The sequence below is a fragment of the Vombatus ursinus genome, unplaced genomic scaffold (genome assembly GCF_900497805.2).
Source record: "Vombatus ursinus unplaced genomic scaffold, bare-nosed wombat genome assembly UNPS02010461.1, whole genome shotgun sequence".
Classification (NCBI taxonomy): domain Eukaryota; kingdom Metazoa; phylum Chordata; class Mammalia; order Diprotodontia; family Vombatidae; genus Vombatus; species Vombatus ursinus.
The window spans coordinates 8,851,178-8,995,356 of record NW_020950239.1 but is presented as its reverse complement, the minus strand read 5'-3'; the positions used below and the strand labels follow the sequence as shown (position 1 = coordinate 8,995,356).

The 144,179-nt window shown below is 42.6% G+C and overlaps 4 protein-coding genes across 5 annotated transcripts in view; 3 read left to right on the top strand and 1 right to left on the bottom strand.

The window, feature by feature from the left end:
* The window catches only part of SCARB2 (scavenger receptor class B member 2), a 67,906-nt gene extending 37,786 nt beyond the window's left edge, over positions 1 to 30,120 (top strand). The window contains exons 3-12 of the mRNA XM_027854481.1: positions 3,432 to 3,579; positions 4,834 to 5,022; positions 7,853 to 7,944; positions 9,005 to 9,124; positions 14,363 to 14,532; positions 16,635 to 16,753; positions 20,908 to 20,981; positions 23,335 to 23,386; positions 26,277 to 26,435; positions 28,283 to 30,120. Of these exons, the coding sequence (XP_027710282.1) occupies positions 3,432 to 3,579; positions 4,834 to 5,022; positions 7,853 to 7,944; positions 9,005 to 9,124; positions 14,363 to 14,532; positions 16,635 to 16,753; positions 20,908 to 20,981; positions 23,335 to 23,386; positions 26,277 to 26,435; positions 28,283 to 28,321 (1,162 nt within the window). The 3' untranslated portion in view covers positions 28,322 to 30,120. The remainder of the gene's footprint in view (positions 1 to 3,431; positions 3,580 to 4,833; positions 5,023 to 7,852; positions 7,945 to 9,004; positions 9,125 to 14,362; positions 14,533 to 16,634; positions 16,754 to 20,907; positions 20,982 to 23,334; positions 23,387 to 26,276; positions 26,436 to 28,282) is intronic.
* Positions 30,121 to 39,270: 9,150 nt separating this feature from the next.
* Positions 39,271 to 60,755, top strand: NUP54 (nucleoporin 54). The gene is made up of 12 exons (XM_027854628.1): positions 39,271 to 39,337; positions 41,939 to 42,022; positions 42,137 to 42,268; positions 45,140 to 45,366; positions 46,925 to 47,112; positions 48,928 to 49,124; positions 53,452 to 53,506; positions 54,167 to 54,260; positions 56,270 to 56,377; positions 58,034 to 58,153; positions 58,495 to 58,605; positions 59,993 to 60,755. The coding sequence occupies exons 1-12, from the start codon at positions 39,271 to 39,273 to the stop codon at positions 60,119 to 60,121; spliced, it is 1,512 nt and encodes a 503-aa protein (XP_027710429.1). The 3' UTR covers positions 60,122 to 60,755.
* A 5,164-nt stretch (positions 60,756 to 65,919) lies between these two features.
* ART3 (ADP-ribosyltransferase 3) lies at positions 65,920 to 123,808 on the bottom strand. 2 transcript variants are annotated; one of them, XM_027854640.1, is made up of 10 exons: positions 123,753 to 123,808; positions 91,511 to 91,588; positions 83,465 to 84,170; positions 79,027 to 79,059; positions 78,113 to 78,145; positions 77,910 to 77,945; positions 75,933 to 75,965; positions 71,971 to 72,006; positions 67,615 to 67,647; positions 65,920 to 66,207 (listed from the first exon to the last, which is right to left on the bottom strand). In XM_027854640.1, exons 2-10 carry the CDS (start codon positions 91,577 to 91,579, stop codon positions 66,086 to 66,088), a joined length of 1,101 nt encoding a protein of 366 aa, XP_027710441.1. In that variant the 5' UTR covers positions 91,580 to 91,588; positions 123,753 to 123,808; the 3' UTR covers positions 65,920 to 66,085. The 2 variants fall into 2 exon arrangements, with proteins under 2 accessions (XP_027710441.1, XP_027710442.1); XM_027854641.1 differs by lacking the exon at positions 123,753 to 123,808 and adding an exon at positions 119,447 to 119,494.
* Positions 123,809 to 131,151: 7,343 nt separating this feature from the next.
* Positions 131,152 to 133,798, top strand: CXCL11 (C-X-C motif chemokine ligand 11). The gene is made up of 4 exons (XM_027854627.1): positions 131,152 to 131,228; positions 132,536 to 132,662; positions 132,758 to 132,830; positions 132,949 to 133,798. Exons 1-4 carry the CDS (start codon positions 131,168 to 131,170, stop codon positions 132,970 to 132,972), a joined length of 285 nt encoding a protein of 94 aa, XP_027710428.1. The 5' UTR covers positions 131,152 to 131,167; the 3' UTR covers positions 132,973 to 133,798.
* The last annotated feature ends 10,381 nt before the right edge of the window (positions 133,799 to 144,179 follow it).

Here is a 144,179-nt window from a genome sequence, read left to right as displayed (position 1 = left end):
GCGTGGCCCTGGGCAAGTCACTTAACCCCGATTGCCTCGCCAGAAAGAAAAAGAAAAAAGAAAAAACAAAGAAAGACAAGAAAAGTTCCTTTCCTTTAGGAGCTTGGAGTTGAATGGGAGATGAAACATGCAACCAACAATATTCATACAAGAGAAGTAGAGGATGAATTGAACATAATCTCAGAGGGAAGGCATTAGCATCAAGGGGGATTGAGAAAGGCTTCTTGCAGAAAGTGGGGGTTTAGCTGAGAAATGAGGGAAGCAGGAGGTGGAAATGAGACTTGCTCCTCTAGCTGAACCAAAATGAAGACCTTTGGCCTGTATATAAATGTCACGCAATCCTAAGGTCAGCTGGGATGCTATGATCTAATCAACTCATTGAGTTGACTAGAGATGAGTGTTCCAGGCATGGAGGGTAGATGGCCAGAAAACACGCACAGAGTTGGAGAATTGAGTGTTTTGTTTGAGTAACAGCAAGTCAATGGATCATGGAGTATGTAGAGGAGAGTAAAATGTAAGAAGGCTGGAAAGGTACAAAGGGGCAAGGCTATGAAGGGCTTTAAAAGCCAAAGAGAAGATTTTCTGTTTGATCCCAGAGGTCATAGGGAGTCACTGGAGTTTTTGGAATAGGGGAGTGACACGGTCAGAGTCGGCTTTAGGAAGATCACTTTGATGGCTGACTCTGAGATGGACAGGGGTAGGGAAGGACTTGAAAAAGAGACCAACCAGCAGGATACTGTAATAACCTAGGAGTGAGGAGATGAGGGCTTGCACTAGGGTGGTGGCAGTATCAGAGGAGAGAGGGGGACATATATGAGAGGTATTATACAAAGGTATAAATAATGGATAGGACTTGACAACAGAGAGAGTGTGATAACTAGGTTGTGAGCTGTGCAAATGGGGGTATGGTGACGCCTTCAACAGTAAATCAGGAAGATAGGAAGGTTTGGGGGGAAAGAATAAGTTTCGATTTGGACATGTGGAATTTAAGATGTCATGCAGTTCATGATGTCCAAGGAGCAGTTGAAGATGTGAGACTGGAGGTCAGGAGAGGTTAAGGTACGTCAATATATCTGAGAATCATCTGCATAGAGATAGTTACTGAATTCATGGGAGCTGCTGATATCACCAAGTGAAATAGTATAGAGGAGGAAGAGAAGGGAAGGGAGCCAAGACAAAGCCTTGGGGGACACTTGTGGTCAGCAGGCGTGACCAGGAGGAAGAGTCAGTAAGAGAGATTAAGAAGGAGCCATCTGGTCAGATAGGTGTGAGGAGACCCAGAAGAGAGTGGTGTTGGGAAAACCTAGAGAAGAGAGAGAGGAGAATAGGGTGATCAACAGTGTCAGAGGCAGCTGAGAGGTCAAGAAGGATGAGGGCTAAGACAAGCCATTAAATTAGGCAGTTAAGAGATCATAAGTAACCCTTTTCAGTGGCATGATGAGGCAGGCAGCCAGACTACAAAGGGTTAAGAGAGTGAGAGGAGGAGTAGTCACTATTTGTAGATGACTCTCAAGGAGATTGACCATGAAAGAAAGGAGGGATATAGAACAAGAGCTAATGGGGAGAAGCAGCTAGCTGGCACAGCCCTCAGTTCAAGTCTGGTCTCAGTCATTTATTAGCTGTGTCACCCTGGGCAAGTCACTTAACCCTGATTTGCCTCCAAAAAATCCCACCAAAAACAAAAAAACAGCTAACAGAGTTGGGTGGACCAAGTGAGTCTTCTCTGAAGAAGGGGGAGACATGAGCATGTTTGTAGGCATCAGGAAAATAGCCAGTAGATAGAGATTGAAGATTCTTGAAAGACTAGGGATAGATGGAGGGAGCGATCTGCTGGAGTCGATGGGATGGAATGGCATCACTTGGACTGGTAGAGGAGTTTACCTTGGCAAAGGGAAGAGCCACCCTCCGGGAGATGGAGGTGAAGGAGGAGATAAGGAGGGGAAACATCTGGCGATGTGAGATGAGGACAAAGGGCTAAAGGGAAATCATTGAACTTTAGAGCCAAGAAGAACCTTAGAAATCATTCAATCTAGCTCTCTCATTCTATGGGTGAGGAAACTGACATGGTCACCATTTTGTGAAAGCTTTTACCAACTTGTGAGGCTGGTAGTCATGTGACTTTGACGAACTCAGGATCAGGGGATGTGGATATTTAAATCCTAGCACTGCCATGGGCAGTGTGTGTGACCATGGGCAAGTCAATTAACCTCTCTGGGCCTCAGTTTTCTCATCTGTAAAATGAGAAGGTTGGAAGAAGTTATCTCCAAGGTCCCTTGCATCTCTATATCTGTCATCCTGTGATCCTAGTGACTTTGTTTTTCTGAGTCTCTGTTTTCTAATCTGTAAAAATGAGTTGACTAGATCATAGGATCCCAGCTGACCTTAGGATTGTGTGACATTTGTATACAGACCAAAGGTCTTCATTTTGGTTCAGCTAGAGGAACAAGCTACGTGTCTCCTGAGTGTCATTTGATTGTGACAAAGACAGTTGCTTAGGGTAGCCAGCCTCACGCCCAGACTGTCACGAGGGTTTAAGTAGATGGTTGGATGTGAAACCTTGGCATTGCCTTTTTTAGAGCACATTGATTTCTCAACCACTTGTAGGAGAACTTGGAAAACTGACAGTGATTAGAAGCCTGTGCGATTACATTCAGAATTTTAAAATTCCAGTTCTTGAAGTACAAACTTGGAAAAAAAATGAATGTTAAAAGTCAACTCAGAGTACATCAGTTAAGTAAAAAAAAAATGGCATCCAACCATAAAATAGGATAGGGATTTTCCAGAAGTAATAAAGTGTAGGGGCAGCTAGGTGGTGCAGTGGATAGAGCACCGGCCCTGAAGTCAGGAGGACCTGAGTTCAAATCCGACCTCAGACCAAACACTTGACCTGTACTAGCTGTGTGACCTTGGGCAAGTCACTTAACCCCGATTGCCTCACCAAAAACAAAACAAAACAAAACAAAACAGAAGTAATAAAGTGAAATTCTCTCAGATCACCAGGAGACCAATGACTTAGATGTCTGCTTTTGATGTTTATTGCCTATGAGACCACAGGCAGGTCTTTTAACCCTTCAGCCTCAGTTTCCTTAGGTGTAAAATGAGGATGTTGGACAGGGTAGCCAGGTCCTTCTGATGCAATACTTGCCCATTTCTATGATGCCCTGAGGATCATGGGAGTGGGAAGGGGAAAAGAAGGAAGTGCTAAAAATTGCAGTCCTTTGGAGAGGGATCTGACCGTCATCTTATTTTCTTTTGTCGTTCTAGCTTTCATCTGTAGTTTTCATCTCACGTATAACACCCAACCCCTGACATTTTCTATTAAGTCAAGAAAATCAGCTTTCATACCAATGAAGGGAAAACTTTTACTTGTGAAAGTGGCATCTATTGTTAGACAAAACTTCAAAAAAAATTTTTTTCCCCCTGTACTCTAGGGAGTACCGACCTAGAGAGAATATTCACTTTTGGGATAATGGAACAAAAATATCTGCAACCAACCCCAAGAGCTACATCTTTCAACGGGACCTATCTGTTGGAGACCCTGAAGTTGACTTGATCAGGACTTTAAATATTCCTGTCATAGTAAGTAGATTTAATGTTGTGATTGAAGCAGTTGGCGGGTGGTACAGTGGGCAAGTGTTATGGACTGAGAGTCAGGAAGACCTGAGTTCAGATCTCACCTCAGATAATTATTAGCCTAGGCACCACACTTCACCTTTCTCAACCTCAATTTCTTCATCTATAAAATAAGAATGATAATAGTAGCACCTTCTTTCCAGGGTTGCTGTGAGAATCAAATGAGATAATATATGTATAACACATTGTAAACTTTAAAGAGCTATATATTATTAAATTATAATGATGTATTAATTATTACATGTATATATGTACATGTATAATCTAGCATTGTGTTATACAATAGTTACGTTATTATACATAATAATTATGTATAACATAGCCATTATAATAACCATTATTATATTATTGTATAGTTATTATTACAATATTTGCATTAGGAGAATGGCAACTTTGGACTTTAAAACATTCTTACTAGTCTTAATAGTATCCTAGAATTATCAGTTGTCTCTTTTTTGCTTCCTTTAGAAAATTTAAACACCAAATAGAATGGACGTGTGTGTGTGTGTGTATGACAGAAAAAGAGGATTTTATGTGAAACTATAGGTCTCCAGTCATGTTTAGCTTATTTTTCTTTCTAAAGTTCTCACGGTCTTTAAATTCTATTAAAATTTGAGGTTGGAGATTTTGGTTCTGCTTTCTCTTATGAGGAGGTCAGGATTAGCATTTGTGCTAAGAAATCAACTTATAACCGGATGTCCCAAAAGTTTTAGTGCAGTTTTAAACTATTAAAGTTTCTGACAGGGTACTCAGAAACTCTAACTGTTGAATTCCCATTTCATTTAATTTTTTGTTTGTTTGAAATTTAAGACTGCTAAGACATTACCAAATTCCCCAACTTTCCAAATAGACACCTCAATGCGTCTGAAAGAACCTTTTCCCCATTGTCTTATTTGATAGTGGCCAATGAGAGTTCTAATGAAACTACAAGTTGAAGTCAAATGACCCTTCCACTAGGGACTTCCTGGATAGGGCTGACTTTGAGCCTCTCTGCCCTGGTTCTCCTACGGGATCTTTCATCAGTGAGATCTTATTGATGTTTCCTACTTTGCCTTTAAGGAGCAGGTTTCCAGGCCCTTTCATACCTAAGTAGTGAGTTTTTATGAAAGTCCAACAGAAGCCGCCATAAATCAATGGTGGCATTGATATGGTTGATGCTTCGGCTGTTGTCTCTTCTCTGAATTTGTTTTTGCCTGTCAGACTGCTATGGAATGGACCAGAATCAGTTTGCTAAAAGAGATCCTGGAAGGACTGCTGAAGACATACCAGCAGAAACTGTTTGTGATCCACACTGTTCACGAACTCTTGTGGGGCTACAAGGACGAACTCTTCTCGCTCATTAGTATTTTCAAACCGGACGTCCCACAGTACTTTGGCTTATTCTATGGGGTAAGTGGATTTCTCTCTTAAGGAACTCTTTGTTACCGTGAGAAATGGTTTATCCCGTTCTGCAGGGCAGACTGAGGCTTTATTGTCCTAGAATAACCTAGCATAAATAAACGGCTTCTCTATTCTAGAGCCATCGTCACTTCTTAAGGACGGCCACCTGGGTGTCTGAACATTTCAAATAGTAGGTTAAAAATTCCATAGATCATTGAGTAGCAGAGGACCATACAGGGATGTGCTGGTAAATGTCTAACACTCTGGGAAAGACACTTTTAGGTTTAATCTGAAACATTGATATTTTCTCCATCACTATCTTAAGTCTAGGCAGTCAACAAAACCATAATTCAAGCCTGGATGTGTGAGTTTGCTGATTTCTAAAGTGTCAGTGCTCACACTGAAAATTTAACAATTGGCTCTTACAAACCATTTGAGCGTGCCCCTGCGAGATAACGGAAGAGGAAGAAAGGTAATGGAGAATGCTGCATCTACGTTTGACTTGATATGTCCTTTCAAATAGATTTAGCTTACAATGTGGGAATCAAGGGGTAGGAGAAGGTGTGGAAAGGAGCCTAAAGACTGAGTTACTTTTCTGCACTCACTTTTACCTGATGCTGGACTCATCATCTGCTCTAGTTTCATTATTTGGGGGATGGGAATAATGATACCCTAACTATCTCAGTGAGATCTGGTGAGAATTTTATGCTGCTACCAGTGACATTTTATTTTAAACAGTGTGATGAGGGAAATAAAATAACCCAGGCTAGCACCTTTCTCTCAATAAGCATCTGTTAGCTCCTTCCTAAGTACCTAGCACTGTTCCAGGTGCTATAGATACTGAGACAAACAACCATAGCAACAAAATGCCAGTTCCTGCCTCGAGGAATTTACATTTTTCCATTGTGTCCTTTCTGGTTTAAAAATATTTTTTTATAGAAATCTGTTTTTACATTACTTACATTTTCCCACATAGCCTTCCTCTATCTGCCTCCCAAGGAATCTTCCTTTAACTAAAAAAAAGAAAAGGAGAAAATGTTCAGCAAAATTAAGAAACACATTGAAAAATTTTGATATCATAATTATATGCAGTATTCCACATCTGTAGTCCCCCACCTCTGCAAAGAATGCAGAGGTACCTTCTCATGTCTCTCTTTTTGGAGCCAAACTTAGTCATTATAACTTCGCAGCATTCAGTCTTGACCATTTTTTGTTACTGTTCTTCTTCCCATTTCCATTGTTGTAGTTGTGTACGTCATTCTCCTGGTTCTGCTACCTTCACTCTGCATCGGTTTATACAAGTCTTCTATCATTCCTCACAGCTCACTAGTGTTCTTCACGCATCATAGCTCATTTAGTTATTCTCTAATCAATGGACAATTTCTTTGCTTCCAGTTCATTGCTACGACAAAAAGTATTGCTGTAAATATGTTGCAGCGTAAGAGGCTTTTCTTTTTATCCTTGACCTTGGGGTATATGCCCAGCAGCACAATGTTTGGTTCAAAGGGTATAGATATCTTAGTAATTTCTTATAATTGCTTCCAGAATGGTTGGACTGTTTCAGAAGGAGCTTATTTTCTGTTGGGAGCAATAACACATACATACAAAAATAAAATATAAAATACATATAAATTAATTTTGGAGGAAGGTCAGGGCACAAGTCTAATATGATGTTTGTTACTGGTTCTAAAAGGTACAATGTAAATGCAGGCCAGAGCAGAATAGGGATACTGGAGAGATGAGGCCGAAGTGGATGGAGATGAGGAAGTGAATCCATTAATGGTGTCCAGGGAAAAGAATTTTGGTCTAGGCAGCTTATAGTGATATCTACATCTATATCTATCTATATCTATATTTATATCTACGTGTGTATATATGTATGCATAACACACATGCACATACATATACATACACACTCACACACATTTATTTATTTATTTATTTGTGCTTCTGATAACTTAATTCCAAGAAACCCTCAGCTATGTTGCCCTAGGGGACTTTGTGGAGTCCAATATAGAGGACCACATGGGTCTGTGTAATTTTTTCAGGTCAAAAAGGATAACCTAATGGCATCTTTAAATAAAAATCTTTAGCGACGTCTCAGGGGTCCATTAAGCTACATACCTGGGGAGATAGGGATTGGGACTGTCCCTATGGTAGAGAACTCTCCACTGAGTGAACTTCCTCTACCAGTTTAGGTCAGTATCTTTTCTGAATCTATAGTTTTTGCTAGTTGCCTAGAGCGACTTGATCTGCCCAGGATGTGTCAGAGGAAGGACTTGAACTCAAGTGTTTCTGACTTCAAGCTATACTGTCTCACCACCTGGGAAGAATCAAGCCAGACAAATATTAATTGATGATGCATTGATGACAATAGATAATTAGGAGGTCTGTTATGGTAGAAGATCATATGCTCATACATAACTATTTGGTGGGGAGGGGCAATGTTTAGTCCTTTCCTAGAGGTAGCGAGGGGGTGCAGTGGATAGAATGCTGGGCTTGGAGTTAGGAAGCCCTGAGTTCAAATCCAGACATTTATTAATTTTGGCAATTCACTTAACCTGTTTGACTCAGTTTCTTCAACTGTAAAGTGAAGATAAGAACTCCCAGGGTTGTCATGAGGATCAAGTGAGACCACATTTATATAAAGCACTTTAGCATAATGCCCGACACGTAGTGAGTGCTTAATAAACGTTTGTTTCTTTCCTTCCTTCCTCTTTCAACTTATGTTCAAAATTCCTTTTTATTCTTTCCCACAGTGGCATCAAAATTAGGTCCTGAAAAGCAAAGACTTTAACTTTTGAGTGACCTTACATTTCTGCATCTTTTTTATTTCTAGAAAAATGGAACTAGTGATGGTGACTACCTTTTTCTAACTGGAGAAGATAGTTATCTTAATTTTACAAAGATCGTGGAGTGGAATGGGAGAAGGTAAAGTGGCTGACCGTGTTGTCCCACCAGTGGCTCTTTTGGTGTATTGCCCACAGTTTTCATTAATTTAAATAAGAACTAGATTGGTTAAGTATTGGACATTTTTTTTTTACTAAAAACTGCTGCAAAATAGGAAGTTTCTGAAGCTAGGTGTTTCACATATGTACAAATAACATGGAATTTTTAAAAAGCTTTTCAGATGTATTGTGACCAGACATGAATAAAGAAGCCTTTAAGAGTCTGGTCCCCACCACTTAGTTCTGACTCCTGCGGTTTATGGATGACTTTCACTTGTATTGCTTTCATGGTGGTGGCAGGTTGATATTTTTTTCAATACTACCTCACTTTGGAAATGAAACTCATTTGTGGCAAGATAGCACAGTAGATAGAGCATTGGACCTGGATTCAGGAAGATCCATGAGTTCAAAACTGGCTTCACACACTTCCTAGCTGTTTGATCCTGAGCAAGTCACTTAACCTCTTTGCCTCAGTTTCCTCTTCTGTAATGTGGGGATAATAATAGCACCCACCTCCCAGGGCTGTTGTGAGGATCAAATGAGATAATATTTGTAAAGCACTTTGCTAACATTAAAGTGCTCAGAGAAATGTTATTATCATTATCATTATTATTATAGTGAATGTAGTCAGAAGTGTGAATAGGCTCTTGTAATATTTATTCTTAATGAGTTATGCTTTAATATTTGTCATGAATGACTGCTATCACAGTGGAATATGATTTTAAATTTATTTTTACCTTAAAGACAGCTGTGTTTCTACCTTCTAGGTCTAATCTTTATGAAGGACTTTTGACATTACCCGGATTATTTTGGGGGGATCCAAGACTCTTCCCATAGGATTTTAGCATCAGAGTCATCCCTACTTTTATCACGTGGTCAAAAGGCCATTTTTATGTCTTAGTCATAATTGGGTACCACACGTAGCCTGCTTCCAGTTAAATTGTGGGAAATTCTTGCAAACTGAGTGGACTCAGAAGAGTTTAATTTATCTGATCATCCTTTGATCCTTCCCTCATCATTTCCTTTTCTTATTTTAATTACAGTTCACTTAACTGGTGGTCTTCAGAGAAATGCAACATGATTAATGGAACTGATGGGAATTCCTTTCATCCTTTAGTATCCAAAGAGGAAATCCTTTACATCTTTGCCTCCGATTTTTGCAGGTGAGAATATTAAAACTGTTCCTGGGGCTCAGCCTCACTAGAACTTTGAAGATGATTTTTTATTGAGCGTCATCAAGCGGTAAGAGCAGGTTAGATGCAATGTAAGTAATTGAATTGCTTCTGATCTATATCCATTATACTGGTAAATTATATGGAGCCCATGGACTAGATGCGCACCATTTTCTGTAATGCAGAATTTGTCCTCGGAGACTTCTCTAAATGCAACACGTGTCTGTCTAGCCAAATATAAGGAAGGGTTTGAAAGCTGTTACAATTGACTTATAAATTGTTAAGCAGTGGTCAGAAATAGGGAAAAGGAGAACTTTTGAGTTTTTATCCACACCTTATGTGAGAGGAAGGCCTAAAGCCAGCTCCTGGTTGATCCAGGTTGATTTTGGGACAAAATGAGATACTCAAAAGTCACTGAGTCATTAACAAAGGGAGGTGACTTTGCCCTAATACAGCAAGCTATGAAACAAGGATACAGTGGCATTTAGCGTCTTTAGAAGCTGACTTCTTTGCTGAGTGAAGTGAGCAGAACCAAGAGAACGTCGTACACAATAACAGCCACATTGTGTGATGACCAATATTGATAAACTTTAACCTTCCCAGCAATACAAGGATCTAAGACATCTCCAGAGGCCTTGTGATGGAAAATGCTATCCACATCCAAAGAAAGAACTATGAAAGTTGAATTGCTGTTTTTTTTTCTCTTCTGTTGAGTTTTGTTTCCTCTTTCTGATGGTTCCTCCAATTGGTTTTAATTTTTACTTACAACATCACTAATGTGAAAATATGTTTAATAGGAATGTAAATGTATAGCCTATATCAGATTGTACGCCATCTTGGGGAAGATGGTGGGGAGGAAGGGGGAGAAAAATTTTAAACTCAAATGCAAATGGAAGTGATTATTGATAATCAAAATAAATTAATTAAAAAAAGAAAAAAAGAAAAAAAAAGAAGCTGACTTCTTTTATTGTACAGTTATCCCTTCCATATCTCGGGGGTTAGGGACGCAGCGCCTCTGTGATCTGGAAAAAGACTTTTGTTTTGGCCCTCTCTTCATACCAGAGAAGAAGTCTGAATGATTATGGTATTAAAAGATAAAATATGTTGATATCATGCAAGACTGTACATATATTTTATGCATTTCTGAGTTTCTAAACTTTTTCTGTGTCATCTGCTGGCTTCTCATGTCATCTGCGGCTTCTGCAAAACTCCCCCAAAATTCCCATTTAATTTCTTATACTGACCTGAGATATATCGAAGACGTGGAAGGGATAACTGTAATATGGAAACGTGTCTGGTTAGCAAGATGGGATACGGTGACTTGAGTGATCTTCAGATGTCCACCATGTCAGAGAGGCCCAGATGCCATGTGGATGGGACCTTTTATGCTCTTCATTGAAACAAGAAGCTCTGTTAAGCAAGGCATGGTTTAGTCCAGGGGGCAGGGGAACGGGACCTGAGGCCTTCTAGGTCCTTGGGTGCGGCATTTCCACTGAGTCCAAGTTTTACAGAACAAATTCTTTTATTAAGGGTGATGATGATGATGATTATTGGATTCTGTCAGAGGGCTGCACTTGAGGACCTAGAGGGCCACATGTGGCCTCAAGGCCCAAGGGTGTGTTAGTCAGATCCCAGAGTCAGCTTTTTTGCCCTTTTAGGGAAAACTAATCTCTGTTGTGGGAAAACAGGGGAAACTCTGGTCCTATCAAACCTCATGTGAATTATTTCTACACTTATTAGTTATAAGAGGGTTTGTATAAAGATATAAACAATTATCTTTATTAACAATTGACAAATGTGTTCAATCCGTAATCAAGGGAAGACGTTTTTTATGCTCCCGGAGTGTAGGAATTCTGTCTTATTCCTCTTTGCTCCTTTCCCCCTGACTAACACAACGCCTTCCTTATACATAGTAGACACTTAATAGTTCCAAGTTAAATTAATAAATAAAAGGCATAATAATCAGGATTGTGGCATTGTTGTCAGCTGTTTTCAGGATGCTAAAGTAGTTACTCCAAGAGAATCGAGGGAGGAATAATCATATAAGACGTAGTCACAGAATCTTAGGTTTAGAGAATAAAAGGTCCTGAGGGGCCATCTTGTCAAATTCCCTCATTTTACAAATGAGGAAACTGAGGTCCAGGAAGTTAAGGGCCTCACCAGGGTCACCCGGGTAAAGTAAAACCCCTCATAACCTAGGCCCCTCCTTCTGCTTTTCCTGTCTTCTTATACCTTACTCTCTGCCATGCACTCATTGATCCAGTGACACTGGCCTTCTGGCTGTCCCACAAACAAGATACTCCATCTCTCCACCCCAGGCATTTTCTCTGGCTTTCTCCCATCCCCAGAATGCCCTCCCTCCTCATCTCTGCCTCCTGGCTTCCTCCAAGCCCAGCTAACATCCCGCCTTCTCCAGGAAGTTCCCAATCCCTCCTAATTCTAGTGCCTTCCTTCTGTTAATTATTCCCTGTTTATCCTGTATATAGCTGGTTGATGCCTATTAGTTGGTATGTTGTCTTCCCTGTTAGATTAGGAGCTCCATGAGCTCCGTGAGGGCCGGCACTATCTTTTGTCTTTGCCAAGCACAGGGCCTGGTACGCTGTAATAAATGTCTCGTGGTTGATTGATTGATGGATTGTTAAGTGGTAGAGTCATTTTTCTGCCTCCCTTGCTGGACTGTTTCTAAGGTGCTGCCTCTACCTCCCCACATTGGGAAGTGAAGGCTCTGGGCTGGTTTAGGGGAAGGGAATGAAAAGGAAAGAAAAGAGATTAGTGCAAGTGGAAGTAGGGTAATTAATGGAGAAGTAGAAGGAGGGTAATTAATAGGGAAGTAGGGAGTACAAGGAGGAGGAGAAAATCTTGGTGCTGGCAGAGTGATAAGTGTCCTTGAGGGACAAAAAAGGTAAAATTTAAGACATGATGGGACCTGAGAGTGGAGTAGAATAACCTGGTTGTGGTCAAGGAAAAATTATTGGGCTGCACTTAAGACTCACTGGGGAGACAAATAGAGCTCATCTGACGTTTTTAGGAAATGAGAAAGACAAAACCAGCATGTTGTAGTGAGGAGTGCCGGACTCAGGGGTCAGAGGACCTTAGTTTGGATACTGGTTCTATCATTGTTGGTGTGACCTTGGGCAAGTCACTTCTCTGTGGGTTTCCCCCCTTTTCCTCTGTGAATGATAGACACAAGATCACATCAGTAGGATCATAGATTAGAACATGAGCTCCTTAGGAGCAAGGACCGTCTCACTTTTCTGTTTGTAGCACCAGCACTTAGTGTATGTTGTTGTTGAGTCCTTTTTCATATCCAACTCCTCATGACCTTATTTGGGGTTTTCTTGGCAAAGATATTGGAGTGGTTTTCCGTTTTCTTTTCCAGCTCACTTTACAGATGAGGAAACTGAGACAAACAGGGTTAAGTGACTTGCCCAGGGTCACACAGCTAGTGTCTGGGGTTGGCTTTGAACTCAAGATGAGTCTTCCTGACTCCCGACCCAGCGCTCTATCCACCTGCCACCTAGCTGCCATTTAGCATACATTAATTGCTTAATAAATGCTTTATGCATTCATTCATTTAGAGCTGGAAGAGACCTTAGAGGTCACCCTGTTGAACCATCTCAGTTTACAGGTAAGGAAACTGAGGCAAATAGAGATTAAGTGACTTGCCCAGGGTCATACAGCTAGTATGTGTCTAAGGCAGGTTTCACACCCATGGCTTTTTGGCACTAAGTGCAGTGCTCCATTGACTGAAACCACATTGCCTCCATAATCTGCTACATTTGGAGCTTCTCTAGGTAGAATCTTAGTGTTGATCATGAAGCTCAAGACCTCTCCCAATGGATCATCCATGTCATGCTTGAACCCACCACCTTTGAAGCACTCAGTTCCATTTTGGGACAGTTGTAATCATTAGAAAGTGATTTCTTATACTGAGCTGACATTTCTGACTACAGCCTCTGCCCACTGAGCCTAGTTCTGCCCTTTGGAACTACATAGAATAAGTTTAATGTCTTTTTCAACTGTCATTTGTCAACCTTTCAAGTATTCTAAAGAATCACAAAATTTGAGAGTTGGATGGGACCTCAGTGATCATCTGGTCCAACCCCCAAATCCACAGCATTTCTGTCATCTACTAATTCATTAATCCAAAAAATGGAAAGTAGGTTAGTCTCACATGACCTGTGCTTGTTGAAATCAGGCTGGCTCTTTGTAATCGCTGCTTCCCTTTCTAGATATTCACTAGCCTTCTTTTTAATGAGTCATTCTAGAATTTTTCCATGGATCAGAGTAACTCATAGTTTATTATCTGTTCTCTCCCCCCCTCCCCTTTTTTAAAATTTAGGCTCCAATCCACATCTGCTAAGTTCTTTCAGGACTTAAGGATCTAGTTCATTTGGGCCAGGTGGCTTGAATTTATCCAGGGCATCTAGGTGCCGTCTTCCTATTTCCTTAATTATCTTGATTATCATTTCAGAGAGAGAGAGAGAGAGAGAGAGAGAGAGAGAGAGAGGGAGAGGGAGTGAGAGAGTGAGAGAGTGTATGGGATTCTTCCTGGTAGAGAAAACCTAAGCAAACTATGAATTGAGCCTTCTCTTCTGCTTTCTGTTGTCATTATCATTGTCCCGTCCACCCCAAGTAAAATCCCTGCTTCTTCTCCCCTCCCCATTTAGCTTAAACAGTCACTGTGTTTGTTTCCAGCTTTCCCTAACAGCCCCAGCTCATTCTTTGCTTTCCTTGCTCTGGTGGTAGGGGACTTTGCAATGCTCACATTCACCCTCAGCACCCTGACTTTGTTTTAATCTTCTGAACATTTCTTTTTTACAATCTAAGTTGCTTAATTAGTTTCCTGTGCATCCACATCGGTCTCTTCAGACAAATGCCTTTTTTTCCTTCTCCTTGGAATTGTTTCCCCTCATGTCTTTAGAATTTCATTCTTGAGCGTCTCCCATCCTTCCTGAAGCATTTTACTCCCTGAGCTCCTAACTATCTTTCCTCTGAACCTTTTGAAATCTGCTTTCCATATCTAGGCTGGGTGGAGGTGGCAAAGTCAACCTCTCCATGCAGATCTCCCCTAGGATGAAGGACAGAGGAAACCGTGCAGTGGCTTGCAGGCCCTAAGATGCCAACACTGTAGTTTGGCCGTGTTCTAATCTGGACGCTTTGCCTTGAACCCTGTGGTTCCAGCATTCATCGGTCAGTCTCATTGACTCTGTCTTTGTTTCTCTGCAGGTCAGTGTATCTAACATTCAGTGACATTGGAAATGTGGAAGGAATCCCTTCCCTTCGGTTTAGCTTACCACCTGAAATGTTTGCCAATAACTCTGATAACACCTGCTTCTGTATTCCGTCAGGAAACTGTTTGGGTTCAGGTGTCCTGAACGTCAGTGTATGTAAGAATGGTAAGTAAGCTTAAAGAGAGCTCTGGATCATGGGTGTCTGAAATGCAGAAGGTGTGGGAGATGGTTTTTGACCATGCTTCCTGGATCCTAAATCCCCACTCACCCATCCTACTGCCCTGTCCCTTAGAGGCTAAGATGGATTCAAACATACGCTGTTACCAAGTTTGCAGATCATCAGAGACATTCCTGCCTTTCTAACTTAGGGTCCTTTAGAGCAGTCAGACTCGACAGAAGTGGAATTATCCCAGCAGACCACTTGGAAAACCACAAATTGACATTATCTGTATTGTATTGTAGTTTTATTTATTTTGTTAAATTACATTTTCATCTGGTTGGGGCTGCACTCAGGAATTTTGTGGGCTGGCTGCTAGCTGTGAGTTTGACACCTGTGTTCTAGGACATTGCAAGACCTGGATTTGAATCTCACTCCAGACACTTGTTAGCTATGTGACCCTGGGCAGATACTTAAACTCCCTGAGCTTTGGTTTTCTCATCTTTAAAATAAGGCTAGCACCTATCCCACAAAGTTGTTGTGAGGATTGAATGAGATAATATATGTAAAGTCCTTTGTAAGTTTGAAAGTGATAGATATATATAAACTATGCTTTTCTTTTAAAAACTGTTGATATTTTTTGTTTTGTATTACTTTCATTTCTGAATCTATCCATTCCCCCTCCCCTATTCCACTATAACAAAGATTTTTTTAAAATGAAAAAATGGTAATTTGGCAAAACAGAGAGAGGGAGGGAAGGAAGGGAGGAGAAGTAGAAACAGACAGTGAAACAGAGTTAGGGACAGAAAGAGAGAGAGAGAGATGGAGACTGGGAAAGATGGAGAGAGAAAGACAGAGAGAATGTACACACCAAATAGAAATAATCAGAAATATTCTACTTAGCTTGACCATGATGGGGTTGGTGGTTTGTGGGTTGTTGTTTTTTTTTTATATTGAGCCAATATTTCCTACAATTTTGTCAGTTAGAAAGTCAGAAAACCTCATTTTACATATAAGGAAGACAAGAACCGGGGAAATGAAATGGTTTTCCAAAACCACTAAACAAATCCTGTGGGTAGAATTTGATGCTCTGATGATTCACCAGGTGTGAAATTCACTGTGACGCTGCTGCCTCTTGAACATTTTCTCTGGGTCAATGTTTCCAGAATTCACAAAACACTGAGGCTTGACCCCATCACCATGAAGGAGCGGTTAGCTCTGGAAACAGTGACCGGTCCCAGATGGAATGGCCATTTCTCAGGGATCCCCATTATGAAATGCTTGGGTTTCAAGGAATGTAGTAGTTTGGGAAACATACCGTATAGATGTCATTTCATGTTATCGTGCCTTAAATTTAATAGTCTTAGGAAATATGATCATTCCTTGCCCTTTTCCTACAAATCAAGATAGAAAATTGTCCTTTGCTCCATTACCCAAATAAAAACTCTTTTGGGGGATGATTTCAGGGTTAGGAATGTCTCTGGCTCAAGTGGCCTAAAGAAGTTAATAAGGGGTGTAGAAGTAGAGGATGCAATGGCCAAGATTCCTAGTTCCAACCTCTGCCATTGACTTGCTGGGTGACATTGAATAATCCTGGTTGTTTAGGCAAATGTGAACTAAGACATAATTCGAGCTTTGGTCATGAATTTCTATGTACCCCAGCAGTACTTGTAATAGACTATCAGTATATGTGTGCTAAATCAGAGTTCCTTAAACAAATTGGATTTCCACCAATTCAGTTCAGCCAACATCTATGAAATCTCTACTTTGTGCAAGGCCCTATGCTAGCTGGTAGGGGTACAAAACCAAAGCCATTTTCAGCCCCAAAGATTCTACCAGAAGTCACTGCATTCAACCCTTTCCCCTAGAAGCTGGGCGTGTGGTTGAAGGATTTTTATTCTTGGCTTCATCAATCATTCAATCAACAAGCTTTTCCTAAGCTTATTATGTCCTGGGTACTGAGCTTTGTGCTGGTACACAAAGTAAAAGTAAAAACTGCCCCTGCCCTTGAGGAGCTTACATTCTAATTGGGAAGACAGCTGAGACAAAGCAGATCATGCAAAGTATTTAAGTATCCAACAAAATTTCCCTCTGTTCTCCTGAAATACAGGTGTTCCCATCTTTCTGTCTTCTCCACACTTCTACCAAGCAGATGAGAAATTTATTTCAGCTGTAAAAGGCATGAATCCAAATAAGGAAGACCATGAAACGTTCTTGGATATCAACCCGGTGAGTACAGTCTCCTCAGGCTGCCAGAGGATTTCCTCTTCTTCACACCATTCCTGTGGGTCAGTTGCATTACACTGAGCTCTCTAAAAAATGACCTCAACTTTAATGGGAAAGGAAACCTAGCCTAGCACTTTTCAGTCCACATTACAAGACTTCCTCTTCCTCTTCCTCTTCCATAAATAAAGTTCTAAGGGCCCTGGCAAGGGGACGTTTCATAAACACCAGTGCTTCTCTCTTCCAAGTCAGGGGTCCTTAACCTTTTTTATGTTTACTTTGGCAGTCTGGTGAAGCCTCTGGATCCCTCCTCAGAACCATGTTTTTAAACGCATATGAAGGACATAAGATTACAAAGGAAAACCATTATATTGAAATATAGTTATCAAAATATTTTAAAAAACAAATTTGCTGACCCCAGGTTAAGAGCCTCTATAAGTGTTTGGAAATATACTAGAAGGGTGGCATGCTTACCTATTGCCATTGGAGTGAGTAGGGGACACAGGTTGGAAAAATTCTCATTCCAAGTTTGGAGGGAGAGAAGTGGGCATCTAGTAGCCATGATAATGGGTCCCACTAGTCCTTGGTGGGGGGGGGGGGGGGGGGGGGGGAGGAGGGAGGCGGGGGGAGGGGGGGCCGGGGGGGGGGGGGGGGGGGGGGGGGGGGCGGAGGTGCAGAGAGTCCAGTGGCAAGTGGCAGATGCAGAAGAGAATCATGATGACAGAGGACTATGGCTTGAGAACCAGGTAGAAGCGCTGGGTAGTAGACATAGGTAGTAGTAGCAGCTGAAGTAAGGGAAACTGAGCCAATGCCAGAGGGACCTTTTGGGAGTGGCAGGAGTGGAGGTGGGGGGAGAGGAAACATTTGCAGATACGATGGAAGAATGGATTTTCAATGGAGAGTGTATGATATGGAAAAAGCTGAAGCTTCGACCTGCTTGTTTTCAAACCTGGACAGATCCATCCTTCTCTAGGTAGCTCCCCCCTTTCAGGGGCTCACCATGTTGATGCCAGAGTGTGGACTCCTGGTTGGCTTTAGCCATTCTGCAGCTCAGAACTCTCAGCCTCCCTAGTATCAGGGATTATAGGTGTGGTCCACTTTGTTTAACCCTAAATTCCTTTAAAAAGCCAATCTACTTTTGGTACCTCTGTTTTCTTTCTTCTCACTCTTTGTGTCAGGCTTCATTCAATTGAAACTACTTTCTCCAAGGTTGCCAATTATCTCTTCATTGCTAAATATTTGCTAAACGCCTTCATTGCTAAAAAATTGCTAAACGCCTTGAGCGTTTGACATGGTTGACCACCTTCTCCTTCTGGATATAATAACTATGTTCAGTGGTCATGTTACTCAGATTGACACTGCATATTTCCATTGGACTGGAACCAATGACCAAATTTACATAATTATAGCTTTGAATAGTGTGAATGAATACATGCAACCACCTCTCAGGATTCATTATTCACACTCATCAAGGCCTGGATGAGCTCTCTCTGTCCCCTCATCTTCATATCTCTTTTCTCTTGGTTCCTCTCCTTTCTGTCTAACTCCGTCTCTAACTCTACCAGTCTCTTCTGCTGGATCTTTATTTATGTCATACTCATTCACTGTGGGTGTCCCCCAAGCCCCATTCCTATGGGTCTAATGATCATCTCTATACAGATGATTCCTAGTCTTTTTCTTGAACTCCAGGCCCTTATCATCAAATACTTCTTGGGTATTTTGAACTGGATGCCCCCTTAGGCATCTCAAACTCAACATGTCCAAAACAGAAGTTATCTTTCCCCCAAAACCTTACCCTCTTCCAAATTCCCTGTTTCTGTCAAGGACGCCATCTTCTAGTCACTTGCATTACAACATCAGTATCATCCTTGACTCCTCTCTCACTCATCACACATATTTAATCAGTTGCTAAATGTTATAATTTTTTTCTCTACATCTCTTACATACTTTCCCTTCTCTTTGCTCAAATAGCTACAACTTTAGTTCAGAACTTTATTGCCTCTTTCTTCCACTTTGCAATAACCTTCTAATTTATCTCCTCCCCTCAAGTCTCTCCCTTTTCCCATCCATCCTCTACTAAGCTGCCAAAGTGATCTTCCTAAAACATAGATCTGTTCATGTCAACTTCACCCTCACTCAGTAATTCCCAATGGCTCCCTACTACCTCTAGAATAAAATTTAATACTTCTCTTTGGCATTTAAAGCTCTTCAGAACCTACCCTTTGCCCATCTTTCCAGCTCTTTTAACACATAACTGCTCTCCATGCCGACTCCATGTGCCTTCGAACTATTCTTGGCATGTTCTCCCTCCTTATTACCGCTGGCTCTTAGAATCCTTGTCTTCTTTAAGACTCAACCCAAGGAACACCTCTTACGGGAGGCCTTTCCTACTTCCCACTGCTACTAGTGCCTTCTTCTCTATATTTATGTTTCACGTACAGATGTGTAGGTGCATATATATATACATATATGTATATGTGTGTAGGTACATATATACATATATATATATATATATACACATATACATACACATATATCTATGTGTTGTCTCCCCCATTAGAATCTGAGCTTCTTGAAGGTAGGGTCTATTTTTGCTTTTTCTTTGCACTCATCACAGTGTTTGGTAAATAATAATCACTTAATAAATATTTCATGATGGATTGACTAATTTCAATTTGAATTTTTAGTGTTTTGCCTAAAATGTTTTTCATCTTCAGTTTTGTTCATGTGTGTGGATTTGAGTCTTTCCCCCTTTTTTTGTAATAATAGCAAAGACTAATTAAATCCACTGGCAAATAGATGTTCATTAGTAACGGAGTGTGTGTGCGTGTGCGTGTGCCTGTGCGTGTGTATGTGCGTGTGCATGTCTGTGTGCGTGCGCACACATGCATGTGCGTGTGTGTGCTTATGCATGTCTGTGTGTGCGTGCATGCGTGTGTGTGTGTGCGTGTGTGTGTCTGTGTGTGTGTGCACGTGTGCGTGCATGCATGTGTGAACCTTTCCAGCATTTCTAGGAGCACACACTTCCCTTCCCTCTCAGCCCGCTATGAATCTGTTCTAGTTCCGTGGCCTCTCCTTACCAGCAGCTCCTTTGCTCGGGGTCCATGTGATTGAAGGACAGCATTTTGAGAGGAGGTTCTCTTGGCTCCAGAAGGGTCCCGGTCAGCTGAATCAGGAAGGGGAATTCCTGGCTTTTGTCCTGCTTCTGTGTCCGCCGGTTACTTGGCTTCAGACTTGGGTTCTCTTTGCGCGGGACAGCCGTGCTTTTGTTGAGGGTCAAAGCTCCATTTCTGCTTCCTTACACTTTCTGCATGACTCAGTGTTTTGCTAATCTTTATTATGCCATTATGGCTGAAAAAAAATAGTTTGAACCATCTTGTTACCTCCTCTCTGTAAGAAGCCAAGAAAATGAGCTCTGGGCTAGTTCTGACTCTGGATTTGGAAGCCATGCTCACAGGGTGACTCTGTTACCCTGGCATAATCTTGAGCGATGCACTTGCCCTCCGAGTGCTAGATTCCTCATTTATAAATGAGGGAGGGCGGCCAAAACCAATGCGAAGGTCACCTCTAGCTCTAGGCTCTGCGAGCCTATGTTTTAAGTGATCATTCGTAGTCTCTTTTCTTTTTATTAGAGTTCCTACTGTTGTGTTGTCCACTAAGCCTTGTAGAGAGGTCTCAGTATTGGTTGGAAATAGAATGAAATGAAATTCTAAGCAAGAAGTCACATTTATGCTTTTTAAAAATAGATTGTTACTGATATCTAGATGATGGAAAAGCAAAAGATTAAAAAAATCCATTTTACAAGTCACTTAGATTTCTCCCTGTATCCCTCCCCTTCCTCCCTTCCAGAAAGCCATCCCTCATAACAAAGAATTTTTCAAAAAAAAAAAGAAAAAAAAATTCAGTAAAATCTGTCAATATATAAAAGAAAATTGATGTTCTACACAATGTCCTATACCCATTGCTACCCTTTCCTGCCCTCAAAGAGAAGGATGAGGTATCTCTTATTTGGGGTCAGTATTGTTCTTTGTGATTTGGACTGTTTTGTGAATGTTGTTCTTATGGTGTGTCCTTTTAAATATTTATTTTAATATTTATTTTTAAATTTTAAAATATTCTTTCTTTTAATATTTTCCCCCTTTGCTCTACTTAATTTTCAGATGACTGGGATTATCCTAAGAGGATCCAAGAGGTTACAGGTCAACGTTCATGTCCGAAAGATAGAAGGATTTGAGTAAGTCTTGCCCTCACTTTTTTTTTTTTTTTGGAATAATAGCAAAGAATAATTTAAATCCATTGACAATGTGCATTAGTGACAGAGGCGGTGTCCCCTGCTGACTCATGCCCTGTGGGGCTTGGTATACAGTTGGCCTTTTCAGAGAGGCCATTAGAGTGTAGACTGCATGTCCCCTGCAATGTTTCTCATATCTATGGTTTTCCATCCTTATTACTACCACACTGGTTCGGGTCCTGATCACTTCCTACTTGGCAATCTCCCTAGCTCTTAACCATTCTCCCTGCCTTTATACTTTATATTTTTCCCTTTCCAGTCCATCCTACACACCACCCTTGGATAACTCTTTTTAGGGCATTGCCTTCATCATCACTGTCCTCTTCAAAAGAAGCTCTCCCTTGCATCCAGGAAAAATTTTTTCTTCTAGCCCGAAATTCTTTGCCTTCCACAGCCTGGCCCCTTGCTACCTGCCCTCTGAACCTTATCCACCTTTCAAACCTTCTCTCCCAAGCTCTGCGCTTGAGCCAAATAGTCTTTGAAACACATCTTGTCCTTAATCACCCGTATGCTATTTCTTTTCCCTGCAATGACTTTCTTCCCATTTCCTCCTGTCAAAAATCTGTTCTTTGTCTAAGGCTCAGCTCAAATCCCACCTTCTCCATGAAGCCTTTCCGACTTGAAAATCCTCTCTGGGTTTTCGGGACACCACTCTCTCCTGGTTTTCTTCCTTCCTATCTGACCTCTTCTTTTGTCTCTCCTTTGCTGGATTCTCCTCCAGATCACGACCTCTCACCATAGCTGTCCCCCAGGGCTCTGTCCTGGGTCCTCTTCTCTTCTCCCTCTATACTATTTCACTTGATGATCTCATCATCTCCCATAGATTTAATCACCTGCTCTGTGCTGTTGATTCTTACATCTACCCTTCCTGCCCCAATCTCTCTACTGACCTCTAACCTCACATCTCCAACTGCCTCTTAGACATCTTGAACTAGAGGTTTAGTCGATGTCTTAAACTTGCCTTTACAACATCGCTCGTACATGCCCCCTTCTCTCCTCTGACGCTGCCACCATTCTAGTGTAGACCCTCCCCACCTCACTCCTGGACTGCTGGGTCAGCCTGCCTCAAGTCTCTCCCTACTCCAGTGCATCCTCCATTCAGCCACTAAAGTGGTTTTCCTAAAGCCCAGGTCTGATCAAGTCACCCCCTACTCAGTAAACTCCAGGGGCTCCCTCTTGCCTCTAGGAGCAAATACAAAAGGCTCTGTTTGACATTCAAAGCCCTTTATAACCCACCCCCCTCCTACCTTTCTAATTTTCCAGGGCTTGGCTCAGTGTGCTGCACATAGTAGGTTCTTTAATAAGTTGACTAAGGGGTCACTCACCTTATCACTCACTTAAATCAGCTTCTAATAATTTTGGGCTGGTCCTCATCACTTCCTCCCTCATACCCCCTTTGCCCCCACACAAAATTCTGTCCTCCTAAGTGGATAGAGATGGCCTGGTAAGTGTAAAGAGAACTCGACTTGGAGATAGAAGACACAGGTTCGTGTACCACCTGTGTGACTTGCTCCCTCAATTCCTCATCTATAAAATAGGTATAGTAATACTTTGAGGCTTCTGAGAAAAAAAATATAATTTCCATAAAACAGAATAGAGAAATGTAAATTATTCATTTCTAAGTGATGAAGGTTTATCATGCTGAGAATATGCAAAGCAATGTACCCTTAAGCAAGAGTTCCAAAAATGTACTGAGGCGTGATTGCAGCATACTCGTAGGTGTATAGCCTTAAGCCCAAGTGAATGAAAGGAACATTCATTTTGGACATAAAAATTCTGGTATGTTCATTTAACAACAGGCAACGTTAGTTCATAGGCATCCCTCGTGAGTGTGCAAAATTGACACATGGAGAAGGCACTTAGTGTATTTTTGTTGAAGAATGGATGGATTTAACTGATGAATCTAGAGTTATAATTCGAATTTAATTGCTGATCTACATCCATTTATAAGAGAACTGAGAATTCAGTAAGACAAAGGAAGGAACCCCTGTTTCCTCTTTAGTCTTACAACTGTTTTCATGTTACAAGTTTGTCACTTCAGTTTAATGTATCCTTATGGTGATGGGTTGGTGATTTTTTTTTTTTGGCGAGGCACTTGGGGTTAAGTGACTTGCCCAGGGTCACACGGCTAGTAAGTGTTATAAATGTCAAGTGTCTGAGGCCAGATTTGAACTCAGGTCCTCCTGACTCCAGGGCCGGTGCTCTATCCACTGCGCCACCGAGCTGCCCCTGGTGATGTGTTTTTATGGTGTATAGAAATACTGCAAAATGTTACTATCTTTTCTTTTTTTTGTAGCGAAACTGGAGACATCAAGAGCTTGGTCTTCCCAGTCATGTATCTAAATGAGGTGAGTCTCAGGAGAACATCATGGGCTTGGTTAATGAGAAGACTGGGATTCTTCAATTGGAAAAACGGTTTGCAATGATGTCCAAGTTTTAAAAAATATATTTGTAATTTAAAGAGAGTTGAAGGAAGAGGTTGATAGTTCAAAAAACAAGCTCACAACCAACCCAACAAAAACCTACACTTGTTTGTCCTCATACGGACAATTTCTGGTGATGTGTGTCACATGAGTCTACTTCCTAAGGAGGTTCCTGAGACTCAGAATGTGGGGCAGATTGTAATCAAGAATTGGGAGAGATAGCAGACAGAAATACGTTTCTCTTTTACGGTCATACCTGTGAAGGAAAGAGTTCTGGAAGAAGTTCCCAGTGTAAAAGAATGTAAGAATGAAACAAAAGCCTGATCAGCAGTTACTAAAATGAGATATTGTATGTATATGCATATATAAATATTAATACACATATATACACACATACATACATTTATATGTACATAGAGTTATCCCTTCCACATTGCAGCGTTCTCCATTGTAGTTTCGATATATCTTGGGTTGGCATGAGAAATTAAATCGGAATTTTGTGGAAGGCACAGACAACCCATGAAGGCCAGCAGACGACACAGATAAAGTTTAGAAACTCAGAAATGCATAAAATATATGTAGAGTATTATATAATATCAACATACTTTATCTTTTAATCCCACAATAATTCAGACTTCTTCTCTGGTACAAAAGGGAAGGCCAAAAATTTTATGCTGATTTTCCGTATCACAGGGGCACCATGACCTAACGCCTGTGATGAGGAAGGGATAACTGTACACATACATCAATTATATATAGAACTGACTTACATGTCTGTATGTACACACATATGTGTATGTATTTATTCCAGTTTGTGTGTCACCAAAGATTCTAAGATCTCAGCTCTAGGGCTGAAAGGTAGACCCCTCTAGTCCAAACCCTTCATTTTACAAATGAGGAAAATGAGGGAAGTTTGCTTGATTAATGTCACACAAGTAATAAATGTTAGCGGTAGGATTTGAACCCACGGCCTCTGACTCAGTATTATTTCCATTGTACTAAAAAAAACCAAACAGACCTCTTCTTTCCTTCGCAGCTCATTGTTATGAGAAATATTGTTATGCTCCTTAGTTCCTCTATCAGGAAGCTAATAGAGAGGTACTCATTCAAATTTAGAGGGAAGATAGGATTAAATTAATGACTCAGATGAAGTTTGGGGATTACTTATGGGCTTCAGTTACCACTATTTTGAGTAACTTTCGAGGATAGTCACAATTTCAAATAAAGGAATGTTTTAACAAGAAATGTCCCTTGTTGGGTCCTTACGGGCACTCAGAAAATCTGGTCCCCTTATACTGTCCTGGTTTCCCACTAGCCGTATTATCAAGGCAGGTATTTCAGCTGCATCATAGGGAACCTAGATCATACCTTAGACGAAGAGTGGGAATCATTCATTCATTGTATCCCCAAATATTCCCATGTGAGAGATGATTCATTTGCACTTCTGTTCTGTCTCAAACAGTATTAATTAATTTCATATGATTCCATAGGGGTAGTGATTATAAGTTCTGTATATTAGGTCCCAGAGCTATGAACTGCAGATTGTAAATTCACTTGCTTAATCATGGGAGGCTCACTAGAGGCCCTTCACCCTTGTTTTTCCTTGTTATGGTGACCAAGCCTAGCATAGCGGAGGTGACTCAATTACATGGAAAGTCTCTCGACTTATTTTTGTAGCCCCAGACCACTCTCTCTTGTCCAACATGATCAGGTGACCATCTTATGACAACTTAGCGGAGATGCCTCGTGCTTCACCTGAGATCCTGCTGTTGACGTACCATTTCTAGCTGACACATCATTTCTGGCCCATGAAGCAAGATCTGAACCAGTGGTATTCTGTACTCTGTGTAGCCCTTCTAGAGTGTTCAAGTATCAAATCTGGCATCAAGCCTTATGAAAACAAGTCTCTGGAAGAAGGGGGCATGTCAGATGATGAGGAAGACTGGAGGTCCACTTCATTAGGGGGACCGTGGACCCTTTAAATAAAGGGCTCAGAGCCAATGGCTCAGAGCTCTGCCTCGGTGGTTTTTCCTGCAGATTGGGCAATTATAATTCCCACAACTGCAAAGATGTGTTTCTCTCATGTGGAATGTTTCCCTATTCACATTCATTCATTCCAGATGACTTGATGTGCAAATCAGATTGTTCTAAAGAAAAATCACAATCTGAATGTATTTGAGACACCGGTTCCTTAAAAGAAATATTGACAGAATCCTTTGCAAATCCACATTTGGTTTTATATTTTTTCCTTTCTGTTGGCCCCCTCAATTCTGAGGAAGAAAGACAAGTTTTTTTCCCCTCAATTATGTTCTCATGGGTAGGCCCTTCCTGCAAGAGTAGCAGTCATAAATTCAGTGGCTAAAGCCTCAAGGTGTAGGGGTAATGAATGAGGAGGCCCTGCCCTCAAGAAGCTTTCTTCTGTTGAGGGAGCTATCATGTACATATAAAAGTGTATACTTTAAGATGTTTATAGCAGGAAAAGGGAGACCCCTAGTGTGACCTGAACCAGATTAAAATATAGTTGGGAAATATTTAACAAAATAAGTAAAAATACAATAGAACATAGGTAATGTTGATACGTGGTTTTCTCAGTCAGTATGTGTCCCACAAGGATACATTTACATGATTTAGTGGCCCCCATTTCTATCTGAGTTTGTCCCTACTGGCTTAAAAAAATGACACATTGTACTTTGTGAAGCAGCCTGGAGGAAAGGGTCTATCAGTTATCAAGGGAAGAATGAATGTCCAACCTTGAGCTATCTCCCTGAGTGAGAGTTACTCTGACCAATGGGAATGTCTTTCCTTGTCATTCCAGAGTGTTCTTATCGATCAAGATTCTGCAACAAAACTCAAGTCCGTAATAAATACCACTATGGTCATCACCAATATCCCCTATATCATCATGGCTCTGGGAGTATTCTTGGGTTTGATCTTTACCTGGATGGCATGCAAAGGACAAGGGTCAACAGAAGAGGTGAGTGAGTGGTCGCCATGGTCTTTTGATCATTCTGTTGGATATCACAGTTGAGGGATTAACTGTCCTCTAGTTGTAAATGCATGAAGCTTAGACTCAGGGTCCTGATATTGAACAGGAAAATTCTTTGTTTACATCATTGCTAGCATAAGTTGGGAATAAGGAAACCACCAGTAGGCTTATCCCCCAAAGAGATCAAAGGCAGAGGGAAAGGACTCGTATATACAAAATTTTTTGTGATGGTACTTTTGTGGTAGCTAAGAACTGGAAACTAAGGGACTGCTCATCAATTGTGGAAAGAGCAAAAGAATGGTGATTTATGAATGGGATGGAGTATTTTTGTGCCGTAAAAAAAATAACAGATATCACAGAGAAACCAGCGAAGATTTGTATGAACGAATGCAGACCAAAATGAATCGAACCAGAAGGACGATTTACATGATAACTACAGTAACAATGCGAAGGAAAATTCCTCTGAAAAACTTCACAGCTGATCAAATAGCCACTAATCATGACTTCACATGATGATTAATGAGGAAAAGTAGCTCCCACCTCGGAGCAGAGAAAGTGGATGGTGAATGCAATCTTGGCCAAGGCCTCGACATGCGTTTTGCTTGATAGTGACAGGTATATTCCCCCCACCTAAAAGCAGCAATAAAATTTTTAGTGTATAGAAGGAAACTAGTACTATGGTGCCACCTAGTGGCCCATAAAGGACAGGCACAAGCGGGTCTTAGCAAACTGGAGGGGTCTTATTAAAATATTAACATGGCGATGAACTGTGTCCAGAAATGTGCCGGTAAATGTTTAACAGCAAGCCCTGGTGGCAAGGAATGGTGGAGGGATGGGGAGGAAGGAGGGAGATGGAGGCATGGGGATGGATGCAGACAACACACTCTAAGTCTCATCTGCATCATTTACGCTTTCTCCGTCACTTTCTTAAGTCTAGACACTCAAGCCCTGATTTGGAGTGCTTGCTAAATTTTGGAGGTATAAACATTCACACTGAAAATTCAGCAGTGGAGCTCACCAGCCAGTTTGAGCTGGCTCCAGCACGCTCCTGAGGAATAGCCTAGCTACGTCTGGACAGGCCGGTCACCAGGGTGGCCACTATGTAATGAATTCTTTTAGCCAAAGGAATTCTTGAACAGTCTACTGAGAGATGGAGAGGCTTGCAATCTGTTGGTAGAGGAATGCCCACAAGCATGATACTGCATTTATGAACTATTGAAGCAAATGCCCTGTGTGTTAGGTGCAGGTTTTTGATTGTCATTTCAGATTTTTTGGTAGTAGCCCTACAGCAGCTAGGTGGTGCCATAGTGCATAGCGCACCAGGCCTGGAGTCAGAAAGACTCGTCTTCCTGAGTTCAAATCTGGCCTCAGACACTTCCTAGCTGTGTGACCTTGGGCAAGTCACTTACCCCCGTTTGCCACAGTTTCCTCATCTGTAAAATGGGCTGGAGAAGGAAATGGTAAACCACTCCAAGAAAACCCCAAATGGGGTCACAAAGAGTCAGAAATGAAAGAACAACAAAGCAGTCCCCAGAAAGCTTTCCTGCCAGGTTGAGTCATTTTTCTTTTCCATCTCAGCCCAATAGTGTAAGGTAGTAACCTTATAAACAAAGATTATTTTTGTAAGGCACATACAAAACCCTCGGCACCTTGTTGCTGTAATTTTTGGCTGTGCCCTATTTGCACAGGAATTCTGGGACTGGTTTTCTGAGCCAGGACTTTGTCATACACCCCGTTGGTCAGATCCTCCCAGCCTACTTTTTCAGTGCTTGGATAAAGGGCCTGACCCTCCTGAACCTGACTGCTCTTTCTTCCTTGTGTTGTATATTCCTCAGGGCACCTCAGATGAAAGGGCGCCGCTCATGAGGACCTGAGGTCTTCCCACCCACTCCAGCTTGGTGAATGAACTATGCAAGCGGGCGAAATTCCAACCACTGCTTCCTTGGGAAAGCATCTTTGTGTTTATCCACAAGTCAGTCAATGAGCGTTTATTAAGTGCTTACTGTGTGCCAGGCACTGTGCTAAGTGCAGGGGATTCAGACATGAGCAAAAAGCAAAGATGGCCCCATCCCTCAAGGAGCTTACCTTCTAATAATCAGCTAATTAATTCATTTTATGCACTATTGATATGGGGGAAAATACGTCATCTGTGTTCCAGCTGGCTGCTAAATTGGGTTTTAAAGAACTGACTGACAGTGGCTGGTGATTATACTTTCTGAAATCATCCAGCCCATTGCAGATTGCTTTGTATTCATGTTTGTCGTGGGCATTTAGAATAAATACTCTAAGTATTAATGATCTGGGGGTTTTTGGGATGCCAGAAGCTCTAGAACACGGGTGGGGAACCTGTGGCCTCAAGTTCCCCACCGAAGTTTGGATTCAGTCAAAGGGCTGCACTTGAGGACCTCCAGGGCCGCAGGTTCCCCACCCCGCCTCTAGAAGTTTCATATCGCCTGTTGTGGTTAAAATGTTTCTGCATTGTTCAATATTGAGACTAACCTTATTTTTTAAGATGCCGTGTGTCCATAAAAACCAGCTTTAGTAATCACTTCATCGTCTCATCTCAAAACCAATCGTTGTGTAGGACGTGTGTGCGCCCACGGGTGGGGCCTTTGCTCTAATCGTTGAAGACGTCTCCCTATACAAACTGTCATCGTGACCATTGACACCACATTTGAGAATGACTGAATCATGGCTGGTCACATGCCCTTAGACTTGGCTTTTAAAAGGGAGAGCAGAGACAGAGAGGAGAGGAGAGGCCCACCTCCAGACTGGAGTCTAGACTCAAGATTCCCCATAAAGAAAAGCCTGCATGCCTCTGAGGCTCTCCCAGGGAAGCCCATCGCCCCAGGAGACGAAGGAACCATGTGGCAGAGGAATAAGGATTTCCAAGACAAATAAGGTAACCCCCCAGACCAAGCTTTCTGGACACTGGAGGACGATGCTGAGTTCCTGGACTGAGCAGAAGAATTTGGAACCAAGAAAGAGCTGGAGACAGCTTCCAAGTGGAGAAGCGAATGTGGGGAACTTCCCTTTTTATTGGCATTGTTAGGTTATTTGAACTCTGCAGATCTAGGGGAAGGTGTTGAGAGGCAGTATAATCTAATGCACTACACTTAGAGTCCTCCCTCGGATACTTGGGAGCCTTATGACTCTGGGCAAGTCATCTGACCTCTCTGGGCCTCAGTTTGCTCATCTGTAAAATGAAAGGGTTGGCTTTGATAAACTCTAAGTCCCTTCTAATTCCAAATCTATGAGCCTATGATCAATTCTCTAGTAATTCTTAGTTCTTTCCCTTTGTTGGGGACCCTACCCCAGTTCTTTAGTCAGGAGGGCTATAGGGTGCCCAGGGTTATTGCTTGACTCTGAATACTTTTATGGGACCACGTGGAGAGCCTCAACCATAAGACGATGACATAAATCTGTGACACTGTATAGGTTCTCTGGGGGAAGAGACACTTAGCTAGGGGGAGAAAGGGTCAACTCCTTAATGACCCCATTCTCTTCCCTTTTCAGGGACTCTCAACCCTAGGGTAGTCCCCAAGGAGGTAGAGACCCTGAGAGGTGGAAGAAAAATTAGAAAGATCATTTTAACTATTCACGTACTAAGATGGGAGTCACTACTGTTTGGCATTTTTTGCTAGGTTAAATAAAGTCTCTCTTATATTCAGTATATCGTTAGCCTGAGTGTTTGCATGGAAGTTGAAGTTTCTTTTAATTTATTTTTGTAAAGATCAGCTAGTTAATAAGAATTTATTAAGCACCTACTGTGTGTCAGACACTGTGCTAAGCAAAGAGAAAAGACAGTCCCTGCCCTCAGGGAGTTTACAGTTGAATGAAGGCAACAACAAACAAATAAATACCTGCAAACAAGCTGTGTAAGGGATAAATAGGAAATAATTAAGAGAGAGAAGACACTAGAATTATGAGGGATTGGTAAAAGTCTCCTGTAGAAGGTGAGATTTTAGTTGGCACTTGAAGGAAGCCAGGGAAACCAGAGATGAGAAGGGGGACCATTCCAGGCATGGGGGACAGCCAGAGACAATGCCTAGAGCCATCCCTTTTTCTGGAACTGCCAGGACACCATAGGAAGATCCTCTGACATACTGATCAGTGAGATGTAAGAAGACGGGAAACAGAGGCTATGTTTGCAAAGATCTTGGCGAGAGTTATATTCTGATATCCCTAGATTCAGGGTAGTGGGGTGCAAAATGAACCAAATTCTGATGTTCTTAGAAGATAACCCGGATAGCAGCATCAACTAATGAAGGTGTGTGTGAGAACCTCTCTCCCCCAAGATTCAATGCAGTCCATGGAAACCCAGAAGTATGGATCTTCATTGAACACACTGATAAAGTGACTAGTCAGGCAACTGGCAGCTGAGGGTAAGATGTTCACCTCTCTCATAGTCATCTGATTACCTTTAAGAAAAAGTGAATTCTGTTTTTAAATTGACTTAGAGGTTCTTAGAATCCTAGACTATTAGCCCTGGAAGATTCCTTCCAACTTATTTATTTTAGGTGAGAAACTGAGCTTCCAAAGAAGTCACCCCCAAGGTGACCCAAGGTCACATAGCTAATTAGTAGCAGAGCCATCATTGGTACCCCCCTCTCCTGACTCCTAAACCAATGATCTCACTAGCTGTGTGATCCTGGGTAAGTCACTTCACCCCATTGCCTTGGGTGGGAGTGGGGGGGGGGGCAATGATCTTTCCATGTCTACTCCACCATCCCTCCAGGAAGCTTTGGACTTCAGACATTTATGCTAGGTGAGGGTGAGGGTGAAAGGGATTATGTATGCGGATGGTAGGATGGGATGGTGGAGAAAGCCTTTTATTGACAGCGTTATCATGCACTTGAGGGGTTTGGGCATGCACATGTGTTCTCTTGCTTGGCAAAGTCACTGCAGACACATATGGACGATTTCAAATTGAAGAAAACTATTTTGGGCATTTGAGGAACATTAATGGTAGTGTTATAAAAATATTAAGACATAGTTTTATGACAGTGTTCTTTTCTGATGTCTCACTTGAATCAAAGATTTGCCCAGTCTTCCTTAACTAAAAAAACTTAATCAGTTTGAGGGAGGGAGAGTGATTTTTGGAAACTAAAATCAGTTGAGAAGTTTTTCTTGTTTTTAGTGACCAGACTAGGAGGGGGAAATATCTTTTTGCTAATTTAATTAAGAACACTATCTCTGTTTACCTTCGACCTGATCAGATGGGGAATCCTAAGAGGCAGCAGTTGGTTTCAGGAAGATATTTTCTCCAGTGGTGCCCCAGACTGACGTTCCTAATTGTTCTCTTTGGTAAAACAAAAATTCTAAGCTTAAACTATGTTCCTTCTTTTTAGTTCACTGTGGAATTTCATCTTTTGTTTCATGATAACTGTAAAACGTTAAGTTGAAAATTTCTTGGGGGAGAAGGGATATTTCGATAAGAAGAAGGGTTGGAACCTATCTCCAAGAAGAAGTGCTTGCACACTAATAAATTGTCTCTGACAGATTTTGACTAAAACGCAGAGTATAGATTGTTTTCCTCCATATAGTACTCTCTTAGAAACAATCAAATCAACAAGCATTTATTAAGTAGCTAATATATGCCAGGAACTATGCTAAGCACTGGGGATACAAAGAAAGGCAAAAACCACTTTCTGCCTTAAGGAGACCTAGCCTGTAAACTCGGGGCCATCTTCAGTTGTCCTGATCTATATCTTGCCACTGGACCCCTCCGAAGAAGAGAGTGAGGCTGGTGGCTTTGCACAGGTCTCCCTCACTTAAATCCAATTCACCTGCAAGCCTTCCTGATGTCATGGTCCTCTTCGAGAATGAAGGAGAAACAACAACAATAACCTTCAAACTACTGGGTACGAACAGGCTATAGACAGGATCGATTGGAGATAACCAGAGGGAAGGTACTAGAATTAAGGGGGATTGGGAAAGGCTTCTTGTAGAAGATGAGATTTTAATGTTCAAAATTGTTTTCACCTGTAATTGGGGAAAAAGAAAATATATATTAAAAAAAATGAGATTTAGCTGGCACTTGAAGGAAATCAGGAAATAGAGAAATAAGAAGGGAGAGTGTTCTAGAAACAGAAAAATTCTTTTCAAGACAATGTTATTAAATGTATACACCCATGCAGTTTGTCTGTCTCCAATGAGCTGTCATTACTCTGACCAAACCTATCAAGTAGATAGATCCCCAGTGGCTACTTGAAGAGCTACTTTAGGAGATGCTAGCTTATGAAAACTAGAATCCCAGCCTTTTCTCGGCTCTGATGCCTCGTGACTTTCAGGAAATCCTCATCCAAACACCACTGGCTATTCCCCCTCCCCCCCGCCCCCGCCCCTTGCAGCAACATGAACACAATAGAAAGAAAAGTACACATGATTCTTGGGAGCTCTGAAACAATTTTTAGTGGGAACTCAAGGTCACATCTTGGAAAGCATCACCTGGATTACGGCCACCCACTTAGTGGAGAAAAATGTGCCTCCACACTTCATGGGCCATCTTTTTTCCTGACATGTACTGAATCGGGGGCAAATGCCAGTGTGCCAAGTACAGCTGGCAAGGTCCCTGGGGAGCAAAAGTGGGACAGATAGGACCAGAGCTGAGCACAGAGGCCTCTTGACCTCTCATATAAGACCATCTCACATTTGAATTCGGCAACGCTTGAGAACTTTTTCTTGGATCATCAAGGCTTGTCATCTACTTCCCAGTGCAACCTTTATAATAATAATAATAGCTAGCATTTATTTATGCAACACTTTAAGGTTTGCAAAGTACTTTACAATTATTATCTCATTTTATCCTCATAACAATCCTGAGAAGTGGGTGCTATTATTGTCGCCATTTTACAGATGAGGAATCTGAGGCAGGCAGAAGTTAAGTGACTGGTCCAGGGTCACACAGTTATTGAGTGGCCAAATCTAGAGTTTTATCCACTATACCACTCGGCTGCCTTATTTGGTCAAACCATAAGAAGGTGATTTTAACCTTTAGGTTTTCAAAAAACATTTGGCATGTTTGTAGTAGAAACAATTTCTACATGTGTTCAAACACCAATATAATCATTTGATATTCCCTTGTTACTGGCCTTAGCCTGTCAGATTTTTTAAATTTAAAAAAAAAAATGAATAGCGTGGGATTTTAAAGAACCTCTATGTCTCCATGGTGCTGCAGGATGATACTCAATTTGAAATCTCTAATTGATTTGTGCCAATTTTCTTTCTACGAACTAAACGCATGTTAAAGATTTTTTTTCCCCTCAAATCTTATGCACATAAGGTGGCACCCGCTGTACACCAAGAATTCATATATTACTTTGTTGGATCTTTGATCTCATCAATGTGGATGCTATTTACTCTGCCACACTCCTTAACAGGAGGTTCCGCTAACACTGGGGGGGTAGGGGAGTCTTTCCCTCCATTCAATATTCTCAGTTTTGAGTGAATACCAACAAAGTCCTTGAACTGTCAACAAGAAAGCACAAGCATAAATAAGTCATTTATTAAGTGCTTACTATGTGCGAGGTGCTGTGATAAACAGTGGGAATATAATACAGGAAAAAAAGAAGGTCCTTGCTTTCAAAGAACATGGGGGAGACTGAGTTGGGAGGAGTGGGGTCTTTGAAAGGGTGGATGGGGAAGCAGGGTACCTGCACAAGGAAGTCAGCAGATCCCAGAGTGGAATCCAGAAGGTGTGAACATGGCTGCCCTGGGCACTTCATTAAAATGCAGGTTCTGAGAGGAACTGACCATCAGGGCAAGAGCCCTCGGGGATCTTCCAATCATTTATCCAACAATCTGGTCACATCCCTGCTCCCCCTTCTTTCCTAGGCATACATCTTTCTGACAACGTCTTTTATTTTGCACCATTCTTCATTGGTAATGTATTGCCGCCCATCTTTGCTCACCAGGAGCCCTGAGGGTGATCCAGACTTTTAATTCTTCAGACATTGTGGTATTCCATGACTTGCAATCATGGGACATTCCCATAAAAATACTGATGCTGAAAAAGACAGGCCTGTGTTTCAGAGAAAAGCTTGGGCTCATTCAAACCACTACTTGGTTTCCCAAATATTTCAGCCTTTCTATTCAATACTAGATCCATTCCCAGTTTCTGTCTGAGAAACCTATACTGATGATCACTACTTTATGAGCTGACCCTCTGACTGTATACCATTGTTCAGACAATAGATATTATTCAAACCATTTGTTTCTAATTCTGTGCATAGTAAAATTGGACCATCCTAAAGAGATTCGGTAACGCCATTGGAGGTTTCCCATCAATACCATGTCAAGGGTATTTAGAGAACCTCTACCTCTACAGAGAATCTGTCTTCCTTTAGACTCTGCCCGGGTTCAGAGCAGATACATTTGACGAGAGTATATCTCCCTCTTTTATTCTTCTCTTGATATTAATAGTCAGAAAGTTATCAAACAAGATCATCTCTGTTACAGCTTTCAAGAACTTCTGGCCTGAGCACGGGAGATGGCTTATTGAAGGAGAGCCTTACAAAGATGCCATTTTGTTCTGTCCAGTGTGTCCTCCCCGGGCACTAGACACAGACCACTGTGGAAGGTGGTGAGTAGTCTCACCTCTTAAAACAATGAGAATCCGTAGAGGAGAAAGTATGCTTACAGAAAACCTGTAAGAGCTCGCTAAGCCCAATTAGTTTGATCCTCAAATGCCTTCTGAATGACTTGGCTTAGGTGGGTCTCTCATTAGGCTGTCTCCATTACTCATCATTTCCCCCTTTAAGATTTTACAGCCAAGATTTTGCATTTACAAATGTAATGAGGTCACCTTTTGTGATGTGCCCTGTTATTTTGGGGGTGCAAGAGAAGCCATCTTCAGTTTCTTTGCTTATTTATGAGACATCGCATAGTTTCATTTTTTTTTTAACAAGATCTGAAATCAAATTAAATACATTGAGAGCCACTTCCTTTTCAAAACAATCTTTGGTCGACCCCATAAAGAATTGGAGCCAATTAAGAATATATGCTACTAATTGGTGACACTCATTTGAGAGACAGAGTGGCCTAAAGCTTACAGAACCTGTCTTGGAGTTGGCAAAAACCAGATTTCCCTCCTACCTCTAACACAATGACTACGTCACCCTGGGAAGGTCCTCAACCATTTAGGGTCCCAAGCAGGTCTCTAAGGTTCTAAACTGCAGAATGGCTTGCACTGGTAGAGGGGATTACCTACAGGGATGAAACAAGTCATAGGTCAAGGTCTTTACAAACCTGTCTTGTCAACATCACAGAAATAAGTGGCCAGTGTTATTCAACTCATTTTGTAGCTGGAAGACTAGTTATTAGAACCTAAATCTCTTGGCATTGCAGTCTCAGGGCTTAGCACAGTGCCTGACACATAATAGATGCTTAATAAATGCTTATAGACTGACTGCTGTGGTCAGTTGCTACCACATGACTTTTCTTCTTGTCCACGAAAGGAAAAACTATAAAAAGAGCCGAACAAAACAATTAGCTACTGCTTGGGCTTTTATTTGAAAATATGGTTTATTTTAAAAATTAAACTGGTTATTGAGCTTTGCTGTTTTTATTTCTAAAAGGTGATCTTCAGCTTTGGCCTGTCATATCTCTTAGCCCCTGCCCCCCTTTTTAACTACTCTTTCTTGTGGCCATTAAAGAAGATATTCAGAAAAGTACACATTTAGTTTTCACAATTGACTCATTTAATGTGATTCTAAGAATGCTTGTTTCTAATGTTAAAAAAATAAAATGTTTCACTAATAAAGTTATCATTTCTACAAAACTGAATCTAGAAGTTTTTAATGACACCCATATGAGTGGGTTTGGACTATTTGTCCTAATGGCAGTCTGGTGTTAATCCCAGAAAGCCCAAAGACATCAGAGAAAAGTTGGAAGGAAAGGGTGGGGAACATACCTGTTCTTCCTTAAATTTCTTTGTGCCCAAAAGTTTGTAGGGGTTTTTTCAGTCTGAAAACATTTGGGAAGAATCTGTGGCCTATTCATTAGATCCAAAAAATGTCATCATAGATTGTTTTTTAAATCTTCCTAACCTCATAATGTAGCATCACTTTACACATTCATTCACTCAATTTTTAATTATCTCCTGTGTTTGGAGAACTATGCTAGGCACTCAAGTGTATGGTCTAGAATCCCTTTAATAAGAGAATTTGTTCTGTGATTCAGTCAAAGAGCTGCACTTGAGGACCTAGAGGGCCACATGTGGCCTCAAGGCCGCAGGTTCCCCACCCCTGGTCTAGATAGTAGAGGGAAGAGGAAGGTAGTAAGTATTCATCGCACCTGCTAATGTGCCAGGCACTGTACTAAATACTTTACAAATATTATCTCATTTGATTCTCATAATAACCTTGCGAGGTACAATTATTGTTATCCCCATTTTACAGTTGAGAAAATGAAGCAGAGATTAAATGACTTACGCAATGTCACACAGCTAGTAAGTGTCAGAGGCTAGACTTGATCTCTCACCTTCCTGACTCCAGGCCCAGTGTTCTATCCACCGTGCTACCTAGCTGCCTCCTATAATCGGAGAATGATACAGATGAAAAACCAATAAAGAAAACTGAGGAGTGGTCAGAAAGGTAGGAAGAGAACCAGGAGACAAAAGGGTCAGGAAAACCTAGAAAGGAAAGGGTGCCAAGGAGAATATGATTGACACTGTCAAATACTGCATGTAGTAAGGTCCATAAAGTAGAAATTTTTGAAAAGGCCATTACATGTGGCAAGTGAGAGATCTTTGTTAACCCCGGAAAGAGCCATTTCAGTTGCATAATGAGAATGGAAGTGATATTGCAATGCGTTTAGAAGTGAGTGAGAGGAGGTGGAGGCACCTAGTGTGGAGGGTTTTTTAAAGTGTAATATGTGATATGTGTCCATATATGAGATAGAGAGTGTATGGGACTGTCTCAATATATAGCTAAAGCTCACAGGTGGCATGCCTGAATCTCTGAGTCTAGCCTGCCTCTTTGGAGAGGAGAGCTAAAGGCTGTATCTATGCTACCAGCACTCTAGCTGGGGGACAAGGAACTGGGGAATATGGAAGAGGCAAGCAGTCCTCTGGAGTGAAGCCAAGGCTGAGTGCTCTTTCAGAGAAAAAAAAAGTCTTTGAGCATTAGGTATTCATTTAGAATTTTTGAATAATTTTCCAAAAGTATTCACTTTGAATAATTTGAGTATTAGCTATTCCTCTGCTACGCCTCAAATATTTCTGGTCTAGGGGTATGATAGGTTCAGAACAAAAGTTGCTTCCCTGACTCTTCTTATGGGGAAAGATAGCCCGTAGCTTCCACTCATCAACCTGGCTCCTTCCTACCAAATGTTGGTTACCCAAAAAACCATCACACATAGCAGAATCTCAAGGAAACTGATTCATCCCAGCAAAACACCAAAAGGAAACTGGATAATTACAATAGCTGCTGGTGGTTGTGCCTGCCTCTAGTCTCCCCTCCAGCCACTAAAGTGATTTTTCTAAAATTCAGGTCTGATCATGTCACTCCCCTACTCAGTAACCCTCCAGTGGCTCCCTATTGTCTTCAAGAGCAAATACAAAATGCTCTGTTTGGCATTCAAAGCCATTCAGAACCTAGCCCACTCCCGCTTTGCAGTCTTCTTAAATCTTACTTCCTAACATGCACTTTTCTATCCAGGGACACTAGCCTCCTGGCTATCCCAGGAACAAGACGCTCTGGGCATTTTCTCTGGCTGTCCCCCTCACCTGGAATGTCCTCCCTCCTCTACTCCCTTTCCTACAAAACCCAACTAAAATCCCATCTCCTACAGGAAGTTTTCCCTACCCCTCCCCTATTCCGGTGTTTTTCCTCTCATAATTATTTCCTATTTATCCCCTGTCTAGCTTGCTTGGTATACATCTGTCTGCATGTTGTCTCTTCCGCTAGATTGTGCGCTTCTTGAGGGCAGGGGCTGTCTTTTGCCTCTTTTGGTATCCCTAGTGTGCTTAGCAGGGTGCCTGGCACATAGTAGGTGCTTCATGTCCATGAATGGCTGATTGACCCATGCCAGGAGGTGTGCAGGCCCTCAGTTCCGACTTGGGCTGGGGCCCTAGACCCCACCTTGGGGGGTTCAGCCCCACCCTAACCACCCAGATGGGGCGTCTCTGCACTGACCTCAAAGGTGGGGGCTGATTACCAGCTAATCCCATCCTTATATAAGGATGGGGAGGCGCTTTATACAAGTCTCTAAGGCGCAATTAAAAAAACAAAGCAAAACACCAAAGCTTTTCCACTACCTGCGGGGGAGGGGAGGGCAGGGGAGGAGGAGGGCAGGGCAGGGCAGGGGAGGGCGGGGGAGGAGGAGGCTCGCAGGCTCGGGCTCTCCGGCCTCTCTTTTCCTCCCTTTCCTCTTTCTCTGTCTCTTTCGCATTCTTTGTGGTCACGAGGGGAGGGGAGGAAAAGAACAAACGATCCCAATACAACCCCAAACATCCCGCCGGGGCCCCTGGGACGGGCGGCTGGGGGCGGGGGGGCGGGGCAGGCCGGCCTCCCAGACCCGGCCGCAGCTCGGAGCTGCCACCGGCAGCCTGAAGCATTTATCCCACTCCCCCCGCCCCCGAGTCCTGCAGCGGAGAGCCTGCGCAGGCGCACTTCCTCCTCCCCGCCGCGCCTCACGTACAATTCCCGATGACGTCACAGGGGCGCGACGCGGCACGACGCGGGCTTCCTCCGAGGCCCCGCCCCCCGCCGCCACCTGCCGCTCCCGGGAACCCTCCCGCCTCGATTCCCGCTGCTCGGCCGGCCCCTTCCACCGGCTGCACCGAGCGCCCCGTGAGAGCCGCCGCGGCCCCGGGGGCGTCATGGCCTTCAACTTCGGGGCTCCCGCGGGCGGCACGGCCACGGCCGCCACCGCCGCCGCCCCCGCGGGTGAGTCTGGAGGGCTGGGGAGATCCGCCGGGGACCCCTCCCTCCGGCCGCGGGGCCTCGCGTGGGCGGGAGGGGACCCGCGAGGGCCGGCGGGGCGGGGACGGGCCGGGTCCCGGCGGGGTCTTCAGCGAAGGGATTCACGGCCCCCCAGCCCCGACTCCGACGTCCCGGGGGGGAGGAGGAGGGGGAGGGGGGACCCCCGCTTCTTCGCCCCCCCCCGGCCCTGCCCCCCGCGGTGCCTTACGCCGGGGTTGGCGTGCGAGCATTTATGCGGCGCCTGCTGTGTGCCGGGCACGGGACGCAGCACTGAGGCAGCGCCTGCTGGATGCGGCGGGCCGCCCCCGGGGAGCCCCCAGTCTGATCTCGCCCCGATGACTGACTCTCGTAACGCTCACTGTGCTTTCTTTCTTTCTTTCTTTCTTCTCCTCTCTTCCCCCCCCCCCCCCCGCCGTCAGGATTTGGGGGGCTGGACGCTGCCAGCTCCACCAGCAGTGGGTTTAATTTTGGGGGTTTCGGCTTAGCCGCCAACCCTGCGGTGAACTTTAATATTGGGAGTTTCGGTGTTTCCACCAGCGCCGCGGCCCCCTTCAGTTTTGGTAACCCTCTGGCCAGCGCAGGTAGAGAGCCCCCCGTCACCCCGCGGATGGTCAAGCAGGACTCCAAAAATGGGCGCAGTTCCGACCCGGGCTTGGCCGGTGGGGGGGTGGGCCCCGATTCCGCGTCCGTCTGCGGGTGTGCCCGCAGCGGGGAGAGGGGGTGATGACCTAAATCGTGGCCCCGGTGACGTCACCCTCTGAAATGTGCACGCTGTTCCCGGGATTCTTGGACTCCTGCAGCCGTCCCTCACCTCGCCTCCATCCGTCCCCCGGAGTGCCATCCGCTCCTTGTCATCCGTGTTGCGGCGGTTCTAGCTGCTTTCTCAGAAGCAGCAAATCTCATACAAACGGCGAGAGGGCCACTCTGCTGTAGTGCCCTTTATGGATGCTCTAAAGGTTTGCCTGCCCCTCTCACTCATCGTTTGAGTTCAGTAGGCAGGAATTTGGTTTAGTCACCAAAAGGCACCACGTTCTCCTAAACGCTGGCGAGTTGGCTTAGCATTCTCTTGGTGTCTTGACAGGTGCTGCTGCCGATTCCAATGTGAAACTGTGGTTTTAAGACTTTTTTTTTAATTGGCAAAAGGAGATGCACAAGTATTTGTACTTCTATAGATTTTTTCTTCGAAAAATCTTTTAGCTCAGCTGCCTGTGTATGAATTAATTATTCCATGCTTTTAGGTGATTCTTAATTGGTCACTTAATGTCCATTGCCAATTTTTTTTCCTACTGAGGATTTACTTTCAGAAATATTTTTGCTGCTTGAAACTGATTTTTGGACAATTCTTTAAATTCTTTTGTGAATCCAATGTTGTATAGACTCCATGTTCAAGCCTTCACGTGCTTAACTTTGAGCAGAGATGTGAAAATTTATATAAAACTTCTTAGGATACAATAATCATGCGTTGTCTTCTTCCTGTAGTATTTTATTAAACTACAAAGTACTTGCATTCTTTTGAATTCCATTTAACAAATATTTATTAAGCATCTGCTCTGTACCAGGCACTGTGCTGGGTGCTGGGGATTCAAAGATGAAGAAAACAGTCTGTGCCCTCAAGGGGCATACAATCTGATACTACTTTAATACTCTTTTACATGTCATTACTGCGTAAAATTAACAGTAGAGGAAAATGGAGTTTTGTGTTTGATTTGTGCTTCTGAATAGAGCTACGACTCAGCAAAAATAAATGAGTGTTTATTTTGGATTATTTTATAAAATAATTCAATGTTTATTTAAAAAAACACTGGCATTTCCATTTTTATTGATTGCAGTTCATGTATTAAATCACATCAATATCATATTTGTAGAATACTTCACTATTTTTTTTTTTTTACCATTGATAAGTTTCTACTTGTGATTTTATAAACTGTAAATTAACTATTCAGCTTCTTTTATACTCTGGTAAGTATGTGAAGTGCACCCTCAATTAATGATAAATTGTGCCCAACTGATGACTTTAATTTGGTACGTTTGGAAATAATACTTTACTCTGAACTTCAGAGTATGTTGTGGAGCTTTGCAGAACAGGATGATATGTTTACTGAGATGGAGGTCTCTGGCCAAGTATATCTTACTGAATTTTTTTTTTTAAAGTGTGGATCTAAAGCAAGTAAGGATTAGGCTACATACATTAATATTTTATGAGATTGTAAACATCTAAAATACGGGCAGGATTTTTTAACCTTTTTGGTGTCTTGGTCCCTGCCTTGGATAATTAGTGAAGCCTATGGACCTCTTCTCAGAGAGAGAGAGAGAGAGAGAGAGAGAGAGAGAGTGTGTGTGTGTGTGTGTGTGTGTGTGTGTGTGTACATCTGTATGTCTGTGTATAGATGTAGATATGTAATATGCATGAGATTATTTTTTAAAAAAACATTATACTGAAATATAGCTTTCAGGGCATTTTTATAAAATAAGTTTCCCAATGTGAAGCTGAGAATAGAGCCACTATTTAACCAAGAAAGCACACTAACCCTGATGTTTCCGTGTCCTTTTTTTGTGATGTGCTAGGTACGTTTGGAGGGTTTGGGACGACCACCACAACAGCGAGTTCTGCATTCAGCTTTTCTGCTCCCAGTAACACAGGCACAAGTGGTAAGAGCCCAGACGGGATAGAATTAATCACAGAACTAAACAGCATTGATACGGGCTAGTTGGGCAATTGCATTTTTTGGTAATGCTTTTGTAAACCCAATTTTTTCTTCAAAGGTCTCTTTGGTGCTACTCAGAACAAAGGTTTTGGGTTTGGTACTACTGGTTTTGGCACCACTACAGGAACCGGTACTGGTTTGGGAACCGGGCTAGGATTTGGGACATTCAATACACAGCCGACTCAAAGTAGTAAGTATGAGAAGTTTGTTGCATTCCTTAAAAGTTCACGTGAGTTACTATGTTTTTTATGTTTCTGAGGAATCAGAATTTAATCATGAACCATTTGGTCATTTCACATTTTTCATCATGGTGTGACCTTCTGTCATAGAACTTGATATACTCACGTTATGCACCTTTCACTGGGCCTTCCTCATCGTCAGCACATCTTGTCTTCCCCCTTGGTTGATTGCCCTTCTCACTCTGCACGTGTCAGAGCCTTTGCTTCTCTCCCGAGCCTTCCTCACCACCTGCTCCTCCACCTTGCCCCTTCCTTTGCTAAAGGCTCTCTCTTTTCCCTGTCTCTTCTCCATAGACCCCCTTGGGGCCATCTTCCCCTCTGCTTTCCCCGTTCTCTGACCAAGGAGCGGCCCTTCTCCCTGCCCCAGCCAGCACTTGTGCACGTACGTGCCCGCGATCCCCTGCCCCGTCTGGTCCTGCCGATGGCACCTTCAGTCATCCCCTCGCCTCTCAAATCCTCCGCCTCTTCTTTTCACCTGGGTCCTTCGGTGCTGCCCTCAAATGTGCCCAAGCCTCCTCCGTCCTTAAAGCTGCACCTTACTATCTCTCCTCCCTCTCCCAGCCAGACTCATTCAGAAAGCCATCTACACTCGCTGAGCCTGCTCCTCTCAATCCTTGGAGTCCTCAGCCCTTGCCAGTGGAGTTTCCAACCTCCACCCTCAATTAAAACTGATCTCTAAATCGCCAGTTCCGACGCTCTTTTTTCTGTCCTGGTCCTTCTCCACCTCTCTATGGCATTGGTTAGTGTTGACCACAGTCTCCTCCTGGGTGCTGTCCTTTCCAGGTGTTTGTCAGGTGACTCATTACCTCACCGAGATTATTTTAAAGGCTTCCTAATTCGTTTTGAGAGATTTGAAAGTCGGCCCCAGCCCCCCACCCCCAACACTCAAGTCCATCCTAAATACTGCTGCCCAAGCAGTTTTTTTGTACCCAGATCTGACCATATGAGTCCCCTACTTCACCAACCAGTGCTTCCTTTTGCCTTTAGGATAAAATGTGAACTCCTCCGCTTACTTTGAAAATCGGCACAAGCTGACCCAGACCCATCTTTCTGGCCTCCTTAGATGTCACTCTCCTCTCACGCTCTTCAGTCCAGCTGGGCGGGCCTTCTCTCTGTCTCTCACGCACGGCCTTGGTGGTGGCCATCCCCTCTTCAGACGTTCTGCTTCCTCCCCTCGGCCTCACGGAAAGAATCCCCCCTTCTTGCATGATGCGTGCTAAGTACCGCCTTGTACATGAAGGCTCTGCTGAGCCCTCAGCTGCTGGTGCCCGCCTGCCTTGACTTCCTGGTGTTTATTTGTATTTGTACTTTTTACATTTTTATCCTCTGTGTGTGATTTATATGGGTAATTCTTTTCTCTCACATTAAAATGTAAACTTCTCGAGAATCAGGATTGTTTCATTCTTTGTCTTTGTGCCTCTAGTGCTTGGCACATGGGTAGGTTCCGAATATGCTTGTCAGTTGCTTGAAAAGTAATAATTTACTAGGGATAAAAGACCTGTTACAGTTACTACATTTTCCCAGTCAGTAGCACCAGGATCACAGAATCGCAGTTTTGAGGATTGTTTATCCTAAGGATTCCTTCAGATGTTTCCTGCTATTTTTGCACCCTTTCCTCACTCTTCTCCCCCAATAATGAAATGGATTTCCAAGCTGCAGAGAGGAGAGGAATAGTAGTGTATCTTCCTTCATTTCTTGAAATGATGGGTTTTCAGTTATCTTTGTATGTCATAGTGTATAATATGATCTGATATATTGGTTGATGGAATTTTTTTGCACTGAAATTCATTGAAGTTGTGGCATGTTTTTATCACAAAGGTCTTCCGTTGTTCTCAAGACAGATAATAGAAATTGATCCCAAAAGACAAGTTTAATCTTACCTGTATAACTAGATGTGAAAAATATTGCCTTAGGGTAGTACTCCACTGCGCTATAATATGACTTAGTATTAAGTGTTCTCTTCCGCTGTGAGTAAGATCATATCCCTTGAAATAATTACACGTGATAGAGCCTGGTAGAACAAAGTCTGGCAGTCCTCTGAGGGCAGTACATTTTTACAGAAGTTTTGATTCATAACCAGAAGTGATGTATTTGAAAAGGTATTTAATGCAGCAAATCAAAACAGTCTAAATATCATTTGTGGTGATCTTTAAAGGCCATGACTCAGTCTTTCCATTTCCTATGGAAGAATCAACTCCAGAAGAGACTACAGTCTATGTCTTGCTGTAGATATGCTGATAACTATGACCTTTGTTAACCTCTGGATGTATTAAGCTTTAAGTAAAAAATATTACGGAATCTTACATATTGTAAAATAAATTTGAGGACAGCAAAACAGAACCCCCTAAAATATCAGAATGGAATAATACTGATTAGCAGCAAAGCTTTCGGAACTGGATCTGATCATCTGTTGTCTGAGGGTTTCATATGATCCATTTCCTGACTTCTCAGTATTGGAACCAATGGGAATTTGGTCCCGGAGCCCTTTGGTCCTCAGAACAAGCGTTCTGACTTGCTACAGCTTATAAAGTGCCTTACAGACGTGCTATTATCAGAGTCTCTTTTGCAGGCCAGAAAACCGAGGCTTGGCAAAGTTAAGGGACTTAGTCATGTAGCTAATCCATATTGGAGGCAGGGTGTGAATCCAGAGTTTCCTGATTCCCGGTCCAGCACTCTATCCATTTGGAATTATTAAAAGTATTTATTCAGCTGAGGTTGTTAATGGACGATAATAGAGTTATTAAAGGACAAATGCCATTAGAACCTTTTGTTCTGCGTCTCCCTTGATACAGGCAAGAGTAACCTCCCCATCTCTTCCTCAGCTTTAGGTGGCCTCTTCAGTCAGCCTGCCCAACCCCCTGTCCAGTCTAACCAGCTGATCAATACAGCAAGTGCTCTTTCTGCCCCAACACTACTGGGAGACGAGAGAGATGCGATTTTGGCGAAATGGAATCAGCTCCAGGCCTTCTGGGGAACGGGCAAAGGCTACTTCAACAATAACATTCCACCTGTGGAGTTCACCCAGGAAAATCCCTTCTGTAGATTTAAGGTATGATGCTGATCTTTTTCAACAGCAAATAGGAGATAAGTTTATTGCGCTGTTTAGAGCAGGCCTGCACCACCCGTGGCACGCCAGGCACGCCAACGGGTTTCGGGCGGCCCGAGAAAAACGTGGAGGAAATCCTTCGGCAGCCACAGGTGGTGCAGGCCTGGTTTAGGGCAACTACCTCTTTCTCTGAAGACTAAAATGTTGCATTTCAGTGTGTGAAAGTGAAGTTGAGTGCCTTTTATTTAGTGATCTGAATATGGTATACTAGAATGCGCATGTAGAGTATTTCGAATGTTTTGCTAAACATACCTGGCCTGTATATCTGTTATCCTAACAGAAGAGTCGCTGGTTTAAAGTGGACACTGTCAGTCTTAGAATTAATTGACTTGGCCAGACTTTTGCCAATTGGCCGCCATGGCATAGAGCCGCTTATCTCCTTAGTGCTCCGTACACGGGACTGCCAGGGCCGTCCCGGCAGAGAGGGCAGAGTCATGTTGACGCCAGCTGCATTTGGTCGGTGATCTTTGTAGTGTGACGGCGCTCCGCCTGCAGCTTGTGCCTCGTCCCCCTCGGGAGGCCTGGCGGGAAAGGCCCCTCATGTGGAAGGAGAGCCGGATGCCCCAGCTCAGAGCATTGCCACGCGGGCTTCAGGGTGGACACAGGCACGTACGGCGGCATCAAGCCATACAGACCTTAACATCAAGAAGCTCACAGTCTGCAAGCAGCTAGTTGATTCAGCGGATAGAGCCCTGGCCCTGGAGTCAGGAAGACCCAAGTTCAAATCCGGCCTCAGACACAAGCCGTGTGACCCTGGGCAAGTCACTTCACCCCGATTGCCTCACACACACACACACACACACAAAAATAAAAAAACCCCAAATGGGGTCATGAAGAGTCAGACACAACTATGATGACTCAGCAACAACACACTGTCCTGGTTGTGGTAGAACCAGAGATGGATTCACGCTGTGGACACAGAGCTGACCCAGAAGGCGCTCTAGAACATATGGGGAGGAGGGCAGCTAGGCGGCGCGGTGACAGAGCACCGGCCCTGGAGTCAGGAGGACCTGAGTTCGGATCCGGCCTCAGACGCTTGTCACTTACTAGCTGTGTGACCCTGGGCAAGTCACTCAACCCTGATTGCCTCGCCGAAAGCAAAGAATTTGGTACAGTTCCTGGAACGTAGTAGGTGCTTAATAAATGCTGATTCTTCCTACCAGCGACGGTCTGGTGTGTGTACAGAGGAGCATAATATAAGGTAGGTTGTTATGAAGACAAAGGAAAGATTGAGAAAAAATGCATCCTGGGAATATTAGAGGCAGTTTTAAGGGCGAGGGAAGGGAATGAGCATTTATAGGCAATTCATCATTTGCAGAGTTGAGCTAAACATCTCTTATTTTTACATCAAAACCACTGACGTGTTAATTTTAAAAAATTCTGTTCTTCTCACTTATTCTCATAAAATGGAGAAGTGGGTATGCTGGAGCATTTAAGTGACTGGCCTGGGATCTGTAGTTTATCTTTCTGTATCCCACTTTTCTGTGCTGTCTTTCCACAGGCGGTGGGTTACAGCTGCATGCCCAACAATAAGGATGAAGATGGCCTGGTGGTTTTAATTTTCAACAGGAAGGAAGCAGACATCCGAAGCCAGCAACAACAGCTAATAGAATCCTTCCATAAAATTTTGGGAGGAAACCAGACCCTTACTGTCAATGTAGAAGGCGTGAAAACGTTGCCAGATGACCAGTACGTATACACCGTCTCGTTGTTCAGACATACTTGGCGATAATGTAGCAGCCTCATTCTGTTTCGTATGTGTTGTTCCCATGCCTCATACACTGTTCCCTTCCTGAAACGTATTTAAAATCACAGAATATTTTGTCTTTGTTTCAGTATTTATTTGCTGTTTATGGAATGCTTACATTTATTTTTCTCTTGGTTCTGAATTTCTTTACTTGCTTAAAACTGTTGATCTTAATTGCATTTAGTTAACTATCCACTTAGAGGAGAAAACATTCAGCATGCTATTGTGTCCATTAAGTGTTAGAAAAATTTCGTGAAATGTTAGGAGGTGGAATTGTGAACTGCTTGGGTATACAATCGTAATAATAAGTAATAACTGATGTTAAGGCTTTCAAATTTACTAAAATCTCATTTGAGCCTTACCACAACTCTATGAAGTAAGAACTATCAGTATTGGCATCTTCATTGTGTAGATAATAAAACTGAACTGGCTCATTTAGTTAGGGTAAGTGTTGGGAGAGAAGAGCCCAGGTTGGCCTGATCCTAAGTAGGTGCTCTCCTGCGATCTAGTTTCTTAATGAGAAATTAATTCTAAGATTTTTTTTATGAGGAATTGTTTCCAAGAAGATAATAAGCTTAAATGGTTGGGTAAAAAGTTTTGTTAAATTGACTTCATCTCAGTTCAGCCAATAGAGAGAAGTGAAGTGACTCCTGGTTACCAAGAGCTGTCCAAGGTGCTAGGGGAGGAATGAAGTTTACACATAGCACCCCTTGGGTCTTGGAGGGACACCAGAGATCTACCCAGTTAATGTGACTGCTTATTAAGTACATTAGAAGGCACCAAGCCAGTTGCTCTGTGAGGCTGAGAATGTCATTTTTGCTGGGGGATTGTGAAAGGTTTCTAGGAGGGAGAGACCATTGGATTTGCATTTTAAAGGATGGGTAGGAAAATGAGGGGAGAAGAGGGAAGGAAAGGAAAGAAAGCGTGTTTGCCTAGAGCCTGGACTATGTCCAGAGGAGTAAGATGAAGTCAGACTGAGAGGTGGTATGAGGGCACTTTGTGAAGGGCCTTGGATGCCAGGCAAAGAAGCTTCGATTTTATTTGATCATCATTAAAGAGCAAAATGGGATCAGATTTGTGGACAGAAGGAAGATGAGTCTGGTAAGGGTATGAAGGGTAGCAGAAGGAATGGAACGTTGGCTTAGCTGAGGCAGGTAGAAATGACTTTATTGGAATTGGTTTTTAGTAGTTAGCTGTGTAAATTACCTGGTTCATCCATGCAGATTGGCCGTTTCTTGCTTTTGCACTGGCCATCCCTCGTGCCTCCTCACCTCTCTTCATCTAAGATTGAGCTTAAACATCACCTTCTACACGAAGCCTTTCCTTTAATTAACTTTATTCATATTTATTCTATCCTTAAACATGTACTTGTCACCTCCATTAGAATAGAAGTTTCTTGAGTAGAGATTGATTCATTCTTTATATTTGTATCTCTCCCACTCTTGGGATCTAGTAGGTGCTTAATTAATAATTATTGATTGACTGTTACACTGTTAAAAGTTGGAGGGTTTTAATAAAGAACTTTTCATACCGTTCATAAAATTTCAAAAGTAACTTTAAATCATTTTGATAGCACAATGGAAAGTTAAAAGTTTTCTTATTTAAGGTTTAATAAAAGCCTAATATTATTCTGTACTGTAGCTGTCATTTCTGATACTAATTACATATATATCCTTTTCTAAAATCAGATATTTGCATTTATATCTACTGCTGGAAAATACAAGCTTGATATCATCTTATCTGAAATTCCTTTTCAGGACAGAAGTTGTTATATATGTTGTTGAACGTTCTCCAAATGGCACATCACGCCGAGTTCCAGCTACGACGCTATATGCCCATTTTGAACAAGCGAATATCAAAACTTCGTTACAGCAACTTGGAGTTACCCTTTCTATGACTAGAACAGAGCTCTCCCCCGCCCAGATCAAGCAGCTTTTACAGAATCCTCCTGCTGGTATGTACTACAGGGTTAAGATCTGATCAAATTATGGACTAAACAAAAACATCTATACAGAGTTTTCTGCAGAAATGCTGAAGATCACCCGTGACATGTTTGTCTCAGCTGAAGGTTTTTGGAGGATGTTAAAAAATTGAAACTGTTTTGTCCATTGCAGTTTTTAATGTTTCTGAGTTTGATCAAGAAATTTAAAGGGTTGACATTTATTTTGCTGTTTCACTTACACAAAATTGACATAATATTATTAACTAGTTAATAACCATTAACTAAGTAGTTTGTATTATTTAGTGTTATTAAAATTTATCGTGAAAGTTAAAGCAATAGAAATGGGCGTTTTCTACCATACACATCCATTACAGCTAATTGAAACATTTTTGTAAAGAACAACCACCGGAGAAGTGCCTACTATGTATTAACAAGCTTTGTCTTAAGTCTGCATGTGGCTACAAAGATGAATAAGATACAGTACTTGACCTTAAGGACTTAGTCTTGGGGAAGCATGGGGAACGAGGAGATAAGATGTTTTTACAAATAAACATAAAAATAGAAAGTAAAAGTGCACAGGAAAGTGTTAAGAAAAGTCAAAACAAGTTGGAAGACCGCTTCTTGCTGGGAACAGTCACAGAGGATATCATGGAGGAGGAGGCATCCCAGTTTAGCAGGCAGAGTTTGAGAAAGGGCTGACATGTTTGGGGTGTGTGACATATGGTGAGGGGCATGGGCATCGGGGTATCTGAGTAAAGCCGTTTTGGCCGAGCCATGGGGTGAATTAAAGGAAGTAACGTGATGTAAGTCTGAAAAGGTAGGTTGGACCCAGGTGATTATAGAGGGTCTTAAAATCCACGCTAAGGCCTGAGTGTTATTCAGTAGGCAGCTGGAAGCCATTGAAGGTCTTTTGAACAGCAAAGGGATACATCCATAGCGGTGTGATAGAAAAATGATCCTGGCAGTGGTGTGTGCGTAAAGGAAGAAGGGGACCATGAAGCTCTTGCAGGTAGTTCAGGCTGTAAGGAACGAGGATCGGTGGCTGTGGGAGAGAAAAAGGCAGAGGCAGGTATAAAGCACAATAGAATTAATGTATCATTACTAAGTGGTCATATAAATGATTCCCAGGTTTCAGTCCCACATGACTGGGAAAGTAAGGATGCCATTAACAGAGATAGGAATGAGGAAGCGCAGAAAGAACGATGAACACACATATATGGATATATGGTGCTCACACCCACACCCACCCTGTGCCTGAAGTCAAAGGGAGTGTTGAGGGCTTGATGATCCGCTGGGTCAGACGTTGGGAAAAGTCTAGAGGGGATCAGGATAGAAAAAACATGCCTGTTGTGATCGTTGGCTACTTTTTGAAATAACTGCTTAGTTAAAGTGATGGGAATTACAAAGGGTTGAAGGTGGAGAGAACGTGAAGAAAGCAGTTGTAAACTACTCTTTCTGAAAGTATAGAAGAGACAGTGAGGAGCACTGGGATAGTAACCAGAGGGCCTGGCGTGGTCAAGCAGAATTTATTTTAGAACAGGGATACCGAAACATTTTTGTAGGGAGAGTCCGAGCCAGTGATAAGGTGAGATTGATGGCGTGATGGAGGATGGGAATGGACCAGGGTTCTAGAGACCGAAAGGGGTGACGTCCAGAGCTTGGGTTTGCCTGTCCTCACCCATCCTTCCTCCTACCCCTTGCCTAGGCTAAACCACCATTCTCTTTCATGTCCTCCAGGGTCTTCCTTTCATTCGTGGAGTGAAAAGAATATTATCTTTTGGTTGACATCAGCAGACCAAACCATGTCTAGGGGAGGGCAGCCAGCACTGAGAAGGAAATTTGCCACATGTGGTTGAAGGAACTTGCAGTGTTTCTCCTCATGAGAGGACGTAGGGAAATGAGGGTGAGGAGGTCTCTTGATCCTTGAATAGAGGCGTGATTGCATCCGTTCAGGACTGGCCTCCACGTTGCCCATCACAGCCCATCCGTGCCTGTCGATCTTGTGTGGGTCTAATCCCTGTCTTCCCAGAGGGATCCATCCAATGGGCCGGAGGTTTTCCTTGCTTTTTCCTGACATTTGAGGTCCCAGTGGAGCACTTTGGGTGGACACCTGTCATCCATCGTTCTGTCCGTATGACCGGCTCATCTAGACGTTTCCATGATGACTCATGCACTTCTTCTTTGGATATATGGTGCTCATACCCACACCCACCCTGTGCCTTTCCATTGCCCTCGGTGATAAGTCATTTTTAAATCTTTGGAGACATTTGTGTTTCATGCCTTATTGCCAAAAAGCAATACCAGCAAACTATTAATATTGTAAAGCTTGTACTTTCATAGGAAACTTGAGGTCAAATCAAGGAGCTTTACAGTTTCCTGAAGGTAGCCCATCTTGCTTGCTTTCTTTAGGCTAGACCATTTGTACTCTTTGTCTCAGATATGTATCTATGTATCTGTATAGATATATAGAATTTTTGTGTGTGTATATATATGTGTATATATACACACACACACACACACACACACACACACACACACACACACTCTCTCTCTCTCTCTCTATAGGGTGTCCATCCAAATGCATTTTGAAATCTGAACAGTAGATGTTCTTCATCCGCTTGGTCTTTCCTGTGTGGATGGTTAGGCCAAATTCCTTTGAGTGATTAAAAATCCTTCAGAGAGGGCTCCGCAGTGATCTGGAGCTTTGTGCATTCAGTCCAACATCAGAAAAGTGGAGCAAGTGGAGGACCTCATGATCCACGGGGAAAACTTTTTCAGTTTGTCGTCTGCTGGATCTCTTCCATCCCCGTGTGCGAATAATTCTGGCGGCATACATCTCCTTGTCCCACCCCTTGTTGTCACTCGTGTCTGACTCTTTGTGACCCCATTTGGGGTTTTCTTGGCAAAGTTACTGGAGGGGTTTGCCATTTCTGTCTAACTTACTTTGCAGATTAGGAAACTGAGCATACAGGGTGAAGTGACTTGCTCAGGGCCACACAGCCAGGTTTGAACTTGGGTCTTCCTGACTCCAGGCCCAGCTCTCTATCCACTGAGCCACCAAGCTGCTTCCTGTCATTTATCTCTTACCTGATGTTTATTGTCAGAGGATTGCTGAACAGGATTATTTCTGTTGATCTTGAGATTTTTCTTCAAATATTTGGGTGTTGTTATATAGAAGAAAGATTAGAGTTATTCTGCTTGGCTCCAGAGGATAAAAATGGAACCAATGTTTAGAAACTATAGATGATGAATTTTCACTTAAAATAAGAAAATAAGTAGAGCTATCCACAAAAATCGACGGGCTTATTCCAGAGGGATTACGTTATCAAACTCTGAAGGTATTTAATGCAGAGATGAAGGGTTTACTTGTCGGGGATTTTGTGCTTCAGGTAAAAGGTTGGACGAGAGGACCTCTGAAGTCCCTTCCAACCCTGGGGAGGCCAGTTCTATAGAGAACACAATAAGCCAAGCCAGGCCAAGGCATCTGTGAGCCTGTGGTGAGGGTCCCATCCTTTCCAGGCTCGCCGCACTCTAAGACAGAGTATGTGGCTGTGCTAAGGCCTGTGTGCCATGCAGAGGCATTAAAGATGTGTAATTGCTTGGATAGCCTAAATTAGATTGCCTGCTATCTTGGGGAGTGGTGGGGATGGAGAGAGAAAAATTTGGAACTCAAAATCTTATAAAAGATGGATGTTAAAAGCTACATTTACATGTAATTGGAAAAAAGATACTATTTACCAGAAAATGTGTATTTGTAATGAAATATTCAGTTGAACCCTTTCTTGTGTTCCTTCACATCCCGTGTGCCCCTTCCTACCTACCTTGCCTATTTATAGTTTTTTGAACTGAATACCCTAGAACAGGAAATGCTTTATTCTATAATTAGTAATAGATTTAACATTTTCAGAGACCTGCCTACCTTTTGTGTTTTCCCTAAGTTTATTCTCTAAAACTCTGGTTGCTAATATTTTACTCCCAAACTTAGAACTTCTGACACATAGTCAGACTCTTTTGAATTTTTTGCCGTTCTGAATTTTTATGCATCATGTTGTGTTGTGAGTTGTGTTGTGAATTTTGTGGTGAAATACGAATTTTAATAGAACTTCGTAGTGATCCTTTACGACACAGAAAAATAAAAATGCTTTTTACGATCAATTTTTTCTTTATTTTCCCATTATGGTCTTTTTGAAAAAAAATGCATCACTGTAGGCTTATTCTTTATTTAATATACTTGTCAGAAGTAATATATTCAGAAAGATTTCTGAATATGTTAAAAACATAATAAATATATAAATATACTACAAATATAATAAAAATACCTTTTTTTATTCTATGGTAGGTGTTGATCCAATTATCTGGGAACAGGCCAAAGTGGATAATCCTGATTCTGAAAAGTAAGTCTTTCTTGATGGTAATAATTAATTTGATGGTATTAATAGTGCTTGCTACTATGAAGCAGGATAGAGTCCAAGAAAGTGTTAATGAGTGAAATTTATTTTCAATGGGGTTGGTAAAATTTATTCTCATGAATGTTTGATTTTTGGAGCTCAGGAGGCAATCTGGTATGGGGGAAGAATATCAGACTTGGGAGTTAGGAAATCTAGGCTCTAGTCCCAGAGCTGCCGCTGACTAATGGTGTGACCTTGGGTAAGTAAAATGGAGTTGGACCAAGGTCCCTGACCTCTCCGAAATTCTTTTGTTCTAATAAAATCAGCATGGTGTAATGGCTGGAGTTGGCCTTTCAGTCTGGGAGACATGGGTTCAAGTCCTGTCTCCGACACATGATAGTATGCATACTCAGCGCCCCAGGGAGTTTCCCTGTGTGAGGCCAAAGGTTGTTGATCTGGGTTGGTAAAGGGATTTTCCTCACCAGAGGTTCCTCAGAGCGCTGAAATCACAGGTCTCAATCAGCACCCTTCGAAGCTCCAAGGGAAATCAGCAAGTGTATTAGGCATGAGATTGTGACGATAAATACCATCTTATCTGGTAAAGACCTTTACGTTGTTGGTCGTTTATAAGTGTCTGCGTGGAAATTAAACACCTTGTTTCTGTAGGCTAATTCCTGTGCCGATGGTGGGTTTCAAAGAACTGCTCCGAAGACTGAAGGTCCAGGATCAGATGACTAAGCAGCATCAGACCAGATTAGATGTAAGCACTTAGGTTTTCATCCCCTGGTACGGGGAGGGGTACCACGAAGTCGTAGAGAAACGGGATTCCTGTCATTGTACACGCCCTACCATGTCATGGTAAGGCTGAAAGTCTCAGGAAGGGTAATACACTATGCATTTATCAAGGAGTAATTGTAGCTTTTCACTGTTGCTTCCTTTGTAGCACACAGGTGTGTGAGAACACGAAATCGTCCAATTATTTTATGAATTTAGAATTGACATTTCTTTGACTAGCACGGAAATACTTTGAACGTGATCCTCTAAATGCCAGCTGTTGTAACAATGGAAGCAGCTTGATTAATTGGTCACTTCTGATTCCAGGAAGATAGTGCACACTTTATCATGAAACTTCACATATTAAAACAGTTGCTTTGTACCTCCTGTAGTGAGTGTTGTCATGAATGTTGCTTGTGATAGGATTAATGAAGAACAAGAAAAATTTTAACAATATTTTGAATGGTTAGATCTGCTTCAGAGCACTTTACTTCCCTCATTTGATAGAATCACAGAGACTTGGAGATGAAACAGAGCTTAGAGGCTCGTCTAACCCAACGTCCCACTGAGCAGAGGAGCCCTCTCTAGCAGCTGACACACAGTCACCTGGTGTGGGCTCAGTGTGATGGGGACGTCTTCACTTCATAGTGAACCCTGCAGTGCCTTCCTCTCCGTAGCTTCTGTGCATTTTGTGCTTGTTCGGCTCCTTGAAACAGTGAGAGAATTAGCCCCTCTCATGTGTGATTACAGCTTCATTTCCACATGGGTCCCTTCCTCCTCCTCTGCCCAGGGAGCCTTTCCTCGTAACAAGGACAAAACACAAAAGTTCACCCAGGCCGTCACGCCTGCAGGACTCCACCCTGAGGTTCCTGCCTCGTCAGTGACACGTCCGTGGGCCAGACTCGGCCCCTGGAATGACAGACAGGGTGTTCTTTGCATTTCCTGGTTGTCGTGTGTGTGTGTTGTTTCCTGCTTTTGCGTCCTTGGGTCACAGCAGCTCGGGCTCATCTTCCCGGGGCTCTCTTGACTTCTTCCTCTGCGCTCCTTACTGGTGCAGTAACCTCTGTGTAGTCCCAATCAGAGAGCGCTTAGTTTGTGGCTACCACCAGAAATACTTGTGTAAACATTCTGGTTTGTATGGGACTTTTCCCCTCACTTTGACCTCCGGGATCAAATTCTGATCGCTTTTTTAAAGCACGTTTTTCCAGAGTGGTGTCCCCAGTTCGTGGTTGCGCCAACAGTATACTAAAGTGCTCATTGAAGACAGTTGTTCCTCTCCATGAACTCCAGTTGGTTGTGGGGAGGGTGCCCTAAATCTGCCTCTTTGCCCCCCTGGGAGGCTGCAAGGTCACCTCCCCCTCTCTGAACCTCCCAAGCTTGCTGGTTGTGTTAGTGGGGAGTTCAGTGGGCCTGCCACAGGCCCCTGGTGGGAAGGACGACTGCTTCTGGTCTGTCTCTACCATGATCACTTAAAAGGCAGTTCCTGAGTTTCTAGTTTGATGTGATTCTGGGTTTCCTAACAAAGATTTTAAAAAAGGTGGAAAAAAAAAAAAGTTCTGCAAATCCAACCAACAGATGCGTCATTTGTGAGAGCACGTTTATACGGTATCCCAAACTAACTCAAAATCGCCTTCACATACCACAAGGAAGGGAAGGCAGCACACGCACTTCCCCATGCTATGGATTGTTCTTTGTTGTTAGAACGAGACAGTGGCATGGCTCTTTCTAACCTAACATTGTCTGCAGGCTGGATGTGGCATGGTTCTATACAGAGGAGCTAGCCTTCTTCACCAGTTTAATGCACCCCTGTCTCCACAGAACCTCATCTTCCTTGGAGTGATCAGGGGCCAGGTGAACCTCGGCTATCTCACTTGCTAGACTTGTGGCATTTTAGTATCTAATAAATTGTGGTGTCCAGCACTACTGCGGTTTTGACAATTTAAAAGTGAATCAAAGTACCATTGTAATAATTGTACTTTTTTTTTTTATTCATAGATTATATCTGAAGATATCAGTGAGTTACAGAAGAATCAGACCACCACTTTGGCTAAAATAGCGCAATATAAGAGGAAACTCATGGAGCTTTCCCATAGGACCTTGCAGGTAACAGAACAACAAGGAGTCGCTTTCAGGGCTGTTCAAATCCAGTTATCTGATTGAAAGACGATTCCAGCGTCCTTTTCTTTAAAAAATGAAAAGGCCCGTTCCAAGTAGACGTACGTGAAAGGCTTGTCTGTACCCTTTCCGTCACATTTGGTGCGTTTTAGTTTATAGAAAGGAGAAGACCCAAAGCTTGGCCAGAGGAAGGGATGTGCTCATCCGTGGCCCAGACACCTGTCACCAGCAGGAGACGGCACCGGCGGTGACGGCCGCTGCTCGAACTCTGCTCGCTGCTTTCTTTTCCTCTTGTTAACTCTGCTGATCTTTTTGGTTTCTCTCTTCCTCTTACTTGTTTGTTTCTCCTTTGCTTTTGTCTTAGAAACTCAGCCCCCGGCAGAGGGCATTCTTGGTCTAGTGAGGGCCATCTGAACGTTGACCGCCATTATTACTGTTGCTCTCGTGGCTTGTGGGAGCACAGGAGTCAGAACTATCAGAGACTCGAGAGGTCATCTTGTCTAACGCCTGCCCGAGGCCAGATTGGTGAAGGTCAGCCGTCACCCAGGCAATAAGTAGGACTGATCTGAACTTAGCTTCTTGTAGCTATAAAGCAACAAAGATTAATGTGGACTTTAAAAAAAAAAAACAACTAAATTCTAGGATATTAGAATGGGGATCACCCCTTAAAACTTGAAGGAAGTTTTAGGACAAATTAAAATTCCTTCTTCACACTTTAGGTACTATTTTAAATGAATGTCTGTAGACTTTTATTATATGGAACATACATATTTATCAGCCTAAGAGATAACATATCTGTATACACACAGTCACGTTAGCAATGGTGTAAGGAAGTGCTTAGGGTATTAGTTAGACTTGGAATCCTGAAGAGCAGGGTTCAGATTCAGCCTCAGACATTCAATAGCTGTGTGACCTTGGGCAGGTAAGTCATTTTAACTTCCTTTGGACTCAGTTTCCTCCGCTATAAAATAGGCATCATAATACCTACCTCCCAGGATTGTTACGAAGATCAGATAAGATAATGGATGTCCAGTGCTTTGCAAAGTCCATGGTGCTGTTTGTAAGCGTGAGCTGCTGCTGCTGCTGCTGTTCTAGTCAGAGAGCCTGGCTGCAGATGCTGCCTCTGCCGCTGATTGGGACCTTGGGAAGATCACTTCCCCTCGGCAGAATGGGAGGGTTGTCTGTCCGGTAGCCTCTTCGGTCCCTTCTGGCTTTAAATCTAGGATTCCATGAATTAGCCTAAAGCGAGGCACGAAGAGCTCGCGTGCCCCCGGCTGAGACTTAACGCCAGGCTGGATGAACCGCTGACCTACACCAGCTGGACGTTTGTGTACCTGAGCCGAGTAAGACGGTCACTTACTCAAGTCCAACAACTTTTCCAAACATCTTCATTCCGGGCAATTCAGATTTTGATTAAGGGAAGCTAATTTGGATTTGAGATAGTCTAACATGAAAGCGGCTTTTTTTTTTTAATTTTCCAGGTTTTCAGATATGCTCCTCCCCCCACCCCCTCACGTGCCAGTGGATTTTTTTTGTAATAGAGGAAAAGAACAAAGTACAGTTTAACACAGAGGTGACATTCTCCGGGGCACAACGGAAGAGGAAAAAGGCCTTCTCACTAGTCACGTGTCCCTCCTGTTGTAGGTCCTGATTAAGCAGGAAATCCAGAGGAAGAGCGGCTATGCCATCCAGGCTGATGAGGAGCAGCTGCGAGTGCAGCTTGATACCATTCAGTGTGAACTCAATGCACCTACACAGTTCAAGGTAAGCGAGGCCCGGCGCTCGCACAGGACCGGGACCTAAGCAGGCCCGTCTGAGAAAGTTCACGTGGAAGGAAGCTTCCGAGGAAGGGCCGGCTCCACGCTCTCATCTCGGCAGACGGAGAGGCTGCTTCTTGAGAACTTCCACGGTGGAATAAACACTGGCCCAAGCACAGGCAGACTCCGGAAGTTAGACTGTTTCCAGCTTCACCGTGACCCTAAGTCAGTGGTGCTTTTCAGTAGCTGGAGAGATTTCTATTGCTTTTGAGGGGGAGCCTTACCAATGAATGTTGTGTGGGCCAGACCACATACAGACGCGGCCATTTTGTGCCTTTCTGTTCTCAGGGTCGCCTGAATGAGTTGATGTCCCAGATCAGGATGCAGAATCACTTTGGAGCTGTGAAATCTGAAGAGCGGTATTACGTAGATGCGGATCTTCTGCGGGAAATCAAGCAGGTGAGTGTTGCACCGGACATGGATGGAAGACGACTTGATTAGCACGAAGGTCTGAGTTCTGTTGTTACTTCCATCAGGACGGGACAGATTGTCTCGCTCCCCTTTTTTCCCCTCCACTATTGTTTTGAAAGCATATTCTAAAAATCCATAGGGAGGGGCAGCTAGGTGGGGCAGTGGATGGTCAGGAGGACCTGAGATCAAATCTGGCATCAGACCAAACACTTGACACTTACTAGCTGTGTGACTCTGGGCAAGTCCCAGTTGCCTCCCCCCCGCCCCCCCCCAAAAAATAATAAACCAAAAAACCTGTAGGGAAGGGTAAAAAAACTTACAGGGCAGCTAGTGGCACAGTAGATAAGAGTGCCAGGCCTGGAGGCAGGAAGACCGGAGTTCAGATCCTGCCTCAGACACTTCCTAGTTGTGTGATCCTGGACAAGTCACTTAACCCTGTTTGTTTTAGTTTCTTCATCTGTAAAATGAGCTGGAGAAGGAAATGGCAAACCAGTCCAATATCTTTGCCAAGAAAACCCCAAATAAAGAGTTGGGGACAACTGAAAAATGACTCAACAATAATAACAAAAAACCTTAGCTAATAAATGTTCTTTGTAGGAAACTTGAATTTTAGGCCATCTAGGTCAGAGGTATCAAATTTGGGGGCCACGTGCTCCCCACTCAGCCTGAGCCAGATTAAAATGTAATTGGGAAATGTTTTAACAAAAGTTAAAGATGCAATACAACATGAATGATGTTAATTTGTGGTTTTCTAAGTCAATGTGTAGCCTGTGGGATCCATTTCTATTTGAGTTTGACCCCACTGATCCATGTGTTTTTGAAGATGCTTATAAAACAGGTGTCAGGTAATAGTTTGTTAAGCGGCTGACAAAGTTTTGCTGTCTGGCTGTCAAGCCTGATGATTTCTGTTCTTTGGGGGCTGTCAGACTAAACATTTGCAGTAGAGTACAGTGTGACCAGCTCTGGCAGTTAGTTGGGCACAGTGGGCACTGTCACTTAAAAACTAAACAATTAGCTGTCTTTTATTGGTCGGCATTTCTAGTTGGTATGTCTGCCACAGAAGGCTGTGAATGCTACAAGCAAAGGAAACGGTGTTCAGGACAGAGGCCATCTCTGTTTATCATCCCTTAGTGGCATAAATGAGAGGCCAGAAGACCTGACTGTTAGTTTGACCCCCCTGCCTATGCTGTAGGCGGCATAGCCCTGGGCCAGTCAGAGCCTCAGATGTAGACCAGCTGCCTGATGTGTGCTGGTCTAATAGGAAGTGAATGCGATGAAATCATTTGTCTAGACAGATAATCAAGGTATGGATACACAGGAATGATCCCGTGCCTTTTCTAACACAGATTTCCTCTCTCTTCTTCAACCGTTCTAGCATTTGAAACAACAGCAGGAAGGCCTCAGCCACTTGATTAGCATCATCAAAGATGATCTGGAGGACATCAAGTTGATAGAACACGGGTTGAATGAGAATGTCCACATCAGAGGAGGCGTCTTCAGCTGACGCTGCACAGCCTTCTGTCTGTCGGGTGTGGGAATTGACAAGTTATTGACAAATTATTGTTTATAAATTTTGAAATAGCATAGCTATCTCAACGGCTTTTCAAATTTGACCTTTGAAAGGTTTGTACCTAAAAACTATTTACTTTAAAATGAAGAAAGGTTCTAATTACCAATAAGATATGTACTATTGTACATTTTACAACAACATTGTTGAAAAATCAGTGTTTGAAGATTAATCTCCATTGAGCCTTTACTATGCTTTTTCACAGCCAATAAAAATATGAAAACAAGTGAATTTTGCAATACAAAATAACTGAAGGATAACCAGGCTGTTGCAAATCTGTACGTTGTAGAGTAAATGTGTGTCAGTTTTTCTATTTGTGTATGCCATCTTTGGGAAGAGTGAAGAAAAATCTGAAGAGTTCTTAGTCATTGGTGTTTTCTTTTGGGGACTACAAGGGTTTGAAAGCTATTTTTATATGGTTTTACTTATTTGCAAAATGAGCCCAAGCCCTTGAACAAGAATTACTTGTCTATTTGACAACATTGTCCTTTATTTTTTTTTCCTTTTTATTTCTGTAAAAGATGGAAACTTCTTATAAATAAATTCTTGCTTTGTGATAACTTTAATATAATACTGTCTGGTATTTGTTTATTTGGATACTGATATGTGAACATTTATATTCTACAAAAATTGTTTGATCTTGTATCATTATTATTATTTATTTGTGTACCTGGCTCTAATTTTTGTATAAGCCCCAAGTTTGTTTTTTTTTTTAAGGCAGTTGGGGTTAAGTGACTTGCCCAGGGTCACACAGCTAGTACGTGTCAAGTGTTTGGTCTGGCTCCGGATTTGAACTCAGGTCCTCCTGACTTTAGGGCCAGTGCTCTATCCACTGCGCCACCTAGCCCAAATTTTCTAAGATCACAAAGGGAAGCAGTATTTTGGGTGCTTTTCTTAACGTTGAAGCTGGCAATACCAAACCGAATATGGAGGATGTTGTTAAAATCTTATACCATGATAAATTAAAAATGGATACATGACCTAAATATTAAAGGTCATACCATAAAAAAATGAGCAGCAGTTCACATGCCTTTCATAGGTCTGGGCAGGAGATGAAAATTGTTTACGGTAGAGGCAATTTCAAAAGATAAAACGACTTAGATTATATGAAATTGAAAAACTTTTGCATAAAATTAATGCATCTGGAGTAAGAGAAGCAGTCCACTGGGGAAAAAGTTATTTGTAGCAAATGTCTCTGATGATGGATATCTATAGAAATATGTAAGACCAAAAGCCATCTCCCGCCAGAGAAATGGTCAAAGGATATCAATAATCAGTTCAATAGAATTAAAAATCATTAGCCTTATGAAAGAATGCCCCAAATCATCGTTATGGGAAATGTAAATCGGGGCAGCTAGGTGGCGCAGTGGATAGAGCACCAGCCCTGAAGTTAGGAGGACCTGAGTTCAAATCCAGCCTCAGACCAAACATTTGACACTTAATAGCTGTGTGACCCTGGGCTAGTCACTTAACCCCAACTGCCTAAAAAAAAAAAATGTAAATCAAAAAACATCTTTGAGGTTTCCTAGAGATGACAAAAGATGAAACAGTTAATATGCAAAGAGATGCCGTCGTGCATGTTGGTGGAGCTGTGAATCGACTCCATGATTCTGGGAAGCAATCTGAGATTATGCAAACAAATTGGCTACAGAAGACTAGTGTTGTTTGGCCCAGAGTGAATGTCCCCAAGGGAGATCTCTGAAGGAAAGGAAAGGTTCTCTATGCAACAAAGTATCTGCCCCAGCATTCCCTTCAGACTGCCTATGATAGTGAAGAGTTAGAAACAAAGCAGATGCCAGTTGACTGGGGAATGCGGTCATGTGCGGACATGATCCCAGAGAAGCACAGACAGCTGAGTCAGTGTGCACCCTGCGGTAGGCACGGGGGATACAAGAACAAATGAGGAAACAGTCTCCACTTATTAGGAGCTTGCGTCCTAATGGGAGACAAGTTTAATTCAATACGGGGCAGACTGGGAGGGACAGCACCAGCTGAGGTCAGTATCAGGAAAGACTTCAGGAGTGGGGGATGACCAGTGCCCTGGCAGGAATGGAGAGAAGGCTGGTTTGGCTGGATCACAGGGTCCAGTGAGGCTGAAGGATAATGTGGGGCAGGCTTGTGCAGTGCAGGGCTTTAAAAAACTACACAGGGATTTATATTTTGTCCTGGCACAACAGGAAGCCACTGGAGTCAGCGGAGAGGACAGCCATGGTCAGAGCAACGCTGAAGGAAAAGTGCTTTGACGGCAGGACGTGGGACGGCCTGGTGAGTGAGGAAGTGGGCGTTGCTTTCTCGTTTACTGCCGCCAGCGCCACCTTCACGGGCACCCTCTCGGGCCTCCAGCTGGCCCCGCCAGCAGAACAGTCCTGTCCCCTCCTCGCCTCTGCCGTGGCGTTCCCACACGCCTCCAGGCCCAGGACAGCTTCCCACACGGCCTCCTCAGCTCGTTCGTTCGTTCTCACTTGAACAAAAATAACTCGCCTCGAGGTAGCAAAGACCGGGCCGCCACGCAGGCCTGTGAGCCCGAGAGCGCCGACAGCCGCCTCAGCGGTCTGGTCTGGCGTCCATCCGCACCTCATTCCAGCTGCTCTGTTCTGAGGCCCCTTCTGAAAAGGCCCCAACCCGCAGAGACCGCTTTGAGGCGTACCTATAACTGATAACGGCTATCTATGGTGTCTAACCAGAAACCTGGCTTGGTATGGACCAAGCACACGCCCTCCATCAAACTGGCCTTCCGATGGCTCGCCTGGGCCCCAAGGACGGAATCCGTATTACTGTGAAGAGGCAGAGGAGAAGCTCGGTACCATGCCTGCCATACTCTACGCTGGAGTCAAAACTGGGGGGACAAATGCTGATGTAATGCCGGCTCACCCTGTGAAAGGACTGGCTTTCCCGTGTCATCCTCCATTGTAACATTTGATTCCAAGCCAGTCCCAGGAACCGGAATGGAGCTGGTTGCCACACTAAGTTCCACCAAGGGCATGAATGAGAGAGATGAGGATGGTCTGAGGTACAACGAAGCCATCAAGAGACTAAGTAAGTGGCACCAATATGGCAGCCAAGCCAGTGGCCCCAAAGCGGGTCTGTTCGACACGCTGCCCTGTCATGTTTCCACAAGACATCCAACATCAGCGAGTTCTCTGCTGGCGTGGCCAAGCGCGGCACCAGCATCTGCATTCCCAGGGTGGCTGGCTGGGAGGAGAAGGGCTACTTGGAAGATCGCCACCCCTCTGCCAACTGTGACCCTTACATAGTGACAGAGGCACTCATCCCGACCTGTCTGCTCAGTGAGACAGGAGAGGAGCCCTTTGAGTATAAAAACCGAGTGGACTAGACCTACAGACGCCTTCTGTATCCCCCACCCCACAACCCTTTCTCCATGCCCTCTTCCAAGTTTCCTTTCTAGATGTAACTATACCATGCCAGGGGTACCACGGTATTTTGTGCCCACAGGAAGTAAAAAACAAGAAGCCTGGTCCCAGGAATAAATGAAAAGACCTCTCCTGTGCCTTTGCAGAGCGGGTGTGGAGTTTTACATGGGTAGGTTCTTCTTCTATGTATTGATTGGCTTTGTGGAATTTTTTCTCTTCCTCCCTTTTCCCCAACATTCTTTGTGATAAAGGCTGGCTCTTTAGGAGGGAGAGTGGGAGGCATACAGGGGTAAATTCAGGAGGTGTAAAAACAAATAATTTTAAAAATCCTGCATATTCACAAATTATAGATGATTAAAGGTGAGCAGCACTTTAACACTGAAGTTTGCAATACCAAACCAGCCACGGCGGGTGCTGCCCTCAATCTTTCATCGTTAATAGTGAAACGCTACTCTTTTGGCTAGAAGAATGGAAAGGTTTCTGTACTGGAAGCCACCTGTCACTCAGAATAAAGTGGCACCTGGTGGTCCGCTCTCCTCCTCTCTGAACCACAGGAATAACAACTCCCACTTGGTCGGCGCCTGAACTTTGGCCTGTGAGGGCGGCCAGGTTCTTCCCTCTGCCGAGGCTCAGGCTGTGAGCTCCGAGGGCAGTGCGGTCACTCGGATACTCCTCCGACTCCACACCCAGCGCTTGCTTCCGGTCCTTTTCCATTCCATCATGCTCCTCCCCACAAGCTACTGCATTAAGTGGATGAGTCCCCCTTCGCTTCGCTGGTTTGAATTAGGGACATTTACAGCAGGATTTTCCTTGAAATGAAAAGGATCAAGTTTTCCCACCTTATGGATTTGGAGGCAAATGGCAATGCAGATGGGTGACTAAGTCAGAGTCCACGCTACGGAGGGAAAAGGGAAGTCCAGCCATAAACTATCCAAATGAGATCGTGGAGGGAGAGTGTTTCATTCACCAACAAGGTTGCCTCACGGTCCTTTCGCATGGTTAATTTTCCTAGCTTGGGGCACTAAGGCAGTGACTTATGGGGCCGATCGTAGACACATTCCCCGAGTCCAAGGACCCACTCCTCTGCACAAATGGTCAGGAGCACGAACCACGATGCCACCCTGCCCGAGCCAGGCTCCATATGTAAAACCTGCTCTAGGTGCAGTAAAGAAGCTTTTTGTTCAGGACTCGTATTTAGGTGTTCTGCTGCTATGAGATGGATCAGCAGGCAATCACGGTGGGAGGAAGGGGTTACGAGTTCTAATTTCTGAATAGGAAATCATAAATTCAAAGGCTTACAGCACCCTTTTAAAAGTGCTACAAACTTGAAACAAATACCTTTAGAGTTCTTGAAGATAAAACAAATTGAACCATAACGTTCATTTGCATTCCTTTTTAAAAAATTAAATGTTTCAAAACTATATATTCTGATATTTCAAATACATAAGATTTTATAGAAGACCCAAGACTAGTTTAGACTGAAAATGCTTACATTTATTTCACTTTCTCAAGAACCGAACTAAAAGTCATTTGTTACAAAGCAGAAACTAGACTTAGGATTCTACCTTTCCTTCCCAGGTCAGACAGGCTCGTTAGGTAGTTGTAGATCATTCAAAAGAACAATTCTGACAAAATCATTATCTTATTTGCTGAGTATAAGGTCAACAAAATGGTTCTGTATAATTTCAAGTCAAAGTTACAAAATGCATTCTGGCTGAGCCCTCTAAGACAGCTAAGTCCGCCTCCGTGCCATGATTCTTTGAAGAAGAATATTTACGTCAGCAGATGGAGTGGTCCCAGTCTGGGCTGCCCTGGTACTATCTCATGCCCCCTTTTAACACCCATGGAGCGCATGTCTCTTACAGTTTAATATTCTCCCCGGGCTTGTAGTTACTGCTACGTGTCTTAGCTTTCCTTCCCAACTGGAAAAACTCTGTGAGGGCAGGCACAGTATGACCTCTTTGCATCTAGTGAAGATAGAGAAACTGGCACTGATGGGCTCGTAGAGAAAACACAGTCCAATCCTTTTATTTTACAATGAAAACAACTGAAGGTCACGTACACAGCGTCCCCCAAAATGCCCAGCACGTTACCTTGTACATAGTAGTACTGAATAAGCATTCAGTGAATACTGGTCAAAGGCATGTGGATTATTAAAAAAAAAAAGTTATTAAACTGAAGCTAGCTATGATTATTAGAGCTGTTCAGCATTAACATTAAAAGTTTGCCAAAATTTCAGTTCTACTATTCTTCTTAGTCTTTTACTGAATTCATTCAGAAACACCAAATTTATACAATCATAAGATTAATACATAAACTCACAAGTGGAAGATTAATAAGTATTCTAAGATATCCTTACTACTAACATAGTGGGCTTCTATTTACACAGAGGATTACACAGAGTTTGATCGGTAGAAAACATGAAGAATTTCACTCACATGCCTTTCAATTTCCTTAAGTAGTCAATAATGAACAACAATGCATTTTAAGTAACGAAGGGCCTGTGCAGATCAGAGACGAGCAAAGAGCTTCACAACGAAAGCACCGAGCAAAAGAACAAGCCTCCCAACAGGGGCAGAGGCCCCCCGCCAAAGGGGGTGGGAGCTGACGCCGCGGTCGGGCGGTGGCTGGGAAACGGAACGGGAGCGGGAGCTGTTGATGAGAAAACACACACACACACACACACACAGACACGCACACACACGCGCACACACACACACGCACGCACGCACACACAGACACGCACACACACGCACACACACGCGCACACGCAGACACACACACGCACACACACACACAGACACGCACACACACGCGCACACACAGACACGCACACACGCGCGCACACACACACACACGCGCGCACACACAGACACACACACGCACACACACGCACGCACACAGACACACACACACACGCGCACACACACACACACACACACACACACACACACACACACACACGTCGGTAAGATGGGCTGGAGCAGCGTCGGGCTTTGCCAAGCAGGGGCCCAGCGCTTCTACCCGAAGGACACGACCCTTCAGTCTTGCGACGGGCGCCAGTCCCGCAGAATCATCCTCTCCAACGCCCTCACCTGACGCGTTCCGAGGCTTTCAGGGAGAGCCCGCATGTGAACGCTCAAACTACCCGGTGGCACGCTTCTCTTTAAAGATACAAAAGACTGTCACCTCCGCGGTAGCCAGATAAACTGAGGCAAAACGCTTCCTTTCCTCAGTCGTCTAGTTAGGTATAGAAATATGTACCAGCGCGGCCCACATGTTTCTTTCTTGTTTTTCGCCCTTTCTGTGTGCTTTTGAAGGCTGAGACCCCATTATTCCTGCTCCCTACACACCACCAGGCACTCTAGGGACTGGCCCCTGGTCATCTGCTTAAGGTAGGGGAGCACCTGCTTCTCAGGATCATCTACCTCATGGTTTCTCTTCATTCAAGTATCTCAGCTGAGATGCTTGAATGTTTTTATATGGGACTGGGTAAGGGACAGGCCAGAGGCACAGCACGCAAAAGGCTCTTCTTCTGAATATCACCTGATTTTAAAATGTCCTTCGAATGTTATTTAAAAGCTTCCGGTAAAACTAAGCCATTCTACCACAACGTGGCCAGCTACTGCTGCATGCCCAACAGAAGGCTGGAGCAGCCGCGACAGGGCCCGACGAGGAGGCTCACGGGCACTGGCATGTGTCAGAAGAGCCACTGCGGAGGGGGCTTTCCAGTCTAACCTGGCGGTGTTGAAGGATGCCGAAAACCACCATCTCAGCAGACACGCAGGTGACTGAGAGACGCGGCTCACTGCCCCCCGCCAGTAAAGTGGGAGGCCAGGTTTTTGCTCCAGGCTCCTGGAAGCTGGGCCTCAGAGGCTGTACAACCCAACAGGTAGCAGTATTTCAACTCTGACTCTATTTCTCTGTTCTTAAAGTGTTTTTAAATCTTCCCTTGCATGAATTTTTATAAAATATTTATGTGGTACAGTATTCTTAAAAAAATTTTCCCAAACAGCAGAAATAGAGGTGTTAACTAATTGAAGAAATAATATTTCTTACCAGGATTGTCGAAATAGTCTAGACTTCTCTGACCTAAGGAATAAACGCATTTTCAGTTAATTATGTTGTACTTGGCTATATATGTTAGCTCGGCAATGGAAAATTCTTTTATAAAATCTAGCAATCAAAAATCCCTTTATAAAATCCAGTTATAGACACCAAGTAATAACGATTTTTATGCAGCTATAATTTATGCAATTTTATATGTAAACCAGATATGATTTTATATATTATATGTACATGTTACCTATGTATTGTGTATTACGTGTGGCTATCTTTCCCCTGAATTCTAGACCTTCTGTAACAAGTTTATAGGCAAAGACAAGAGTTACACAGAATGGATGAGCATGGCTAGCTCTGACCTACATTACAGATCTTAAGTACTAGACTCAAGCAACCTCTCAAGTGGGCTCCTACTGAAATTCATTACTAAAGAAGAAGAGACACGGTGAGGACACAATCCAACTTCGAGTTCCATCTTAAGTCAAATCCATTTTTCTCTATTGGCGTTGCTTCAAAGGCTAGGAAACGGAGTATTTTTACTTTAATTGATTAAATACATATATTGCATACCCCTGTTGGATGCTAGAGGAGATGAAAAGTTTATATACATACTGTCCCTGCCTCCAGGAGGCTTACTAGTCTAGTAATGGGTCAGTATACGTGCAAATCATTTTAACACAAAAATAATACATGACATGGACAGACAAGACATGCAGACAGGTGCTATACGAGGTCCAGAGGCTGCATCATCCGGCCAGGCTCCCTGATGTTTGACAGGTGAGAGTGGCTGTCTTTGCCCAATCAGGAAGCGGGTTTGAAGGTCCCTCTCCACTCTGCAGCCCTCCGTCACTCCATCCTGAGTGACATCCTGGGTTGTGCCCAAGGACTCATCTGGAAGCCTAAACATACTGCCACCCATGGAGGTATTCCTAATCTGCTCCACCACATGTAACAGTGCTTCTACTACCTACACATCAGGCCTTACACCACAAGGATCCTGCCCGGACCAACAGTAGCACCTCCGACTCCAGGCTCTACAGTGAGCGTATTCTGTTCTGCCATCTTGGAACGGGGCTAAGACACCACCAACGAATGGAGTTCGGGCAGATTGCCTGATCAATCACTGGCTATTTGCTGACTGAGATGGCCATCCAGATCATCTCAGTCCCTCTTCTTGCCTGATGTTTATGAGAGAACAAAATGGCACCACCCGTCATCATTAGAAGAACTCTGAATATGAACCTCAGTTAACCTGTTTTGTGGCTAGCAAATTCCTAACTCATCTTTTAACTCCTGCAATTAAGATGAAGGCTGCCTTTGCCCCCGGGATTTCCCAAGGAGCCTGATCCAGTCCACTAACCTGTGACCTTTATTTTAACTTGGGAGACTCTCCGGAGCTGGGAGCCCTGAAGCTAGCCTGATTACCTCTGCCTCTGTCCTCACAGAAGCCCTGCATCTAGCCCATCGATTCCTTGCTCCTCAGTTTTCTGGGGGAGTACTGGTCCAGAAGTAGGCCTATCCCAAGGCCTTCTTCAGGAACCCAGAGGCCACTCCCAGATTATATCCACCTTGAACTGCCAAAATCCTGCCTCCTGTCCAGACTCTCTCAAGTTGTCCTCTCCTTTGCTCCGGCATGCTGTGAATTTGGCTTCCTGGGCCTCAGAGGATTCAATAAGCCACTTGCCACAAGGCTGGATGTCAAGGGAGGACCTGAACAGTTGAATCCCTTTCTCAATGGGCTGTGTTTCAGTCACTGATAATCTTCCTGCACCAATTCTTCAGTGGCTAGCATACTTCTACCCCCATCTCAGGGATTTCAAACCCCTGCTGTCACAGTCCAAATCCTGTTCCCCATTCCTTATTTCCAGATCTTTTCCTCCCGTATCCCTCAACCCTGCCCTCTCAATGTCGCACTCCAGATCCATCCACCCCTTCCACTATACTTTCTGGAAGGCCTGCTCCACAGTCAACAAATCTGCTTTCCTTTCCCACTCCCTCCACCTTCTGAGACGTTCCTTCCTTCTAATGGCTCTGCACCCCAGGCTACACTTTTACTCACGGCCCCAACTCACCAGTCATGGCAGGAAGAGCCAGAACACTCCCTGCTCCCCACGGCCACTTCCAAGCTCTCTCTTTACCACTGTTACTCTGAAGCTCTCTGCCTTTGAGGTTTATTCATTCCACACTTATCACTCAGTCAGAATTCTGGCAGCTGTTATCTGCTGAATCCCAGGACATTCTCCCTTCCTCAGTGAATGCAGAACTTGGTGCACAGTCTTTCCTATGACTGTGCTATGCCATGTCTCAACCTTGGATTATTCCCATAATGCGCTGCCTTCACTCTTCTTATTCATGTACTTCTGAACAGAGCTGGAGAAAATTCACAAAACCACACTGATAAGAAACACTACAGATGCATGTTACATACTGGGCTCTCCCTGCAGCAGGGCTGCCCTATGAGGCAGTCCCTAATAACTTCACTGTGCCATTTACCGCAACACATCTTCCCAGCTTTTTTCATCCCTCCTCAACTTTTCCATCGCTTCCCCTTTACCATACTCTCAGCTGAGAACCGTGCCTCGTGCTTCAGTAAAAGACGAGGCCATTTGACGAAGATTGCTCTTCTGCCCGTCTCATCTCACACACTCAGACGTGTCCCCCACCTTCTCCTTCACCGTCTCCATGAAGAGGTGGCCCTTCTCCTTGTCAGGCAAATCCCTCTGCGTACAGAAGTGACCCATTCCATCCCGTCCTCTCCAGCCACTTCTCCGTCTCTATCAAGCTTCCTAATAATAGCCAGCATCTCCCCGACCACTTCTCTGCTGTCTGTAAACACGTCCCTACCTCCTCCGTCCTCACTGTCCGTCCCTGCCAGATGCTGTCCTACATCCCTCCTCCCTCTCACAGCTAAACTCCTTGACAGAGCCATCTACAAGCAGGGTCCCCACTTCCTCTCTCCTCCCTCTTTTAAACTCTCTGCAGGGGGCTCCCAACCTCCTCACTTAAGTGATACTGCTTCCTCCCAAATTCCCAGTGATCTCTTGTTTAAAATGGAGAGCTGGCTCAGGGCAGTGCAGACATTAGGCAAGAATACAACGATAATCACATCAGGAACACACATTTGAATATATCAAGATTTCCTCTACATTTTGCTCAGCACCTATCAGCAAGCAGAGTCAGCGTACAGTTTATCTTGCTTTATCTACAGTGTCATCTCAGGTGGAGGAGGATGGGAAGATTGGAAGCCAATGTTCATGGCCTTCCAGGTGAGCCTCTGCGGCGCTGTTAAAGCGCCCATCGCCATGACACGGACACTTTGGAATCCAAGCCTCTGGAGGCCTTGGTGAAGTGCCAACGCCCTTTCTCTTGTTTCACACAGCTGCCAAAGTCAGCGGGATGAGGGACCACGGCACAGAAGATGCCCACTAGGGAACGCGCCACAAATGTCAACAGCCAGGTGTTCTCCCTTTGAACATTCACTTCCGGGCTTTGGAATGCTCTCCTTGTACAGGGCTTAGGCAGTCTGCTCAAAGCAAGCAAACTTCATCATGCCTAAGGTATCTGTCCCATCCAAAAAGGAGCAAGGCCTCTGGGCGTGCGTGCAGGCCTTCTTTAAGCATTTCGGGAGCTGGTCTCCTCACAGAGTTTGCATAGCTTGGCTGGGTTTGAATTCTAACTTCAGTAGCTTCTATAGGAGCTAGGGCAATATCACCAAAGAATTCAGCACTGGCAGAAGCAGCTAAATGAAGTGATGCAGCCAGAGGTCACTTGCCATCTCCAAGAATACTGCTACTCTCCCAGGCTTTGAAGCCTTCAAGAAAACCAAACCTACAGAGTCCCTGCATAAAGTATCTAATGAAAGCTGGCGTCCATTCTTTAGGCCGCAGGTTCCCAAACTTATTTGACCTACCTCTTCCTTTTAAAAAAAATTACTCAGAGCCCCCTTGGAAATCTCACAAACTAGGAAAGAAGTCTCAGATTAAGGGTACAATTGCACTCAAGGCTACTACTGCCCCCCTTATCTTTCCGGTGTTCCCCAGGGGTTGGTATCACCCTCTTATTTAATTGTGATGGGGAATCCATAAAAGATGCTCTGGCATTTCTAGGGATCCACCTGCATTCGGCATTACACCCCTAGTCTGCAGGTGCTTCATTAATGCTTTTTTGAACAGACTCAATAGTATTTTCCCCATGAGACTTTCCCCCTGGGATGTGGGACAGCTATTGATGAAGAGGGTCTTCAAGGACACTCAGGATGCCACATCAAGTTCTCCCCCTCTGTGCCCCCGCCCCCTGCACCTGAAGTAGCGGGGTCTCACTTTCTTACCCCTACTGATAGAAACTATTTCTTACCAGGGTCTTCAACAGGCTCCTGCTCTTCCTCCATTTCTGAATAAGAAGGAAAGTTTCAGGAAGTTATCTCAATGCAATTTAAAAATACAATTTCATAATAAACTCAAGAAACATGAGCCTGGGTGATGTTATGACTGTCAGGTTTTCTAATTTCCAAAGGTCCAAACACAGATATCCTACTTAACTGGGCAATTTTCAATTAAATTCAGGAGACCTCTTTTTTTTTTTTTTTTTTTTTTAGGCAATTGGGGTTAAGTGACTTGCCCAGGGTCACACAGCGAGCACGTGTCAAGTGTTTGGTCTGAGGCCGCATTTGAACTCAGGTCCTCCTGACTTCAGGACCAGTGCTCTGTCCACTGTGCCACCTAGCTGCCCCCAGGAGATGTCTTACAGGAGCATCCCACTGAAGACGCATGCTGAATGGATTGGTACCACAGGACACAGACTTGGAAACAACCTCTCAGCCCTTCTGTCCAGGCGATGAAACTGAGGCCCCAAAATGGTAAGGGACTTGCTCAAGGGGAATAAGTGAGATTGTGTTTCCAGTGAAGCATTCTCTATCTTATATCACACCTCTCTTTTACTGACAGTGGTTGTGATCCCACTGGTTTTCATAAACATCTATGTTAGCCAAAACTGTGAGACTGAGTGGGAGCATTCTGTACTCAACTGGAATTCTGACCTAGTTTCTATTCTGGTAAAGCAGCTGGTGGCTCTTTGGGGGACGTGGTTCAGGGCCCAGCAGGTGGAGAGTGGCAGCTCCGGCATGTGCCCTGGGATAAACACCCATTCCAAAGAAGATCCCAAATAGAACCATAAGAATGTGTATTATCTGAAAGATTTAAGAATGCTAAGTGGTGCTAATAAAAGACTGTGTCGATGACTCAATGTAAAGAGCCAAGCCTTCCTTTGGTACATTACACAGTGCTGTTAATAATTTATACAATTACTTTCCAATCCCCTGTCTCATTCTACTCTCACAACACCCCTCTAAGATAGGTTGGCAGGGGAAACATTATCACCCTTGGACAAAGGGGAAAATGAGGCAATGAGAAGTTAAGAGTAGCAAGTTAGTGAAGAAGACCTGATTTTTCTCTCAGGGTTCCTTTAAACAGAATATACATGGCCTGGTTTAAATCACAAAACGATCCTCATGAAAAAAATATCCATGAAGAGCTCCTAAGTCTTCACATGTATTACGTAAGCTACATTATTAGTCACAGAGCGTGAGAGGCTGGAAGGGCCCTCAGCAGCTATCCAGCTCAACCCACTCACAAAAGAAATCCCTGCTATAATGTGTCTGAGACCGGCGGCTGTCCAGTCTCTGCTTGAAGACGTCCAAGGAAGAGCCTTCCGCCTTCTCAGGCAGCCCACCCCACCTAAAACTCCAAGGGTTGGGAAGTTTTTCAGCACAAACTGGCCTCTGTAAGCACTGCTGCTGGTTCTGCCCTCCAGAGGGCTGAAGACAGCACTCTGTGCCCACACATATGAGCCAGGGCTCATGGACTCCAGGCCCTTGGCTGTCTTGCTTTCCTGCCCTCCTCTGGATCCTGCACAGCATGTGGATGTCTTCCTTGGACTGAAGTGCCCAGGACTACACACAACGCTCCGGAGGAGGCCTGATGAGGGCCGAGGGCAGAGGCACCATCGCCTCCTGACGCTGGGAGCCAGGCCGCTCTTCACACAGCCTGTGACTGCACTGGATTGCTACATCACACTGCTGACTCAGACAAAACTCACAGTCACTAAAGCTCCGAGATCTTTTTCAGAACAATTCGAGCTAACTGTGCCTGCCCTATCTTATACTTCACAGAATCTCAGTTTGAGAGCTGGAAGGGCCCTCTGAGCACATCTGGTCCAATCCTCTCATTATACAGATGAGGAAACTAGGGCTTGGAAAGTTCAGAGACTTGCACAAGGTCATATAGCTAGTAAGAATCCGAAGCAGGATCTGAACCCAGGGTTCTACAGCCAGTGATCTTTCTCCTGTACCACGATGTCTTCCCATAAAATTGATTTTTTTAACTCAAGCATAAGACTTTACATTTATCTATACTTAACCTATAAGAGTCAGCCCAATGCCCTTAGCTTATCAAGGTTCTTTTGGATCCTGGAGATATCCAATGGGCTGGCTAAACCTCCCAGCTTTGCGTCATCTGAAAACCTGATGAGCACACTGTCTATATCTCTAGCCAAGTAACTGATAAAAATGCTGAACAGCAAACAAGTCCAAGTACTGATTCCTGGGACATTCCATCTGTGCTGAGCCACCACTCAACCAGTTCTGAATCCATCTGCTTCTATTATTGTCTAATTGATACCTCTAGTCTAGTGCATATGTCTCCACTTTCTCCATGAGAAATGGATGAGAATTGTTTTAACAGGTAACTGGGGGGAAAATATACATACATATATATGTACATATACACACATATACATTTTAAAAAGATATATGTATATGTATATATGTGTGTGTGTATGTGTGTGTGTATATATATATATATATATATAAATGAGATCTTTTATCAAAGGCTTTACCAAAATCTAGATAGCTATGTCCCTTTATCTACTAACTCAATAATCCTGACAAAAATGAAATGAGGTTAGTCTGGTACGTACTGTTCTTTAGTTCTTGCTTCCCCAATCTAGATGTTCCCCAACTATCTCCTTAATTAATTAATTAATCTTAATAACTATCTCCTAGAATTTTCCCATGAAGTGAAGATTCTGTTTTTATCTTTCTGAAAGTCAGGACACCATCTGCCCTCTCCATCCGTGTGGTGTCTTTTCTGCTTTCCCTGATCTTTCCAGTATCACAGACAGTGGCTCAAGCATCACACCTGTTGGTTCTTTCAGGCCCTGAGAATGGATCACCTGGTAAGGGGACATGACGTCATTGGGGGTGGTGAGGTGCTGTCTGATTACCTCCTCACTCTTCTTGGGTTTCAACTCCCCGTTAGTCATTTCTGTCCTGTCGTTTCCAGGGCCAAGGTGGCTCTCTTCTGCAGAGAGACCCAGAATGAGCACTGGGCAGCTTTGCTTTCTCTGCTGTCAGTCCTCATTGTCTCATCCACCCCAACCAAAGGTCCGACACCTTCTCTGATCCTTCTTTTCCAGCACAGCTCTTCTGGTTGCTCTTGGATCAATCCTGGGCTCATTCTGAGCTTTACCACTCTCTGTATTATTTTTACAAGACCATGCTACGTTCTTCTATTCATTCTCTGCCATGTGATGTGGCCTTCCTTCCATCTTCTGAACATCACTTTTTAGAGTCTAAGTTGATTGGTGTATTCTCTGTGATACCACATTAGTCTCTTCAAACAAATCCTATCTTACCTCCTCACAAAAAGTGTTTCCCTCTGTGTCTTCAGAGTTTCCCTCATTCCTGGGCTGACTTACCCTGAAGCATTTTATTCCACAGGATCCGACTTCTCTTCCCTGAACCCTGTGCAAGCTGCTTTCGCAGAACCTCAGGTGCCTATCAGAAGATCTTTGAGTTTTCTCTCCTCTTTTACAAACCTGAGGATGGAGTGGTCATTTCCTCCTAGGATTCCCATTATTTCCACCCCAGCAACTAGCTCCTCCCATTTGTGAGAATCTGATCCAGAAAAGTCTGCCTTTGCTGCTTCCTCAAGTCATTATTAAATGCTTTTCAAATTGACTTTTCTTTATGTTCTTTTAATGTATCTGGATAGAGATTTGAATTCCTTTCAAACAGCACAAAAATTCCATCTAAAAATATCTGAGGTAGTTACACCCTCAAGCTAAGATGGCTCTTGCTCACAAGGGCCAAAAAGAAAACACATCTCTCTTTTTTTCTCCTCCCACTCCAAGATACAGCCGTAAAGGCCTCTGCAGGCAGCCACGAGAGTGTTATCTCACACCACGTTCTGGAAACAACTCTCAGCTCCCTTCAGAGGGCCTGCAAGAGTCATGAGAGAGTGAACCAGAAGACCACTCACCTTCTGGACCGTGAGGCTTATGGTTCTTCATTTCTGTGAAATGAAAAATGTTGACTGGTGAGGGTTGCCTTAATGGGGTGACATCCCAGTTCTACTCTAAAACCTTAATGGGTTCCCCATTACCCTTAGGATTAATTCTACATATTTCTTTCTTTTTTTTTTTTTAGTGAGGCAATCAGGGTTAAGTGACTTGTCCAAGGTCACACAGCTAGTACGGGTCAAGTGTTTGATCTGAGGTCAGATTTGAACTCAGCTCCTCCTGACTTCAGGGCCAGTGCTCTATCCACTGCGCCACCTAGCTGCCCCAATTCTACATATTTCTTAGCCTGATATTCAAGGCCTTCAATGAGTTTCCAGTCTCATCTCTTACTTATTCTCCCACACAAACCCTCTTCAAGCCAACTGGTCTATTCATTTTTCTCAGAACATACCACAGGAGCTCTCTTTGCCTTGGTTACACTATCTGGATTCCCTAGAATACCATCTCCCCTTCTCTTTTTAAACTTTCAATGGTCACTCTTTTCTTGGAGTGTTTACTGTGGCACACCCTATGCCATGGGACGGAAATTGGGATGATTTAGCAATAATTAGGCTGGGCTTGCTGTTCATCTCTGACTCCCAGCAGCCCAAGTAGAGAGATGAAGGCAGGATACCCTACATGGGCACATGAGGAACTTCATTCTGGCTTACGGCACTGAGGAGTGTGCAGCGAGAAGAATCCCTGATCCCCGCAGAGCACTGGCTGATCTTCTCAGCTTCACAAGGGGCTGTGATCCAAGGCAGTGGGAAGTACTTGAGAAGCTCTCAGACAGAGCCTATGCCCATGGGAGGTGCTGTCACAGACCCAGTCTGGCCGTGGGAGGACAGAACGGCATCTGCAACACCCGACCATGTCCCAGGCCAGGAGGGCATTTAGTCATAACCACCAGGCTCATATCTTCCTTGTCACAACTAATATAATCACCATAGTCGAGGAGTCAAGGGCTCCTCTGCATGTGCACCTTCTTTCCTCTGGATGGTGGTACGGTTTTGCTCTTTGCCATTCTAGACTAGCTCAACCTCTGGCTAAGGGATTTCAGGGAACAATAATGGAGTCAGTAAGGGCTAGACCAGGCAAACAGCTGGCCTCTGCAGTACCCATGACCACCCCTAGATGGCTGCCTTATCAAGCTGTTGGGCAGCTGACCGGAGCCCTCTGCCATGGGAATGTTCCTTCTTTCTGCCTCAAATCCTTCACACCAGGCAACAGCCCCCCGGCCTGCCTCGAGCCTTTTCCCATCCAGTCCATCACCCATTCAGCTGTCACATCGATCTTCCTAAACAAGACCACGTCAACCCCCTATTCGATAAACTCCAGAGGCTTCCTACTGCCTCCAAGATCAAACATAAAATCTTTCCCTTGGCTTTTAAAGCCTTCCATAACCTGACCCCATCCTGTGCTCTCTCCCCCATGCTCTGTGACCCAGTGACCCTGGTCTCCTCACTGCTCCTCACACACAACACGCCAAGCACTCCATGTCTGCCACCGTCTCCCCCTGCCACCTCCACCTTCTAGCCAGAAACTTAATAAAATCCCACCTTCTATGAGTAGCCTCTCCCAATCCCCCTCAATGCCAGTGCCTTCCCTCTGTGGATTTATCTCTAATTTAGCCTGTACACAGTTATTTGCATGTAGTCCCTCTCATTAGACCAAGAGCTCTGTGATTATCTTTTGCCTTCCTTTGTAACCCCTAATACTTAGCACAGTACCTGGCACATAACAGGCACTTAAAACGTGCTAGCTGACTGACTGACCCAAAGCATTTTTTTTTCTTTTGCTTTTTGGTGAGGCAATCAGGGTTAAGTGACTTGCCCAGAGTCACACAACTAGTAAGTGCCACGTGTTTGAGGCCAGATTTGAACTCAGGTCTTCCTGACTCCAAGGCTGGATCTCTATTGACTGTGCCACCTAGCTGTCCCTCCCAAAGCATTTCTTACCAGTGATCTCATCTTCTTTTTCTTTGAATTTCAATCCTAAATAGAGACATTATCATTGAATTGGGTTATGAAATAAATAGAAGAGAGCTATTCAACATGCAAACAAAGTGGAGATGAGAGGAGGGATGAAGGTAGGGAGGGAGGAAAGAAAGGAAGGAATGGAGGAGAAGAGGGAAGATTTAAAAAAAAAAAAGATTTCTCACCAGGGAAATTGGTGTATCTGGACTTCAGCTGTCCTGAAACAAACAAACAAAAACAGGTTTTCATTGCATTTCACTCAGTCTGGGAGTCAATGTCAAACTCAGCCAAGAACTCTCCGTGAGTCCAGGACTTTAATGTAGTTCAAATGACCCAACAAAATGGTGACTTAAATGAAGAGATTATCCAGCCACAAAGCAGAGAAACAAGCTCAGTTTCTGTTATTCAAAAGTATATCTAAGGGGATGCCAGCAAAGCTCCTACTTGAAAATTGAAACTGGTCCCCAGCAAAAGGAAACCCTTAGAGATGGGCCTAAGTGGTGTCTTTATCCCAGAAAAGGTTTTCTCACAGCTGTCAGATGGTCAGATCCTCCTGGGCTCTCTTTAACCCTGTGCTTGTCTAACATTCACATCTCTCAGTATCACCTTCTTGAGGTTCCCTGAAGAAGCCAGACAGATGTCTCGGCATTGTCCTTTTTCTGACAATGTTGGGTCTGGTGCCTCACATTTCATATCCTACTCTCCCTCTGACACACTATTCCACTCCTTTGTTGTCCCCCGAAACTTTATTTCTTAAAACTGATCAAACATATTAGCCTGAATTCTCCCAGTATGCTCTACTACGCCGGGAGAAGCATAAAGCCAGGGATACCTCGCTGTTAACATTGTTCCTGGCAGGGGGTGAGATGAAAGCTCTTGGCTGTCTAAGCAGCCCTTCTGGGTGGGCATGATAGCAGCATGTAAGGCAGCCACTGCCTGGGCACAGGAGGAGAGGAGGAAGTCCATGGAAGCCCACATCCTCCCTGTAAGTGGCAGCAGCAGACTTACAGAGAATCCTGGCCGGCACTCTGAGAGGTACTGACAGAAGACACCGATGAGATTCTGACTAACCAAGAAAATACTTTAAACCATATCTTACCAGTGCTGTCAACACAGTTTTCTGTTTTCAAGCCTGAAACAAGAGAGAAACATTGTTTATTCTTATAGCGAGAAGACTGTCAGCCGGCGTAGAGAGCCCTGGACTTGGAGTCCAGAGAGATCTGGGTTCAAATCCTTGTTCAGACACTTACTAGCCGTGGAATCATGGGCAAGTTATTTAACCTCTTTCAGACTCAGTTTCCTCAATTGTAAAGAGGATAATAAAACCAATGACACTACCTCAAGGGGTTATCGTGATGCTTCAACACATGAAAGCACTATGTCTGTAAATTATTATGTGCTCTGCTATAGGATTTAAGAAACCTTTAGTAACAAATAAATCTGTGAGCATGCAACGTTGGGACCCCAACAGTAGCCTGCTTAGTGAAGGAATGTCAGGCCAGAGACAATAACGAAAGAGCGCTTTCATTTTTCATAGGCATTTCCTCTGTTGCACTGAGTACTTGTCTGAATGAATGACACTCACAGTTTCCACCGTAGAAAGTGGTCAGTGCCCAGTGGTTAGGGGCGGGGACGTGCAGCCCGAGGCCACATGTGGCCCTGCAGGTCCTCAAGTGCGGCCCGCTGACTGAATCCAAACTTCACAGAACAGATTCCCTTCATAGAAGGCTTTGTTCTGTAAACCCAGACTCAGTCAGGAGGTGGCTCCAAGGACTCAGAAGGCCACATGTGGTCTCGAGGCCGCAGGTTCCCCGCCCCTGCGGCCTAGAGCATCCCCAGGCTTGCCCCACTCTGGCTCGAGGAGACCCCTGGGAGCTTGGGGACCTCTCACGGCCAGCTGGGCTGCACTTCACTCATCGCCTGTGTCACTGGAAGAGCCAGTGCCTCGGTGGCTACACAAAAGGAGGCATCCGAGCCACTTTGAGGGGCTTCCTGAGTGGGGGGCACGGGGGCAGGGCTGGAAGCAGGCCCCAAAGCTCCCTCGTGTTAGGTCAGAGTCAGGAAGCTGAACTAGGAGCAAGTTCCTGGGAACGGCCCCTAAAGGGCCATTCAATCTCTGCTACAAAGAATCTGAAGGCAGATTTAAATTCATTCTGTTTTCTGATCCCCCTTCAGAAAACAACGATGATTTTCTAAGGTACTGTGACAGAACAGCAATCATAGCTCACATCCATTCAGGACTCTAAGATCTGCAAGCACAGATTCCTTGGACTTTGCTACCACGCCTCAGCTGCCCTCCCATCCCAGAACAGCCTCTCCACTCTGGCGAGATCCCCCAGGAGTCCCATTGGGGGTGCTCCGGGTCAGCCATCCTTCATCACGCTCCCAGCTTTCTTCTGACTCTCTGGACTTGGCCACCTGCCCCCACAGGGGTCCCTTCATTCCTCTCTTCCCGTTTTTCAGATCTCTTTAGTGGGTTGTCTTCTCCCAGTAGAATATAAGCTCCTTGAAGGTAGGGAATATCTATGTTTGGGGGGGGCTTGTATTTGGTTCCCAGTGATTAGCACAGTGCCTGTCCCATAGTATGTGCTTAATAAATGCTTACCTGCCTGCTTGCATGCTACTGTGTGTGTATGCCTGGATGGATGGATGGATGGATGGAGATATATATATTTTTATATATATATATATATATATATATATATATATACACACACACACACACACACACACATATATAGTATGTATATATATGTATGTATGCGTGTATGTATGTATGTATGTACGTATGTATGTACGTCTGTATAAAATCTCCTCTGATCCTCTTCTCATCTGCAGAATGAGGAGGGCTGGCCTAGTGGGTCTCTAAGTCCTGTGAACCTTTAAAGTGCATCCCAACCTCTGTGAGATTCTCACAGATTCTGAGTTTACGGAGTTCCGGTTCATGAGGTACTACGTAAATAAGATCAGAGGCTCAGAGACGGACAGGGCCTCACCAGGCACTCGATCTTCCTAACAACCCTTCATTTTACAGAAGAGGAAGCGAAAGCTGAGAAAGGCCATAAGCTACGACTCCACGGCAGGTCTTCCTGACTCCCAGCCCTGCATCCTCTCCACTCAGCCACTCATGAGCCCAAAGGAAACACAGGGAATTCCAGAGGATTTGGAATCTGAAGACTTGGTTCAAATCGTGCTTCTACGACTTACTACGCCTATGACCCGGGGGAAGTCACTGACCCTCTCGGCCTCAGCTTATGGAGGAAGGAAGCTGCTGAGATAACCTGTGAGGCCCCTCCCAGCTCTGAACTTGTAATAAATAAAGTAAATAAATAATACCCCATGAGCCCGGACTCTGCTAATCCAGAACTTGCGATAGTCTTACAAAGGTTGGAATTCACTTTATAGGATCGAGCGCTAGAAGGCACCTTAGAGATTCACTAGTCCAACTCTCCCCATTCTGCAGATGAAGAAACTGAGGTCCAGGGAGGTTCACTGATTGCCCAAAGTCATGCCGATGAATTGCTCATAGAGCTGGTATTTGATTTTCAGTTCTCTGGCTCCAAATTCAAAGTTCTTCCCATCACAACATGTTATCTGCATTAAAATAAGTTTGGTGGGGGAAAAGAGATTTCCAGGGAACAATGTATTTTGGTTACTCAAACAGAGTATTCATAAATACTTTATATTTGAATACCAAATCATTTTAACCTAGTCACTAAAAACATCCTCTAAAAGAGCAGCCCAAGAATGAATAAATAAAGTTGCTTACCCTACTTAAAATTACTTTATGATCAAATGGATCTTTCCAAGTTAGTACAAATTAGTAAAAAGAGTGGCACACGAGGAGTGACATTTTTCTGTTTTTCAGACAGTGGCATCAGAAGCCCTTTACTTAGCTTCTGCCTCGACGCTTCCTATGGTCTGCCCTATTGCCGGCACACACACTCAAGGCCACTTGCCCAGCATGTGGGCATCCTCCTTGAGGTGGCACACGGAACTGTCCTTCTACCACAGGATTCGGGAACCTTTTTACTGTGGCCCAAATAAAAGAATCCCAATCAAGTTTTTCAGCTCTGCAGCACAGCATACATAGCGTTCACACCATTTGTTTACCCATTCATTCGGTCACCACTATGATGTGAAGAGCGTTAGTATTTGTACAGGGAGGGGGCTGGAGGAAGGAGTGGTACAAAGATTATGAAGACACAGCTCCTGCTCTCACGGAGCTTCACAAGCCTAGGCTTGGGCTCATCAAGCCCTTCTCAGGAGACATTCACATGTTCATATACAGTAAGTCATTCCATCCTTCTGGAGGATCGGGCGCTTGGCTCTAAGCCCTCTCTGGACTGAATTACTCAAGAGTGGGGTTCCATGAGCTCCATCCTTCTTATCTTACAAATGAGGAAACTAAGGGCCAAAGAAGAGAAGTAACTGGCCCAGAGACACACAGCTCGCACTTGGAGACAGAACCCCTGTCCTCTGAGCTCACGGATGCTCAGCACCATGCCAGTGGAAGGCCTCATTGCCTACCTACCCTCCCCTTAGAGACACAAAGACAGGGCACTGAACTTGGAATCGGCTCTAATGACCATTATCTGTATGCAAACCTAAATCACGACAAAGGTGACCAAAACTTCTGATTCAGTCCAGCTACGTCTTCCTCCTCCTGTTTGAGACTCACTCACTGGTACAGCTTGGGATTTCAGCTAGTCCTTCAGAAAGCCCAGTGCTTGACACACAGCAGGAGCTTTAATGACTGACCATGTAATATTTAGTGAACATCCCTTCTTGTGACTGGAGATTTATAAGCCTGGGAGGTCAGGCAGACATCTGCTTCCCTGCTCTGCTATAGGGGATTTGTTTTTTGACCCTAAAGGAAATGTAGAAAACTTTTTATAATCCAGGGGGCACACTGACATTTTTTCTAGTAAAATGATAGAGATTAAAACTGCATCAGCCACTAATATACAGACTCTGATACCTGCCAATTGATGCTAGAATTCAGGTCTTATCTAGAGAATCATGATGGCTGGGTAAAAGGCTGGAGAGATGACAGGACACAGAACTGGAAGATGTTTTAGGGATCATTTTGCAATAGGGAAAATGGGGAGTCCCAAGAAAGTGAAGTGATTTTGCCATGGCCACACAGGTGGGAGAGCTCAGATGCAATCCCAGGGCCTCAGTCACGTTTATTCTAGGGCTAGATCTCTACACTCATAGAGCTCCTTGAAAAAAATCTAAGCCCATGTATCCTTGTTCTTGGACTTTTTCAAAACAGCAGTCATATGCCCACCAGGAGCTAAGGCAGTAACAAAATCTACTGGCTGGAGAGATGGCCACAAACTTCTAGTCACTGAAGGTCTGGGATCTCTGAGCTGTGCACTTGTTTTCAAAGGGGGCCTCCTCTGAACTGGTCGGATGTGAAGGATCCAGTCAGTAGAAACTCTCCTTGTCAATTCCACCTTCCCAATACCCCCGGGTCTAAGGAACCCATGTTCATGCTCCTAATGTCAATAAAGAAGAGCAGACCCTCTTACCTCCAAGGTATGCACAGTCAAAATAGCTGCAGGTCTTGTTCATGCTTCTAAGGACCAAGCTGGCTCTGTTCCCTTCCTGGGTCAGTTGAAAAACCTCATTCAGAGGTATTAAGATGCCTCCATTTACTGAATCAGAAACTATTTCTGTAGAAATGCCAAAACACGTGTAGACAGTGAACAATGTTTCTGAGTCAGATACGGGCTCAGGTTTGACACTGAAAGAGGTAAAATGAGCAAACCTGATCCCATCACGTCCAGGGGGCCCAGATGAAGTTAAAAGGCTTTTGGCGTATACTGGATGTCTATAACTCTGCGAACACTCTCTGCTCAAAAGCTGCAAGGCTCTCGTCAGATAGAAGTGTAAAGCTTTGAACGGGAAGCTGTAGATATAATCATCTCGAGACCTTCCAGCTCTTTCTACGGCAGAGCTGAACTCTTGGTAAAAGGGGGTCTGCCTCTGAGCTTGTGAAGCGTATGCCGTGAGTGCTATGCCATGGTTGTCCTGAAAGCCTGGAGGGAGCAACAGCTGGGCCTTCTTTAAATCCCACTGGGATGTTGCTTCTGTCCACACAGAATGGAAGAGCTTATGGTTGTTTTTTTCCTCAATGAGCAACTTGGGAACAAATTTGGTCTCCATTCTTTCAGCACACTTCAGGTACTGGTCATCAAAAGTATTGGTAGACATGCTTAACATATGACCCTTAACCTGAAGGAGGAGAGAAAACAGACATTGTGGAAATGAGAGACATTATGCATATCATTTACTTTCCTGTCACTATCTCTCAAAACAGGGCAAGACAATGCGGCTCCCCATATGTTCACCTTCAGAGGCTGTCTTTGTACTACAGGAAATGTCTCATTTTATCCACTATTCTGTCCATCAATAATCCTTTATTAAGCACTTACCATGTGTCAGACAGTGTACTGAGGCTGGGCCTACAAAGGAAGGAAAGATTAAGCCCTGCCCTCAATGACTTGACAGTCCAATAGGTGAGACACCATAAATAACAACTAGGTGTGCGGAAGATTTATACAAAGCAGATGGAAGGCAACCTGAGAAGGGAAGGCATGTGCAGCTGTGGGACTGGGAAGGCCCTGCATGGGATGGCATCTGAGCTGCGTCTTGAAAGAAGCCAGGGAAACTAACAGGTGGCGATGACGGGAAGCCAATGCAGAGGCACAGAGATGGGTGACGGCGTGTCAGTAACTGCACTCAGGTCAGACTGTGTGTGGATAGGAGCAGGGCGTTAGAGATTGCAAAGGCAGGAAGGGACCAGGCTAGAAGGAGCTTTAAATACCAAAGAAAGGGCTCTATTTGATCTTGGAGGTAACAGGGAGCCAGGGCAGCTCACTGAGCAGGGGGAGACATAGTCAGACCGACACTTTAGAAAAATCACCTTGGCAGCCAGGAGAGGATGGACCACAGTGGGGAAAGACTTGAGGCAGGGAGACCAGTTGGAAGGCCAATGTCATGTCCAAGAGAAATGTAATGAGGGCCTAAAGCAGGGTGGTGCCTGTGTGAAGGGAGAGAGCCGTGGTAAACTAGGAAATCTGGGAATAAGTGGAAGTGCAGGGGGAGGGGGAGGCCTCCTGGAGGGCACTGAGGTTCTGAGCCGGGCTGCCCAAGAGGATGGTGGGAGCCTTAAGCAGTAACAGGGGATTTCGGGGGGCGGGGTTCTGGGGGACAGATGAGCTCTGATTTGGACATGTTCGGTTTGAGATGTCTATGGGACACAGTTCGTGTTATCTAAATGTCATTTGGTGATTTGTAAGTGGAGCTCAGGAGAGAAATTAAGGCCTGGATAACTACATACATGAATCATCTGCACAGGGATGATCACTGACCTCATGGAGGCTGATCAAATCACCAAGTAAGATGCTGCTGAGTGAAAAGAGAAGAAGGTCCAGGGCAGATCCCTGGGGGACACCTATATCTGAAGAACCAGCAAAGAAGGCTGAGAAGGAATGGTCAGACAGGTAGGAAGAGAATGAGGAGAGAGCAGTAGCAGGAAAACCTAGAGAAGGCAAGGTATTCAGGAGAAGAATATGACTGACACTGTCAAAGGCTGCCGAGAGGTCAAGAAGGATGAGGATTGAGAAAAGGCCATTGGACCTGGTGATTAAGTAACTCTAGTTACTTAAGGCCATTGGTAACTCTGGAGGGGGTAGTTTCAGTTGAATGATGAGGTTAGAACTTAGATTGCAGAGTATTTAGAAGGGAAAGGAAGTAGGGGTCCCAAGCATACACAACTTTCTCAAGGAATTTAGCTTAGAAGGGGAAGAGAGATGCAGAACAATAGCTCACTGCAGTGGCAGGATCCAGTAAAGGTTGAGTTGTTTGTCTGGGTTTTTTTAAACAAATGGGGAGACATGGACATAGTAGGAGCAATCTGCTAGAGAAGGCAGGAGGAGATGGGTTGGAAGGTGCATGCAGAGGGGCTGACTTTGGCAAAGGAAAGGCCCCCCTCCTTCATCCAGAATCTGAATTAAGGTTCCATAGATGACTGAATAAGAGTGTTTGCATGTCTAAATTATAATCAATTCAATTAAAAAACTTATTAAAAAAGGTATTGAGAAAAGTGTTAGGGATACTACAAAAACACAAGTCTTTATCCTCAAGGAATCTGACATTCTATGGTGGGGGCAGGGTACACTGATAAATAAATCCAAGATGATTTAAGGAAAGAGAAAGAAGACTAACAACTGTTGAGATCAAGAAATGCTCATATAGGAGACGGCACCTGAATTGGGCCTTGAAGGACGTCAGAGACAGTAAGAGTTAGAAGTACATCCTAGGCCTGGCAGCCAGCTTGTACGAACCATACCATAAAGGGGGTTAGGAGCATAATTTGGTTCCTCCCCAGCTGCCCATAGCATTTCTATTGAGTCACTTAAAATCACAATACTCCTCTCTGAAGTCCCATCATCAGCCACCCTAGGGACCACGTCACAGGTGAAATCTGCAATGCCTCATCTTTAGCTCCTCAAGAGCTAACTTTGGAGATGGGAAGGCAGTGTGGAATCAACAAGCAATAGGCTCAGAATCAGAAGACCTGAGCTCTAATATATGCTCCCTTATAAAGCAATAAGTAGAAGAAAGTCTGGATTCATGGGAACTCAGTCATGCTACTGTGCTACTTACTGGTTGCATGACTTAAAGCAACTCACTTAACCTTCTCAGGGCCTGTTTTTTCATCTATCAAAGAAGGAGGATGATCTAGAGCAGAGACAGGTATCAAACACACAACCTACCCCCGAGTGCAGGCCAAGCCAGATTAAAATGTAATTGAGAAATCTTTTCAAAATAAATAAAAATACGAAGAAACAAAGGTAGGAGGTAAATACGTGGCCCACAGGGACCCTGTGTGCAATTCCGTGGCTCTGGCCTCTGCCTGAGTTTGACACCACTGCTCTGAAGGATGGCCTAACACCCATTCCAATTCTAGTGTCCAGTAACTCTGTGAACTTTAGTACCAGGGAGGTAAGTAAAACCTTGATGCTCTGAGTAGAGGTTGGAGAAAATAGCTGAACAAGTCTCTGTGTGGACATTGTGTTTACAAAGGATGTTTGTCAGAGGCTCTGAAAGGACACTGGAGGACCAGAAGAAGTCTCCTGAATGCTGAAAGTGACTGTTCTCCCCTCTGTGGTTCTGGAAAATGATAGCTTTTCCTTTGTTCTTTTTTTTTTTCCCCAAGATGGCATGCATTCTAAATACCCCTTCCCCTAGTCTGCCTTCCCTCCTATCTCTCCCCCCCCTTTTCTTATCCCCTTCCCCTTCTATTTTCCTGTAGGGCAGGATGGATTTCTGTACCCCATTTCCTGTATTTCTTATTTTCCAGTTGCATGTGAAAACATTTTTTTTAAACATGTGTTTTTAAAACTTTGGGCTCCAAATTTTCTTCCTCCCTCCCTCCCTACCCACCCTCATTGATAAGGCAAGCAACTAAATATAGGTTATATATGTGCAGTTATGCAAAACACTTCCATAGTAGACATGCTGTGAAAAACTAACTCTATTTCCCTTAATCCTATCCTGCCCACCCATTTATTCTATTCTTTCTTTTGACCCTGTCCCTCCTCAGAAGTATTTGCTTCTGATTACTCCCTTTCCCCATCTGCCCTTCTCTCTATCATTCCCCTACTCTCTTGTCCCCTTCCCCCCCTATTTTCCTGTAGGATAAGACAGATTTCCACACACAATTGAGTGTGTATGTTATTCCCTCCTTAAGTCAAATCCTATGAGAATAAGATTTACTCATTCCCTCTCACCTTCCCCCCTTTCCCCTCCACTATAAGAGCCTTTTCTTTTCTGTTTTTTTTTTTGTGGGATAATTTACCCTGTTCTACCTCTCCCTTTCTCCTTCTCCTAGTATATTCCTCTCTCACCCCTTAATTTTATTCTCCAGATATGACCCCTTCATTTTCAACTCACCCTGTGCCCTCTATCTATCTAAATCTATATACACATACATATAATTTTTTCCCCTCCAACTACCCTAATACTGACAAAGGTCTCATGAGTTACAAATATCATCTTTCCATGCAGGAATGTAAACAGTTCAACCTTAATAAGTCTCTTATGATTTTCTCTTTCCTGTTTACCTCTTCATGTTCTACTCGAGTCTTGTATTTGAAAATCAAATTTTCTATTCAGCTCTGGTCTTTTCATCAAGAGTGCTTGAAAGTCCTCTATTTCATTGAATGACCATTTTTTCCCCTGCAGGATTATACTCAGTTTTGCTGGGTAGGTGATTCTTGGTTGTAATCCTATCTCCTTTGCCCTCCAGAATATTATATTCCATGCCCTGCGGTCCCTTAATGTAGAAGCAGCTAAATCTTGTGTTATCCTGATTGTGTTTCCACAGTACTTGAATTGGTTCTTTCTGGCTGCTTCTAACATTTTCTCCTTGACCTGGGAACTCTGGAATTTGGCTACAATATTCCTGGGAGTTTTCCTTTGGGGATCTCTTTCAGGAGGAGATCGGTGGATTCTTTCAATTTCTATTTTGCCCTCTGGTTCTAAAATATCAGGACAGTTTTCCTGGATAATTTCTTGAAAGATGATGTCTAGGCTCTTTTTTTGATCATGGCTTTCAGATAGTCCAATAATTTTTAAATTCTCTCTCCTGGATCTATTTTCCAGGTCAGTTGTTTTTCCAATGAGATATTTCACATTGTTTTCTAATTTTTCATTCTTTTGGATTTGTTTTACAGTGTCTTGATTTCTCATAAAGTCACTAGCTTCCAATTGCTCTATTCTAATTTTTAAGAAAGTATTTTCTTCAGTAATCTTTTGGACTTCCTTTTCCATTTGGCCAATTTTGCTTTTTAGGGCATTTTTCTCCTTATTGGCTTTTTGAACCTCTTTTGCCATTTGGGTTAGGCTATTTTTTTAAGGTGTTATTTTCTTCAGTATTCTTTTGGGTCTCCTTTAGCAAGCTGTTGACTTGTTTTTCATGATTTTCTTGCATCATTCTCAGTTTTTCCTCTACTTCTCTTACTTGCTTCTCAAAATCCCTTTTGAGCTCTTCCAAGGCCTGGGACTGATTCATATTCTTCTTGAAGGCTTTGGATGTAGGAGCTTTGGCTTTGTTGTCTTCTTCTGGTTGTATGTTTTGATCTTCTTTGTCACCAAAGTAAGATAATATAGTCTGACTCTTTTTGCACTGCTTACTCATGATCCTGGCCAATTACTTGAGTTTTAAGCTCTTTGTTAAGGTAAGAGTCTGTTTCCAATGTGAAGAGTGTACTGTTCCAAGCTTCGGGGGTTTGTACAGCTGTATTCAGAGGTACTTCTAGGGACCTGAAAATTTTCAGTTCTTCCAAGGTGCTATGATAAGGGGCAAGGTGTTTTCTCTCCACCGCCACAACAAGCTCCACCACACCACCATTCCTCCTTGCCCCAGGACCACCCCTCAGAACTGTGACCCAGATCCAAGTGAGGGCAAAGCAATAGATTCCTGCCTCAGCACTGGCAAAGAGATCCCTGCAATCCCCCTCTGATCAGCCACTCGATTCCCCCTCAGTCTGTGGGCTAGAAGCTCAGCAAAAAGCGGCGGCCCTGAGCCACACTTGACACTTGAGGCTGAGACCTAGCTCGTCTCTCACCGCAGTCACAGACTTTTCCCACTGACCTTCTAAGTTGTCTTTGGTGTTCAGGGGTTGAAAAGTCTGGAATCCGCCACAGCTGCCTGCGATTCAGTCCTCTGAGGCCTGCTCCAGGGTCGCTGCGGCCTGCACGCCCACACCGAACTACACTCCTCTCCCTGCCCGGCGCGAAATACCTTTCTGATCAACCATCTAGGCTGTCTTTGGCTGGAAATTTGTTTCACTCTGTCTTTTTGTGGGTTCTGCTGCTTTAGAATTTGTTTAGAGTCATTTTTTTAGGTATTTGGAGGGCTTTGGGAGAGAGCTCAAGACAGTCACTGCTTTCCCTCTGCCATCTTGGCTCCACCCCCAAGCCTGTAACCAGCTTTTCCTTTGATAGTAACACATAGATAACGATTAATTTTAACATTCCAAGATCATTTGAATTGAAATTTCCTAGAGCTGTAATCTAAAACATTCCTAGGTACTGATATATAGTGGTTGCATTAGAATTAATTTCATTGCTTTTCTTTTGCAAGGCAATTGGGGTTAAGCCACTTGCCCAGGGTCACATAGCTAGAGTATTGTGTGTCTGAGGCCGGATTTGAATTCAGTTCTTTATCCACTGCACCACCTCGCTGCCCCTAATTTCGTTACTCTTCAAAAGGTTCTCTTGCTTACAAGAGATATGTCTGGCCTGGGGGGAAAGGTTGGGAGCTGCTAGTCAGAGAAGAGGGAGGAGCTTTCATAGAGGAGGATGTTTGTGGTGGAAGTATTTCAGCAATGCTGATTGATAATGATGAAAACTCACATTGTATACAGTCCTCATAAATATATACATTCTTTTAAATTTTCAGACAGATGTCACATCTATTATCTCATTTTGTACCCACAACAATACTTGTGAGACAGGTACAGTCAGTTTTTCCCATTTTACAGATTATGAAACTGAGGCTCAGTGACCTTATTGAAATCATAAAGCTAGTCAGTGCATGGTCGAGAACTAAGAAATCCTGATGACCAAATGGTGCACTACCTAGCCCGAGAAGTCCCTTGGACACAGGGGTCTCCTGTGTCCTGTTCTCTTCAGTAAAGCAATAACTAGCAGAATAAGCAGGCCACAGCACTGGCGGATGCACTTCTGGGCTGATATCAGACCCACACATGGGGCCCAGCTCTAGCAGGACCAAATGGCGGCCACCTCTTACCCCATATGTGCTATTTTCCTGCGCCCTGAAGAAAGTACAAACAAGATAGGGCACCAGTAGAACTTAGGGACACTTACCTGGTTCAATTGTTCGGCCTGGAGCATAATGTAAGCCACACCCCAATTCTTAAAAAAAAATCTATCACTGTGCTAAATTAAGAACTCATTCATGTTCTTTTGGCCAGGAGCCACAGCTGACTATATGTTCAGAACAAAGAGTACCCTGAATTGTGATTTCACTCACACCAGCACTCAATAAGAACTACAGGGCTTGAGAGCTAAGATCAGACAAAAAAGCCTGGATGAACAGATCTGACGGTATATTCCCTCCTTTATCAGTTAGAAGAAATCAATTGTTTAACAATTAGAGCTAACATTTACAAAGCACTTTAACTTGAGGAGATGGGTGGTCAAGTGTTATTAGCCCCATTTTACAGAAAAGGAAACTGAGGCTCAGAGAGGCAAGGTACGGTGAAATAACTGCAGCTAAGCAGTTAGTAAATGTCAGAATGAGGATTTGAGACGAAATTCCTTGATACAAAGTCCTGAACTACCTTTTTAAAAAAATGTATCACATTGTTTCTTTACTTTGGCAAAATTCAATCTCTCTTCTATTTATTACTCTTCTGCCTTACTGTCAAAATTCCTCTTCCCCCCCCCCAAATGGCTCAGGAAAGGTTATCTGGAAGCTTTCCATCCCAATAATCAGTCACTATATCCAAACCCCTCACCCCTAGCAAGGTTCACTTTACCTGAAAAGTTTCCATCAGGATCACAGCCGCCAACATCACAGGGACCATTTCAAGGTAGTTTGTCTTCATTTTTTACTTCTGAATAAAGGGAAGTAAATTCGATTTAGTAGTGGTTTTTTTTTTAAGGGAATATTACAAGGTTGGGAGCAGGAGATGGAACATTTTTATTTGTGATGGGAATAAAAATCTGAGCAATGGGTTAGTAAATACATCTAGGAGATGGGGAAATGGATTTTGTGAGCTGTGGTGGCTCTATAGTCATGAACTTTTAAAAATAAATAAAAGTGTTTGGGAAATTGCACTTCCTTAGCTTTTTATAAGAGGGCTATGAGAGGGGAAGAAAAATGCCAGGTATGGAATGGTGAACTTTGGATCAGTGTCCCTTAGACATGTGAAAGGTTTCTGGTGAATAGTCTAAGGGGGAGTGAAGAAATAGCCAAACAATTAACGTGCTGTTTAAATGCTTATCTCATTTCCCCTTCATTCAAAATGATTACAAACATTTAAGAAGGATTTTATAAATTGGTTAATAGCTTTTTTGTTTTCTCAGGGAATATGCCTACCAGACATTCCAGAATGGATGTCCCATAGACACCTCAAATTTCACCCGGCTAAAAGAAAGCCTCTTCCCTTTCACCATTCTTACTAACTTCCCTCTTTCAGTGGAGGACACCTCCATTCTTCCAGGGGCACAGGTTCAGAAGCTCAGTGTCCTTCTCGGCTCCACACGCCCCCCTCAGCCTTCCTTGAGTAAGGAATCCATCAGTCACCGAATCTTGTCCCCTTCCCCCTAAATCATCTCGTATTTATTTCAGCTACACCTATATGTACACGTATCCTCTCCTTGAAGACAGACGATGCTTGGTTTTTGTCTTTTTATTCCCACAGCCGGCACGCTGCCTCACACAGTGGAGAATCATGGAATTTCAGAGCTGTCTATGCCACTCACTGCTCACAGATAAGGAGACTGAAGTTCTATCATTTACCCAAGGCCACACATAGTTAGTAGCAGAACTGAGTCTAGTACCTGGGTCTATTAACACTTGGGTCAGATCTGTCATTGATAAATTAAAACACCAACATGGGTACTAAGGCACATACTTTTGATACCTTGTTTTCTTCCCTCACAAGGGAAGAAAGGATAAGGATTACCTGAGTGTAAATACTGTGGCAATATTCTCTTCCTTTCTCTCTTAGGCAGAATCTAAGAAATTATAATTGTCAATCGAAAACACAACCTGTTGAAATTGGTTCCTTGGGTGTCTACTTCATTTTGTAGTGGGAGGATCGGATGGAAGACCCCCTCCCATGGAGCATGCTTAGTGCTCAGTCTGTGTCCTAGACACTGCTGACAAGACCTCTTCTGCTTCTTCTGGCTGCTCTCTCTATTTCTCCTTTCTCTGATGGAGTTAAAAGGAACTGCAATAACTGACCATGTGCCCATGTGACCCTTAAAAGAACGCCAAGCTGCAGTCAGTCAGGCCCAGAGCCCTGTGGAATGAGACACCTGCAAAAGAAGATAAAGCTTTCTCTCTCCTTCCTTCCCCATTATCAGCTTCTTGCCCAGTAAGAGACTCCACTGAGCAGTGTCCGAGTTCAAGATGCAGTAGAGAAAACAGCATTAAACATACATAGAGAAAAGCATTCACCTGAGGCGGGAAGCAATGCTGAGGAGCAGGGCTTTTGGCTGCAGAAAAGAGAGACTCAACACAGACTTGAGACAGAGCTAACGCTGGCATTTAAGAATGAAACAGCAGAGAAGAAGACACCCCCGGAGCCCAGCAGAGATGCCTCGCCCACACACGTGTAGTAGAGGAGCTTTGTGAGGACTGAACAAGGAGAGAAAGGACACTAAGGCCCAGAAGATCTGGAGCCGTGGCCACACGTGTTCTTCACATGCATGCCTCAGACCACAGTTCAAGCCTACTCTTCTCATGGAGGCTGTATGGAATGACAGAACAAGCCCCAGGATTATAGAGAAAATGTTTTGTAGCTACTATTCTTACCATGCTATCTTCGAATTTGCTTTGAGTTAATTATGTTTACTGGCGTATTATTGAAGGTAAGCATACCTGTGACAGTGACCATCTGGGGACCCAACCCTGCAAGCAGGATTGATAAACTGGGGAACATTCCAGAGGCAGTATTATGTGTAATTATAAGTCTTTGGTGTTAAAAGAAATAGCAGCTATCCTATGCCTTATGTAGTTGGTATTTTTAGTACTTTTCTAGAAGGTGAGGCCCTAGACATGAGTCAAACTTAAGTTTTGTTTAAGGGACGATCCCCAGAATTCCACTCTGAGATGGGAATGTAATGAACCAAAGACAACAAATAAGAATGTGCCCCTTCTCTTTGGAGGCTCCTTCTCCCTACACCTACCCCAGAACTGAACCTGAACCTGGGCTACCTGAGCCTCAAAGCTGCAGCTTCTCAGAGGGAGATGACCTGCTGTGCTCCCCGGACCACATACATTTTACAATACTAATTCAGTTCAACTTTTACTAAGCACCTGCTATATTTAGAACACTGATAAGTTAGAAAGTGCTAAGATTTATTACCTGACCTTGTGTAGCTTACAGAGTATTCTCTGCCTTAAGAGAATTTATGATTCAGTAGGATAACATTTAATGGATACAGGGACAAAAAAGGAGACCTCGTCCAAGCAGTTCACATTCTCTTTGCATTTTATCAACAAAGAACAGCAGGAAAAGAGAGAAAGAGAAATAGAAATTCCACTCTAAACAGTTACAGAAGGTCTACAACGTTTAGGAGGCCACCTGCTTCTATCCCTGGTTCAACCTCTGCCGCTCTGCTAAGTGATAAGGGGAGGGAAGGCACTTAAAATGACTAGAAGTCATAAAGGCTTGATGTAAGAGGTAGCACCTGAGGTGAGCTATGGAAGGGAGCTAAAGTTTCAGGGGACACTTTCCAGGCATGGAGGACTGCTCTGGCAAAGATACTGAAATGGGAGGGGTAACTCTCAATTCAGGTAATAGCTAGGCTAGAATAGAGGCTTTTGAAGGGGATGTAATGAGATAATATTCAGCTATCTAATATATTAGCATTAGTACAATTAAATTATATATATATATTAATATAATATTAGCACAGTGCCTGGTACATTGTTGTTGTTCAGTCATTTCTGACTTTTTGTGACCCCATTTGGGGTTTTATTAACAAAGATACAGGAGTGGTTTACCATTTCCTTCTCCAGCTCATTTTACAGATGAGGAAACTGAGGTCAACAGGGCTAAACGACTTACCCCAGAGTCACACAGTACGTGTCAGAATCAGGCCATAAACCCGCATCATTAAAACAGAATGTGCAAAAGAAAACCTAACATGTTGAATGAGGTATTTGAGAAACAAGCTATGCCATAATAAAGGTTCACAATTTTACAAGCAACGTGAAAAGTAACTTTACAAAGGGGCAGGTAGGTGACGCAGTGGACGGAGTCTGGGCTCAGCCACTTACCAGCTGTGTGACCCTGGGTAACAACACTCTTTAACTTCACCATTCTCTGGGCAACTTTCTAGCAGCACACGGTGAGGAGAAGGCACAGAAGTACAATGGCAGAGGGTCTACACCTTGGAGCTCCTCACGTGAACGAAACCTCGGGTCCATGCCCTATCTTGTTCTGCGTCAGCAACTTAGTCTGCGACCTTGGGTGAGCTTCTGCCAGACCCGTCTGTACTTAGGAGTTAGAACTCTCTAGTTTATCAAACACTATGCTTCTATGTTTGTTCACTTCGGCACGTTTTCTATCTGATCTACTCCTTGACCGGCCTATCTTTTTTTAACCACTACTAAACAGTTTTAATGATTATTGCTTTGTATTATAGTTTTAGATATGGTACTGCTAGGTCCCTATTCTTCAGCCTTTATTTTCAGGTCTCGGATCTTCTCAGACCTGAAATCTAGGTTCAAAGTGCTCTGGACTTCAAATCCTTCTGGAGCACCTCAGGTCAGAATGCAGTTAACTTTCGGTACCCCTGAGGCATACCTGTCTCAGAGCTGTGGGTGCCAGGTCAGAGAACCAGGGGTTTCCAATCTTCTAGGCGATTCTTCATCCAAGCACTCCAGGTTTCCTTCCTCTGGGTGCAAGGCAGACTTCAGATGTCCTGGAGCATTGCTGGTATGAGCACCGATAGGATTTCAGAACTGGCCAGTTCATCCCATTGCCTACAGGATTCTGGCCGTCTTTTTGTGTAGTCTGAGATACGTAATGGTATCTTGATCATTACTCAGTCTGGTTCTCCTGTCTGATCTTTAATGGAATACACATGAGAGACGTGGGCTCCTCTGTGGTTATTCGCACAGCTATTTTAACCATTATTCCTGTTCCTGTTCTTAAGCAGTTTGAATTATTTTTGCTGGCTAGATGAATCTGGCTGGTCCATCTGCTAATGATCAGTGCACTGCCTTATTTATGAACAATGGGGCTACAGCAGGATGGACCAATATTTGAGTATTCGCATAAGGACACAAAAAGATCTAGGGTTCAAGGACAGATTTTCTTCTGGCTGCGGGGCTGAGCCAAATTAAAAAAGAATGATGATACCATTAAAAGGAAAATTCTGTTTGGGCTTTTTCCTTGATTAAAGAAGCAAAACTCAGGAAGAGAAAGTTAAAAAGGAGTTTATTAACACACCAAGGCAGAAGAATGTTGGTGGGCAAGCCACTGGGCTGACCTGGGATTCAAAGTGGGCACTGCTTTTATAGACAGGGGTAAGCATCTTCCACATAAGGGCAAAGGTATTTTGACTGGATTACTCAATGGGTAATGTGAGGAGGTGGGATTAGTGCCCCCTCCGCTACTCCCTAAGTATCTGATTGGTCCACAACTCTAATGAGGAGATGGGGTGAGCATGTATGGCAGCTGCTCCCACTTTCCTCATCAAGAGGAGATGGGATTAGCAAAGGAGAGATATGATTAGCACTTGTGGGGCAGTTTCCTCCTGCAGGACCGGCCTCCCCCGTAGGCTGCTTGCATGTAGTCAAAACATGGGGTCACTTCAGAATGACTCTGCAGTAGTGACTTATTTTATACAATATTTTTGTATGAGAAATAACTTGGGGAAAAGTGGCTTTAGTCTTTGATTCAATATTTATACTGAATTGGAAATAAAGGTGAATTACAATTACAAGAAAACAAGTTATATGTCCTCAGATTTGATAAGATTGCTGTATATCATCAACATGATAATAGCTAACATTTATAAGACCCTTTACATACATCGGAGGTAGCTAGGTGGCTCATTGGGTAGAACACTGAGGCTGGAGTCAGGAAGACCTAAGATCAAATTCGGCCTATGACACTCACTAGCTGTGTGTGATCCTAGGCAAATTACTTAACCTCTTATATGCCTCTGAAGGAAGAAATAGCAAACCACACGGTTTGCCAAGAAAACCCCTATGGGGTCACGAAGAGTCAGACACCACTGAACAATAACAAAATTACACACATTATTTCATTTGACCTTCATAACAACCCCAAAGGTACTATAGGTCTTATTCCCATTTTTACAACTGGAAATGAGGCTCAGAGAGGTTGCATGACTTGCCCAGGGTCACACAGCTAAAATGTGTTAGAAGCAGAGTTTGAACCCAGGTCTCCCCTGGCAGAACTCTTTTCATTCTACTTTTCTTACTCTCATCCATAATTACAGCAAAATGTAAAGACTGACCACAATGACTAGAGATAGGGATTTTACCTCTGATTTTATTGGTATGGGGAACTCCCAAGAACTGAAACTTTCTACCAGTACAAGTCAGCACCTTCTCCCCAACTGTTAATCTTCGAGACGCAGAGAACACTGCCCAGGGTTATTCAGCCAGTATGGCGAGTCACTCAGAGAGTGAACTCGAACCCAGGTCTTGCTGGCTCTATCCACTAGGCCATGCCTGCCTCTCACTGGGGCATTATGAAAAAGTTCCATTATGTTCAGCTGATTAAATCTCTACTCTGGTACCTAAAACAAAAGAGAGAACTGGGAGTATGGAGGGAACACGGATTTGGATTTCAGAAGCCATCTAGTGTAATAACCCCCTCATTTTACAGATGAAGAAAGGATTCCCATCCCACCCAAGGTGAAATGGTTTGGTATGGTCTAAATAGCTAGTGTCTGAGGTAGGATCCAGATCCTCTCAGAGGAGAGAGAGAGGAGAGAGAGAGAGAGGTGTTGAGGATGGCTCCTAGTTTATGAACTTGGGTGACCATAAGAATTAACAACTAGAACAATCCTCACCAGAAACAGAGAAGTTTGGAGAAGGGATAGACTTTAAGGAAAATGCAGTAAGCTCTCTTTTGAACATTTTGAGTTTGAGCTATCCAGCAGGCATTAGGCAATACTATAAATAAGTAAAAAGGGAGGTACAAGCAAAATGTATGTGTGTGGAGTGGGTGACACTGGAGGTAAGACAAGTCTTTTAAATTTTTTTGGCAATTGGGGTTAAGTGACTTGCCCAAGGTCACACAGCTAGTAAATGTCAAGTGTTTGGTCTGAGGCTGGATTTGAACTCAGGTCCTCCTGACTTCAGGGCTGGTGCTCTATCCACTGCGCCACCTAACTGCCCCTAAGGCAAGTCTTTAATGATGAAGAGAAAAGTATTAACAAAGGCTTCCTGGAAGAAGGGGTGTTTGAATTGAGTGTTTCCTCACACTGCTAAGAGCTTTCAGTAACTATTCACTAGTTCACCAAGAACACTATCCACACAGGGAGAAAAAAATATTCTTTCAAATTCTCTGTACACTGGGGTCAGTCACTGGGTGACAAAGACATGCTGGTAATTGTGGCTGTGGTAGGACAGGTTATACCAGAAAAAAATACAAACAAACATCCAAATCAAAGGAAAGACTCAGGAAAAAAATGAGCCATCACTCCTTGGGCCTGTAGGTGGGGACATGCATCACATAAAAAAACACATAAACAGGCCTACAAGCTTTGTTTAATGCCTCTTCCTTAATCCTGTGTTTACAAGACTGAAAAAGTAAAGAGGACACTTCAAAACCTCCTGAGGCTGAGGCCATCCCGCTAGTCACTATTTCCAGGAAAGGCATTGCTTGTTGAAGCTGAGGCAGCTGCTCTACATTTCTCTTCCCTTTGCCCATTTCTAAGGTAACAACAGAGTAATTTTTTTCTATAGCCAGTGGTAATAAGGCGGAGCAGAATAATACGTAAAGAGCTCTAGATCTGGCATCAGAGAATCCGTATGCAAAGCCTGAGTCTGACACTTGGCATGAAATGACTTTGGGATTGTCAATTTTTCTAAGCCCTAATTTTCCCATTTGTAATCAGTACTACCTGTCTCAAAGCAGTGTGAGAAATAGACAATATGCATAAAGTGCTGTACAAGCCATAAATGTCAGCCAATACTAAGGATAACAACAAAGGTCAAAAGTTACAGGGGACCAGCATTACCAGTTCCATGACACTGTAGTACAAATTTTCACCTCATTTTAGCAGTTTCATCAAATAGGTAAAAATGTAACTGACTGCCGACTTAACAGATCACCTTAACAGATCACTTTCTTTTTCTAAGTTCCCTTCACTTGGAATCAGCCCCAAGGTAATAATGAGAGCTAACAATGACAGTGCTTTTGGGGTTGCAAAGGGTATTATTATATTGTTTCATCTCAGTCAATCCTGACAAAAGTCTTACAAGGGATGCCTTGAAGGCATCACCATCTCCATTTTACAGATGAGGACAATGAGAGGTGGCTTGCCCCAGACACAGACAGTGATTCCTGGAGGCAGGTATGAAGTGCAGCATTCTTTCCCCGGTCACACAGGAGGTGCCTCTGTCACAGTGGAAAGTGAGACCAGACAATGAGAATGAGAAGCAACCCCCGAGACCAAGCTGGGCAAACGCCTCGTTTTACATAGAAGGAAACAAGGGACCCAGCGGAGTTACGTGACATCCTGGTTCACACAGTGAAACAATGGGAGAGCTAGAACCCCAAACCCAGATTCTCTGACTCCAAAGCCTGGGCTCCTCCCTTTGGACCATATCGCCTCTTTACTCACATCTGCGCAAAGCTAATCCTAAAAAGTTCCCATTTCTTAGGCTTTATGTAAAGATTTTGAAAACTTTACCTTGCTTTTTGCCTTTTTGGGGGAGGATGACTGCTTGATCGTAAGTTCCCAGTTGTTTCCCCAATTCTCCCAGCTAGAGACTGGCCTTCCAAGGTGGGGTGAGACTGCTGACAGTGATAACTGAGACAGGCAGTACTTTTCTTTTTATAGATGACCCCCAAACAGCTTGGCAGTGACAACCGAGCCTGGCTTGGCCACTGATCTGTAGACCGGGGCTCCTCCCCGTGCCTTCAATCAACGTGATGGCTGGGCCCAGGATGTTTTTAAGTCACTTAGAATTCTCTGACCACATCGGCATATTCCCTGAATGGCCAGAAGCTGGATGGATAACTTCCTTTTCTGTCCTTTGGGTGATGAAATGCCATCCTAAAGAATGGAGCTAAATATAGCTGGATGCTTGATGGAACCAAAAGGCCCTGTCCCCCTAAAACTGACTAGCCGTTGGACTTTAAATTGCCTATCATTAGCTCTCTTCCAATGCCTACCATAGGCTGTCCCCCATGTCTAGAATGGAGAAATTAGGTGGCCCAATGGATAAAGCACTGGGCCTGGAGCCAGGCGTACCTGAGTATAGCCTTAAGACACTTACTAGCTGTGTGACCCTGTTTGCCTCAGTTCCTCATCTGTAAATGAGCTGAAGAAGGAAATGGTAAACCACTCCAGTATCTTTGCCAAAAAAAAAAACCCCAAATGGGGTCACAGAAAGTCAGACACAACTAAAAACAACTAAATAATGCCTGGAATTCCTTCCTAGAGACTGTTCCTGAGGCTACTCCCCTCCAGCTGCTAGTATCTCCCCATTGAAATTACACACACATACGCATACAACATATACATATATGTGGGTATGGGATTACATGTATATATATGTATATATACCCATACCCTGTGTATACACACACAGAGTTCCATCTATCTGCCTACCCAGTTGTTTAGTTGTGTCCAACTCTTCATGATCTTGTGGCCCATAGCATACCAATGCTGTTCACAAGGGTTTTTTGGCAAAGACATACTGGAGGCAAATGGAGGCTAAATGACTTGCCCAGGGTCACACAGAACAAGGCCACTTATTTCTAACACCAGCTGTAAATAGCCTGCAATCCAGGATGACCACTCTTACTTTTTGATTCTATATATACTACCAGAGAATTATTTGAAATCAGAGCTCACTTATCTGACAGAAACTTTATGAATCAACTGACTTCTCCTTGTCTTGGCATGAAATTTGCCAATAAAGCTTCTTACTGACTTGTGTCCTAAAATTGTGAATCTGAGGTTTCTCCATGATCTACAGTGAACAAAGTGCTATACTCACAATAATTCTGCAAGTTAAGTAGTGTGAGTATTATCATCCCAATTTGACAGAGAAAAAAACTGAGGCTGAGGTGAAAATGATTTATCCAAGGTCACACCTCAGGTCACCACAGAGCTAGCACTCCAACTCAGAGGTTGTGATTCCATATCTAATATTCTTTCCATTATACATGATACAGCACTCCATAAGTCACTGAATTAACAGTCAAGCAGGCAAGTTAAAAACCTGTGGATTTTTGCATCTGCTCCCTTTGATCATGGAACACAGACTCAACTATAACTGTGTATGTTAGAGCCAGGAGGTACAGCAGAGATCACGTGGACCACTTTTGTCATTATTATAAGCAATTACGGTGGCAGAAAGCTAAGCGACTTGCAAAAGGCCACATTGCTTATCTATAGCAGAATCATGTCTCTTGACCTTGGGGAGAGATATCAGGACACAAAATCACATGGGAAAAGAGACCCTAGGATCGAGCCCCATGGAAAGGAACCAGAAATTTCACGAAGCGTCCTGCAAACTGACACAAGAGAGGGCAGGCCTGGCCAGACTAAACTGGAAGGTCACTCTTCTCAGCTTGGTGAGCACAGGCAAGTGGCTTTGAGTGAGGGAGGAATAAAGCCCAAATCTCCCCTACAATCATGAGTAGTTATTAGAAAATCTAAGGAGAAAGTACTGTTGGTCGTTTCTCCAGCCCAGATCAGCAGAGAGAGCCAGCCAAAGGCCTCCAGGGACTCAGCAGGGATCCAGCTAGGAAGGCAAATCTTTCCAGCATGAAGACTGGGCTGGGGCCTATGGCTAAGTACAGAGCAAGGAATAGGAATGGGGTAAGCTTACATCTGTGTCGTTCTTATGCAAGAATGGGGTCACAGATTCAGTCCAGACTAGGGCTGAGGCCTGCAGCTGAGTCACTTGAGCAGGAAGTGCAGACCAGGTGCAAGCTTATGGTTCTGTTATTCCAAAATGATGGCGCCTTCCAAAGAGCTGGCAGGGACTGGGGCCAACAGTTGTCTACTGGAGCTCCAGCCCAAGGGAAGCTTGCAGCTGTGGCCCAGACCCAAACCAGGACCTGAAGCCTACAAAGTCAGACAAGTAGAGCGCTGGTCATCCTGTGCCATAGATAAGGCCTTTGAGGGTATACTAAAAATGTGTATCTATGTGGTTTGAGCCATCTCTTAGATCCTTGAACATAGTGTTCAGTACCCAGAGAAAGCAGTGGTGCCTCTGATAGTATATGTCAGGACAAAACAAAGCTCCAGAACCACACAGACCCTACCCCTAATACAAAGTCCCATATCAGGAAGAAAGGCTAGAAGAATGAGTCAAGGAAAGAAAGACAATCACAATTAATAGTTATGATGAATCCAAGGATGCCCAACACACAATCCCTTAAGAAGAAGACAACCAGCAATTCTCAAACTTCTTGGTTTCAGAAACCCTTAACTCTCAAATGTTTTGGTTTCAGGAACCGTTTACCCTCTAAAAAGTTATCGAGGGCACCCTGAAGAACTTTGTTTGCGTGGTTAATAATTAAAGATATTTGCCATACTAGAAATTAAAATATCTTAGTATTGATATTAACAAAGTTTTAACTTCATGGATTCCTAGAAAGGGTGGTCTCAGGGACCTCTAGGAGTTCCTAGACCACACTTTCAGAACCACTGCTCTGCAATATCAGCAAACAAGGCTTCAAAGAAAGACACAGCTTAGATACAAGGTCAATTAGAATTTCTTTCTTTTTTTTGGGGGGGGAGCTTTTTGGTGCGGCAATTGGAGTTAAGTGACTTGCCCAGGGTCACACAATTAGTGTCAAGTGTCTGAGGCTGGATTTGAACTCAGGTCCTTCTGACTCCAAGGCCAGAGCTCTATCCACTGCACCACCTAGCTGCCCCTCAATTAGAATTTCTTGAAGAAATTAAACAACAGTTGAAAAAATGGTATTATTATTGGAATAAAAAACAGGAAGAATTAGAAAAGAAACACACACTTAAAATCAAAATTAACAGATTAGAACAATAATAAATAATAAAACCTCCCTCAAAGAACAGACTCCCTGAAAATTACAACAGACCAAAGAGAAGTTAATGATTCCATGAGATAAAAAGAAATATTAAAACAAAGTCAAAAGACTAAAAAATAAAGAAAATACATCATATCAAAAGCAAATGACCTAGAAAAGATTTCAAAAAGAAAAAACATAGAAATCACTAGATTACCTGAGTCATGAACCAAAGAAGAGCAAGATACCTTATTTTAAGAAATCATGAATTAAAACTGCAGATTTATTAGAGTTAAAAGACACAGTGAAAATACAATCTACCATTCTTCTCAAAATAACACCAAGTGGGAAATTCCCAGTAATGTCATAGCCAAAAGCTAAAGATTCCATGTTAAAAAAAAAGAAAATACTACGAACAGCCAGAAAGAAAGAATTCAAGTACAGTGGAACCATTTAGAATCACACATGATTTGGCACATACTACGATAAAGGAGAGAAGAATCTGAACTATGATAGTCTAAAGGCAAAGAGATTTGTAAGCCTAACAAAATTAAGTATACTCCTACAGGGAAAAAAATAAACCTTTAATAAATTAGAGGACTTTCAAATATTCCTGATGAAAACATGAGAGGTGAGTAGAAATACTGAATTGCAAACACTGAATTTGCAAACAACTGCAAACAATACTGAATAAATTTGAGAATTTGGAAAAGGACTATACAAGAATATATTTTCTTACATTCTAATAGAGGGAGAAGAATCAAATGCCCTCTAAGAATCCTTAGGTCATCAAGGGTCATAGAGGGAATTAAATAAGACACAGGGACTGGATATGGTTCAGGAATGTTTGATGATCTTAAAAGAAGAAAGGAAAGGAAGAGAAAAAGGAATACACTCAGAAGCTAGGAACTTTTTTGGACATGACCAATTTGGGGCTGGGATAACATCGGGGGCCAATGGCCGAGGCAGCAACAGTGGTGTAAGCACACAGCCCAAATGGCTAATGGAAGCTGAAAAGTAAAGAACCCATTAGTTACCTAACATGTGTCAAGTTCTGTGCTTTTCACTGGGGATTACAAAAAAAACAATAAAACATTTTCTGCCTGTGTGCTTACAATCTAGCTGGAGACATAACACGTAGGCATATAGGCATATACAAAATGAAACAAATTAAAATGTAAATAGCAAACATTTAACAAAAATAAAAATACAATGAAACATAGATAACTAAGGCAGCAGGGATCCTTATATACACATTAGTGGCCCAATTTTGGTTTGATTTTGACATCACTGCTCTGTATCACTATAACTATAATTGGAAGAAATGAAAATTTAAAAAATTCATAACTTTTCCTTCACACCCATCAGATTGGCCAAGATAACAGAAAAGAAAAATGACAAATGTTAAAGGGCTGCAAGAAAGCAGAAACATTACTGAACCGTTGGTAGAGCTTTGAAACGGTCTAGTCATTCTGGAAAGTGTACTGAAAGTGTGGTCACAAAGTCATTAAACCATGCAGTCCTTCAATGCAGTAATACCACAAGGAGGACAAGAAAGAAAAAGCATCCTTATGTACAAAAATGTTTACAGCAGCACTTTTCGTATTAGTCAGCAACTGGAAACTACGAAAGTACCCGTCTCTTGGGGAATAGCTAAAGCAAATCATGGTATATTGAGGTAATGATTCTTTTCCCTCTATTAGAATGTAATGTAATGAATGTAATTATGCCAGAAGAAATGACAAAATGGACAGTTTTAAAGACACCTGGGAGAAACACTATGACCTGATGCAGAATGAGACAAGCAGAACTAGAATATATTCAATGACAACATCACAGAGAAAACAAGTTTATAAGACTTTAGAACTTTATCAGTGCAATGATAAACCATGATTCCATTTGATTAATGATAAAATATTTTACCCACCCCTTTGCCAGAAAGATGATGGACATAAAACGCAGAATGAATCATACACTTTTGGACATGTCCAATGCAAGAACGTGTTTTGCTGTACAATGCAGATTTGTTACAGGGTTTTTCTTTTCTTTTCTTTTTCTTTTTAATTGTTCAGTTGGGGGTAGGAGAAATAGGAAGGAAAAATAATAAATGTTTACAAAAATAAATGAATGAGTAAATAAATGAACTAACAAAAAAGTATTTCTCATCAAAGGCAACTCCATTTAAAATTATATACCTAGAGCAATGGACTCCGAACTTTTTGATGGTACACACCGATCAGTAAAAAACTTTTCACTCCCTGGTTTCATTCAAGACAACTCTGGGATCATCTACTATATTATCCTAAGAGAATTTTTCTGGTTTGTCTCTGTTGCTGCCATCAGGTCACATAACTAACTAGAGCTTGCAGAATTTATCTGAGCCCTCAAACTTTAGCCCCAATGATTATTTGGTTAGTGATAAGAGAATTTCTGGCTCAGCTTTGTTACCTCTAGTTACTTAAGATGAGCATGTCAAGTAATTAGGTATAGTTAATGTCATATATAGTTCATGCTATAGTTAAGGTATGCCATCCTCCCAGTCCCTCAAGCCCACAGCCTAGGTTATCATTCTCAACTCCTCTCTATCTCTCACCTCACCATATGCACTCTGTTGCCAAGGTCTGTCCATTTTACCGGTGCACTAGCTCTCCTCAGACGCTGCCTCCACTCTGCTACAGGCCCTTATCGCCTCATACCTGAATTACTGGTAATAGCCTACTAGTGGGTCTTCCTCCCTCAAATCTCTCCTCACTCCAGTCCCTCTTCTATTCAGATTCCAAATGATTCTCCTAAAGTGCAGGCCTGACCATGGCAACCCCTACTCAATAAATTCCAGTGGCTTGCTATTGCCTTCTGGATCAAATATAAAATCTTCTTTCAAAGCCTTTCATAGCCCCCTTACTTCCTGACATCTAGTGACACCAGCCTCCTGACTGTTCCATGAACAAGATACTCCATCTCTCAGTTCTGAGCATTGTTTCTGGTTGTTCTCTCCCTCCAAGGCTCCAACTACTCGCTGCCTTGGCTTCCTTTAAGTCCCAACTAAAATCCCACCTACTACAGGAAGCCTTCCCTAACCCCTCTTAATTTCAGTCCTGTCCCTCTTTTAATTATTTCTCCAGCATATACATACTTTATATGTATTCGTTTTCTTATTGTCTCCCTCATACTGCAAGCGACCTGAGGGCAGGAACTATCTTTTGCTTCTTTTTGTATCCCCCAGAGCTTAGCACAGTAGGCACTAAATAGATGTTTATTGATTGTCAATGGTGAGAAGGGCCAGGTTGAAAAGGCTTTAAAAGACAAACTCCCCTACCCAGAAATCTTCAAAGGCCCTTCACTAGCTTTATAATGAACTTATAATGAAGTCTTGCAGTTAAAACACCACAGAATAATCCAGAACCTCTCCAGACTTCTCACTACTTTCGCACATGAACCCCTCTGCTCCAGTCAAACTAGTGCATTTATTATTCTTGGGTTTTCCTGCCACCATGCACCACCAAATCTCTGTGGACTTCATAAAGCACCCTGTACCTCTCTCATGCACTTGTCCCATATTATAGTTTTATGTACTACACCCTCCTTCCAGAATGAACTCCAAGAGGTCTGTGACCATGGTATAGTAGAAACAACCCTGGAATTGGTGTTGTGGGAGAAGCAGCCAAAATTACCCTCCCTGAATGGCTCCCAGAGATTGGCTTTATCAAATATCCTGAGGCTGACAGCTTCCAAGGAACCTGCACACTGTCCTTGTCTTAATAACCCTTATCAAGCCCCGCTGCAATTGCACCATGAACTTCCCTGACATGTGTGTAACTCATCTTCTTAGCAAGAGCCCTGCTTCAAGGCATGCTGACTCCATCTTGTTTTGATCAGTCATTTTGTTGTAAATGACCCCTAGAGAACTGCAAGACCAGCTGCAGCAGCTCTTGTCTTTCAGTGTCCCCTTTTCTCCTTTTATTGGGACAAAAAGACTTAGCTGCTGAAGGGGGAGAATTTTAGAGTCTGAAAAAGGTCTCCTCCTTATCGGGCCTGACAGTTCTCATTGATTTAGTGAAACTAACTATACTAAAGATAACTCTCTTATCCATCTCCTATAACTAGTAATAAACATTTTTCTTCAACAAATACATATTCTTTTTTTGTATAACCACCTGTATTTTCTGAATAGCCATCTTTCTTGTTATTTTTTGGTTTGTTTGTTTCACACAATGATACACCGAATAATATTTAGCTTAGGAATGCTGCCCGAAAACTTTGTTTGAAAGCAACCTTTTGGTTATAAATTCCCTCCCAGTTCAGAATAAACAATAAAATTTTAAACTAAAGGAATGAAAAAACCTAAACACAGTACGGGACCAAATAACAATCAAGAACTTTTTCCACCTCAGCATTGCACAAAAAGTAAACCAGAAGCCAGGGGCCCCTGGAAAGGAGGGCCACCAGAAAAGCCAGGTTAGCACAGGCAAACAAACTAGAAGTCTCCAACCAAGATTAGAAACTGGACAGACACACATGTTGCCTGCCTGGCTCTGTATTCTGTGGCTGCAAAAGCAAAGGGCTGCCTCAAGAAAGCCCCAGGGCATTCAGAAATCCGCATTGCTGACTATGAAAGTCAGTGGGAGCAGTAGCAAATAGTGTAGGTGTGATACTAATTATACTAAGGATACTAATAACACTAAGCCCAAGAGCTCCAAGGTTTCTAGCACTCTATCCTGAAATGCCCCAGAGGGCGCCAAAGTTCCAGGACTCTGAGCCTCAAAGACCCAGACGATAAGGGTCAATGGAGGACCCAAGTGGAAACCAAGCAGGGCTAACCAACTCACCCAACTAGAGCATGACTGAACAAATTGTGATATACAAATACAACGGGTCAACACTGGACCTTAAAAAATGATGCAAGAGAAAATTCCGGAGAATTCTGGCAAATATGAACTGACACAGAGAAGTGAGTAGAGTCTGAAGCACAATTTATATAAGGACAACATCATAAAGAAAAACAACGATCATTCACATTTCCAATGGACCTAAGATGAAGCCTGCTACCCATCTCCTGCCAGAGACATGATGGATGTGAGGTGAAGAAGAAAACACATATTTTTTTTTGATATGACCACTTTGTTGATTTGTTTTACTTGACAATGCTTATTTGTTACAATTTTTTTTCCCTTTGTATTTAACCTGGGGGCAGGGTTGGGAAGAAGAGGAAGGTTGTGACGGCAATGCCAAAAAAAAGGAAAAAGAAAAGAAAAGAAGGCACTGAAACATTTTAAAATTAGCAACAGTTTAAAAAGATGGAAATATATAAAAGGATGCCCAGACAAGTGAAGTAGTTCTGAAAGGTTATTATGTTGAAATAGAGAGCATCGTGTATGTATCTATATACAAACATATAGACATACACACAATATATTTAAAATATACAATGTTTATGCAATATATATGTACTGATTTTTAAAAATAGGTAACTTGACATATACTTCAGAATAAATGTTTTCCTTTGCAATCGTATGTGTTCTATTTTATGCATTTAGAAAAGTGATTTTGAGAAGTGGTCCAGAGGCTTCACCAGACAACCAAACAGGTTTAGAACATAAAGAAAAAGGCTAACAAAAAGGCTGGCTGGTAGTGACTGATCTCCTACTCCTCTAAACTCGAAGCATTTGTTTTGTACCTCTCATATGCATTTCCACACTAATTAGTATTATATCTCTTCCTGCACCTGTCTGATCACATAAAAGCACAGACCGTGTCTTTGTATTGCATCTAACACAGTGCATTAAACACAGGCACTTAATAAATGGCAGCTGAATCAATGTCCATTCCTGGCATTTCACAGGATCACAGAGTAGGAGGGGATCCCAGAGGTCATCTCTTTCTACTCCTTACCAAGTGATGAATCCCCTCAAACAACGACCTTTACAAATGGACATTTAATAGTTAAATGCCTTCACATAATTATGCATTCACAGATTTAGAGCTGGAAGGGACATTAAAAGTCAGGTAGTCCAAATGCTCTCACTTGTGCCAAAGGATGCACAGGTGAAATAACTGGTGAGTTACACTTCAAAGCCAGGCCCTCTGACTACAAACCCAGTGTCTTTCCATTGTATCCCCCTGTCCAAGACAGCTTTTTTTTTTTTGGGTTAGGCAATGAGGTTAAGTGACTTGCCCAAGGTCACGCAGCTAGTAAGTGTTATGTGTCTGAGGCTGGATTTGAACTCAGGTCCTCCCGAATCCAGGGCCGGTGCTCTATCCACTGCGCCACCTAGCTGCCCCCCAAGATACTTCTGCAGCCAAAAGAAGCGTCATTACAAAACGGTCAAACATGTAGTGCACCTTCTGAAGCTCTTCTCTCAATCCCCACTTGCACAGACAGGCTGGGTCTCCAGGGGGGATCTGGGCTTGTGAACTGTGGCATGAGAAATCCCCTGCCCAGGGGCCCTGAGAACCTTGATGGGAAAAGTCACACCCACTGCCTGGGACTCATCCTGCTACTCCCCACGAGGCTGGGAGAACAGCTCCAGAGCTTGCGCTACAGAAATAAACCAGAGACTTTAGACTTACATAAAACCATGATGTCTATATGGACAATTCTGATCCCCACATCTCAAAAAAGATACAACTGAACTAGAAAAAAGCAAATACAATGACCAGAGACACAATAAAACATACTAAGAAATCTGGGGCGCTTCAGGCTAGAAATACAAAAATTATCTCTCACACCTTCAACAGAAGAGTATCTGAACAAATCCAATTCAGTGGTAGGAAACGTGGCCCAATCTGAGGTGTTGGTTTCTGTTCGTTTTACATTCAATCATCATTCAGATGACTCTATGGCTAGTCGTCCAGACTAGACAATCTGGTTGGTGGTCACTGACGTGAGCCAACTTGGCCAATGGAGTCAGCAAACCCTCCTGCCTTGAAGCTGAGGCTCTAATGGTCATACAACAGACTGCCAGGGAGTGGTGAAAGGTACCCAACTCAACTTTTACATGTGTGATCTACTTCCCCAACAGGGTGTGAGGGTCAGAGAACAGGGACTGTCTTGTTTTTTCTTTTTGTAAGCTCGGTGCTTAGCACATACTAAGAGCTTAATAATTGCTTTTTCCTTCATTCAAGCAATCAAGTTGATGTTACCTCAAGTACCCTGACTGACTTCCTGTTGCTGAACATCACACAGGGATGGTTTCACCTTTGATCTTGCCATCCCTCCCAAGTGTTCCTCTTCCATGTTAAATAACTCTGAAATTCCTTTATCCAGTCGTAATTTTCTATTTTTCCATGTGACTCTGTCCCTTACCTCTTCCGAACCTCGTTTGTCTTCACTACGACCTCCACCCTCCACCCCTTAGCACCTTCCCAGGCCATTGACCCTGTTCTGGCTATACTCTCTACTCTTTCCAAACCCAGCTCCTTTAGTGAACTAGTTCAACTAGCCACGCTTGTCCCATCAGGGTCATTCACGTCTTGTTAAATTCCAGTCCTGGATTAGTCTCACCACCCTACTTCTTTGCTCCTACTTATATGCTGGGGAATGGAGCCAGAAGAAGTCATGCAACTATGCTGAGTGGGTACACTACAAATTCATGTTATCTAATTTCAACTGAGTCCTCACTGCACCAAGGCATACTTGGCCCTAAATGATTTTCTATTCCACTAAAAAAGAGTGGGCATTCCAAACTGCCTGTTTCCTTAAGCCTTCATAGTACCCTCTTCCTCAATCCTCTCTGTTTGGCACCTCTCAGGATGAGGGGAGAGGCTCGTCTCTCCTCCCTCCCCCATTTCTAGCATTTAGGGTAGTTTCTCACATGTCAGTTATAGAGCATGGGCTAGTTATTTCATCCTGAGTCAGGATCTCAAGTCACTGTCTAACTGCCTTTTCTGCCTTAAGTTTCTTTCTCTGAGCATAAGTTACTTAATAGTCATCCTTCAATGGACATTTCTAGCCTCAGTTTGAGTGGTTTTCTTCTTAAAGAATATGACCACTGAAAGGATGAGCCCAGGCCCTGGCCTAACTTTCCGAAAGACATGGATCTTAAAGAGTTTTTCAGGAAGTGTAGAGATGAGGCGAAGGAATGCCTATTCAACAGATCCGTCGAGTGCTCCATCTTTTAATATTTCAAGTATCAACATCCTAGGAGACTATAACGAGAGGTATAGGTTAGGGTATCATGTTTTAAATCTGTCATTGTGTGATTGAGTCTTTTACATTTTAAATATTTCTTTTGTGTGGAAGAAATAAACGGCTACCTTATACACTGAGTACCTTTCTGCTGCCTTTCTGGTGGGCCCTAGATAAGAGCCAAACTTAAGATTCAGTTATCCTCCCCAGGGCTCCAAGGCCAGATGAGTACACAGAGGTATACACAAGCAGAATGAGCTTGACCTTTGTCTTCAGAGGTCAGATTTGCCCCAGAAGTGAACCCTTTCCGGACATGAGGCCAGAGTTTGAGCCCCTTGTTGGTGAGGGTGCCCCAGTCTCTCCTGGGACAGAAGTAACCTCCTGTTCCACAGAGTGGGAGTTCTACAGGACACAGTGGAACAGGAAGACAGATCCTGCAATGACATTATGGGAGTAGAGCTGAGATACATAAGAGTATCTCATTAGAGTGAGGGACTTGCTTTTAGCAATCAAGGGGATGGGGAGATCTGGAAGGAGTGGGAATATGCTGGCCATGGAAGGAGCTCACCTGAGATAAGCACATTTCCCCAACTACCATTTTGGGACACATAGAAGTTCATTCTGATTTGGAGGGGAAAGTATTGACAAGCTGTTTCTAAACTTTTTATTTTAAACTTTTCTTGTTCTCATTTGCAAAGGAAAAATGTTAGCTCAGTAAAAAAGAAGAACTGAGGCTAAGAGGGGAAATCCTTTCTTTTCACAGATGAGGAAGGTTCTTAATGACCTGTCTAGCAGCTATATTACTTATGAATGATTATCACAAAAACTAAAGGGTTTTGTTAAGAAGTTTATCACTGGCCTGTTATTCAGTGCTCTGCTGTTAATCCTTACTCCAATTCCCATTTCCTAATTTTTTGGTTAGTTTTTACATAATACTTGACAAAATGAGGGTAAAATCTCTTAAGGATGACCTAAACTGAACTTTTAAAATCCATTCTTCCTAGGAAAAACTGTCTATTAGTAAAAATTGAAAAAACTTTCTGTAATATCCAAAATTTTCAGTTGTTTGCTAAGGAACCTATCTTGCACAGCAAAACATATCCTAGAGAGAACTATGGTAATAAAATACACCTCAAAGTTGTGAACTGATTCCACCATTATGTAGAGCAATTTGGAACTATGCCCAAAGGCCTATAAAACTACACATATCCTTTGACCAAGCAATGCTACTACTAGGTCTGTATTTCAAAAGAGATTTAAAAAAAAAAGACAAAGGAAAAGGATCTATATGTACAAAAATATTTATAGCAGCTCTTTTCTGGTGGCAAAGAATTGGAAATTGAGGGCATGCCCATCAACTGGGGAATGGCTGAACAAGTTGTAGTATATGATTATGATGGAATACTATTGTGCTTTAAGAAATAATGAGCAGAATGCTCTTAGAAAAACCTGGAAAGACTTACATGAACTGGTGCAAAGGGAAATGAGTAGAACCAGGAGAATGTTGAACATAGTAACAGCAATATTTTAAGATGATCAATTGTGAATGACTTAGCTATTCTTAGCAATACAATGATCCAAGACAACTCTGAAGAATTTATGATGAAAAATGCTATCCATCTCCAGAAAAAGTATGAATACAGATTGAAAGTTTTTTTTTTCTTTTCTTTATTTTTTTTTGCGGGGGGCGGATTTTCGTCTGTTTTCTTTTACAACATGACTAATACAGAAATAAGTTTTGCAAGATTACACATGTATAACCTATATCAAATTACTTGCCTTATCAATGAGGAGGTGGGGAGGGAAGGGAGAGAATTTGGAATTAAAAATTTTAAAAACAAATGTTGAAAGTTTTTTTACATGTAACTGGGGAAAAATAAAATACTACATATTAAAAGGTCATTAAGAAGTAGTCCCAAAAGCAAATGGCATGTTTACTTCTATACATTTATTTGTATTGATGCTATCTATCAGTTTTGATACAACACTTGTTAGTCTAATATCTGGCTAAGTAACCGGACAAAGGACTACATAGCATGCTTTGGAAAGACTGGAAACAGCGTTTGGAAATCCCTACCCAAATCCATTCCTTTGGCTCAAGGTAGAATCTTACTCAAGGCAGATCTTAAGCCTTTCCAGAAAAATGCTCATACAACATTTTGTTAAAATGTCTCAGGATAGGAGACACAACGGCTTCCTTTGAAAACACGTTACCACGTTTCATATGTCCAACGTTCGGCCACGTGCCATGGTGGATAGAGTCTGGCACCAGAGTCAGAAGATCTGGGTTTGAATTCTACCTCAGATGCTTACTAGTTGTGTAGCTCTAGACAAGTCACTTAACCTTTCTCAATCTATTTCCTCATCTGCAAAAAAAAAAAACAAAAAACAGTGGAACAACATTTCCCAGCCATGAGACAAGAATGTAAAGAGCTTTGAAAAACCTGAAGTGCTACATAAATGTGATATCACTCTCTAGACTAAGAAGCCCGTTTTGCCTGCTAGAAGTTTATGATGCATAATCTCAGCTGAATATTTAAAATTGTTCACTATCCCTCTACTCTGCCTTTAAGGATTCCCATTTCCTTCCCCATAGCCATGGTTTCAGACCTCTCCTTCTGCTCAAGCTTCTAAGTGCACTTTAGTGGCACAGCCAATGTAGACTATGGCCATTCCCTCAAGGAGCTCCCTCAACTTCTCTCCTGCATTTCTCAAAACTAGAGTCATCCTCCACTTTCTCCTTTTCTCTGGACACATAAATGGATCCCTGATCTTCACAAAGGCTGATTCCTACACCTGCGCCTTCCCTTATCTCCAAAATCTTATTCCAGTAGTTAGCACCTCTAATGCATCTTCAGTGTCTCCCTGTCCAAAGAGGAACAATAGAAAGAAAGTATATCAGACACATGATCAAGGAGCTGAGTTCAAATCCTGACTTCAACGTTTATTAACTGTGATCATGGCAATTCATTTACCCTCTCTGGATTTTATTTTCTTTATCTAGAAATTAGGAATATTTCCAATATTTATCCTTAGAGGGTTGTTTTAAGTAGAGTGTTATGTAGAGTATAGAGTGCTAAATAAATAAGGATTATCTACCAACTACTTCTCATATGCCTATAAACATTCTTTTGTTTGAATCCATCCCTTAAATCTTCAATAATGGTTCTCTACTGGAATCCCTTAAGTGGTTCCTCTTCATTACAATTTTTTAAGAGAAAGCTAGATGACCACTTGTTGGGAATACAGATTCCCAGTATGGTATATGTCCAACTCAATGACCTCTCTGCTTCCGTCTAGCTCTGTAATTCCATGATTCTATCCCATTTTCCCTTTAAGCAGTCACTTTGACCCAAGGCCTCTGTTTCCTTACAATCACAAGATCACAGAAATTCTAAGCATCATCAAGAGCCTACAAGGCCCTGCTGTCCTCAAGGAGCTCTTATTCTAATAGGGGAATACAATACACATAGGAAAGTGATAGCCAGGGAAGGCAATCATAGGGCTCATGGGTGGAACCATGGGACAATAGACTGTCACGCCCTTTCCAATAGCACAGACTTATAGTTACAAGAGACCTCAGAACCCAACTCCATCATTTTAGGAATGAGGAAAAGGAAGCCCAGAGAAAATAGGTCCAAGGTTACATAGGTATGTCAGAGGTGGAATTTGAACCCAGGTACTCTGGTTCTACTGTATTAGTCTGACTACTACTCCAAAAATAAAAGCAAGAGAATGAGGTGAAAAGCAGCAGCAGCAGGACAGATAGCAAACTGCCCATGCTAGGTACGATGGTATCTTGATAAGCTAGGCATAGTGATTTGAATTTTCACTCACTTATCAGTCAAGAGAGCTCAGCCCTAGTGTGGAGCACTGAGTGGATTAAATGGTTGGGGTCAGGGCATGGAGGAAAGGGAACAGAAACTGGAGATAGCAAAATGATCACACTGCATAAGGCCCTGATTTCCTGGTAGACAGCTGGATACAATGATCAGTTTATCTAGCCCTAGTCTAGACTCGTCAAAATTTCCCTTCAAAATGTTGCAATCTTCTTTTTACCTCCATTATTCTATTGAAACTTATCTCTCACATAGGTCAATACTAACTTTCTAAACACCAAAATAGGGTGTAAAGTTGTTCAGGGAAGACTGGCCTTTCTGGTATGAGGGCTGCCAATCCCTTTTCAGGGCTGCTTATCTACCTTTGGTATCTACTCATCCCCACCCAACTCTCCCCTGTGGCTCCTAGAACCTGTAACATGCACAGCAGCCACACCCCAATAAAACTATGTTGACAGATGGGCTAACAGGTTAAGGGTAACTAACAGGCCTCAGATCTGTCACTGAGTTAAGAGGGTGTCTACCCCAAGCATGTGAAGACTTTCTCCCAGGGGAACGCGTGGATGAGAACAATTTGTTCCAATGACCACAAAGACGGCTGAAGCAGGTGCTGTGGAGCACTTAGAACTTGGCTGAAGATACCAAGATCATTCACTGCATCTTGGGCCATTGCTATTCATCCTGACTTTTGTCTTGCCACTGAACTTCAGTGACTCTGGAAGAGAGTGAGGCTGATGATTTTGTTCAACTCTGCCTCACTTAAATGCAATTCACTTACAAGTCAGGACATCACCCAAATGGTGTCATTGGGTCTCTTCAAAAATGAAGGACAAACAACAATCACCAAATCCAATGTTGTTTTTCTGCCTCATCTTCTTTGGCTTCTCTACAGTTTTTGTCCTGTTGACCACTTACTACTACTCTGGTGCTGACCTCTTCAATGGCTCTATTATTGCCCCAATTCTAACTGCCTTTTTTTGGTAATCTCAATAATTTCTGAGACTTTACTACTTTTATGCAAATGACTTCTAAATCTATCACTATCTTCTGCTTTGACCTTTTAATGAGGTTCAGACTCACATCTCAACCTATGTGAAACGAGCACGTGAGCGTCCATTTGGTACATCAAATTCAATTTGCACAAAGCCAATCTAATTAGTTTCAATTTAATTCTTTTAAAATTTTTTTTATTTTTATTCTGAACTTAACAAACACCAAATAAAATGGGAATTTATATATACATAGTAGAGCTGAAAAGTAGAATTACGTATCTATGAAATTACAAATCTCCATTGAGTAAAGTTTATTTTAAAAAAATGTTAAGTTCAATCTATAGCTTTCTTTTTTTTAAAATTTAATCAGTCAAAATCCTTCACTCCCTACCACCCCTTCACTCCTCCCAATTGAGAAAGAAAAAAAAATAAAACCCCTTTTACAAAATGTTTAGTCAAGTAAAACCAATTTCCACATTGACCATGTCAAAAAAAAAAAAGTCTCATTCTATACTCTTTCCCCTCTCTATCAGAAGGTGAACAGTGTGTTTCATCATGAGTCCAACAAAATTGTGGTGTGTTACTGAGTTCTTTATAAAGTTGTTTGACTTTATTGTTGTCCTTGTATAAATTGTCCTGGTTCTGCTCGTTTCAGTAATGCCTCAATTCATTCAAGTTTTCTCAGGTTTCTCTGAAACCATTCCTTTCATTGTTTTTTCTTACAGCACTGTAATATTCCATCAGACAGCTAGGTGGCTCAGGGGACAGAGCACTGAGCCTGGAGGCAAGAAGACCTGAGTTCAAAATCAGCCTCAGACACTTATTAGCTGCACGACCCTGGGCAAGTCACTTAATCTGTTCGCCCTAATCCACTAGAAAAGGAAATGGCAAACCACTCCAGTATCTTTGCCAAAAAAACCTCGTGGACAGCGTGGTCCATGGGATCACAAAGAGTCACACGTGACTGAACCACAAGCATTGCATCACATTTATATGCCATAACTCCCTTAGCCAATACCCAAAAGATACATTTTTCCTCAGTTTCCAATTCTTTGCCACCTCAAAAAGAGCTACTATAGATATTTTTGTACATACTGAGTTAAGGGTTGCTTTGGTTTAGTACTAATCCCTCCTTTAACCCTACCCTCCCCTGTGGTTCCCTGTTCCTGCTTTCCCTCCTACTTGCCTGTCCAGTTAAATGATTTCTGTACTCAACTGTGCATTCTTCCCTCTTCTAACCAGTTCCTATGAGAGTAAACTTATTGAGGGTTTCTTTCAGGAAATGACCTGTAGATACCTTCTGTTTCCACTTCTTTCCTTTTAAGATTTCTTAACATATTATGTGTAGGCTCTCTTTTTGGGGGTGGGTGGATCTAGGTATTGGCTTTTAAGTAATCTACTGATTCTTCACTTTTTCCCTCCTTGACCTGTTTTCCATGTCAGTTGCATTTGTTATGAAGTACCTTCCAGTTTCTTTTTTTTCCCGTCAGTCTTCTGGCTTTAATATTCCTTATTGTTTCATGGAGTCACTGACTTCTATTTAGTCTATTCAAGTCTGCTGCTTAGACAAAGGTTTTGTAGCTCGTCTACCAGATGTTAATGCCCTTTCTGATTCTTTCATAGCTCTTATTTCTTTTCCATGTTGTCCCTCTAGTGCTCTCATTTCATCTGTAAAAAAATTTTTAATCTTTTTTTAACTCTTGTTCCATCTCCAGGAATTCTAACTGAATTTGTGCCTAAGCTGTGTTTTGATTTGAGGCTATGCTTGTAGATGTTTTGGAGTTATTTTCTTCGGTGCTTGCACTCTAAGCATCTCTATCACCATAACAATCTTTCATGGTGAGATTCTCGTTTGTTTTTGTTTACTCATTCTTCCAGCCTACTTCCTGACTTTGGACTTTATGTTAGGGTCAGGCTCTATGCACTCCCGCAGGGAATATATGACTTGATCTTATTGCTTTCTTGAGGAATAGGGTATTATATTATTCCAAGCTATCAAAGATAGCTCAGGCTAGTGATGTACAAGCTTTCAATGCACTCCCAAAGTGGGCTGATGTAGAGCAAAGTCTCATCTGCCCCACCCTGCCCTTGTCTGAGATCTGCAAGTTCCTGATCTAGTTTTGGGAAAAAAAATTGGCAAAAAGGATACCAATGTACAACTAGAAAAAAAGGTAAACTACTCACGTAGGATATATGTGGAATTTATTTAAATATCTTTTACACTTGCAAAGTTTTGTGTATTATGAATAATAATTTTAAAATTTTAACAATGTGAGGTTTGCTATTATTATAACTTTTTAGTTTCTAGATGACACTTTGTCAGACCTGTGGACTAACGGAGGAAGTCCTCTCGCTTGGCTACCTCAAAAATCACTAGATCTACCTCCATTAGAGTTTTCCTTGTGAGATCATATCACTTACTGTGTGACCTTGGGCAAGTCACTTAAGCTCCATGGGCCTCAATTTCCTCATCTGTAAAATGAAGGAGTTGGAACAGATGGCATCTGAGCACCTTTGTGGCTCTAATCTATGAACTTGTGATAATACAAATAGTGAACAATTCAAAACTTGTTTATATTTGCCTTGGCAATAGCTTATCTTTGAGTTTGTTTTTAAATTTTCTATTTGAATCTAGTTATGTCTGATATCCTAGAAATTTAATCATTTTAAACATAACAAAATTCTACCCTAAAGATCGTGTCTCAAGAAAAACTCATCTTCTCCATTTTACTCCCAGTTATACCTTTCTATGCTTCACACTCCATGCTGAGAATATACAGCATTATCTCTCAGATAGGCTTCAGACTCACTGCGGGGGGGGGGGAGGGGGAGTGTCTTTCTTTAGATATGACTAATGTATTCACTGTGGGTCCTAGACTTGTCTATGTATGCATGTAGGGAAATTCCTGTTTTCTTTTCATTTCTTACAACAGGGAATGTGCTCATCACACATGAGAAAACGAAAGGCAGAAATTACTTTCACTGAAGAGAAGATGAAACAGTAGTGACTAATTTCTGGAATTATGAAACTTACCGAGTTGACAGCTCGTAATACGTGCATTAACTTCTATGTGGCAACAAAAACAAAAAAATCTCTTCCTAATCAGTACTATGTGCAAATCTGAAATTCAATCTCCATCACATATGCAATGTACCTAAAGTCTCAAACGGACAGGTAATCCAAACATTAATAATGTTTCTCTCAAATCACAAAAAACCTTATCTTCCCTTCAGATTTTCTACTTTTTATATTTTTCATGTATACAACAAGGCATTAGGGACCTCTGTCCAAAGTTTATCTACTCAACCGAAGGGGCTTAGCTATTCTCCTTTCTGAAGGAAGAGAGAGAGACTATTTGAGAGGGAGATGTGATGACAGTAGAGAGACTTCAAGTAAAGAAGAAAGAAAGAAGAGCTGTTCCCCCTCCCCACACACATCCCAAACAAACTGGCAGGGGAGAGCAGGGTGAGATGAAGGGAAAAGACTGAACTATGGAACAGCTGTCAGGTGGTTGTGGTCATCCCTACAGCCAAGAACGAAACAGGCGATGTCCATTCATACTTACACCATTCATTCCAGGGCAGAGCTGACCTGTATTCTCAATCCTTGTTCTTCATGAGTCTATTTCCTTTTTGTTGTCATTAGTTTTTAAAGAAACTGGTCTCTCCCAACTTACATGTCTATTGAGTGTAGTGTTGTCTTGGTATGTATCCTATGAGGTCAAACAACTGAAAGGGGAAACAGTAGTGTGATGAGGTACCGAGAGACAGATTACATTAAATTAAGGTTAATAAACATCCCTGGCAAAAATATGGGGACCTGCAACTAGACAAAAATATTATTTTTTATTTTATTTTTTTAGGCAATTGGGGTTAAGTGACTTGCCCAGGGTCACAGAGCTAATAAGGGTCAAGTGTTTGGTCTGAGGTCGGATTTGAACTCAGGTCCTCCTGACTTCAGGGCCGGTGCTTTATCCACTGCCTCACCTAGCTGCTCCCAGAAAAATATTATTGATCTATGTTTTAAAACTTCCCAAAATAGCAGAGTGAATCAGGCAAAGGAATCTACGCACAGCCTAAGCCTAAAGCAGCCCACGTAGAGAATGGGAAGAGAGAGCAAAGACCTAGGAGCTTTTCCTTCTGAGGAAGATACCTTCAGCCCTGGTTATTCAGCCAGAAGGGAAGGGAAGGATAAAGAATGGAAGGAACAAGAACAAGTATTTCTATAGTACCTACTATATGCTAAGCATTTTTACAAATATCATCTCACTTGATCGTCACAACAACCCTGAGAAGTCAGTGCTATTATCACTCTCATTTTACAGTTCAAGAAACTGAGGCAAACAGATTAAGTGACTTGCCCAGGGTCACACAGCTAGTAAATGTCTGAGGACTTGAATTCAGGTCTTCGTGACTCCAGGTACAACACTCTATCCACTGTGCTACCAGCCGCCTCAGAAGGGTTTAACGAAACCACTTCCCCTAAAAGGGAGCTGATGGGCGAGACTAGAGATAAAGCTATACCTGATGGCAGGAGTTAGGAATGAAAGGTGTCACCCACAGGAAGATGGGGCTGGTCAAGAGGGAGTAACTAGCTCTTCTGATTTACACAAATACCAACTAGCCAGCGGTACACTGATTGTGACGAATTCTTTGCCCATGGCAAAAATAAAAATTTTAAGTGGCCCTCAGTCCTATAAGGACATCCTGCAACCATATTCCCTCCTATGAAACACAATCAACTGTCACTGAGGCCAGTGGCTGGCTATTTGTGAAACCAGCAATACTATGTATTTTCTGTACCAGGGAAAAACGACTCTGACTCTGAAATCCACCTTCCCCCAAGAAGCTCTTCTCTGTATCACAATTGCCTTCTCTCTTCCTAGCTTATAACCTACTGTATAGAATAACCTTTTACTCATGATGAAGGTACTGCAATACTACATGCATGTATAAGCAATAAATAAATATTAGACCATCTAAAAACATTGACTTGAGTTCCTAAATGTGAGACCTTTAATTAATGACCAACACATTGAAATCATTCCAAGAACTAAACTACGTCAATACTGATATTCTTGCAATAATCAAACCGGAAGACAAAAGTTCAGTAGCAACTAACTGGTTCACAAGTTGTTTTTGGAAAGGCAAATAAAGGAGTTATATTTCATATTCATCAAGTCCAAAAAGAGAATTCATTAACCCTCCCCCAAACCATCCTATTTACAGTCTGTAAAGGGTACCACCATTCTTTCAGTCACCTTGGTTTCTAACTATCTAGTTCTTCTCACTCTTTTTTGTGGAAAATGAAAAGTATTTATGATACATAGGTATTGAGGCTTCTCCCCAAGTAATCCACAAGCCTTCGGTCTCTTTCATTTCCTAAACACGAACCATTATTTTCCAACGTACCTTTTTTGACTCTATTCTGTAATGGCCCCTCACACTGACATCCCGAAATGTCAAAGTATATTTTGTAGCTTGAAGTGAACACTGAATGAAACAAGAGATTTTAAGAAGTGGAAGGGAGAAGGGTGTATATCCAAGGCCTAAAAGACAGCTAGGGCAAAGGCCTGAAGGGAGGAGATGGAGTGTCATGTATGAGGAACAGAATCAAGGCCAGTTTAGCTGGATCATGCAGTGTTTGCCAAGAGTAATGTGTAATAAAGCTAGACACGGAGATTGGATCCAGGTTGCAAAGGGCTGAAAATGACAGACAGAGGAACTCGTATCTGACCCTACAGGTAACAAGAAGTCCCAGTAGTTCATGGGGTAAAGGAATGATATGGTTAGGTCTCTGCTTTAAGAAAATCATTTTGGCAACTATGTAGGATGACAGACTGGAGAAGGGAGAAAGCCTTTACACAGGGAAATCAACTAGGATATCATAGTATAATAGTTCAGGTCAGAAGTGAAGAGATCCTGAATTAGGGTGGTGGCTGTGTGAGTACAGAGGAGGAAATGGATGTCAGAGATGTTAGAATTAACAAGACTTGGCACTGCCTGGATATGTACCATAAAAAATCAATTAATTACAGTATCAGATTAGAAGAAAGCATAAAGATTTGAAGATTATACTGTGTATAATAATTATAATGGCTTCAACAAGACTTTTAAACAAATCATCAATGTTGAAAAAATGAAAAGGGGAAAGACACTGACTTTGTCATTATTTCCTACTAAAGTTTAATTGATGCGCTATTGTCATCACATTGAGGAGGCCAAAATGGCCTAGAAACCACCTTATTCCTATCACCTCATAAAACAGCGAAAAGCAATGGAGGAAAAAACAGAAGTCTTGACAAGACACCTCAATCAACTATGGCACTCCAATAACATTTACAGATGAAGCTGGTTGGAAAAGTAGATGGAGCATGTAAGCATTCTGTCAGCATTTCCACTGTGATCTACTTTCATTGTGAATGATCGCAAAACCACCACATATGATTTTCTCGGTGGTGGACTCATATGCTGTATCAGGATGTAAAAATGATATTTAAGAGATGCATGACTCAGAAGAGATCAACCTAATAGTCTATGCAGGAAAAACCAAGAATCGTTTTTCATCCACTTGGGTTTTCCTATATGGATTTCCCTCATTTGATGGCAAGCTGTACTTGTATTTATATTGCATTGTCTTTCTATTTGTATCTCAAGAGCCTAGCATAGTGCCTGGCCCATAACAGGTTCTTAATAAATACTCACTGATTAATTATTCATTAAGAAAATGTCTTTGAAATATCTTTTTTACTTCCTCACATAGCATATCAGCATATTTAGATACTGAAGTATCTAGATGTGATGGACCTAAACCTGAATAAGAGGAAGAGGGAATATTGAGTTGCATTTAGAAAACTGTTGAGTACTTTTAACTTTCCCAAGCTGCTCCCCAAATAAAAACTTATCTTTTTAACACAGTATCCTTCCAGTGATGATGTATGTTTGTTAGTCTTGGAACAACGTCTCCAAAGAATCAAAGTTGTGGGTGACCCAAAGGACATAAAAGAGATGCGTAGTATGCCTAACTAGAGACTGTAGCATACTTCCAACAGTGATCAACATGCAAAAACTGCTGTAGAGTATTCAGGAAATGTACGACTGGAAAAGGAGATGAGAAGCCATATAGTGGGAATAAGTAATAATAGTTAGGCAGTACATGTGTGCTACATTGGTACCTATGGAATGTAAAAAGACCTGAGGAAACCGTAGATGAGAGCTCAGATTGTCCTGAGGACACTCAGGGGGAGGTTCATGAGTAAACCAAGGAATATAAGAACAAGAAATCCACTTACCATGAGGTCCAGCTTCAACATGAATGAATGTGGGACAAATGACAAGGGATGGGTATAGAACAGGTAATGCTGCAAGTCTCCAGCCCTTGTGAGTCCCAGACAAAAAGAACCGCATTCTATAAACCCAAACCCCGATGCTTACATTGTATAAATCTCTAACATGTATCAGATGGTTACAAATCCAAAGAGAAGTAATTTTATGATTACTCAGTATCTAAAGATAATATCAGCCTCTCCCATGGAGACTTGTAGGACACTGCCATTGTAACTTTGAGAAGCAATAGAATCTTGAAAAGCATTTTAACCAAAAAATTATGAAAACTACCAAAATTACTATTAACAGCAAATTAAAATACTGAAGTGCTTTAGAACACTGGGGGAAATGGTTCTGAAATAATTCTTAGCCTTAAATCCCATATTTCCTATATCCCACTTAAAACATCCATTCTACTTGATTCGAGTTCAAGTCATAAAATATTAAAATATTTTCTTAGACAAGTTCATTTCACAAACATTCATGAAATCCACATCAATCACACCAATGCAATTTCATATTAAAAAGTTAAAATTTCGAATGTGTACCTCAGTTTTCCCCTTGCAGACATTGCTCCTCTATCACATATGTGCTTTCAGACACTTTCCTTCCCGCTAGCCCTGAAATAAAAGTCTCACCTACTCTGCCCTCTCTCCAGCCCTTCTCCCCTCTCCCATAACAGAGTTGGACTTCAGGGCTACTCTAACGTTTTCACTTTTCTGGCTGAATCAAGCTTCTTTGAGGGGTTGTTTCCCAACTTGCTAGTTTGTAACGGTCTCTCATATGTTTTTGTCTCTTAACAAAAAGCACTATTATTCAAAACCTAGAATATTAACATGAGCGTCCAGATTGACCTGGCGGTTTTCCATTACAGCCATTTTCTAAGCAGTCAACTGAGGGCCACGCACAAAGTTGCTTTTGTTGTGAGAAAAATGATTTAACATTCATCATGTTGTTGAAGATGTTTTTTACAACCCACTCTTACAGAAATCAAGAAGAGAGTCAATTCAATTAAGATATAGAACTTGGTGGTTTTTCACATCTCTGGTTCTATCTTAAACATGTGCATTGTTTTCCAACAAATTTCTCAAAAAAAAATCAAACCCATCTTAAAATGTTTTCTTCATCATCATATGAACAAGTTTGGCTGCTTTTGATGATATTTATTACCATTTTATTTATGTGCACATTTATACATAAATACATATCAGCAGGGAAAGGTAAACACAGCCACATCCCTAGGTAAAATTTATGTGTATGTAAGGTATGAATATACAGATATAGAGGATACATAAATCACCATGACCAACATTTCCACATTAGCTACATTTAAAAAAAAAAACAAACAAGAAAAATAAAGAGAAAAAATATGTTTCAATCTGCAAACAAAGTCAATCAATTCTCTTATCTGAAGGTAAATCGCATTTTTCATCATGGGTCCTTCGGAACTGTGGTAGATCACTGTACTGCTCAGATACCAAGTCTTTCACTTTTGATTATATTTACAATATTGCTGCTACTTGGTACACTGTTCTCCTGGTTCTGTTCATTTCACTTTGCATCAATTCATATGTCTCTCCCAGGTTTTTCTGAAACCATCCCTTTCATCATTTCTTACAGCACAGTAGCATTCCATCACAGCAGCTAGGTAGCACAGTGGATAGAGCTCTGGGCCCTGAGTCAGGGAGGACCTGAATTCAAATTCAGTCTTGGGCACTTACTAGCTGTATGACTCTGGGCAATTGTTTAACTTCTGTTTGTGTCAGTTTTGCCATCTGAAAAATGGGGTTAATAATAGCACCTACCTCCCAGGGTTCTTGTGAAGACTGAATGAGATCATAAATAAAAAGCACCTGGCACATAGTATTATATAAATGCTAGTTATTACTATTACATACTATAACTTGTTCAGTCATTCCTCAATTGACGAGCATCCCCCACAGTTTCCAATTCTTTGTCATCACAAAAAAGAGCTGACACAAACCTTTTTGTGCATAAGGTCTTCTTCCTTTTTCTTGATGTGTTTGTACAAAAACTTTTTTAGTTTTATGTTATCAAGATTATTCATTTTACCTCCCACGAACCCATCTCTTTTTTGGGCAGGATCTCTTTTTCTACTCATCAATCTGATGGGTAACTTTTTCCACATTCCCCTAATTTGCTTATGTTATCACCTTTTATGTCTAAATCATGTACCCATTTTGAACTTACCTTTGTATGCAATATGAGATGTTTCTTTCTCAGAGACGAGATTACCCATTAATGTGTAATTTATTAAACCCTTGGAACTTGTCTACATCGACTTTCTATTTCCAGAAGAAGAATAGAGCATAAACCCTCTCTTGGTGGTTATGGACCATTTCAAATGGTCATGCACCCAGCATATCCAATCAAAAAAACAAAAAGTTCCAGGGTTTTGGGAGAAATATTTCTCAGTATGTGAACTTCCTGCCAGGATCCATCTGGATCAAAGCAGACAGTCTGCAAGCACCATTCTCGAGACGTCAGCTTTGGCTGGCATCAAGAAGTCTACCACTACATCTCAGCACACCGGACAACGCAGCCTGAGCGCTTCAGCCACTCCGAGCTGAAGATGTAACGGACGCTGAGACTGGAACAAAAACTCAGTAGGGTCAACACAAGGCATTCCTAAGGAATGTTCACATATTGACCAGAATGTAAACTCAGCAGGAATTATGGCACAGCTTTTACACAACGCCCATTGATATCTGAGTGAGAGGCACACCTATCTATTAACTCATGCTTTGGAGTCTCTAAGGATTTAGACTAGATACTCACAGCTAGTGCAATTCTTGGCTGTGAGAGAGGATGAAAGAAGCTGACTGCTTCGCTACAACTTTATGTCAGAAGTGTTGTGAGAGAAGCAAATAGTAATATGACGCCCGAATTTGTTATCAAAATCTTCAATAAAGAGATAAGGTTTTGCTAAAAAAGTTTGGTGTTCCTGGGACAGACAAATAAATTAGCAGATCAGTGGATCACACCCACTTTCACTAAACTAGGCAACTTGTTTCTTACAAAAGAGCCCCAGAGACTGGCTAGGCTCCTAGAAAGACAATTTATTGCAGTCATAGGTGACTTAGTTGGCCTCCTTGATGAGCAGATAGACACTGATGGGCGCTTGCCTGAGCAGACTCTAAATTAATGAGACCACCTATCAGTTGTGCAATGAATTTCTAATCCAGGCAATGGCTCAGAAGGTGACATTCCAAATGAAATCTTGGTGCATTGGAAGAAACCCAACAGCCAGGTTTAGATGGGAGAAAATGTAGAATTTAGAGGCAGTACCTTTCCTGCGTAAAAATATAGATATAACAACTCCATGGACATAAAGATAATCCTTTGATATAGAGAAATGGAAGCAAATTAAAAATATTCATTTCTTGTCCTCTAGAAATACTAAGAAATAATATTTCTCTAGTCTAAAGATGATTCCCAGAATTATCCTCTTAGAAAAGTTGGTTAGAGTTTGAGAACAAAAGGCCTTACTTAAATGGAAACAGATTAAGAGAGGAAACCAGAGTTTAAACAGAGAGCATCTTTTGTCTTATTTAGATCTTTGCTTCCCCATTCTCTGAATCGATACTGGCCTGTAAGGGAAGTGCCCTCTTCTTTCACTCAGAAAGGAATGCAATGGTCTTACTTTGTATCTCCAGTGCTTAGCAAAATGCTTAGCACATAGTAATCCCTTGGTACTGACTGAAAGAATGCCCTTTCATTCTTTGAGGAAAGTGGTCGGAGAAGAAACTGAGTGTAACTATTGTTCTGGAACATTAACCCAAAACTATATTTTAACATATTATGATCTTTTCCTTGTTCAAGATTTCTATAAACAAAATGTTTTGAGTAGAGATGTCTGAGGGCATGGGGAGACTATACCAGTTTTGAATATTTTTCTAAGCTAGAAATGCTTGGTTTATAGAATCATATTAAAACAATAAAAATTGTGGAAAGTTTATGTCTAAAATGTATAGTATTAATTTTTTTTCTTCTATACCACAGTGTGTAGTAATAGTTCTATTTAAACCTTCTACAAGTTCAATTTTAGGAATAAAGGACTGATTCTGATGAGGACTATGATTATCTGAAACCATTAAGCAGCTCAAACACCCAGGCGGAGAGATTTAGCAGGTCATGAGACAGCTGGTCTATCTGACCAGTGACCAGTTTAACTTGGCTACTACAGGGGAAACTGAAGACTAATTAAACGTGTAGTCAGATGATGATACCAATGTTTATCCATGTAATGTATGGCTAACCAACCTCAGATCACTGTGCCAGGCACTGAGGAAACAAAGAAAGGCCAAGGACGATCCCTGCTCCCAAGGAGTCGCAACACTGCAGACAACTGGGTCTGAATAAGACCAAGTCCATTTTCCATCGGCTGCTCAGCTTGGTCTTTTGAATGTCATGCTTCTTACAGGATAAACTCATTGTTCTGGAGAATGCTTCAGCTTTGATGTTCCTCAAACATCAGGTCCCTGCACCAACCCCATCTAGTACCCTTTCTCCCTCTTTACAGCTTTTTTTTGGGGGGGTAAGTGGCTTCCTCCAATAGTTTGTAAGCTCCTTACAATCAGGAATCATCTTTGTGTTATTTATATCCCTAGTGCTTGGCACAGTATTTGGAGCATAGCAGGATCTTAATCAATGTTTATTTTTTTTAATTGACTAAGAATATATACAGGATAAATTTGAAATAACCAACAGAGAAAAGGCACTGGAATTAAAGGGAATCTGGAAACGCTTCCTATAGGAGATAGGATTTTAGCTGGGACTTGAAGGAAACTAGGAGGTGAAGAAGGGGAAGAAAAACATTCCAGGCATGGCAGACCACCATGCTGCAAGTTGTTCAAGAAACAGCAATGAGGTCAGTGTCATCTGATGGCACGGTACATGATGGGGAAGTGAGGTGGAAGGTGTGAGGAAACCGAAAAGGTAGGTTGAGGGGGCCAGGTTATGAAGGGCTTTTGAACACCAAAAAGAGGATTTTGTATTTGATCCTGGAAGTGATAGAGTCACTAGAGTTTACTTAGTACAGAGGGAGGGGTGAAATGGTCAGACCTATGCTTTAGGAAAATAACTTTGGAGTCTGAGTGGAGGATGGACTGGAGAGGGGAGAACTTGTGGCCATGAGACCCCACCAGTAATTTATTGTAGTACTTCAGGTATGAGGTGATAAGGGCCTGCACCAGGATGGTGACAGTGTCAGAGAAGGCGAGCTATATGATATATATGATGAAGATAAAATCAACAGGCAATGGACACAGATTGGATATAAGGGGGTAGTAAGAGAGTGTAGAGTTGAAGATGACATCCGGGTTAAGTCTGCGTGACTGCGATGATGGTAGTGCTCTCAATAGGAATAGGGAAGTTAGGCTGAGAGGTGGATTTGGGAGGAAAGAGAATTAGTTCAGTTTTGGATATGTTCAGTTGAAGACATCTACAAGACATTCAGTTGAAGATGTCTGAGATGTCCAATAGGTAATTGGAGATGAGAGAGGTCATCAGAGAGGCTAAGACTGGATAGGTCAATTTAAGAATCATCAGCATAGGGGCAGCTAGGCGGCGCAGTGGATAGAGCACTGGCCCTGAAGTCAGGAGGACCTGAATTTAAATCCGGCCTCAAACCAAACACTTGACACTTACTAGCTGCATGACCCTGGGCAAGTCACTCAACCTCAATTGCCTCACCCCCCCCCAAAAAAAGAATCATCAGCATAGAGATGATTTTTGAATCCATGGGAGCTAATAAGATCATAAAGAGAAATAGTACAGAGGGAGAAGCCCAGGACAGAGTCCTGAAGAGTCATCTATGATTAGTGGGTGCAACCTGAACAATTCAAAGAACCAGCAAAGGAGACTAGGAGAAGTGAGATAGGTAGGATGACCAAAAGGGTTGTGTCAGAAAAATTGCACATGTTGACTGACACATGCTAAGTACTTGTGAATTCTGAGGACGTTTGTTTGATAATTTTTTCATGATTATTTCTGTGCTAGTCATGTATACACCATTGCTACATTTGTTAGCTATGCACCTATGTTCATGTGCATATACACTGCTGTTTATGCATGCTTGTTGTTTTGTAGGCTACCTGATGTAATTGCTTTGTTCTCATTCATGTTGACCTGGGTTCTATGGCCATCAATGTCCTGCTGTGACATGTGCAAGTAATGGCTTGCATGTAGATTAGACCTGTAGTCACTGAAGGAGCCTGTCAAGTGACGCTCTTGCACATTACCATGTCTGTTACTTATACTACTAATGTAAATTTACTGTTCAGGGTACCCTAAGACGACCACTTTGTTCTGTTACATGCTGGTGCTTATTTTGATACTATGCTGTGCAAACGGAAATGTCAAATAAAATGTGGCCAATTTTGCAAAAGGCTACAAAGTTTCTAAATGTAGCGCAGCCTTGGTATTACAAAGGAGATTAGGGTGATGGAAAAGAAGCCCTGATGATGATTCTGGCAGAAAGCCTGAACCATTCTTCCATTCTCAATCCCCTGAAGAAATGGCCTGAGCTGGTCTGCCACAGCCTGACTCCTGATAAGCCAGCCAGTCCCATCCTGAGGGAGGAGGAGGAGGCCAGGAGCTTCCATAGAGTAGAGAGAGTAGGAAGGCATGAGAGAAGTGGAGAAGGGTGCGCTCCCGGAAGCAGCCCCTCCAAATGGAATGGTAGAAACCCAACAGAGAAGAAACCACGGAGAACAACTGCTAACAAACGGCAGCTGAGCTGGGACAGTGAGATGCACAGACTGTCAGGCCGGGAGGCATGCCTGCACAGTCTCATTCCCTTCTTTTCTCCGTGGTCCTTCTCTTTCTACTCCATACTGAGACTTCTTAGAATCTCCATTTCTCTGTCCGCTTTCAGTTTCATTTCACCTTTTAAGTATAACAGATGTGGTTGACCATTACATTTGCTCCAACTCTGTTCTTGGGCAAATGCATCCAAGAGAAACAATGGGGGGTAGTGTGTAAGGGAGATCAGTCACAAGGGAGAAATCAATTTTACAACTGGCTTATAGTTCACCAGAGAAATTCTCTAGCTAAGAGAAGCTTGAGCTGTAGGAACAGAATGACTGATTTATATTTTTTAAGTTTCCAGAACAGGGGGAGAAACTTAGAGTCAAGCCCTTCAACAAACTAAGCAGCATCTCTGGCTGAGGGGGAAGGAATGGGCTGTGCTGCCAGGAGAGGTGATGCCTTGGAGGTGCCCTTCCCATGGGCTTCCTATGCCAGGTTGAAAAGGAAACCACTTTTCTGGGTCCAGAGGATTGGTTGGAGAAAGAGTCATGCCTGAGAGGGCTCTAAAGGAGTGGCCTGACCCACAGTGGGGGGTGTGTGGAGGAGTGAACAGGCACAACAAAGCCCCTGCTAGCCCAACAGCGCAGCAGCACCACTACCAACACTGTAGGCTACATGGTGTATTTTGTATCGAGCCTCTTAAGGGCTGTGGATTACAGTGCTTTGCAGGGTTCCCAGCACACAGTAAGTGCTTAATAAGCACTTATTGAATCAGATTGGATTTGCGCATAAAGAAGGCAATTTAAAGAACTGGTCCAAACAGGAAGGAACAATGCTCTTTTATTTTTAAACAATAAACAGTAACTCAAGCAAAAATAAACAAAAAAATTCAAATCAACAAAAATTCAAAGATGAAATGAAAATGTTGAAATAAGCTTGAAGCCACTCATAATTTCTCAAAATAATAAAAGAAAATATTTATGTTCACTTTAGCAAAATAATAACAAAAGCACATCTTGTAAAAGTAATCATTTACAGGAATAAAAAAATGGAAGTTAAAGCCTTATGGGGAATGACTCAAGGGAAATTCCCATTGTCACATGCTACAGCACAGGTATGTAGAACTTATATATGACAGTTCAAAACTTTTTTCCCAGTTCACCATTCCTCGGATCCAGCAGCATCAACAAACATGAGTCCGAAGGTTCTGGTTATCCTTTTAGCCATACTCCTCTCTTCTACTGCTGCTCACGGTATAGTAGAACTTTTTTTTACTGGTTAGGCCCAAGAATACTTCCTTCACCTTTAACTGTCCTCATTCTCTTATCAGTTGATTCAAATCTTAACCTTTTCTTCTTTCATTCTAAAGCACCAGCTCAAAATCTAGTACCTTTTTGTAATAAGTATTAGCAAACACTACACCTTTGGCACAAAATGATACAAGTATCCATGGCTTTAGAAAGCAGCTGTCCCTGACAAAACCTTTTTTGCACGTTATGAAATCAGGCAAGTGCTAACAGCAGCTGTTTTAATTCAGCAAGTTTAAATTTGGAGGCAATAACATTATCTGGTAGAAAACATTTTTGATCACAACAATAGGTGAGACTATATAGAAAACAAGTGGCAGAACTGTAATGTGAACCCAGGTTCTCTACCTGAAAAGCTGAGGAAGCTTTTCAATGCCTACCAAGATGCCTCTTCTAGATCGAGCAGTAAATTACAGAGCCAAAATCTTAACTAAGTTTAGGTTTTAAAAATTCTTTGTTCTTCGTGATTTCGCAATATCCATTTTTTATTGTTTTGTGATGTTTCTTCTTTCCACTCTTATTGACTGTCATTGTATGGATATGCTGTTTTACTGGTTCTGCTTGCTTCATATACATCAGCTCATGGAGATTACTCCAGGCTTCTCATTAATCATCGTATTGATTTCTTATATCACAGGCCAGATTCTTTTATATTCATATACCACGATTTGTTTGGTCATTCTTCAGTTTACGTCTTTGCTATCATAAAAAGTGCTGCTATAAGTGTTTTATATATATGGAGTCTTTCTTTTTATTAGTGATCTCCCTTTGGATAGATGCCTGGCAGTGTATTCTCTGCCTTAGGGTACACATCTATTAGGTGTATAATCCCAAAATGCTTTCCAGAATGGTTGGACTAATTCATAGATACACCAGTAATGCATTAGTTTTCCCACATTCCCTCCAATATAGATTATTCCTACCTTTTATCATCTTTGCCAGTTTGTTAGGTAAGTATGTTAATTCTTAAAAGGGAAATAATTAGATGTTTCCCACCATAATATAGGGCACCACATAAGTTTCCTCTACACCACTTCGCCAAATCTTTTTCCTTAAGGTTTTGCTTAAGTTTGAAATTAAAACTTACATTAATCTGACGTAAGCCCTTCTTTCAAAATAAACACTATTACTGTGTTGCATAGTCAATTGTTTTCTTTTCACCAATGAAAACAGTTTACATATGAACAAAATTAACATGATATAGAGTATTATAACTGCCAGTATTACTAATTAATACCTTCTATCTCTTCCAGGTTTCCTAATGTTCCGGGGGAGCCGGTGCCTTTGTAGAAGCTCTACAGTGCAGTCAGTAAATCCAGCAAACATTAAAAAGGTCTCTATATTTTTTCCAAGTGGGAGTTGTGACAAAAAAGAAATAATGTAAGTAACTGACTTGATGATGATGAAGACAATGGTACTTATTCAGTTTTATTTCAGAAATTTGATAAAGGCTCTTTTTGATTCTCTGTTAATAGTATCACCCTGAAAAGCGGTTTGGCCCAAACATGCTTGAATCCAGAATCCAAACAAGGAAAGCTTATCCTGAAGGTAGGCCACAAGGATATTGTTGCTAGTTTTCTTTTTCTCCTTTTCTGTCAAACATTTAAAGTCACATCAATACTTTGGAAAGAAGGATAACATTAACAGATAACTCTTTGTTTTACAGAAAATTATAAAAAAGAATTCTTAAAAAGGAAGATCATAAAGTACCATAAAGGACTCCAAAACTTTGATTAAGTCTTTTCATGACGACTAAACCACTCACCACCCACTCTAAGAATGATAGGGCACTGGAGGAAATGGCCTTGCTGGTTCTTCACAGGTCTAGACCAATGATCCTACAACCCACCCTCCGGTCTAGACAACCTCTTCCCCTGTTTTGGCCTCATCCATCCGTGAACTAGCTCAGCCAGGTGGTCTCGCCCAAGAACCTGCAAGGAGCTCTGCTGTCTACAGGTGGGGCACAGTGTTTGTGAAAAGCTACTTTCCTTTCTTAACTGACCGAGTCTCTTGTTTTGGTTATACAGCGTCTCATGTTACCATCAGGAGTTGTATCAGAGACATCAACTTATATTACTAACAATATTTACTATTAGTCAAAATACGATAGATCCAAATTCATAAATGCTATAGGAAATTATCCCAGTAATGAATGATTTTACACACAAAGCATGTTTTATCTTTTGGATAAAAAAACGCACCTTAATAGTTAGTGAGCGAAGAATTTGTATTGTTCATTGTGCTGTTATAACAAAGAATTAGCTTGTTAAGTGCCATTGTAAGAGGAAATTAAGAACTAGGGAAAAGGAGAAGAGCTGAGATGTGCCAACTTAAAGTGGCAGCTCTAATAGCGACTCAAGGGAATAGGTTCACTTATTTTTTTCACTGAAATGTACATTTTAGTTTTTTTCTACTTTTGGAAATGATAAATAGAACTACTGTAGACATGCTTAAAATGAGAATAATTTTGAATGCTAAAGAAATGTACTGGAAAATAAATCAGCTCTGAGCAATCATCTTTGCATTTTCATTTTTTTTACCTGAGAAAAATGTTTAAGTCTTTTAGCCTGATCATATCTCAGTTTCTTAGGCTAAAAATCAGAGATACCTAAACCTAAAACCTAAGAATGGAAATAACTGGCTTCATTCCCAAACGTTTAGGATTACTGCAACAATTTCACTTTGGAGCTTATGGCACATGTACTGACTGATGACAAAGAAATCCAGTGGGGATGAGTGACTGCAACATATTACCAGTGATGACTTGTGCACCCAGACTGGAGCGTAAGACATTATTGAGAACATGAATGACTAGGGAAGAAGGTGGGCTAGTCATATAGTGGGAATGAGAGATAACAAACGGACACCCTGAGTGCCACACTGGTACCTCGAATTTGTCCACCCCCACCACCGTCCCCCTCGAAAGCTAACCACATCTTCCAGTGGGCCTTCTGGAAAGCCTGCTCCAAACTTACTTCTATCTTCAACATTTTCCTTTCTCACCCCTTCCATCTTCCTGCACTCATTGATGCCTGGCTCTCTCCTCCACCACTCCTACACTCACTGGGTAGGTTGGAAAGTCAGAATTCCCCTGACTCCCAATGCCATTTACTGTCAGGTTCTCTCTCTACCAGCATCATTGAAAAACCTCTCTTCATTTGGAATTCAGACAATCCATAGTTCTCAGCCAATCACAATTCTGGCAGCTGCTGTCTACCTGTCTCCAAACATTCCTTCCCTTCTCAGTGAGTCCCACTGCCTGGCTCACAGCCTTATTCTCTTCCCTAACGCTCCCCTTATACTAGGGGATTTTAACATTTATATTTATACTTTCTCAAACACCTTAACCTCCTAGTTTCTCAACTTACTCATTTCCCATGACCTCTTCCTGCACACTGCCTCAGCTACACAGAGATGGTCACATCCTTGATATCACCGTTACTCACAAATGCACCACTTCTATGTTCATGAACTCTGAAATTCCTCTGATCACAATCTGTTATAATTCTACTTCTCCCTTTGCCGTGCAATCCCAAACCCTGTTCTTCACCCTCACCATGACCTCCCGTCTCTCTATCCCTCAGTTCTTTCCCATGACATCATTCTGCAGTGGCTACATTCTCTTCTCTTCCCCTTCTGGATCCCTTGATGAATCAGTTTAACCCTACACTGTCCTCTATTCTTGAGACTCTTATCCAATTATCCTACTAAAGATCTGGCCTTGCCAAGCCTCAGCACTGGACTACTGCCACCATCTGATGCCTTTGCTCTTATTCATGCATTGCTGAATGGAGGAGAAAATCACAAAACTGTGCCATCTGGGTCCACTACAAATTTATGTCAAATAATGTCAGCTGGGCCCTCACTATGGTGAGGAAACCATTTTACCCTTCCCTGACTAACCTCCCCATTCACCACAATGGCTCTTCCAAATTTTTCCATTCCACCTCAAATCTCCCATAGCTCTCCTACCCCCAACCCTTCTCAGCTGAGAATTCTGCTTCATATTTCCCTGAGAGCATCCTCTTCTCCCCCCTCCTCATTTCATCTCACTAAGATACCTTTTGCCTCTCTCTCCTCCTTTGCTTCTTTGCCTCCTTTACCCCTCTACCTGCAAGAGTGACCCCATTCTCTCATCTTCTCCAGCAGACTGCTCCCTCTAACATGCCCAATCTCACTTAACATTTCTTCCTGTCTTCCTGCTGCTTCCCTACTAGCTACGAATGGATCCGTGTCTCCCCCATGCTCAGAATCCCTCACTTAATCCACCCATCCCTGACAGCTACTATCCCATATCTCTCTTCCCTTTTCTAGCTAAACCTCCTGAGAAGGCCATCTTCATGCCTCCACTCCTTAACTCTCTGCAGTCTGGCTTCTGGCCTCCTCAATGAAATGGAATTGCTCTCTCTAAAGTGAAGAAGGCCCTCTGAATCACCAGATCTAAATGGCTTTTCTCAGACTTCCTCCTTCCTCTGCACCCTGTGACGCTAACTGTCCTCTTCTCAATTCTCTTCTCTCGAGGTTTTCAGGACACTGCTCTCTCCTGCTCCTTCTCAGTCTCCAGTCATTGGCTGGCACAATGATTAAAGTGCTGAGCTTGAAGTCAGGAAGATCTGAGTTCAAATCCAACTTCAGACACTTGCTAGCTGTGTGACAGTTAACAAGTCATTTATCTTCTGCCTCAGTTTCCTTAACAATAAAATGGGAATAATAATAGCACCTACTTCACAGGACTGCTGAGAGGGTCAAATGAATATTGTAAAGCACTTGGTACAATGTCTGACACACAGCAGGCACTGAATAAATATTGTTCCCTTCCTCCCCCTCCTCATCCAGGTCAGTTCCATTAACTACAAATGTGCCCCAAGGCTCTGTCCTGCAACCTCTTCTCCCTCTATATTATTTCACTCAGTGATCTCATCAGTTCCCATGGATTCAACTAATATCTCTATACAAATTTCCATCAGATTGATTTGGCCAGCCCTAACCTTTCTAGTGACTTCCAGTCTCACATCTCTGCCCATGGGCAGCACCCATCACCAGAGCTCGAAATCTGGGTGGCTCAACTCTTCACTCTTACTCCCTGTATTCAATCGGTTGTTCAATCTTGTTTCTACCTTTACAACACCTCTTGTCTATGCTCTCCTCTGACAATGCTACAGCCCTAGTGAAGGCTCCTCATGCCTGGCCTACTGCAATAGCCAGCTGCTTGGTCTTTCTGTCCCAATTCTTATCCCCACTAGTCCATCCCTTCGCTCAATTGCCAAACTGATCCTCCTAAAATGCAAGTCTGACCATGTTACCACCCTGTTAAATAAACTCCCTCCAGGGGCTCCTGTTGCCTTCAGTATCAAGCATATAATCCTGTCTGGCTTTTGAAGCCCTCCATAACTTTCCCACCTTCCCCATCCTCCTAACCCTCAAACTCTGCAGTCCAATGACGCTGGCCTCCTTGCTGTTACTCACACTAGACAATCAATCTCCCTAAGACAGGCACTTTCACTTGCTGTCCCCTATAGCCCGGCCTCTCTCTCCTCCTCTCTGCTTCCTAGATTCCACGGCTTCCTTCAAGCCTAAGCTAAAGTTCCACCTTCTGCAAGAAGCCTTTCTGCATCCCCCTTAATGCTAGTTCCTTCCTTCTGTTAATTACCTCCAGCTTATCCTATCTATACCTTGTCTGTGCACAGTTGTTTGCCTGTTGTTTCTTCTATTGGACTGTCGATGAGTCAAGTCAATAAACATTTATTAAGCACTTACTACATACCAGGCACTATAATAAATTCTGGGAATACAAATACAAATAAAAAGAAAGTCTCTTCCTTCAAGGAGATTATATTGTAATGGGGATAGGTAGGGAGGAGGAAGGTACCCAGTGAGGGGGATTTTGGAGGAGTCCAGATTTGCAGCCTGGTAAGAAATGAAGAGATGGCTGGCTGGGCACTCTCCTTAAAGGGAGGTTCTGGGAAGAGACATCTAATCAGAGGGAGAGATTACAGGGGGACTGAGGTAACTTTGAAAGTATGAATTACAGATCTTCCATTTCCAGGGGCATGATGAAGAGTTTTCGATCTTTTGCCTTTCTTTGTATTTTTAGCACTCAGAACAATACCTGGCAAAAAGTAGGCACTTAGTAAATGCTAGTTGATTCACTGGCCCACCAGCTTATCAGGCAGATTCTCTGTGGAAGATGTATAGGAAGAAAGGCACAAAAATTTCACGAGATGAGGACTGAATAGGTTGCAATCTGAAATTTTGGAAGGAGTACTGACTTTTATGAGAGATTATAGATTCACTTAAATATTTCAAATAAACAGGTAAACATCTGAATAGTTAAGATATTGACTTTAGTATTAACAGGATTACACCAAAGAATTCAAATCAAGACATTATGTTTGATGCTGGGTACAGAAGCAGATTTGGGCAGCTAGGTGGGGTAGTGGTTAGAGCAACAAGCCTAGAGTCAAGAAGACCTGAGTTCAATACCGACCTCAGACACTAGCTGTGTGACCCTAGGCAAGTCATTTAATCCTATTTGCCTCAGTTTCCTCATCTGTAAAATGAGCTGGAGAAGGAAATGGTAAACCACTCCAGTATCTTTGCCAAGAAAATCCCAAATGGAGTCACAGAATAGGACATCACTGAACAACAACAACAGGAGATAGGACACAGATCATGCTCTCAAGGAATTTACATTTAATGACAGGAAGGACAAGAACACTAAAAAAAATAATGTAAAAGATGTCCAGGAAGAGTGCTATGAAGGACAAGCAAAGTCTCTGAAAAAAAGACACAAGAGACCCATTTGTCCAGAAAAGATTAAGGAAGGCTGTGTGGAAGTACTAACACCTACATTAGGCTTTCAAAGTACTTCTTTCAACTTCAGGAAAGAAATGCTCTGTTTTGTGCAACTCTCCCTTGGGGCCAATTATAGCCCTGAAATTCTGTGATGCTAGAGGCAGAAAGGCTTGTTAGAAGGTGACCACAAAATAATCTAGTTGTCAAGAGATGATGGCCTAAAATATGGTGGTTGCAAGAGTGAAAAGGATGAATAGGAGACATAAGGACAATCAACTGCACTGGCAACTGAGATAAGTGCAGGAAAGATTCAAAAAGTGACTCCCCAGTTTTAGTCTGTGACTGAAAGTGACAGTATCATCAAGAGGATGGGAAGTGAGAGGGAAGGGCAAGTTCTAGAGATAGAGACATAAAGCAGGGAAGAAGAAATACCGGACTGAACTCTGAGGAGCAGCTGGAGATAGCAATTTAGTAGTCAGAGCCACAGAGATAACAACAAGTGACGTCACGTGGGAATGGATAACACAACGCAGAAAGAGGAGACAATGACCAAAGACAAAACCTTAGGAGACTTATCAGTTGAAGGGATAGAAGGATGAAGAGATAACGATAGATAATTTGAGTACTGGAAAGGGACAAGGCCATCTGCGTGGTCTTTCCTGGACAATTACATGCTTTCTTTTTTGAACAGTTATTAATAGCTTTAGAGTATCACAACTGAAGCAAATAGAGAGAAAAGGGTGAGTATAATACAGCGTGCAAAGAGTGCTGGCTCTGGAGAGGGTTCAAATCCTCCCTGACACTTATTCCCTGTGTGACCCTGGGCAAGTAACTTAAACTCTGTCACAAGGTTTCTTCATTTGCAAAGTAGTAAATGAGTTGGATCACAGGAATTCTGAGGTCCCTTTCACCTCTAGATACATGACCCTGTAACTAGATGTGGGCCTGGTAAGAGTGCTAGACTTGAAACAGAGGAGACCTAAGTTCAAATCCGCGTACTTGGGGTGGATGGAATGACGATGACGTCCAATGGAAAGAAGGCTGAACTCTTACACTACTAGTGAGCAGTGAGGTATGTGAGACTCGCCTCTCCTCTCCAATGTTGAGGACACCATCACCCTTGGAGTCACTGAAGCTCACAACTTTGACACCATCCTTGACTCCTTCCTCTCTCCCCGTCCCACACGGCCAATCTGTTGCCGAAGCTCGTTTTGATCTCCGTATGTCTCACATCTGTCCCCTTCTCCCTACTCACACAGCTACATTCCAGCTCAGGCCCTCATCACCTCTCACCTGAACTTCCTCAACAACCTCCTGATTGTTCACCTTGCCTCAAAAAAAGGGGAGGATTCCTTTTCCAATATATCCTCCATAAACCTTCCAAAGTGTAGGTCTGACTCCCCTATTCAATCAACCCCCTTGGCTTTCAACTGACTCAAAGACCAAATACTATTTCATTTTTATCTCACTTATTTATTCTAATTCTTTTAAAAATGTTACTTTTGTAGGTTTAATGACATAATTATTTGCACAATAGTATTTGTATATAATTTATAAACATAAGTGTAAATATAAATAAGTACATATGTACACATGTTGGAGGAGTGCTTAAAACTTTTTACTGATAGGGAAGCCTAATCAAAAAAAGTCTGGAGACCACTGCTCTATGGTGTACAGAGAGCTAGTAAGGTACAGAATCACAGGAGACTGGTTAGAGAACAAGTCCTTTCCAGTAATTTTATAGGTGAGAAAACTAAAAATTTATATGAAATGACTTGCCCAAGGTCACACAAGTACAGACAAAATTTGAAAGCAAGACATCGAAGGCCAAACCCTGGGCTCTTTGAACAGCACAGATGCCATTTTCCTCCTTGGTCATCTCATTAGTTCCCATGGCTTCAACCATCAATTCTATGGAGATGAGTAGAAATTTTCTTTCTCTCTCCTTAAACTCTCCTCAAAGATATAGATCTATACTCCTAACAGCGTGTTTAACACCTTCACCCCAATGTTCTGCCCACCTCAAACCAGTATTTAGGTTCTTTTCCCAAAGTATCTTGGAAATAATTAATTCATTTTTGGACCTGTAGGGTCCAGATGCTGGTAAAATAATCAAGTGAATAACAGGCAGCTGGAAATGCCAGATGGGGTCTCAACAAAGCATGAAAGAATGATCGGAAGCAAGAATATAGATTTGCAAGTAAAAGGAATAAAAGTGATAATTAACATTTGATTTTTGAAGAAAGATAGAGTTAAAACTTTCTTTTTTCTTCAAAACTATGGAGTGTGAATTTTATAGATATGGATGCTCTTTCAGGTTCTAGACACCCTTATATCATTTTAGTGAATATTACTATTATCATTATTCTTTTAAGCTCTTATAACAATAAAGTAATGCTTTCCTTTTCTTATTTTCTATCCTTTAAAAAAAGGAGAGAATTAAGTACACAAGTCTAGCAATTTAGGTCTTAAGAGCCTCCCTAGGAAAGTAAAAGCTGTATTTTGCATATCTATTCTTGACTATTAAATGTAACACACTTGTATAGTGAGACTGAGTTAATACACCAGTTTAGAATGTTACCATTAATTTCTTACAAGGTTTTGGCAGCTAATCAATGCAAACTATTATGTTAGGATTAATGTTTTCTTTAGAATATAAGCTGTTCATTCACATAATTTCAATTTTGGAATGGCGATGTTAACTAACCTGCTTTTCTAAACCTGTCTGACACAAAACTGCAACCTTGATTTACTGGACAGAGATGGAACTTGGGCAATGAGCAAAGATCAAGTTTATTTAGTTTCACTTTCATATGAAGTACAAAGCAGAATAGTTACTTCCTAGAAATCCTGAGGTTGTGAAATACAGATAAGATTATATAACTTTGCTTATAAACTGCCATAATATTTGGAAAATCCATGAGATGGAGAGGATACTTTGATTTCTAATAAATCATGCCTGTTTCCCCAGCACCCTTTCACATTTTCATAAAATATAGATTTGTCCCAAAACAAACTGTGAATTAAAAACTGGACACCCAGCTCGTATCCCAGTAAGTGTCTATTATGCCAAAACAAATGGAATCTTTGTCGCCCCCCAAAAGACAAATGACAGATCAGTCCAAAACAGAATCAAACCTCCCTGCCCAAAAAGGTTCTTGGCAAATAATCAGCCAGCTTCTGCTTGATCATCTTCAACAAGAGACAGTTGTCCAGGCCACAAAACAGCCTGTCCCACTGCCGAATGACTCTAACTGTTACAAAAGCTTTTCTCCTTATAACAGTAGAAGTTTGCCTCCCTCTAAATTTTCACCCACTGGTGAAAAAAAAGTTCAGTTCAACAGCTTCCATTCTGCAAGCATGTATTAAGTACTTGACACAGGGCACTGTGTCAGGCAGGCATCGGTGACACAAGAAGAAAAAGGGCTTAGTTTGGACGCTCAAGTAGTTTTTTTAATCTAGTTTTGGGGAGGGAAAGGGAATATATAATACATAAAAAAATGGTATTATGAAAGGTAGAATTAATCCAGGCAAAGGAAAGATCAAAACAAAATGTTCTAGGAAAATCTGAGGCATATAGCAATCTTTGATTATATCTCAATAATTGTCATATTTATTAGTGCCTGCAAAATTATGATTGCCAAAATGTATTCCATAATTTTTGATTCATAAGGTATGTTTGCTCTTTTGGATTTATGTAACTGCAATTGCCATGCCTGCTCCTATCAGGTGATGGCGCTTGCTTGAAAATATCTACACATTGCCATTGTGTTGGAACAGAGGACCTGTGCTCACATGGACCAGGTTCAGTCCTGGGGAAGGCAGACCCAAAAGAGAAGGGATCTTGTTTTTCTTGCCTTCTCTGGCTCATTGCTTCTACCCTGGAACTCGGAGGAAATGCTCTTCATTATGTGCCACGTACAGGTTCTCTCCCCAAAAAGGATCAATAGGGCCAATTTCAGAAAGGCACTGATTGTACTAAGTCCTCAGTATCAGGCATAGGACAGCTGCATCACAGAATCACAGAAGTTGAGTGTTAGGAGGGAATTCAGTGGGCCATTGACTCCAACATGAAGGCATGCCCTACCGTAATATGCCTGGCACAGAGGTATTTATCCTCATTCTGAAGACCTCCAAGAAGACCCTTCACCACCTGAGGCAACCCACTGCAGTTCTGGAGGGCTCTAAAAGAATCTCTCCACCAAGGGTTTTCCTGACACTGCGTTCGAGTTTTCTCTCTGCAGTTGCTACCCTCTGACCCTGGTTCTGTCTCCTCAAACCAGACAGGACCAGCCTGACGTCCCTTCCACGTGACACATCCTCAACTTCTTGGAGACAGCTCTCATGTTCCCCTGAGCGTCTTCTTCTCCAGGCTCCCTCACCACAAAAGAAATACATGAAGACTCACAAGTGTACATTAACAAATACTTAGAACACGACACAGTGACCCATCAGCTGTATCACATTCTCCCAGGAGATCTGCGGGACACCTGAGCAAAAAACTCAGCATGCAGATGCTCCTGCCAGACAAGCACGACCTGGGCTTCCTTAGTACTTTGAGCTGTACAGCATCCTCCTCGCACTGGTCATCCTCTACACCAGTCAGAGAATGAGTGACGGAAGCACCCAGCACCAGGTGACCAGCTCCAATTCAGGAAATCCAGACCTTTCAAACTCACAAGACAGTTGACAAGGCTGCAAACATCAATCTCCCAGGATCACTGTTTTGTTCTGTGTTCAGGGAAAGAAATACAAGGCAGAAGAAGCAACCAGGGACTTGAAGCTAAGCATACAGCGAAGGCTAGTAAAACTTAAAATTGTAGGGGGCAGCCAGGTGGCACAGCAGATAGAGCTCTAGCCTTAGCGTCTGGAGGACTTGAGTTCAAACCCGGCCTCAGACACTTGATGCTTACTAGCTGTGTGACCCTGAGCAAGTCACTTAACCCTGACTGCCAAAGGGGGAAAAAAATTATATATATGTATACAAACATAAAACTGCAGTAAGACTTTTGGGACGCCTTACGTATACTTATGCATTCCCATCTGCTTGCTGAAGCTGTCAGGGATACTGAGCAGACAGCAAGGAGAGGAGAAGAAGAAGGAATCTCCTTTCCCTCTTGCTGAAAGTCCAAGGGAGAACTGACCTGGTTGTGTCCCCCAAAAGCGCCAGCCCATCAGAAGGAAGAAATAGTGCTTTTCCATACTTTTTAACACCCTACTAAAGGGACAGCTATTTCTGGATTGGCCAGTAGTAAATGAGAATACTAGCAGCACCTACCTCAGTGCTGTTGTGAGGATCAAAGGAGATTATATTTGTAAAGTGCCTAACACAAAATAGGCACTATGTAAATACTTACTGGCTCCCCTATTTCAAAGAGAAAAATCTGATTAAAAGGAGATCTTTGTGAATTTTGTATTTTTGATGTTTTTAAATGTTAAAATTTTAAATAATTTAAATTAAAAAATAATTTAATTTTTAAAATTTAAAATTTAATTTTAAAAATAGAATTTAAAATAATTTAAATTATTTTGTATTTTAAAAAAAATTTTAGTTAGTAATTTAAGAAAAAGTAACCCAAGTTTATTTCTATAGTTTGATGAATAAAAATGTCCTCTGCGAGTAAGTTTTCCAAATTCACTTTAAGAAATGAAATTCCCTGGCTATACATCCTTATGAAATGTCCTGCATACACCCATGAATCTACATATAATCAAGTGAAAATGTATTAAAAAGCACCCCTGACAATCCATCCTGGATGGATCATAATAGCACCTGATCAGTCTCCGCTCCTCACAGCCTAGCTTAAACCATCTGGAGTGATGACTCCCTTGACCAGATGACAAGACTAAACACAAGAGTGTCCAATTTAGATTTTACAACTTCCAGAAAAGAAAGAAATGTGAACATCTGGAATCACATCTGGAATCCCCAAGGAACCAGTTCAGCATAGTGAAGGACACCAGACGAAGCACCAGGAAGCTCCTCTAGCCTGTCCAGACCAGTACCAGGAGGCCAGGCCCGGAACCCACAGAACTCTTCGTTCCAGGACCAGCATGAAGGATGAGGACAGGAGTTAGCTCGTGTACACCCTCCAGGAGCCA

Excerpts from the sequence above, each read along its gene's own strand:
- NUP54 (XM_027854628.1), top strand. The coding sequence starts at position 39,271 with ATGGCCTTCAACTTCGGGGCTCCCGCGGGCGGCACGGCCACGGCCGCC. Across the intron at positions 42,269-45,139 it reads TACACAGCCGACTCAAAGTA|CTTTAGGTGGCCTCTTCAGT; the intron begins GTAAGTATGAGA and ends TCTCTTCCTCAG. Across the intron at positions 45,367-46,924 it reads ATCCCTTCTGTAGATTTAAG|GCGGTGGGTTACAGCTGCAT; the intron begins GTATGATGCTGA and ends GTCTTTCCACAG.
- ART3 (XM_027854640.1), bottom strand. The coding sequence starts at position 91,579 with ATGAAGACAAACTACCTTGAAATGGTCCCTGTGATGTTGGCGGCTGTG. Across the intron at positions 78,146-79,026 it reads AAACTGTGTTGACAGCACTG|GACAGCTGAAGTCCAGATAC; the intron begins GTAAGATATGGT and ends TGTTTGTTTCAG. Across the intron at positions 77,946-78,112 it reads CAGATACACCAATTTCCCTG|GATTGAAATTCAAAGAAAAA; the intron begins GTGAGAAATCTT and ends GTCTCTATTTAG.
- CXCL11 (XM_027854627.1), top strand. The coding sequence starts at position 131,168 with ATGAGTCCGAAGGTTCTGGTTATCCTTTTAGCCATACTCCTCTCTTCT. Across the intron at positions 131,229-132,535 it reads CTCTTCTACTGCTGCTCACG|GTTTCCTAATGTTCCGGGGG; the intron begins GTATAGTAGAAC and ends TATCTCTTCCAG. Across the intron at positions 132,831-132,948 it reads AAGGAAAGCTTATCCTGAAG|AAAATTATAAAAAAGAATTC; the intron begins GTAGGCCACAAG and ends TTTGTTTTACAG.